The sequence below is a fragment of the Ictalurus furcatus genome, chromosome 26 (assembly GCF_023375685.1).
Source record: "Ictalurus furcatus strain D&B chromosome 26, Billie_1.0, whole genome shotgun sequence".
In the NCBI taxonomy this organism is placed as follows: Eukaryota; Metazoa; Chordata; class Actinopteri; order Siluriformes; family Ictaluridae; genus Ictalurus; species Ictalurus furcatus.
In genome coordinates this window covers 13,253,002-13,397,180 of record NC_071280.1, presented here as the reverse complement: position 1 = coordinate 13,397,180, position 144,179 = coordinate 13,253,002, and the positions used below count along the sequence as shown (strand labels likewise).

At 38.0% G+C, this 144,179-nt stretch overlaps 9 protein-coding genes across 17 annotated transcripts in view; 4 read left to right on the top strand and 5 right to left on the bottom strand.

Annotated features, from left to right (window-relative positions):
- evi5l (ecotropic viral integration site 5 like) overlaps positions 1-7,334 on the top strand; it is a 45,982-nt gene extending 38,648 nt beyond the window's left edge. For all 5 annotated transcript variants that reach the window (XM_053615300.1, XM_053615299.1, XM_053615298.1 and 2 more), the window contains one exon: positions 3,904-7,334. In XM_053615300.1, the coding sequence (XP_053471275.1) occupies positions 3,904-4,218 (315 nt within the window). In that variant the 3' untranslated portion in view covers positions 4,219-7,334. The remainder of the gene's footprint in view (positions 1-3,903) is intronic.
- Positions 7,335-12,802: 5,468 nt separating this feature from the next.
- LOC128601884 (zinc finger protein Gfi-1b-like) lies at positions 12,803-19,617 on the top strand. 2 transcript variants are annotated; one of them, XM_053615302.1, is made up of 7 exons: positions 12,803-13,190; positions 13,878-14,016; positions 16,488-16,686; positions 16,987-17,153; positions 17,311-17,418; positions 17,999-18,164; positions 19,123-19,617. In XM_053615302.1, exons 3-7 carry the CDS (start codon positions 16,503-16,505, stop codon positions 19,218-19,220), a joined length of 723 nt encoding a protein of 240 aa, XP_053471277.1. In that variant the 5' UTR covers positions 12,803-13,190; positions 13,878-14,016; positions 16,488-16,502; the 3' UTR covers positions 19,221-19,617. The 2 variants fall into 2 exon arrangements, with proteins under 2 accessions (XP_053471277.1, XP_053471278.1); XM_053615303.1 differs by having other exon boundaries at positions 16,462-16,686.
- Positions 19,618-23,142: 3,525 nt separating this feature from the next.
- On the bottom strand, positions 23,143-26,424 carry LOC128602542 (uncharacterized). Its single transcript, XM_053616429.1, has 4 exons — positions 26,036-26,424; positions 24,990-25,114; positions 24,080-24,491; positions 23,143-23,534 (listed from the first exon to the last, which is right to left on the bottom strand). The coding sequence occupies exons 1-4, from the start codon at positions 26,337-26,339 to the stop codon at positions 23,356-23,358; spliced, it is 1,020 nt and encodes a 339-aa protein (XP_053472404.1). The 5' UTR covers positions 26,340-26,424; the 3' UTR covers positions 23,143-23,355.
- Positions 26,425-33,285: 6,861 nt separating this feature from the next.
- Positions 33,286-37,768, top strand: emp1 (epithelial membrane protein 1). 2 transcript variants are annotated; one of them, XM_053615713.1, is made up of 5 exons: positions 33,286-33,575; positions 34,999-35,105; positions 35,730-35,838; positions 35,989-36,129; positions 37,135-37,768. In XM_053615713.1, the coding sequence occupies exons 2-5, from the start codon at positions 35,028-35,030 to the stop codon at positions 37,293-37,295; spliced, it is 489 nt and encodes a 162-aa protein (XP_053471688.1). In that variant the 5' UTR covers positions 33,286-33,575; positions 34,999-35,027; the 3' UTR covers positions 37,296-37,768. The 2 variants fall into 2 exon arrangements, with proteins under 2 accessions (XP_053471688.1, XP_053471689.1); XM_053615714.1 differs by lacking the exon at positions 33,286-33,575 and adding an exon at positions 34,030-34,150.
- A 915-nt stretch (positions 37,769-38,683) lies between these two features.
- f8a (coagulation factor VIII associated) lies at positions 38,684-44,122 on the bottom strand. 2 transcript variants are annotated; one of them, XM_053615710.1, is made up of 12 exons: positions 43,943-44,122; positions 43,594-43,640; positions 43,392-43,464; positions 42,318-42,477; positions 42,095-42,163; positions 41,885-42,005; positions 40,914-41,006; positions 40,313-40,377; positions 39,915-39,996; positions 39,722-39,768; positions 39,220-39,275; positions 38,684-39,104 (listed from the first exon to the last, which is right to left on the bottom strand). In XM_053615710.1, exons 1-12 carry the CDS (start codon positions 43,999-44,001, stop codon positions 39,023-39,025), a joined length of 954 nt encoding a protein of 317 aa, XP_053471685.1. In that variant the 5' UTR covers positions 44,002-44,122; the 3' UTR covers positions 38,684-39,022. The 2 variants fall into 2 exon arrangements, with proteins under 2 accessions (XP_053471685.1, XP_053471686.1); XM_053615711.1 differs by lacking the exons at positions 43,392-43,464; positions 43,594-43,640; positions 43,943-44,122 and adding an exon at positions 43,106-43,370.
- Positions 44,123-44,881: 759 nt separating this feature from the next.
- si:ch211-243a20.4 (uncharacterized) lies at positions 44,882-55,957 on the bottom strand. The gene is made up of 6 exons (XM_053615712.1): positions 55,565-55,957; positions 50,364-50,636; positions 49,692-49,804; positions 47,709-47,810; positions 46,829-46,921; positions 44,882-45,527 (listed from the first exon to the last, which is right to left on the bottom strand). The coding sequence occupies exons 1-6, from the start codon at positions 55,626-55,628 to the stop codon at positions 45,471-45,473; spliced, it is 702 nt and encodes a 233-aa protein (XP_053471687.1). The 5' UTR covers positions 55,629-55,957; the 3' UTR covers positions 44,882-45,470.
- A 2,103-nt stretch (positions 55,958-58,060) lies between these two features.
- On the top strand, positions 58,061-73,583 carry si:ch211-243a20.3 (uncharacterized protein LOC100151507 homolog). Of its 2 annotated transcripts, none has more exons than XM_053615897.1 (4): positions 58,061-58,103; positions 62,827-62,964; positions 69,185-69,314; positions 71,792-73,583. In XM_053615897.1, exons 2-4 carry the CDS (start codon positions 62,841-62,843, stop codon positions 72,105-72,107), a joined length of 570 nt encoding a protein of 189 aa, XP_053471872.1. In that variant the 5' UTR covers positions 58,061-58,103; positions 62,827-62,840; the 3' UTR covers positions 72,108-73,583. The 2 variants fall into 2 exon arrangements, with proteins under 2 accessions (XP_053471872.1, XP_053471871.1); XM_053615896.1 differs by lacking the exon at positions 58,061-58,103 and adding an exon at positions 58,626-58,914.
- A 3,740-nt stretch (positions 73,584-77,323) lies between these two features.
- On the bottom strand, positions 77,324-124,958 carry LOC128602410 (glutamate receptor ionotropic, NMDA 2B-like). Its single transcript, XM_053616185.1, has 13 exons — positions 124,843-124,958; positions 109,827-109,941; positions 108,864-109,108; positions 107,604-107,775; positions 104,762-104,915; positions 102,439-102,564; positions 100,387-100,616; positions 96,034-96,194; positions 94,048-94,235; positions 88,525-88,763; positions 84,290-85,421; positions 84,176-84,235; positions 77,324-84,109 (listed from the first exon to the last, which is right to left on the bottom strand). Exons 1-13 carry the CDS (start codon positions 124,956-124,958, stop codon positions 82,956-82,958), a joined length of 4,092 nt encoding a protein of 1,363 aa, XP_053472160.1. The 3' UTR covers positions 77,324-82,955.
- On the bottom strand, positions 124,862-125,641 carry LOC128601822 (glutamate receptor ionotropic, NMDA 2B-like). The gene has a single exon (XM_053615219.1). The coding sequence runs from the start codon at positions 125,552-125,554 to the stop codon at positions 125,192-125,194; it is 363 nt and encodes a 120-aa protein (XP_053471194.1). The 5' UTR covers positions 125,555-125,641; the 3' UTR covers positions 124,862-125,191.
- Positions 125,642-144,179: the final 18,538 nt, after the last annotated feature.

The following is a 144,179-nucleotide window of genomic DNA, read 5'->3' as shown; positions in this document are numbered from 1 at the left end:
ATGAATTATTATTATTATTTTTGTTGTTGTTGTTGTTGTTGTTGTTGTTGTTTAAAATAATAATAATAATGATGATGATGATGATGATGATATGAATAATAATAGAAAACATTTTAAATCTAGAACCCTTAGGTTCTAGAAGGTTCTATATAGAACCTACAAACTTCTTTAGGAACCTTTTAATTATCCAAAGAACCCTTGAAGAATGTAAATATATGAGTTTGATATAGAGGCCGTACTTCCAAAGCTTCCAAAGAGAAACATTTTCCAAGAATATTTATTTATTCCCCCCCCCTTGAAGGTACCACAAGCCAAAAATTTCATTTGGTAGTATTCTTTTCTGAAATATTCATTCTGAATTAAAAATAAAAATATAATAAATAATAATAATAATAATAATAATAATAATAATAATAATAATAATAACAACAACAATAATAATAACAACCCATCTTGACAAAGTGTCAAGTGTATCTTGTTAGATAACATGGAAGAGACAACTTATGGTGCTGTGAAAAAGTATTTCTTCTGTTTTTGTGCATCTCGCACATTGTTTCAGAAATGAAAACAAAATCTAAGATCTGAGTAAACACAAAATACAGTTTTTAAATGATAGTTGTTTATTGAAACAAAAAAGTTATCCTATACCAATGTGAAAATGTATTTGCCCCCATAGTTACTAATTCCCCAAATCTATGAAACTGCATTCATAATGGGGTTCAGCTGGACTAGACACAACAGGCCTGATTACTGCAAACCCTGTTCAATCATATCAACACTTAAATAGAACTTTTTCAACAGCATGAAGTTGGTTAAAAGGTCTTACCCAGTAACACACTATGCCAAAGTTGAAAAAATTCCAGAAATGATGAAGAAAGTAATTGAAATACATCAGTCTGGGAAGGGTTACAAAGCTATTTCAAAGGCTCTGCGACAGCCTGTAGTGAACCTTCCCCAAAGTGGCCGACCTTCCAAAATTCCTCCAAGAGCACAGCAAGGACTCAACCAGGATGTCACAAAAGAGCCAAGGACAAAATCAAAGGACCTACAGGCCTCTCCTGCATCAGTAAAGATGTTAATAAAGGTGGGGGTCAATAAAGGTGTCAATAAAGTTGGAGTTCATGACTCCACTATCAGAAAGACACTGGGCAAAAATGTCATCCGCGGAACAGTGGCAGGGCAAAAAACACTGCTAACCCAGAAGAAAATGAAGGCTCATCTGAATTTTGCCAAAACACACCTTGATGATCCTTAAACCTTTTGGGAGAATGTTCTGTGATTGAGTCGAAGTGGAACTGTTTGGAAGACAGGGGTCCCGTTACAACTGGTATAAACCAAACACCGATTTCCACAAAAAGAACATCATACCTACAGTCAAGCATGGTGGTGGTAGTGTGATGGTCTGGGGATGCTTTGCTGCTTCAGGGCCTGGGCAGCTTGCAATAATTGAGGGAAACATGAATTCTGCTCTCTACCAGAAAATCCTAAAGGAGTCCGGAAAATGTCCGGTCTTCAGTCCGTAAATTGAAACTCAAGCGCAACTGGATTATGCAGCAAGACAATGATCCAAAGCGTAGGAGTAAATCCTAGTCCTAGAAGTAAGTGAAAGACTGATCGTCAGTTATCAGAAGCATTTGGTTTCAGTTATTGCTGCTAAAGCTGGCACAACCAGATTTTATGTTTAAGGGGCAATTAATTTTTCACATTGGTGATAAGTGTTGAATGACTTTTTTTTTTTTTTTTTTTTTTTTTGCTTAAAAATAAATAATTTCATAAATAAAAACAATATTGTGTGTTTTAGTATGAGCTACACAAAAACAGAAGAAATTAGGGTTAGGAATACTTTTTCACAGCATTGTATCTAGGTTAGGTTAACCTAATTTATCTGATAGCAGCAACCACACTGCTAAACAGCTGGCCTACATTGTATTCACCATATTAAAATGTGTTTGTTGTAAACACTGCATATTTATTAAAACATTGAAATTGCTCATGAGGATATTCTACTCAGAGATAAAACACACAGTACAGTACAGTGCTCACACAGAGAGAGGTAGTGGGAGAGAAAGAGAGGGAGAGTGAGAGATGTAACCATATTACTTGTTACTGAAGATTAAATAAATGTTAATGAAAATTAAATGTCTAAAATCCTACCTAATGTACCTGATTTGTTTTATGAAATGTCACAATACATTAATGCAAAAATGAGAGGGGAAAAAAATGTCACAACAGGGTGTGTTCAAAAACCTACAGTGTACTATAGCTAGCTAGCTAAACCCCCCCCCCCCCCCCCCCCCAAAAAAAAAAAAGATGATACTTAAGATTCCAGTAGAATACCAAATATACTGAAATTGTGACCTAAAAATATTGCAGTCATATTTCTGGGTATGCTCACGTTAGTTAACCTAGTCAATGGATTTTGCCATGGGATTTTGCTATTGAGTATTCACCCTTTCTTCCGAGAGCTATAATTCAATTCAATTCAATTTTTTTTGTATAGCGCTTTTTACAATAGACATTGTCTCAAAGCAGCTTTACAGAAATATCAACATGATATACAGATATTAAAGGTGCAAATTTATCCCAACTGAGCAAGCCACTGAGTGGCGACGGTGGCAAGGAAAAACTCCCTAAGATGTTTTAAGAGGAAGAAACCTTGAGAGGAACCCGACTCAGAAGGGAACCCATCCTCATCTGGGTAACAACAGATAGTGTGAAAAAGTTCATTATGGATTTATATGAAGTCTGTATGGCCTTAGGAGCAGCCGTAGTCCCAGCAGTCTGGAATTAGAGAAGATTTGAGCTCCATCCAGAGGCAGAAAGGATCTGGATCTCTAGTATCTCCATAAATTCATGTGGGGCTCGGCGAAAGGAGAGAGGGAGAGAAAAGATAATTATGACTGCGAAGTAGTAGAACAGAATCTAGTCAGGGTAGGCTTGAGTAAACAAATACATTTTAAGCCTAGACTTAAACACTGAGACTGTGTCTGAGTCCCGAACACTAATAGGAAGACTGTTCCATAACTGTGGGGCTCTATAAGAGAAAGCTCTTCCCCCTGCTGTAGCCTTCACTATTCGAGGTACCGTCAAATAGCCTGCATCTTTTGATCTAAGTAGGCGTGGCGGATTATATAAAACCAAAAGGTCGCTTAGATATTGTGGCGCGAGACCATTTAGTGCTTTATAGGTTAATAAAAGTATTTTATAGTTAATGCGAGATTTTACTGGGAGCCAATGCAGTATTGATAATATCGGTGTGATATGGTCGTACCTTCTAGTTCTAGTTAGGACTCTAGCAGCTGCATTCTGGACTAACTGGAGCTTATTTATATTCCTACTGGAACATCCAGACAGTAAGGCATTACAGTAATCTAATCTAGAGGTGACGAATGCGTGAACTAGTATTTCCGCATCATGTAGTGACAATATGTTTCTTATTTTAGAAATATTTCTGAGATGAAAGAAGGCTATCCTAGTAATATTATCTACATGAGCATCAAATGATAGGCTGGAGTCAATAATCACTCCAAGGTCTTTAACTGCTGCACATGATGAAACAGAAAGACCATCCAGAGTAACCATGTGATCAGAAAGATTACTTCTAGCTACACGTGCTAGCTATACTGTCCTTGGAGAAGTGTGGGTATGCAAGGTCGATGTAACGAGTCAGATGCCAAATCCAGACAAAATATCAAATTATTGTTTATTAATACATTTACTTTAGCTGGGACCTTGAAATTTTTCTACAGAAAACATCATTTCTTTGTGATTGATTATCACTGGCATGGTGGCTGAGAGGGCCAGGCTTCTCTGTTTCCCCTGTTAACGCCACTCGTGTTTTACAGACAGTACTTAAAGATAAATAAAGATTCTTCCTTTATAACACAAATCTTTTCATTTTAGATAAGGCAGCTACGTGGTCAACCCTCCAAATTTCAGAACTCCGGGGGTGGAGCCTATCAGGACCTGTGTCTGGCGAGCCCAGTTTCTGCAGAAGGAGACTACCTGAGTTCAGATGATGATCTCCTGCAGAGCCCGCTGCCTGGCACAGCGCTGTATCCGCACCACACCTCGACTCATCTGGACAGCGAGGGCAGCACTGAGAGTGACGGAGACGAGAGGAACGAACCCCACGCCACCCTTCCGTGTCAAGACACCATGCCCACCCAGCAGCAGCTTTATCCAGAAATGGTGTACACCGAGGGCCCAGAGAACTGAGGGGGGTGCAGAGTGGGGGTTTGGGTGGAGCAGAGCGGGCGGAAGTATTCAGAGGCATGTATTGCCCATGGACGCCTATGGACCGATGATGGCGAGAGATTGAGTACAGACACATGCACACACGCTGACACACTCCCATGAGGACAGAGCTGAAAGGCATGACTCTCGGCTGAGTCCAGGAGGAAGTCTGCATGTATATACAGAACGGACTGACACAGAGGTCATCCCTCCTTCCCTTCCTGTGTCTCCATTCTTCCATCTCTCCTCCTTTCCCTCTGAAAAGTTAAACTGGTTCTGAAAGGTCCACTAACACCCATCAGCATCAGCTTTAGGATGCACACACTCACATACATGCACACAAACACACTTCAAGGGCCCTATTTTCATGACTATAATGCAGAAACAAAAGTAATACACTTATATCTCAGGCAGTAAGAATGGCATGATTGTGAAAAGGGTTTGGGTGTGCATTAATACAATACAAGAAAGGAAGTTGGGTAAATTTTATTTATGAAGCAAGTGTGCGCAGTGGTGTTTTCATAATCTCATTAAGCATCATTACGTGTTGTTGACACTTTTCATTGATTCTACTCTTCTGTTAATTACATGATGTGTAAATGATGCTTTGCTGATTCACATTTCGTAGCTACAACTGATTTGTTTGGTCAGAACAATTCCATGTACAGTAGTATATATTTATTTTGTATTGTTGCTTAAAGTCAATAAGCTACAGTCTTGACATTTGTGATAAAGAGAGAAAATGTAGTGACATCTCATTTTTCAAAGTATGTTTGAAAATACCACTGCATACGTTCATTTGGTATTATGATAAATGTCCATGCAAACAGGAAAAAAAAAACTAGCTAATGTGTAACCATTAAGTTACCAAAATAGGGCCCTTACTGTTATCACTACCATAAATTTAGAGCTTGAGATTTATTCCTTGGTCATTCTTTTGACTTAATCGACTCAACTTCCCACAAGAGCGAAGATTTTAACTGTACCACCACACTGAATGTGTAGCATCAGTTTTCTGGGAGTTGGACGATATGAATTCGATACACCTGAGGTGAGAGTGCAGCAGAAAGGCCGAATAGTGAATCCACAGTACAAGCCTCTGGCAGAGAACTACTGGGAGCACCATGAAGTTAAAAAAGGTCAGGAGTATTATGTACATTGCACACACACTTGTCTGTACAGCAGTTTTCTCTCTCCACAGAAGAGCACTTTTGACATATCTTGAAACAAACACCAATCACTTTATTAGAAGGAAGGGAAAATATGGACAGAAGCTTGACATACATGTTTATTGTATGTTAGTATGTTAATAGATGTTAATAGATGCGTAGCTGAAAAATACTAACAGTTATCTACTGTAGCTAATCTGTGTTTGTATGTGTCTCTGCAAAAAAAAAAAAAAACAAGGAATTTTTGGACGGTAAAAGTTCATTTTGTTGTTGAAAAAGAACACAAAGCTACAAAAACAATATCTCAAACTTGCCAAATTTTACATGTTATTTATGTTTTTTTAGTTAGTTATTATTATTATTATTATTATTATTATTTTATACATTTATTGAGATCAACATAAATATAAATACTTTTATTTTCTCCTCTGTGCCAAATTGTGGAAGCTGCAAAAATAATGGCATTTAAGGTCTTCATGAAATGAGAGAATTTCTAACATGTGCTGCTAGTATGATTATTTTTTTTTTAATTTTTTTTTTAAGATATTCCTTATGTTTTCATATATGCACATTTTCTAACAGTCCTAATCCCATGTAGTGTCAGTGTGTTAATGCACACTATGTGAATACTTGAGGGTTACTTGAATTTAATGTTTTATATATATATAATATATATAATTTTCCAAGGCAAAGTCAAACCATGCTCCCTCCTTTAAAGTGTAAAATGTACTAAATAAACTAGTGTGCGTTTGGTTTTGGATTTGGCACCAAATATACAATTATTGGAATTTTGTCAAACCTCTACCAGTGAATATGTGTAAATACCACTTCAGTTTCTTTGACCAAATTTCAAAACGTTACAAAAAAAACATGTATGCCATAAAATGATTCATTAGTAAAAGTATCTTGTTAGCTTTTCTGTTACATTTCTCTTTTTACCTTGGTTGTGTGAAATCAGGCCACAGCGACCATGTTCCTCATTGTGTTGACACTTGTGGCGTCTCTTCTTAATTGTTTCGCTTCAGTACTCATGTAGATTCTATGGGAATTTCTCTTGAGAGTACATTTGTCTGTGATTTCACCAGATTTCAGCCCTGCCTTATTCAGTTTTTCAAATAGATTTTTAAATGTACTTGAAGCATACCATGTTCGTCTTTCAACCAGATGTGGATGTATAGGGTGTATAATTAAGGACAGATGTCTAAAAAGGTCAAACATTTTCTTTCTTTTTTTAAAAAACAAAAACAAAACCTATATATGTATGGTACATTAACAGAGTGATGAGAGATGCATTTAATGTATACTATATAAAGCAAATGAACTATTAAGCCTGTTGTCAAAGAGCAGCATGTCTATTTGTGAGAGGTACATGTTTGACTTCTGTCCTGACGAGGGTACAGGGTTTTTACATGGATATGGTGTTTGACAAGCAGCTGCTGTCATTCAGATTGGATGTTTTAATCGTTTTACCCTTCAAACTACTTTTTTTTTATATCTTCATATCCACTATAGGACAATAATTTCCATATTGTGAGAAGAAGTACAAAAAATGTCTATAAACCAAAAAGCATATTAAAAGGGGAAAAAAGGTATTTCCAGTATAACTAACCGATACGAGTCAAGCAGGTAGGACTGGGACTGAAGTTACATATCAATATTAACTCCCACTGTGTTGGTGCAGGGGACTTAATGTAGCATTTTTTTTTAAATTTTCACAGGAAGTTGGGCTCATATCTTGGCCTTCTTACATCATGTGTAACTGTTTTGTGGTTGACGTTTGCCTTCCAGAGAATGTTGACCAATCAGTGTGTATGTGCATGTTTGTGTGTGTGTTTGCGGAGGGACCTGTACAAATATCAGTTTGTTGAGTCTAAGTGAGATCATTGTTAGGGTGGATAAAACTTATAACTCATAACACATAATTATCCAAATTGGAAGACTACAGTTGCAATCAAAATTATTCAACCCCCCCAATTGCAAATCAGGTTTATTGTTAAGATTTACAAACTTCCAACTGTGCAATCAACAAATCAAACAAAAGAAATTGAAATAGTTCAACACAACAAATGCTTCAAGTGGTTTCCTCAAATTCTACTGAAAATGCAACTTATGATTTCTCCAGTTTCAAAATTATTCAACCCCTTCATGGCAAGCATCTTTAGTACAACCCCAATGCCAAAAAAGTAATAATAAAAAAAAAAGTCGGGACAGGGGCAACAAAAGGCTGGAAAAGTAAGTGTTACTAAAAAGAAACAGCTGAAGGAACATTTTGCAACTAATTGGGTTAATTGGCAACTGGTCAGTAACATGATTGGGTATTTTTTTTAAAAAAAAGAGTATCTTAGAGAGGCAGAGTCTCTCAGAAGTAAAGATGGAATGGAATCTGGAGGGAAGCATATGTTGCTCCAAAACCTGTATATACCTTTCAGCATTGAAGGTGCATGTGCAAGCTGTCCGTTCCATAGGCACTAATTCCCCCCCATATCATCCCAGACACAGACTTTTGAACTGAGCGCTGATTAAAAAGCCGGATGGTCCATCTCCTCTTTAGTCCTCTGTAATTCAGATGATGCGGTGTCCATGGTTTCCAAAAAGAAATTTCAATTCGTCTGACCACAGAACACTTTGCTTCAGTCCATTCTAAATGAGCTTTGGCCCAGAGGAGACTGCACATTTTCTGGATCATGTTCACATATGGCTTTTTCTTTGCATGATAGAGCTTTAACCAGCATTTGTGGATGGCACGGCAAACTGTTCAGACAATGAGTTCTGGAGGTGTTTCTCAGCCCATTAAGTGATTTTCATTACAGAATCATGCCTGTTTTTAATGCAGTGCCATCTGAGGGCATGCAAGATTGATTGTCGCCTTGTCCCACAGAGATTCCTCCAGATTCTCTGAATCTTTTGATGATGATATGTACTGTAGATTATGAGATATTCATAGTCTTCGCAATTTTGCACTGAGGAACATTATTCTGTAATTGTCCCACAAATTGTAGATGCAGTTTTTCACAGATTGGTGAACATCTGCCCATCTTTACTTCTGAAAGACTCTGCCTCTCTAAGATGCTCTTTTTATACCCAATCATGTTACTGACCTGTTGCCAATTAACCTCCAGCTGTTTATTTTTAGTAACACTTACTTTTCCAGCCTTTTGTAGCCCCGTCCCAACTTTTTTGAGATGTGTTGCCGCCATCAAATTCAAAATTACCTTATTTTTTTCTTAAAATGGTACATTTACTCAGTTTAAACATTTGATATGTATTCTATTTTCTATTGTGAATAACAGATGGGTTTATGAGATTAGCAAATCATTGCATTCTGTTTTTATTTACATTTATTTGCATTTTACACAGCTTCCCAACTTTTCTGGAATTAGGGTTGTACTTAGTAGAGCACCCTTTTGCTATTATGACCTGCTGCAAACGAGATGCATAGCCAGACACCAGTTTCTGGCAGTGTTCCTGAGGAATCTTAGCCCATTCCTAATCAGCAATGGCCTCCAGTTCAGTAATATTCTTGGGTTTGTGCACTGTAACCGCCTTCTTCAAATCCCACCAGAGATTTTCTGTGGGGTTCAAGTCAGGTGACTGTAATGGCCCTGTAGAATCTTCCAGGACTTCTTCTTCTGCAAACAAGCCTTGGTGGAATTTGAGGTATGCTTGGGATCATTGTCCTGTTGAAAGGTCTTCCTCACAGATGGCATGACATTTTCTCCTATGATTTCCTGATACTTCAGTGAATCCGTTTTGCCTTCCACATGCTGCAGGTTTCCAGTGCCAGAGGATGCAAAGCAGCCCCAGAGCATCACCGAGCCACCACCATGCTTGACTGTGGACAGAGTGTTCTTTCTTCATTCTTCTTTCTCCAGACGTACTGCTGATCCAGCGTGCCGAAAAGTTCCAATTTTGTTTCATCGCTTTACAGAACTGTATCCCAAACCTTCTGTAGCTTATTTATATGATTGTGAGCCGAATTTTCTTGTGCTTTTGGGTCAGTAGTGGTGAACGTCTTAGAGTTCTGGCATAGAAACCTTCTGCGTTTAGTACGCACCTTACTGTGCTCACTGAAACCTCAGTGCCTGTTGCCATCAAGTCTTGCTGTAGGTATTTTGCAGTCACTCGAGGGTTTTTCACAACCTGCCTTCTCAGAAATCTGGTTACAACCATTGATTGCTTCCTTTTTCTGCCCCCTCCAAGAATGTAATGTATTTTTCCAGCTCAAGCAAACCTGGTACAAATAATGAAGCCCTTGATTGTGAGCTTGAGACAACACCTGCTTTGCATATTTGTGCTGTTGTGAGGGATTCTATTCAGGGGGTTGAATAATTTTGAAACTGGAGAAGTCATTTAGTTGCATTTTCAGTTGAATTTGGGGAAACCACTTAAAGCATTCGTTGTGTTGAACTATTTCAATTGCTTTTGTTTGATTTGTTGATTGCAAACAGCTGAAAGTCTGTAAATTTTGTCTGATTTGCAATGGGGGTTGAATAATTTTGATTGCAACTGTGTATATATGTGTGTGTGTGTGTATATATATATATATATATATATATATATATATATATATATATATATATATATATATATATATATATATATATATATATATACACATATGTGTGTATATATATATATATATATATATACACATATGTGTGTGTGTGTGTATATATATATATATATATATATATATATATATATATATATATATATATATATATATATATATATATATATATATATATATAGGAAGACTAAAGGTGTTGGTTTTAGCCCAAACCTTAATAAGCGTGAACATCAAATGACCTCATACTTGTACAGTATATCATTCACAGTGTCTGACTTACACTATTTCCATGGTGCTCAAAAGTGTGCATTTCTCAAAGTATTCAACTTTAATTGTTTCACCTGCCATCACTGTGACACTGGAAGAATCTCTCCTCTGTTGTTTACATATATTTATGTTTGGTTCATTGCCATTAATTTATTACAATCATGGATTCAGTGAATCGTGGTTGAACTTGTGTGGGGTTTCAAGACCCCTGTTTGGTGCCATAAAACTCATTCCGTCAGAAGAGACTTATTGCATATTTACTACACATTTACCATGTACAAACCTTTTCAGCTATTTCTAATTTCAAATGCTTGCAACATGGGTGCCACCAAAGATGGCTAACTATTGTTGTTAAGGATGAAGTGAAATGGCAAGAATGCAGAATATATTGAGTCTTATTCTGAATCAATAGTCTGCTTTGGTAATTCCCTTTGTTTCCAAATACGTTTTGTTCCTTTCCTCAATATAAGGACACGTAAACTTCCCATTGTTTCTTACCCCATGTTTTCCCTACCTGCCCTTTTTGTCCTCCTCAGTCTTTTTACATTTTAAACATTTGTATGGAGTCATGTGACAAAGTGTGGAAGCTGTCAGTGTGGCTTGTAACGACCAGTGTGAGTTCCTTTCCTTGTAGACACCTTCATGCCCCATTTTCTGACTTCAGTAGTATTTTAAAAACAGTTTGGGTCTCTTTTTTGGCCTTCAAAAATCTGGTCCATTTGCTTTTGAAGTTCTACAGATGTCTCATCAAATATTACATAAATTACATTCATTTAAAAAAAAAAAGTATTTAATGATGACTCTGTGTTCTGTACTTGATGAGTGATATCCTGGGGAAAAAAAAGAATAAACATTTACACTATTCTCAAAGATCACATGCCGGATTATGTGTTTTCTTAATTAAGTTAATATTCTTTGGCACCCTTTTTTCTGGGTACCAACATTAAAACTGTGAAAGAGACAATATTCAGGTCTGTTTGGATAGGCTGAACACCAAAACCAGTCTTTTTCCAACATGAGCTGACCCAGCTTATGTGTGACCTAAAAGTTAATTAACTAAGGTGTATAAATTTTGGGAAACAACTAAAATGGTGCAATTTTAGGTTTAAAGATTATATTGAGATGACCCAAATTTAGGCAAGTCTAAAATCATTGCTACTGCTCACAGTGGTTTCACACCTTTGCAGACGGTTTTCACAGCTCATCACCTTTTCTGGCGTCTCGTCACATTATATCCCTTTCTCTTTCTTTTTTCTTTATTTTTCTACATCCATTCTCTGAGTCATGGAGTGCCTTCAACACCACTTGGCACCCCTTACTAACTAAAGCAAAGCTATTAATGCCCTGATGGTTTATTCATCATGCTTTGACTCATAACTTCTAAAGCCACAGCATCTTCACTCCAAACACATAAAATAGGTGAGATGAAGTGTCTCATGAAAAAGTACTACTGAAGAGTTCTACAAACGAACACAGTGAACTTTTCTGTCTCTGTGGAGAGGATTGGAGGACTGATCTGTCATTATTGTGGCCTGTGGGGATCCAAAAGAGATGCAGAGGGTGAGACTTTGACTTTAATACATCAGCTTATCATTTAGAAACAAAAAAATCCATTTAAAAAAAATCTTCAACAGAATGCATACGAGCATTTTGAGACTAAACACACTGTATCAACCTTATTCTGTTTCTTACTGTAAGCCAAACACCCAACTTAGCATGACCACAACCTAGTATAATGTTGTGTTAGTTGATAGTGTGCTGAGCAGCCTTCACTTGAATTTGAAATTAAATCAACCACACTTAAAACTTTGTGCCAACTATGAACAATCGATAAACACGCATAGAACAGTCTGTGGCCTAAAACACATTCCATACCGGAGTAAAAGTGAGCTTTTTTTTGTTGTTGTTGCTATTAGGGCTTTATATATTACCTTCTACACCATGCCTTATAGCATGTGTTTTGTTTCTTTGTTTGCTGTCTTTGAGGAGTTTATCATACCTGCACAACGTGGGACCTCTATAACTGTAAAACACATTTCATGGACTCCAAAAGCCCCCCACCTTTTTCTGAAATTTCCACCAACAGAGCACATTAGGTCTAAGGTAGCATTATTTATAGGCCAGCTTGGTTTTGGGTTATTGAGGTTTGAATGAAACACATTCAGTTCAAGGGAACAGTTAAGCAGGCTAATAACTATATGAATTTAATAATAAGAATAACAACTTTGACATGCTGTGATTTCCTACACTGTAAATAAGTTTAAGGAAAGAAAGAAATCACAGACATCTGGAAGTCTTGAAAACAACTATGCTATTGAACTACTGTCTAGTCAGTTATTATTTAGCTTTTATATTTATACAACTGTTAACATAACATGGGTGTGGGTTCTTTTGGTGCTTATTTGACTCAAGAAAAGTCACTGGCTGCAAAAATAAATAAATAAATAAAAATCGATAGCTCCCATCTTAACCAACAAATAAGCTACAACCTCTTAGTTTGAAAACACTTTATTGGTATAAATATAAAGTCAAAAGTGTTGAGGTAGGATATTATCTGAAAATGTATTTCAAACGTTTTATACTATAATTGTTGCAGGTGTTAAACAAGGAGGATTTATTTTCTTTCTTTTTTTTTCTTTCTTCGCGGTACTAAATGTAGCTAATGGCTTCCCAGACCCTAGCGCTCATTTCTGACAGCTAACGGCAGGTCAGCGGAAGTGACGTTCTGCGGTTGCACAGCGCTCAGCGCGAGCGTTTCCTCGCCTAGTTTCAGTTTTATGCACGCGCACCCGCGCTCTGATTTATTGTCGATGAGGCGCAGCAGGGACTCACAACTTCAACATCATAATAATTATTAATTAAAAACACACTGGATTTACCGGCGAGTACATTTCAGCAGGCAAGTTTGAACTTTGAACTCCAGAAGTAACTCCTCAGTATAAGTAAATGTAAGCTATTGTAAATGTAAATTTATTTAGTATGCACTCATCAATAAAATTAATTACGTGTTAGACTTCATAGCAGTATGGTTTAGCATGTAAGCACAAATATTATTTAAATTTATGTGCATACGCTGTATTTCTGCAGGTGGCTTGCACCTGCAAATTAAACCACACACGCACAAAAAAAAAACAACCCAAAACTGTTTACTTATCTAGCTCATTTTGCAAACTCTTCAACTACACTGAAATAAATATGTCTTACTCTAATTTAAAAAAGTACATTTTGTATTTATAAAAGACTTTTATAAAGTTAGTTATACTAACAAATAATTGTAAGATTTCAAACCCATATTTAGAAAAGTTATACATTTTGAATGGTTTTACTTTTCCTATTTAAAAAAAAATGCAATTCTTTACAACTTTTACCACTTTACAAGTGTTCTATGAGTCTACTTTGTATATGGTGTAAACAAATTAATTTCAATAAACGGATTCATAGATCCATAGGATAACTATTTGCAAACGACTTCCCACCAAATCATGTCATTTTTGCCTTTCCCCTCTTTTGTCAGTTTCTTTCTTTAATTAAAGATCTTATCTTCACATCATTTCTCAAGTATTTCACATGCGCATTATTGTTTTGCATAAATCTATTGCACGTCTATTGCATGTTTTTTCTCTCATTTCCCATAGGCTGTACAGTGTGTCTAGGTATAACAGACAGACAGACAGACAGACACAGGCACCCTGACATCCGCCGGAGCTCGAGAGGAACCAAGGAGACACAGCAGACGAAGACAAAACTGAGACTCTTTTTGCAAGTAGACAGCAGGTAAATACACTCTGTAAACATGCTGTGCTTTTAACCAGATCTGATCTGATTTTCCCGAATGGTTATGAGGAGTATTTGAAGTAGATGAGTTTTTCTTTGATGAAGTGTAAAGAGAGCCTGCATTAGAATGTGACCACTGAGTGCACTAGTACTACATATTACTCTACAATAATAATAATAATAATAATAATAATAATAATAATAATAAAAGCTTATGACACCTTTTGGCTTTCTTAAAAGAAAATTACCAGTCAATCACATATATTTTATTTACTCAGCAAGTTAAAAACAGCTGTGGGCCTCGCGTAGTCATTTGCTGTATTGTAGTTATCTGTCTCATTCCTGCAAGAACAAAGCTTAAATGCAAATACTTTTTTATTCATCGTTAATGTCCATTCTCAGTGCTGCACTATTCCAATATACTGCTTAATGTGGAAGATTATTACAGCTAAACATCTAACTACCAACTACTTTTTTAATCATACAAATACATTCTCGCCATTAATACTGAAATTTTCGGTTTCAGTTCATTTCCGCAATGTTTAACATGACAGTTGTTTCATGGGTCTTGAACTCGTCCAGCAAACTAGATTAGATTACATTTTTATATGACATCTGATCAGCATGATTTATTAAAATTATCATTCTGCATGTATTTGTCATCTAGTTTGATTTTTATTTAATCAGTCAATTAAAAGTCAAGTGCAGACCCAGTACAGCATGCTGTAATTCAGTAAACCTGATCTAATGAGAAACATGTACAAGGTGATGTGCTGGGACTTCATCGATTTCACATAATCGCAGTTGTAAGAAAAGCTACAAATGCTGACGCCATGCTTAACTTAAATGTATGTGACATTGCATGCGATCTGATTTGGGAAATTTCTTTTCAGTAATTTCTGTATGTGAGGCTTCGGTGAATTCAGGGGTTATCGGTCCACCTAACTGTTTCTACAACAGATTGAACTATATTTAGTGCAATAGAGCTGGATGAATGTGCTGACTGAAAATTACAACAACATATTTACATTTACATTTTATACTATTTAGTAGGGGCGCACAGTGGCTTAGTGGTTCACATCTCCAGGGTCGGGGGTTCGATTCCCACCGTGGCCCTGTGTGTGCGGTGTTTGCATGTTCTCCCTGTGCTGCGGGGTTTTCCTCCGGGTACTCCGGTTTCCTCCCCCAGTCCAAACACATGCATGGTAGGCTGATTGGCATGTCCAAAGTGTCCGTAGTGTATGAATGGGTGTGTGAGTGTGTATGTGATTGTGCCCTGCGATGGATTGGCACCCTGTCCAGGGTGTACCCCGCCCGATGCTCCCTGGGATAGGCTCCGGGTTCCTATGACCCTGAAAAGGATAAGCGGTATAGAAGATAGATGGATGGATGGATGGACTGTTTAGCAGACACTCTTATCCAGAGCGACATACAGAAGTGCTTTGTAGTCTCTGTCAAAAACACATCCTCATGCTAGTTCAATAGGTCAAGGACTAAGAACATCATCGAGCTAAAACCCTGTTTGGGGAAAGTTAGTACAGAATGAATGAAAACACACAAGTCAAGTAATTTTTTTTAAATAAATAAATTTGCTTAATATAATACAAATAATTTTATAGTGGAGACATTTTATGCATATAGCACTTACAACACAGCTGGAGAATATCCAATATAATACAGTAGAGTGCTGATTATTTGGACAACCATTAAAGTGAGTTCAGTGCTCCCACCTAGTGGTAAAATATATTTTTTCGGTCTCTTTTGTGGTTGTTTCATGTCTCCCCACATTGAGTTGCGTAACACAGTGGGGTGTGCTGTTACATGAACCCCAGAAGCTGATTGTTTTCCAATTACAGCATGTCACAACATGTTTTCTTCCTCTTATAACACAGCAGTTTGCCAATGATTGCATTAAATCAAATTGCATTTATCAAATAATGTCATTATTTTATACTTTTTTTTGTGTTTAAAGTTACATTTAATGTTGTTGAACACCCACAAGAGGTTATTTCCTATTATTACTCACATTATAGCAGCTTCTCCCTCTTGAAGTGAAAAAAAAAAAAAACATCTTGTCAGAAGCCCTTCTGAAATCATGAAGTATTTCCCATTTTGAAAAAAAAACTTAAGTTACAGCTCTGACTGATAAAAAATGATGATGCTAAAGATACTCTTTCCAAAAATTGGTAAATAAACATCTCCTCAAGGAAACTTGACCATATCAACGATTACACATTTTTATGTCAGTCGACATGGAGCGTCTGCCATTCAAGTCTATGTGAATGAATATAGAGATGATAACATATTAGAATGAGTATAATAGTCTAAATTTCATTTGCTTTGCAGCCAGAACTATTGTCAGAGCTGCTGTTGTAGAAAATTAATCAACACATTCTAACCAATTAGTATCAATTGTATTCCTTTTTTCTGTATCAATCTCATTAGTCTACATTTCCACTTTTCCTGGCCAGTGTCTTTCCTGCATCATGCCTCGTTCTTTCCTGGTGAAAAAACGTAGGAGAGGAGGCTCTCGATTTTCCCTTCCTACAGACTGTATGCCGTGTCTGGGTGTAACAGGTTGCACAGGCGCAGGAACCCGAGAAGAGCCAGAGCCAAATGTCGAGGCTTCATCTATAGAGCAGACGAAGACACACCGGGACTGGACATCAGGTAAGCAAAGAGTAGACACTGCTGTTGAGACCTAATCTGATTTCATTCATTGCATTCATTAATGGTTAAAATGAGCTTTTCTGATCAAGTGTAATATATCCCTGCCATTGAATGCATCATATTATATGCTGATTGCAAATCCTGATATCCTTCATACTACATATGACCTTACTATGACTAAAATGCCAATAAGGCTAAGAGTATTTTTTTAACTTCAGATATTAACAGTTGGATTATGACACACGCATTGACTTTGCATAAGGTTACACAGTTTACATAAATTATCTCTTTCCTCCACAGGAATTATAGGATTTAGTGAATTCCCTTCGCCGATTCCCTGGCATCACCTTCAATCCAGCAACTCAGAGGACAAACAGGACCTGGGAAGTGCGTTCAAGTCCAGCAGCAAAGACAGAGATTATTCTCCAATCAGCTCTTCTATGGTACACTGTCAGTTATGTGGCAAGGTAAATGAGCTAGGACTCATTTCCACATCAAGTTCACAAAATAAAAGAAACAGAGAAAATAGTTTTTAAAAATGTAACTAGATGTCATATTTTCCTGTGTTAATCCATATTAATACATTGCTCTATAATATCCATCTTTTCCATTTATCTTTCTCAGAACTTATTTTCCAACTTGGAGACCCATCATTACAAGTGTCACGAAGGTCACAAGCCACCCGTAGTCTGTATCAACAGCAGCGAAGCTGTGACACCGCACAGAACAAAGGTCATTATAGATTGCTGAAACCTTTGTCATTTTACATTTTGAGAAGTAATTTCATCAGTCTCACTGTCAAATAAGAAATTGCACAAGATGACACCAAGAAATACAAGTGACTTACCATAGTGAAATCAGCTACTTGTAGCTTACACATTAGTTCCATATCAAAGGATGTGTGCATTAGATACATTGAGGTAAAACAAAAAAAAAAACTGAGTTCTGACTCAAAAACAAGTCAGCCTATAAATAACATCACCTGGACCTACGTAATGTAATCTGTCTCAAAGTGGCCTTTTGCCGCAAAAACTTTGAGAACCCATGGTTTAAAACATTGTGATTTTGGCCCTACCAATAATCACAATACAAGGACCTCAAAGGCACAATTTCAATCAAGGGGTGTGTGAAGTTAAATAACATGACCAGAACACATAATTAAGCGTTAAAGATTTTCTTAATTATCTTGAACATTATTTAGCATATCCATCCTAGTGAACAGCATTATACTTATGTGCATGACCACATAATTTAATGAAAGATTATTACTGATAAACAGAACTATAAATCTAACAGTGTGTGAATGTTTCAGGAGCGAACGTTTGAGTGTAAAGTGTGTGGGAAGCTGTTCAAACGTTCCTCAACTCTCTCCACACACCTGCTGATCCACTCGAACACAAGGCCATACCCCTGCCAGTACTGCGGCAAGAGATTCCACCAGAAATCAGACATGAAGAAACACACCTTTATTCACACGGGTAAGACCGTTATACAGATAGTAACAGACGTTTCTGCATTGGGACATGGAGCATGTTTATTTAGATTCATATCAATACATATATGCACTCACTGGCCACTTTCTTAGGAACACCTGCTCATTTGTCATTTTATCCAATCAACCAATCATGTGGCAGCAGTGCAACGTATAAAAGTTATGCAGATTGGGTAAAGAGCTTTAGTTAATTTTACATCAAATATCAGAAATAGAGGGGAAACAATGTTATGTCATGGTTGTTGGTGCCAGACAGGCTGGTTGAATATTTCAGAAACTGAAGCTACAGTGGGCACAGGCTCACTGATACTAGACATTTGAAGTTTGGAAAAAACATCTGGTCTTTTTCCAGCCTTCCCCTGTACCCTTTTGGTGAACTTGCATCCAACTGTAGCATCAGATTCCTGTTCTTGGCTGACATGAGTGGATCCCGATATGGTCTTCTGCTGTTGTAGCCTCAACGTTCCAGCATGTTGTACATTCCGAGATGCTTTTCTGTTCACCACGGTTGTAAAGAGTGTTTAAGTTACTGTAACCTACATGTCAGTCTGTCAGATCTCCTCTCATCCCTCATCATGACATTTCAACCCACAGAACTGTCCCTAACTGGATGGTTTCTGTCTTTCACACCATTTTGTTGTGCTAGACCAGTATGACGGAAAATTCCAGAGCAGCAGTTTCTGAAATACACAAACCAGCACCAACAACCATGCCACGGAGTTACTGAGATTACATTCCGTCCCCCCAGTCTAATTTAAAGCTCTTGATCTGTATCTGCATAATTGTATTCATTGTGGTGCCACAACATGTTTGGTTGAATTGCATGATTGACCAGGGGTACAGGTGTTCCTAATAAAGTGGGCAGTGAGTTTAAACTGAAAGTGTAAAATACATTGTATTTGGTGCTTGAATTGTGGATTAATGCATTTTTTATTTTTTAAAAGGAGAGAAGCCACACGTCTGCAGGGTGTGTGGGAAAGCCTTCAGCCAGAGCTCTAATCTAATCACACACAGCAGAAAGCACTACAGACCCTTCAGCTGAGCGCACCCACACACAGAGTTCTAAATATCTCCTTGTAAATATTTCCCACTTTGACAATAAACCTTTATAAACATTCATCAGCAGATAAACTGATTCGGTTCACAGAAATAAAAAATAAAAAAGACTGGCCACACGAACTCTATTTAACTTTTATTTTTTGTGATACACAACGCAGTTATTCTGAGCATGGTGAGTGATGACTATTTTATAGAACTTTGACACCTCCAAACTCAGGACTTCACTGCTGGGGAAGCTACAACTCCTTGAAATTCAAGAAAACATAACTTTAGTTGAATGTTAAGTGAATATGAAGAATATTTTTGTATGCAGTATGATTAAAACCTAATGAGGGAATATCAGATACTCACGATCAATACAGCCCTCTACACACAGACCTTCAGAGGGTAAACACACCTCAGTGGCACACATAAAATAGATCTAAGAAAGGACAAAGATAGAGATTTTATATATATATATATATATATATATATATATATATATATATATATATATATATATATATATATATATATATATATATACACACACATACATACACACACACACACACACACACATATATATACACACATACATACATACACACAAATATAAATTATATATCCCTGTGAAGCAATACATGCATCTGTCCCATCAGTTCTTCTCAAGACTGTTCAGTTTAAAGTGGTCAGATACGTACCTCTTCCTCCTCTCCCTCTTCCTCATCCACCTCCTCCTCAAGTGCGGTTTCCTTCTTAGTATTTTCCAGAAACTGGAACGTACTAACAGTGAATCGCCTCACGTGTTTGGCCAATGCTTCAGGAGGAGTGGGAGGGGGTTCATGGGATGGTGTGACATCAAGGGGGTTTGGGCAACTATAGGAGGAGGAAATGCATATAGGATGTACCAGCACAGTATAATTCAGTTCTCAGTCTCTCTAATGAATCCTTCAAAAACAGTCATTTCTAAAAAGATATTTTCTTGGTAACTTGGCCCAAGATTGGCACATCAACAATGGCTTTAATAAGTCACAAACCAAGTCAGTGAGAATCTTATGTTTGTCTGGACCATACCCATCATAGATTAGGACCCATGCTGAATGTGCTGAGCGAGGGTATGCCACACAGTAATGCACCAACAGCACTGCGCTGGGGTCTAAAGAGTTCAGCAGACGCACTTCCAGATAAAGGGGTTTTCCCAGCAGCTTGCGCAAGGGCCGGTGGTATTGCGGGTAGTAGCTACTATACTGCTGGTCTAGGATGTACAAAAAGTGTACATTAAATTTTGTAAATGAATGTTGAACTCTGCAAAAAATAAATAAATAAACCCACCGTAGTACACCTGAAGGTTGAGTTTTAAACCATTAAAATGATAAATTGAATAATAACTGTTTTTAAAACACTCAACTACCCAAAATGGTGCTATAATATATTCATGTTTTCTCTCAAATTCCACACCTTCCCCACTACCCTGGTGTCACAATGCGATCACCTCTGGTGGCCCATTTTATTACACATTGAGGAAATGTGATCCTGAACCTCAGACTAATTGAAATGACTCTGCTTGCCAAACATCCAGGATTTACTCCTGATATAAATACTGTAAAACTGTACTTTACAAACCATCATGCATTTATCACAGCTTAAAATGAGTGAGGTTTCAGTATTAGAGTTTCCCATCATCGTTATGTATTTTTAATATTAATTTAGTTGAGTGTTTAGTAAATATGGATAATGCATTTGTTCATTAGCAAGGATAGCTAACTGGATAGCATAGAGTAAGGTTTTTCTTTAGCACATGATCCAATAACAGCCTGAAGCCTTTGAGCCTATTTTATGACATCACAAACTGAGATTATGCTAATAAGATTATGCTAATCAGATAATTAATAGAAGTATGTAATCAGTTTCAAATGGACACTTTAATTTAGCACAGATTTTAGTAATCTAAACAGCAGTTAATATTTATGAAAATTATACTATAGTTTAAAAGAAAAGAAAAAAAGGCAATACAATCATTCTTCAATCAGCAAAATACATTCCATTAATTTAGAGGCATTTTAATAAACTGCAATAAATGCAAAGCTTTCTCTGAGACAGCATTCCCAAATTGCCCAGAACACCAGTGTGCAACAGTTTTGTGATTTTTCATTTCAGAGACACCTGATTCTATTCGCCAATTGCCAGCTTTAATAAGTTAAGAAATCCACTTTTTTTTTTCCAACTCTGGAACTCCAGGACTGGATTTGCAGGAGTCCTGCTGTAAGTGTGTGCAAGACACTGACCTTTTGCAATCCTGAGCTGAACTCCAAAAACTCCCTTGGCCTGAATGGATGGGCCGAGAGATGGGCTTTTAACCAGGTAACCCACACTTGCCACGGTCCCAGGCAGGTACCGGCATTCAACCAACAACCTTCCAAATCAAGAAATAATGTAAAATTCATAGGCATATTTAAGTACGAGTATTTTTACTTTGATGAGTTTTGCAAGAAGGTAACTCCACGTTGATGAATATCTACCTAAATGGTGAATCTCTGGTTATGCTTCCGTAGTTGAGGGTCACAGAGTTCAAAGTGTTCAAGATCTCCAGCATATAGATCACAGTGTTACCGACTTCCTAAAAACAAACAATTTTGCATCATAAGAAAGCTTGCATACACGCCTGTCAAGTACAGCAAGTATGGCATATAGCAATGGTGAACAATAACATCTAAAACATCATATGACAACCCAAAAACAGGAAACGCTGAATAAGGGATTTGTTTAAACATGGTGGATAGCATATTATATTTATATATTCAATGAAGAATTCCATGAAACCTATTGCAGAACAATTGTACACACATATTTGTGAGCACCACAGCCGTCTAGCGGGATCTTAAAGAGGGCCAAGTCTGCCACCACCCTCTGAGGAGTGCAGGAGTTGTTGCCGGCTGCAACCAAGCGCGCGGGTGAAAGGGGGGGTTCTGTGAGCGATGCAGGGATGGAGAAGACAAAATGCCGATCAGCTGTGCATTCTGCCAAGGGAGGAAAAAGAAAGATAAACAAGAGGTAATGAGAGCTGTATATCTAAATCTCACGCAGGGCAGGGGGAAAAAACAAAAACAAAAAAGAAACCCCTCACCATCCATAGGGTAGTAGCAGGTCCGGGTATGTGGGGAGTAACAGCAGCCCAGTTCATGGCAATCAGTTGCTGAAACAGAGTTGGGTCCACAGGCTAACTGCTGTTCAAACGGTAGACTGCATTCTATAAGACATTAGCAGTGACAGTCGTATGTTTCTGGTAGGGCATGTAGGAGCAATTCAAAACAAAGTGATTTTCATTGGTGTTACACCCTAATTAAACCAGAGATCAACACAAACAAGTCATTATAAATCTGCCAAGCCAACTGAAGAGTCACTTAAAGGAAAAACAGTAAGTTCACCAAATCTGCAAATGCAAAATTCAACAGTAAATCAGAAAATGTAATAAAGAAAAACAGAACAGCAAATTCATAAACATCTTCAGAAACTGCAGCACCAACTCAAAACAAAGGGTAGATCCTTCCTGAACACCACATGCTTGTTGCTGATTGGACATGGCATATGACCATCACAGTGAAAAAGAATAGCATGTTTGGTATGTTATCTAGTTACCCTAGGGAAACGTTATATTTAATTCAATGTTACTTGTTTTATTATAGTGAGGAGGATTTATTTATTCTGAATAACATGGCTTCCTTTAGGCAAATTTTCAGCATTTGCATGCTCCTATTAATGCTGTGCAAAGTTGATACCATTTTTAACATATGAATCCTAGTCATAAAAATAAGCGCGCAAAAAAGCATCAGCATCTTACTGAAAACATGCTGTAACTCAGTCTTAGACTGACACATGATGTAGCCAATCAACAGGCATGTGATGTTCAGTAAAGAGCTACCCCTTTGCAGACATGTTTTTTGGATTTGCTGTTGCATTATTGGCTTCAGAGGTCATACCATGGGTCACGGGAACTTGGCACGACAGGAAGGCCTCAACTCTACGACCGTCTGATGTCTGATACTTCAGCACAATTCTGTACTGTCCATCCTTTGAAAAGTATAAAAGAATAGAAATAAACCCCATTATTTACATAGATAAGCAAATGTGTAATCTCATTATTTATGAGCATGGAGTTGTACCACTTCACAAACCTGATGAGCCATGTGACAGGATGAATAGGGCAGGAGAACATTAATACCACCATTTTGATTCTTCTTTATCAAGTATCCACAATGACTTGGGGCTTCATCTAACAGCACTGCATTTATACTTCCCTTAATGCCAACGGTGGGAGCTTAAGTAAAAATAAATAAAGAAATAAAAAATAAAAAAATCATGAAATCAATGGTTAAAAAGTTCTGCAGGCAACCAAGGTTGAACCAACCAACGCCTTTGGAGGTAATCACTCAGGGCTGAGACCAGATTTTTAAAAATATTTTGATGGAGAAAAACACACTTCTAAATACTGTTTCCATGCATTTTTGTTCTTGATGAGGGTTAATTACTTTAAAAATGTCAACAATGTAGAAAAATGTGAATTTATCATAAAACTTGCCTCGGCAAGTTTAAACACAAGTGTAAACACAGCAAATACCGTGGTATCCAACAACTATAAATGAATCATAATAATGAAAACAAAAAACAAACAACAACAAAAAAAAAAAGAACGCTTAATTACTGGTCTGATAAAATTCAAGGACGCAGATGTTCAATTCAATTTAACACAAAAAAAAACAAAAACACATTTAACACAAATACAAAAACAAAATATTGACTGATGTTTTAAAAAAAAACACCTCAAAGTACAATCCAACAACTAAAGATCAATTAAAGACTCACATTGAACCGTCAGGCCTGTGATTGGTCCAGGAGGTAGTGTGACACTCATATCTTTAGAGTGGCACAAGACTTGTGGTTGATTCATTTGAGAAGCCAGGGGTGGGGTTTGGGACAACCGCGTGAACTTAGGTGGCCAGGAAGTTGGCTTTGTGTATTTGGCCTGCTGGAAAGATGGGGCTGTTGTTTTGGGAGAGTACAAAGATGGGACAATGGGTATTTGGGAGTGGATTGGTGAGTCTCTAGGCTTTGACAGATTAGAAAGAGGGGAAGGCCAGATATGTCTGGCTGTTGTTGCAGGTGACTCTGTCCTAGCAGGAGAGGGTGAAGTGTAGGGACACTGGAGTCGTACAGATTGGTGTCTTGATATCGAAAAATTCCAGAACTTCAGAGAAAGAGACAGTAGCGAGGGGGACTGCAGAAGGGAAAGAGATTACTTTAGATGCATTTACCAGAGACAGTCAGTGCAATTGGAATATCTACAGTTAGTAGTACAGTTAATCAAGACCAGACAGATCGTTATGGTGACAATGTATACACACTCTTGAAGGAGAAAAGGATTCCTTAACGGCTCTTTAGATACCTAGAGGATTTCCCCTTTATAAGGGGACATCTTATTGGGTTCTACATGGAACATTCAAGGCTTCCCAAAGAGGGACAAGCATTTAAGATTCTAGATTTAATCCTTTTTGAGTGTAGAAACGTACCATTTTCTTTTGAGAGACCAAATAGGACATTCAGCATTTTTATCAAACTGTTCCAACAAACTTGATCTCATGCATTAAGCCACTAAAAGGTTGTAAGCCTGAAACCATAGAAGCAATAGTACAGACCAAGATATTTAGATATTTTCTGGGCCACTGATAGAGCATTTAAGATGTGTGGAATAATAGCTGCCAAAGCATTTTCTTACCATAGTATATGAGTGACAGACAGGAAGAGGGGAGGAAAAAACCACACCCCTGCCTTTACGCTGCAGTGAGTACCCACAGTGTGCTGGAGCAGAAGACACAGGAACCCAAACCTTCCTCTTCACATCTATAACCACAGAGATGAAAGAATAGTGTTACATTTCCAGTTTACAAATGATCTAATGATCATAAAACAGATCCAGGATCAGCATTTTGTACATCTTTACGGCTTTATTTAAAAAATAGGTACTATACAAGGCCTGCCTAGAAAGAATCAAATTGGTCCTACAAAAACTAAAGCTTGAGAGAAACTTCACTTTTCAGCAGGACAATGGTCCTAAACACAAGGCAGTGCAGGAGTGGTTAAAAACAAAAAGATGAAAGTTCTACAGTGGCAAAGTCAAAGTCCCATTTATAATCTGTAGCACTGTTTGGAAGTTGCACTCAAACATCCAACCAACCTAAAGAACCTGGAGATAATCTGTTAAAAAAAAAAAAAAAATCACTCTCAGTGTGCAAAATTAGTAGGAACTTAACTGAGCAGACAAACCTGATATTGCAGCAAAAGGTGGTTCTACCAAGTATTAGCCTGAAAAGGTTGAATACTTATGCAAGCAGCATTTTTCTTTCAAATGCTCCATTGACAAATAATGAATCTTAACTGAAAATTGAATTTACGCACTTATTGGTTTGCAATAAAAAAAATTAAAATAATAATAATAATAATAAAAAAAGTCTGGGACAGTGTCATTTGTAATCGAGACGAATCTGACTTAACAGGATTGAATGTGTTTGCAATGCACTGTATGTAAACAGAAAATATAGGTATAGGTAGAGTATTAGAGAAGTAGGAGGTTGCAGTAAACACTACAGTTGAGTCATACAGGGACTTGACAATTGAATTAGCCACCTAAGAGCACCTGCATTGTCACTAATTCTTTAGCATTAAAAAGGCCAGGTTTTGTTTTGACAACTATACTTGTTTTATTTTAGAATTAGTAAGACTCCCTCAGTGCCATGACAGCTTACACTAAAAATCATATTTTACCTTTGACTTTAATGGAGGTTATTTTGACAGACGGCAGAAATGCTCTCAAACGATCCCCTTTGCAGGTGAGCACTGGAGACAACTGGGAGGAATCATTTGCCAGCACTGGAAATCTATTATGCTGAGGCATCTGGGGCACCTGACGAGCTTGAGGCATCTGGGGCACGGGTCCCATCTGAGATTCTTGAACTGCAATTGTCTGTGGCTTTGGAGTTTGTTTTAGTGCTGATTTATATTTGATTACAGGGGAATCTGATGCCATAGGATTAGGAAGATGTTTATAAGAGGAGTACACCATAGGCATGATCAGCTGCAAATGCCCAAATGGAGGGATAGTTATTTTTGTACTGTTTGTTGTGGGAATTTCAGAAGAATGTAGAACAGGCACCTGTGAAATGTCATATGATGGTAAAAATGGGTGCTGAGGATGCTGTACAGTTACTCCTGTGGCATAAACTGCAGGCATTTCAGGCACTAAGTGTGGTTTAGCTATCTCTGGTTTAATGAGAGTAGGATCAAGTGGGATAATCTGAGCATGCATTGGATGGAGTGGTTGAGAGATTGGTGCTGAGGGATGATACAGAGGGTAATAGGGATTATAGTGAAGAGGCTGACAAGAGAGAACATACATTTTCCCATCCACAAGCACATTAAGAATGCTGCCTCCGTCCTGATGAAAAAACAAACACAGAATAACTTTTCCCAGTTTTGAATTCTGGGCATCAAATGCAATTAAAAACATGGATGAAGAACAACTAATCCCACATGCCACTCAAGTTAATCTTGTGTTTATGAAGGAATACTACCCTAACATTTAATGATAACCTTTCAAAACTAAGCATTTTAGGCAATACTACATAGTTACATTTAAGAGACAATCATCCATCAGATGTACTGAATAATCTGTTAAATGCACCAGATGCCTTTCATTTGTTAAGTCTGAGGAGCCTACTGTACCTTAGCACACTGCGCTGTGAAAGGAATGAAGAGTATCAGGTCTTCAGGTGCTGAGACCATACGATGCGCACATGTGTTGGATATAAGTGGCACCCACTCCTCATTTACTATGAAGCAAACAAGGAAACCATATAAATAGTAATACATAAGCCTAAGTTTTAAAGAGACTGCCCAAATGGTTATATTTGTAGTTTAAAATTCAACTGAAGCCCATGGTAAATTTCCAGTCACAAAATTATTTAAATCTGTTGGAATTTGTTTTTCTGTGCTCGGATAAATGCTGAAATTTATGCCTGGTTAGCTGTGTCACAAGAAACATGACAAGAAAGGTGGTATAAATTAAATCTACACAACCATTTGTTAATGATATTTTGGTTCCATCAGCCAGATGGATCACTAAACCTTACCACACTTCAATGTGACAGCACATGTCACCCATTTATTGCAGAAACAGAATAATAATAATAATAATAATAATAAGTTATTTACGTACGAATACAAAAGTGGCCGCACTTTAAGGCTAGACAAACATTAATGCACAGTCTCACTCACCTTTGATGCTATACTTTTCTATACCTCTCAGAGACCCATCTATCTTTAGGGTTATTCCCAAGTATGAGCAGAAGCCAGACGGCATGGCAGGAGCAGAAACAGGCGTCATGGGACAGGAAACACTCACAGGCATTCCCCACCACAGCAGAGGTAAAACATAACTTCCATTCTGAAGGACCAGAGAAACCATTGTAAAGAGAGTAGAATTTCAACCTCCTGGGATATCTTAAAGCTAACACTAACAGGAGCTTTGTGACCCTGAAGATAATTCTGCATACAAGAGGCCATCAAAGCATCGAACATAAATGTCCAAGAATTGTCAGTGTCAAGACATAAGTAGGAATTAAACTAAAATCATACCTGCTTTAAGACATAGCACCCATCATATGGTGCAATCAGAACTAGGTCTCTCCATGTCGCCTTCACATTGTACCCACAGTGTGAAGGCAGGTGAAGTACTGACACAGGAGAAGCATTCACTATTTAAAAAAAAATAAAAAATAAAATAAAGAGTGAGATACAGGTTTTCATTCAGAGTAAAGTCTACACAATGCAAAAATAATTAGCTTATTCATTGTGATGGCATGACAGCCCAACCTCGGTCCACAAGAAGGTGTACGTAGCTCCACCCCTTAGCTGTTAGGATTATAGCACCTGGGGAACACTGTATCAGTGGTCTCATTTGTAACCACTCTTCAATAACATGGGGGTTAGGAAGAGTTACTTTTCCTTCGACTGCTTCACCATCAAATCCTACACACATACAAAAAGAACACTGAGTGTTACACAACCTATTTAGTGTGCATTACCTAAAACATGGGTTGTTTGTTATGTTCCAACAGGACCTGGAGAGTCAGACTGAAACAGTTCTTTTACATCAGTAACACCCTGTCTTGGAGTGAACATAGAGGTGTCGTTGGACTGATGGAAGACTGATGAGGACTTGTAACGTTTTGAGTTGCTTGTTTCATCGACGACTGAGTGTCTAGTTTGAGAAGACCAACGGCTCAAAGTTTCCGTAGAAGCTGCGTTTGACTGCTGCCCAGTTATTCCCAAGTTGACCTTATCTTCTCCTTTGGGCTTGCTGTTTAGTGTTTGTAAATTCTTTCCTACCTGTACGCTCTGGTTTCGGTCGAAACCCGAGCCATAGGTTGTCAAACAGAAAGGTAATATTGCTAAAAGTAGGATCGTTGTAAGTCGTGACTGTAGTCGACAAGACATCGCCCGTGTTTTCACTCACATGTATGCTAGAGCACAGACAGCCGTTTGCCCGAGTCTAATAACCTAAAACCGCAAACTCACGTACACCTGCATCTGTTAAAAACAATCAGCGACGTCAATTAGAGCGCCATCAGTGTGGCGCTCAAGAGGTATTTATGCTCCTTCTTCACTAGGTGTCGCTCCAAACAGTATTTCAGTAAGCCCCAAAGAATAAGAACCCTGCTAACACAAACAAATAAAAAAACAATAGAACTCATCGTAGAATTTTAATGGTTATAATGGGAATGGTATTGGTTATAATGGGAATGGTATTGGTTTTAATGGAAACTGTAATGGTTCCTGTGGTAGGCCTACTACTGGTAATTTGTTGCCTTATATTGGTGGCATGTCATGTCTAGTGAATACCATTACAGATCAGTAATGGTAATGGTAATCCTTTTAATGGTTAGCTGATGGGTTGTAATTATATTTGTAGTGGAAGCCATTAGAATTTGATGATTTCTATTGTTTGAGGGTTGTTTTGTAGTTTGTTTGTTTTTTCAGCAGGGAGGTAAACAAATCATCACTTCCTGCCTAAGTTATCAAACTCGTCGTTCTCCTGCTTTCTGAAAATGCCAGAATAGTACAAAAATAGTATATGATCAATAAACAGTAGTACTGATCATTTTCACATGCTTATAATGTTCAGAAGTGTTTAATCTGGACATAATGTTCTGTAGTTTGCAGATTACATACACCATACAGTCGTACAGTACTGTGCAAAAGTCTTAGGCACATGCAAAGAAATGTTGTAGATCAAAGATGCCTTCAAAAGTAATGAAATAAGCATTACACAGGAAGTATTACACAGCAAGCTTAGTCAATCTAAACAAAATTCATGTAGGGGGATAGGCAGTCACTAATATCCTTTTACAAAAAGCTATCTAGACAAAATTCTAGCTGGTCAAACCTTGATTCAGTGTACCGTGCGTAGAACTTTTTGCTGAGTACCAATTCAGAAAAAACAGAAGTCATCATCAGTGTAAGAAAAGTGAAGCATACAGTACATTAATGATCAGAACAATGATAGTGTCTGAATTGGTGAATACATATGGAATCAGCAGGTCCAGATCCAGTCAAATCTCTGTGCATAAAGGGCAAGGCTGAAAACCACTTCTGAATGCGCCTGATCTCCGTTCCCTCAGATGTCACTGTCTTAAAAACCATCATGAGTCTGTAATCGATATCCTGACATGGGCTCGGGAATACTTTGGTAAAGCTTTGTTAGTCAACACCATTCGCCGCTGCATCCACAGATGCAAGTAAGGCTTTACTATGCAAAGCCGAAGCCATACATCAACACTGTCCAGAAGCAGTGCCGACTTCTCTGGGCTCGGTCTCATCTGAGATGGACAGTAGCACAGTGGAATCATATTTTTTGGTCAGATGAGTCAATATTTCAAATAGTTTTTGGACAAAACAGCCGTCGTGTTCTCCGGGCCAAAGAGGAAAAGGACCATCTAAGCTGTTATCAGCATCAGGTTCAAAAGCCAGCGTCTGTCATGGTATGGGGGTGTGTCAGTGCCCATGGCATGGGTAACTTGCACATCTGTGAAGGCATCATTAATGCAGAAAGATATGTACACTTTTTGGAACAACATATGCTGCCATCTAGAGCAGGACAATGCCAAACCACATTCTGCCCGGATTACAAGCGTGTGGATGCATAAGCAGATAGTGTGGGTGCTAACATGACCTGCCTGCAGTCCAGACCTGTCTCCCATTGAGAATGTGTGGCCCATTATAAAGCACAAAATAAGGCAACCAAGGCCCTGTACAATTATGCAGCTGAAGAAATGCATAATGGATGAATGGGGGAAAATTCTGCTTGCTAAACTTAACCAACTGGTGTCTTCACTCAGCGTCCAAAAGCTTAATAAGTGTTATTAAAAGAAAAGGTCATGCTACACAGTGGTAAACAATTGACTGTCCCAACTTTTTTGGAGTGTGTTGCAGTCATCAGATTTGAAATGAGTGTATATTTTCAAAAGTAAATTAAATTCACAAAGTAAAACATCAAATAATGTGTTAATAATGTGTTTTCAATATAGTACAGGGTGAATAGAATTTTCAAATGATTCTTTTTGTTTTGTTTTTTTGCATTTTTCATACTGTCCCAACTTTTTTCAGAATTGGGGTTGTACTTCCTGGTCTTATCTGATGGGCAACACCAGATTGTCTGATTTTTATGCTCCTGAAAAGACAAGAAAGAAGAGAGACAGATGCGCAGTGAGCTGTTAATTACTGTTTTGGGGGTTCATCCTGTTATGCTATGTCAATTTTTTTCAAGTGTTATGATTGTCCACCTGGTTTTCCCAACTTTTATCCCTTTTTCACTATTAGTTAATGATAAAACTTTATAATGTATATCATGTTGTCCTAGGGTATCCTATATCCTCAACACGATCCACTGATCCATGTTCCCTAAACTTAGGGTTCCACCAAATGTGTGAACACTGATTTGATCCACTCCTGTGTGACTTAGAAAGTGAATCTGAGTGGCCAGGTAAGGAAATAACAATTCAGCTGTTACTAATTTTCCCCCTTTGGTGCAGACACCATCTGGATTAACTTTTGCACTGTGTCCAAATTTGCCAGCATGGGAAACTGGTCTGTACCTTATGAATAGAAGAAATGTCTGTTTTGTTGCTAATAGCAGATGCAGTTTGAAGAGAACTTAAATAAATCAAACAACATAAAAAAAACTTGCACTTTTTGCTTCTGAATCTGCAAGCCTGTTGCCTTGTGTCTCATTTGAGTCACTAGGGTGTGCTCTGACTTTCATAAAATCCAGCTCACGTTTGCATGCTACAGTCAGAGCTTCAGCTTCAGAAGTTCAGCTTTTTGTGCACCACAGGCTAGTGTCAGTCCGCCAGATCGTCATTGTCTATCAATATAAATTGAGGAGCCATCAGTAAAAAGAATCAAATCAGCAATGGTGGGTCATTAAAAGCAGGTTGGAGCCTGGATAATTTGATACAATCATGATCATCCATCTCTTCTGAAGCATCAGCCAATGTAGGAATCATAATTCACAAATCATCTTTATTTATCTTTGCATAACTCCTGCATCTGTCTGCACATGTCAAGTCAGATTTATTGTACATGAAATCTTACTTGGCCAATAAAATCCTCTGACTGCTTCCTCTGCTTTGTCCCTGTGAGGAAACCCTTAAAGGTTCAGTGTAGAACCATACATACTGTAGAACAGAGTGCTTCCCTACCTCAGTTCCCTTTATGAAGCCTATAATATCTAAAATATCTTAGAGAGTCTCTTGAAGACTATACAAAATATCTGCAAATTTTATTGGCTACTTATTAACAATTGAATATGCTTCATTTCGCTTAGAATAGTGAATGAGTGATATTTGTGTAGCAGCTGTAGTCATACAGAATAAGTTTTTTTCAGTTAGAAAGATGCATTTTAACAAACACAAGCATAACTATTTTTTTTTATCATTTAATGCCACAAGAACAAGAAGTATTGAACATAGTCATATTATTTACAACATTAATGCTGCCAGACAAAATTTCTTACGCAAAATGATGTTCTTTTAAAACATGACATGTTTCAGTGCTTTTTTATTTTTAGTTTGTTCTGAAAGGTTTATGTATAATTCAGTCATTTATAAAATGTAGAACATTTGGTTTAGAGCCCATTTCTTCTTGTGTATATGGCATTTACCTAATAAGATAAATAACACAATGTATTGCAGTTTACATTCCAAAATGTCATTTTGAAACAAAAAAAGCACATCAAATACGCAAATTTCTATCACATATCACAGTTTTCTATTAATATAAGTTTCTAAATCCTTCCAAAATAATCTTGAGTAAATACAGTTCTAAAAACAAATCTTTTCTTTTTCCAATCTACAAAATTCACAGTTCAATTAAATGTTCAGCTTAAAACTTTCCAAAACATGCTTCGCTGGATAGATCCTCTGCAGTATTTTGTAAGACTTTAATTTTGTTATTGATAAAGCATTTATTTGGTATTTTTCCATGCTTTTGCCTAATATATATTACAAAATAAAGAAGACCAAAAACAAAAATCTTGCTGCAGGAAATGAAACAGAACCGATAACATTTCTTGTGACCTTATGAGCATAATTGATAAACCTGTGACTCTAACCATGGACCACGAGCAGCCTCATGTGGCCGGGACTCGTAGTGACACCTGCAAAACGACTCACTTTACTAACTCGATTCTTGGAGTTTTGATTCGTTTGACTCACGACATTAAAGAAACATTGTGTAGGCTGTTATTTCAAGACTGACGTTGATGGTTTTATACTACCACTCGGCTTTAAAATTTAAAATCAATTTGCACAAAACTGCACAGTTTAGTTTGTTGGGTTTACAGTTCGCTTTGGGTGTTCACGACTCGTGAATCGATTCGGCTGATCGATTCACTTAAAACTGTCGTTTAAAAAAAGAGCAGAATCGTCTGCTTCTCTAGCGGTGTGTGTGGGTGTGTGTGTGTGTGTGTGTGTGTGTGTGTGTGTGGAAGCAGTGTGTGAGAAGTGACGATCATGCAGCATGGTGTGTTATAAAAAATTATGAAACAAGCTTGCTACCTACCAGTACTCAGTCTATGATTAAAGCATCAGTGTTTTAAATTCCTAAACATAACGCAAACATGGATGGATGCATGAATGGATAAAAAGACCGGAAAATCACCCAGAAATGAGACGTTTTGGATCATATAGCGGGTAATATTTTCTGCCACGGAAAAAATCTAGGTGTCTTTTCAGATGCCATCAGCCAGGTAAGTAGGCATGATCCCAGAAACGTATGTGTTTGCAGAAGACAGTATTAATTTTCTACAACTTTTAGAAGTAAAAGAAGTTTAATAATAATAATAATAAACAAATTAATGGAGTGTAGCTTGGACATGACGTGATTCCCGAGAATGCGTACTTCCGTACTAAGTAGTATATACTAAATGCACCTCGCTGATCAACCTATGGTAGTTATAAGCGTACTATTTCTATTCTGTATGTAGTATGCTGTTACACACACACACACACACACACACAGAATCGCTTTTATCCGTTCGGACTGTGTACTTTTCACATTTAAGCTTGAAAAAAGCGCCATAAGTGAGATGTGAACGCTTTATCTCTGTATCTGCACCTGCAGGGAGTAAGTTAGTGCATACTGTTTAGTAGAGAAGTATGCGGTTTGGGAATGGGGTGGGGTTTACACTGCACCAAACGGGACGGGAGGGAGGAAGGAAGGACACAGACCGACCGATGTGCAGAGATGCGAGACTCTGTCTGAGATGTTGGATCACTAACAAATAAAAACAAGAAAAACATTCAGTGCGTAAATCTCACGCAGGTAACGTTTTGATGGCGTTTACATGAATCTGTAGCGTACAGGCGCCTACATGATGCCACTAGGTCAGTTTGTACTAGCGGTGTTTTAAGGTGATGATGTGATTGAGATTTCAAAGCCGTGCAAACTCAGAATAACGGAGATGACCGAGCAGAAATGTTGCCTGGGGTGATGTAATGACTTCACTAATCCGTGTATTAAAATCTGCATGCAGTAGGCTGTCAAATACCGTGACGTTGCACTAATGCTGTGTGTTTTAATGCCTTTGGCTGGACACGTTATTATTGTTTATAACATGTTTCTGATGCTTTTACTGATTGCTCAAAAGCTGATGAAAAACACATCCCTTGATGTGTCATTGTTTTGGACAGAGCATCCACTGGGAACAGCTAGGTCAAATGTTTAGCATAACATAACTGATATAATTATTATTATTATTATTATTATTATTATTATTATTATTATTAAAACAACAACTGAAGAAAAGTTATGATCATGGATATTTTTGTGCATCTGTGAAGAACAACAATGACCTGTCAGGTGTGAAGAAGAGGCAGCTTTAATGATTATGGTGTGTGTGTGTGTGTGTGTGTCCGTCCAAATGTCCCCACAAGAATATTAATATATTGTTATTTTAGTTACTGAGATTGTGGTTAAGGTTAGATTTAACTGTAGCATTAATTAGTTTCATTAATAATTATGACAATGGATGTACAAGTATAGTAAAGAGAAACCTGATTGTGGTTTCTAAATCTGCCTTATTCCTGAAGTCCTCAGCACTTGATTTTTATCATCATAAGTATATTTATGTTGCATACAATATAATTTACATATTGTTTTAAATATTGCAGGTTAAAACTCCACTTCATCCTCTAAGAGTATGTTGAAAGCTTTGATTGGACTTTGCACCCTTCATCTCACAACTATCTTTTTACTTTTTTGGGCCACTATCGATGATGTAAGTGTTTTTATTTTATTTATTTATTTATTTATTTTAAATATGTGCATTTATACTTTACCTATGATTGTTTCTGTAGAAAGTTTAGTTCTCCAAATACAACTTAAAGGAGCTGTTTGTAATTTTTACAAACTTAGAAGGCAAAACGATGATAAGCTTTCCCTTTCCTTCTGTTAAAACCGTATACATTGTGAGTTGCCTTTTAATCCAAAAGGGTCATGGCTGAGCAGCTCAAATTTCTGGGCATGAAAAAAAACAAAAAACTGGGATTAATAAATCCAGATTAATTGTTTTTAAATAGTTTATTTCTAATGTATATTTGCAATGTTCTAATTATTACATGTATACTCTCAGGAAAAAAAAAGTTGCTCAAGGGATCTTTGGATAGCTAAGGGTTCTTCATTTCTTAAAGTGGTTCTACTTTTGTAATAGGGAAACCATCTGTTGTTGATCCCATTTAGAACCTTCAGATGGAGAAGAATTCAATCAGATGGATAAACCTAAACATGTTAGGGCTCTTGTTTAGAACAAGAGGGGAAAAAAGCATTTTTGAACATTGCCAACTTTAAGACTAAAGAATTGTCAGTTGTTAATGTGAGATCTTGTCTTTTTCTCTGTTTCTAGGCCTGGTGGTTTACAAGAACCATGTACACAGACCTGTGGGGGAGATGGGTGATGGAGAGAAATGATGATGTCTGGGTATACATGGACATTCCAACATCTTACCGAAAAGGTGAGCCATGCTTGTGGTTTTATCAGAGAAGAGAATCGTAAATATCTTATCCAAAGACCAGAACCAAGGAGCTCTTACAGAAGCTAATAACTAAGCAATTATAGACTGGAGAAGGTGCTGTAATGGAGTTTTTATATTGCTTTTTTCTAGATTACTTGCAGGCAGTACAGGGATTTGCAGTGTTGGCCTGCCTCTTTGCAGTCATCTCCCTGTGTGTGTTCCTATTTCAACTCTTTACACTGGGGAAAGGAAAGAGGTTCACAATCGCTGGAGTTCTGCAGCTTATGTCATGTGAGTCCTTTTGTTTCTATGTCTATATGAATTGCATGTATTCAAACTTATACATTTATTCCGTAATGGAAAAAAGTTTTTTTTTTTTCATGTTCTGTGAATATATTAAAAATAAACACATTTACACAAATAAATGTAATAATTGTGTAATATAGAGACAGTTCCTAAACTCTTCCTCAGCCAGACTGAGGCACATGACAAATCACTTGAAATTTCTCTAAATGTGACTTTCAAAAAAAGGACTTTCAAACCAAGAGTTTACATCTAGAGTAATCTGGAAGTTGTTATTTATGGGGCCAAGTTCATCCCTGCGATGAAGCATGGTGGTGGTAGCTCCATCATGCTGTGGGGATGATGTGGAGACAGCAGGCACTGGCAGGCCCTCAAGGTCAAGAGAAAGATAACTGATCAAGAGTGTTCAGGACCTCAGTTTAGGGTGAAGGTTTAACTTCTAGCATGATAGTGGCCCCAAACACACATGGAGAAGCTTCAGGACAAGACTGTGAATGTCCTTTAGGTGCTAAGCCAGAGCCCATTTTTAAGCCCAACTGAATATCTCCCCAGCGATGCTCCCTATCCACCTTGACAGATTTTGAGAAGTTCTGCATAAAGGAATAGGAGAAAATCCCCTAAAGAAGGTATGCCAAGCTTGTGGCATCCAAGTTTCACTCAGCACAGAAGACAATTTAGGCTGTAATTACTGCTATGGGTGCGTTCTGAATAATTGTGCAAAAGTACCTTTTTTATACCAATTTTCTGCAAATTTTGTTATTGCAAGTTCCCAACCATTAGCTAGTTCCTTCTTATTAAATGACAACTGTCAGTTGGGTTGATGGCCCAAACATACCTGCTGATAACTGCACAGTTTCAGTTCATATGGTTCTATTTTGGCTGCCAAACTATCCCTCATGGACATACCTAAATAGGTAGCTCTATTAATCAGTTTGCCTTTGGTTGTCTCATCTATTTATAAAAAAAGATTAAGAACTGTTCTTTCTTATCCAGGCTTCTGTATTATGGTGGCCCTATCTGTCTACACGGATCACTTCCACAGAGGAGAGAAGGATGGCTGGTATGGCTGGTCCTATATCATGGCTTGGTTTGGCTGGCTGCTCGCGCTGATCAATGGCGCCATCTACGTAATCCTGCGCAAGAGGGTGGATTAAATCAGGAAACTATGTAAAATACAAAAACAAAAGCTATTAAGGACTAGTTAGCAAGAGTGATCATGCTGATAGATTCTTGTGAATTTCACTTGCTGTTAGTCTAATTATCCGTTTGGTATAAGAATTCCTTTTGGTGTACTTCCAGACTAAAAAGATTATTAACAGAGAATTTGAATAGGCAGAAAAGGTAAAGACTAGTTAAGGAAGTCATGATGTGTTTGCGATCTTCAGATCATCAAATTGTCAAAGGGTTATATTATACACTGTATAAATAATCGGTAACTTTACCCCAAAATCCACACCCATGTGCTGTACTGGATAAACTGAGGTTCTTTAGATTTGAAATATACTGTACAATCACAAGTGCTCTTCCAAAGATTATAGGCCATTCACAGTTTTAGCCGTGTCTACTACCAAAAGGATTAGCTAAAAGTGAAAACTGAAGGAAAAAGATTAGTCAATCTTTTAAATTAATTATATAATTAATTAGGCTGACACATCTGTGCTGAATAACTATCCGAATAGCTGACACTGTTAATCTGATTAGTCTGGTGTATTATTCATGACGCTCGCTATATTTAATTAGTCTCCTTTAATGAGAGAGTGATGGATGCAGGAATGTAATATGAAATGTATGGGGAAAAGGTGTAAAGAAATGTTTATTATAATATATATATATATATATAAAAAAGTCACAGGTGTGTAAATACATAATACAAAGTCAAAATATATAGACAGACACTGTAAAAATATAGTTTTGAAAGAATGCTTATAAAAAAAAAGAAACAATTTAAAGAACAATTAATTTGTTCAGAACCACTTATTATTTGTATCACTTTGTAAGGCCACATCATATTTTGCTTAGTTTGTCTTGGCATTTTACTTTTCTAATTAAAAAAAAAATATTATGGTTTCTTCTATTTGCCACCATGTCTACTGCACAAGTCTGGGATCATGACCAATAGAATTATACGATTCGTCTATATCCATTTATAGTCTGGTGCTGTAACATTTTGTATCTTAACTAGTAAATGCAGTAAAGTATCTGCATTCATCAAACCATACAGAAGAAAACGTCATCCCAGATGATAAAGGACTGGTGCGTGTTTCACCGGTGTGGCTCTGAAATCACCGTACATGTTCTTAAGAGAACTGATGTTATGAAAGCTCATGTTAAATCTTCACATTGTCGTGTTATTACAATTATTACTCACTGATGCTCCAGGAAAGAGGTTCAAGGAATACAATTTACTACAGGAGGTGATTAGATGAGTCATGGATGATGTGTGTCTCAGATCAGTGTACACTGGGGTTTATGACGAGTCATGTGGAAAACATTTGATGATGTAGAAAATGTAAAAAAACATTTCAATAATCAAACATCCAAACATGATTAATTCTTGAATTTATTTACATCAAATGAACAATCTATTTTATGTAACAAATACTAAAAATGTAAAATTATTAAAGTGCAATGATCCAAAATGAAACTTAATGGAGGACAAAATATAGATTCATGTCCTGTGGCAGACATGTTCTGTGTGTACATCACATTTGTCAATGTTAAGAAATAAAATATTCTTTAACAAGTCATTGAGTGTAATATGAATATTCAGTTATAACTGTACCATAGCCTTAGTACTGTCATTCTGTAAGACTCCCTATGTGATGCGCCAGGCAGTGGACCGGACACCGAGTGATGTCACATGGTTGTATGTGGGTCTGAACTAAACCCCCTGACCAGAGGGGCTGATTCTTTCCTGCACTATGAGGTGTAGGAGGTGATTCTGTTCAGCAGAGAGGTGAGGCCTGCAGTGAGAGGAGAGAGAAGAAAGAGAAGCAAAAAGAAACAAAAACATATGCAACAAACGTATATAAATTTTTACAATTGGAAAAAAAGGGGAACAATCTTCACCCAACTCACCATAATTCTGTCTGCAGAGATTTGAGAGATTCAATGTCTTTTTCCTGACATGCCATCTACAAAACAAGCATAATGTTAAAGGATGGCCAGTCACAAATCTGAGAAATAGGAAGAGTGCTCTATGCATGGCTAGACACTACAGTAATAACACAGGGAATTGCAAATGCAAATTTGTATGTTGGGATTCTTTCAAAAGGAACATTTCATGATTACAAGTTATTGGTGGTAGTTACTAACAATGACCAGCTGGATAAAGCAGCTACACGTCGTTGTTTTTTTTCTTTCTTTTCTTTTACGTTTAAACCAAACATATTGATAATTCAGAAGAAAAAGGGCAGCAACTATGAACAAATAAGTGCATCATATCCACATATCACATAATCTGAATTTTCCACAAATTCAAATTTGTTAGGACCCAGACGGTAGGACATAAAAGTAAAATCATGAGCCTTGGTCTTTTATATTTCAAAACCCTAGCCGAGATGACGTTACAATAACTTACCACCACAGACTGCAGAAGGAGGAAGACATCTTCGGCAAGGAAGTTAACTGAAGAGGCAAAAACAAGGCTCAAGTTCAGCCACTGAAAAACCTCAGTAAATTCGAAACAAAAAGTAATATTATAATTGAAAAATTCTACCAACTTACAACAGTAAATCACTGAAATGTGATTAAAAGCTGAACCTCAGTCTTACCTTGACTGTGTGAGTCAAAAGACTCCCAAGCATACCTCTCTAGTGTCTGTGCGTGCTCAGGCAATAGCTTCTGTGGAGGAGGCTGAAACAGATACATGTGCATATATACTGTAGATATATATAGACCAAATGAACACAATCAACTCATAATTTTGGTTTTTAGGGTGACAAATACCATTACAATATTAACAATATGATTAAAATGCACAATACTTCTTTACTTCTGAACAAAATATACTGCAGAGGAGTGAAATGGCTGTATGATAGATAGCTGGAGGGATACCAAGATGTGACTCAAGAACTCATAATGGCTAAATTGACCAAGGCTAATAATCTGAACATGTTGATTACTCTCCCTCTTAGGTGACGACTTCTAAAAATTAACAGCCTGGGCCTACCTCAAGCAACATGAGCAGAAGTACTCTGGAGATTTCACACTTTGCCACTATATCCATAAAGGCACCTGAGGAAGTAAATAAAAACCGTTATTGTTGCAAAGCACCATGATACATAGGTGACCCCAACCATCACCGTGTCACGAAACCTACCCCACTCCTGCATGCTTCAACATTGTCCCCGTCCACACGTATTAATCCAGATATATTTTCACATCTATGCTCAATCACAAATTTTTAGACGACACCACATGCAAATGCGCTACAACTAAAGGCCAAATTTAGCCAAGTGCTGTGTTGATTCTGAGCATACACTGCACGATATAGCATATATTTTGCATTTTGTAGTGTTTATAGTTAGAAATCATGTGTGATGGCGTGACTGCCACATGTCATTTCACTACAATTTGACTACCATTCTGTTCCCATTAAAGAGGATATTTGTGATATTACCCCATCCTCATTCCTGTTCTGCTATACAGTAGTGTGAACAGCTCCCCCCTTAAGGACACCTTCATCATGCACTGGAGAAACAGCTGGTGAAATAATATCCATCTAACATGACTGAAGAACCAATTATGTTGAAAGTTCTCTGTGGGCTTACCGACAGGGGTATTTGTACCAGGAAGCTGCAGCCCTCTCTCCTGACACATGGCCTGCATTTCTGAAAGGACAGCCAGCGCACCATCATAATCACCTGTCAATCAAACATCACATGACTTTATTTGGCTGCTTCATAAAATTTAGAAAAGTGAAAAAAAAGTTGATAGTGCTAGCTTTCAGTGACTACGTTTACATGGACAGCAGTAATCTAATTATTGACCTTATTCTGAATAAGACAATACTGTGATTAAGGTGTTTACATGAGTTGCTTTTAGAATACTCCTTTCATGTTCCCGTTTTACATGTTATAGAACATAGATCGATTAATAGCACACGTCATTACGTCCTCGCCGTCCGACGTTCTCTCCAGAATTTCACGTATCAACATAAAGTTAGTCTTCGTTATGGTACCGTATACAGTTTTGGGTGTTTCATTTTTAATTTTACGAAAGCTTCAAGTGCGATTAATAATTTGTCATGCTGAACGTGCTAATAGACGACTGCTTGAAGCCGTGGGCAGCGTCCCAAACCACGTACTTACCGTGTATATAGTATACTACTATATACACATGTATTTAGCCTACTATATAATAGCCGTACTCTCTTATTTGCAGTCAAACGGATGAGCACTGCCGTGTGTGATCGTGTCCTGTCGCAAAATGCGGTGAAAACTTCCACACGAGGTTAACACTGTGATTAAGGTGCGTACATGTCTGTAATGCACTTTGATAACACGACTAAAACAGGAATACTCCACATGTCTTAATTCCATTTGTGTTTACTTTGAGTATGACTTTAATCGGATTAAGGTCATCAATAATCGCTATTTACATGCTAGTTTCTTAATCGGGTTAATATCGAAATATCGTTGTCCAATAAACGTACTGTATATTTTAAGGACTTCATGGCAAAGATGTTCTATGTTAATAGTGATATGTCTGATGTGTTTTGCTGAGGTCTTGCAGGACTCACGGCTCAGTATTTTGCAGGAAGCCATCTCTCCAAAAGACAACAAAGCCTCGATAGGCATCTGTGATTGAAGCTCTGCAGCTCTCTGAAAGTGGATGATAGCCTCTCCTGGCTTGTTCATCTCCTGTACACACATCACACACAAATGATGGACCTGCACATATCCTCTAGAGACAAACAGTCTAACACAGATGTCCAGATAACGATTCTTGCCTTGAGCGCTTTTCCAAGTTCAAGGGAAAGACTGGCAGCCATGACCGGCTGATTCATCTCAATATAAACCTGTAAAACAGTACGGAATTGCTTTATAAAAACACTGAAACCTCTTCTTTTCATCCCTGGTGGAGAAGCTCAGAAACTCCAGAGTATCTGTTTTAAGGCTCTGTTTGAAAATGAAACAAGAGAACAGAAACACAGAACATGCAGGGCTTTTTACCTTAATGGCGAAGCTGTAGCAGTTGAGTGCAGCCTGCAGATGCTCATCAAAGCCTGGGGCTTGCAGAGCTCGGGTCTCCTGCTCAGAGGCTAGAAAGAGTCGGGCGGCATCGGTCAGAGCCAGCGCCTCCCCTGGGGCATTGAAAAGAGTCTGCTCACACCTGGGGGGGGTAATTTTAATACAGCATGACAAGAGCAACAAGTACATAAGCAATCAAAAAAATTAAGCATGCTACTGAATGAGATGTAATTTAACAGTTAAACGCATTGTATTTCCTAGACTTAGGGACATAACACAAGTTACAGTATTGCGTGGGGCTGCATGATAATAGTTAGGATGATCATTAAGATTTTGCTCAATGTTCAACACACGTCACACGTTTATTACAAATCAGCATAACAAATTTGTGATGCTCAGGGTATTTTTTTAAAAAATGCAATAAAGCGTTCTACCTTCACTATTACGTAACCACAAATTATGCAATTAAACAAAATCCCAGGCATGTGTTACGATAAGCACAATGATTTTAAACAGAAAATAGGACAACTCAATTACCCCAATTTCTTGTGTAAATGCTGTTATGACCCAGTCTAATGTAAGGCCACAAAGCACAAGTAAAGGCAAGGGGTTATATGTAAGGTGGAGTGAAAGGAATATTAGGTGCCCTAAGAGTTGTCAGGAATGACACACACACACACACACACACACACACACACACACACACACACACACACACAGAGGAGTTAGCTCAAAAAGTGATATATTGAGATATAATATAAAATATATACATTTTGTGAGCTGCTGTACACCCAAGAAACCAGGGACAACTTCAGGGTGGATCAAGGCCAAAAAAGCAAACAAAAACCACTGTTTTAGGGAACTTACATATAAAAGAAAAACATAAAACAAAAGACAGTTCTCTTCGCTGAACTCCCTTACAAAAAACAAAGACCAAAACCCACACCTAACAGAAGTCATACTCATACTGCGCATCTTGCGTCGGTGCGTCCACCTGTCTGTCTGTCTCTCTGTGTGTGTGTGTGTGTGTGTGTGTGTGTGTGTGTGAATACTCACCGAGCCATGGCCAAATTACAGAAGGCTGCATACTGAAGGCAGTCCTGCTGTTTCAGCTCTTTAGCTAACTGACCTGGATACAGAAACGTTATTTCTTTATTAAATTAGATACAGTTTTAAAATAAGTTAGTCAGCACCTATTATTTCAGTAGCATATATTTGAAAAATTAATGGACTTAGCTGGTCAGCTTGTGTAACTCACCGAACTGCTCACTTGCTTCTGCGACATTAGGCTTCCTAAGAAAACGTCTTTGAGAAGAAGAAAAAAAGCTCCATAAATATAACGTTAATGACGACGCGACTTTAATTTAGCTAATTAGATAGCAGAATTCAAATACTATACCATTCATGCAGAGACAAAGAGAGGGAGAGAATATATATAATATATACAGCTGGAAAGTGTACATATTTAGCAAAATAGCTAGCTAGATTAGCTTTAGTAGCAACTGCCGATAACTTATTACTGGTTTTGCTGAACACTGGTGGTTATATGAGATTAGCTATAAGTTAAACTATTATGCAGCGCATAACGTGATCACACAAAGCCTTACTTCTTCAGCTTGTTTGACACTGCTCGATAACGAGTGAGAAAATCTCCCTCCGACGACATTGTTGGTACAAGTTATGATGCCTAAATCCTGTGTTCCTATTGGCTCCCGAGTCACGCTGATGCATTCTGATTGGTTAGAATCCCGCCTACCTCAGTGAACAGCATAGGAAATGTAACGACGCCACATTGGCCGCTGCTGATAACTAGTTTCTTACGTCAGCGCCGCCGCCATATTAGCAGAGGCGACTTTCACTCTTAAGCCAATGCGAGTCTGTGGAGAGATGCAGCTGTACCCTGAAAAACTTGCTGTAACTAGCTTAATGTTCAACTGAGTTTCACAAAATGTACATTGTTACCGGCGTTATACATTCCTGCATATGCAAATATACATGCACTGCTGATAATTTGTGTGAGCTGGACACTCATATATATTGCTGGAAAGTAGGCTATGTATGGTGGGACAGAGATGACATGTCTGTCTTAACTAAGTATATAGTTAGTTATAGAACATAAATATTTTGAATATGAACTTTTTTATTATTATTATTATTTTTTTTACATCATACAACCTCAAAAGCACTTGTGTCCAACCCACTTGTGTGGAAGATTCTACAACACCATCACTGTCACCTGACTTGAACCCCATAGAAAATCTCTGGTGGAATTTGAAGAAGCAGCACGCAAACCCAAGAACATTACTGAACTGGAGGTCATTGCTCATGAGGAATGGGTACCTCAGGAACGCTGCCAGAAGCTGGTGTCTGGCTATACATCTCGTATGCAGCAGGTCGTAACAGCAAAAGGGTGCTCTACTAACTACTAAAGATGCTTGCCATAAAGTGGTTGAATAATTTTGAAACTGGAGAAATCATTATAAGTTGAACTATTTCAATTGCTTTTGTTTGATTTGTTGATTACAAACAGCTGAAAGTCTGTACATTTTGACAATAAACCTGAGTTGCAGTGATGGTTGAATAATTTTGATTGCAACCGTATGAGCTTCCCTTTCTTGCTAGCAACACTGGCTTTGTAGTTGCAGTACAAATCTAATGAAAAAAACTGCAGGACACAAACTAGTCTTGGCTCACTCATTGGTAAAATTGTGTAAATATCATGTTTGGTTGAACTCTTTCAAAAAATACACACCCATCAGCCATAACATTAAAACCACTGACAGGTGAAGTGAATAACTTTGATTATCTCGCTACAATGGCACGTGTCAAGGGGTGGGATATATTAGGCAGCAAGTGAACAGTCAATTCTCCAAGTCTGATGTTATGGCTGATCGGTGTATCATCCATCCCAAAATTACCTAAAGATATACTTTTCATTCATTCATTCAAAATGGTGGCAAACAATTGTACACTTCAGCAAAATGTTTATGGTGTTTATAGAGTTTACACATTTTTTATTCACACCTTTTATATATAAACGGCAAAAAACAGCAGAGAATTATACACATCAGCTGAAAGTTTATCAAGCTTATACATCTTTTAAAGATATCTTCTGTATATACAAATAATATTCAATCACAGGTTTTCATAAACTGATTCAAATATCCCCTCCTCTACTGGTGAAGGCTTGGCCTGAAAAAGAAACAATGCAAATATTTCAGAACAACCAGAAGAACATTTCAAACCATCACAATATTGGGTGAATTTAGATATATTGGGCCCATTTTTTAATTTTCACATTCTCTTATTGTCTAGTTTTCTTGCATTAATTAAACAAAATACCCAACACATGATACACATTTGTAAAATTATTTGTATTAATGTATTTTGACTATCTACATTGTTAAGGAAGAACTGTTTATATAATTTTCTGAAGAAGCATGACTTATTCTTTTGTCAAAACTGACTATAAACCATTTTATTTTTTGGTCATTTGGGACATACTTTCATAGGTCTAGCCCTTTCATCCTTAATGACATCTTTAAAACGTTATTTAATTGTTTAATTGCATCAAAACAAGCAAATTGCAATAACATGACTTGAAAAAATCTTCTCCAAATTCACCATAAACATGTAATATTGTAAGAACAGAATAGACTAAGTAAAAGATGACTAAGATGTTGATGTAAGTTACATTCTGTGATTCATTTCTTACAGCAATTACAAAAAAACTTCAATATTTTCCAAATTTATAACCAATCATTTCTAAAATACAGTATGATTAATTAAAAATTACTTTTATAAAATGTGACTAAAAATAATAAGTGACATTTTATAATTTATTACTTGCAGTAGAAGCATAACAAAGGATTAAAAAAAACAACAACCCATAAACATCATAATTAGTCTCTAAAATTAACGCCTACACAAGTAAAACTCTGTGCATACTAAGTAGTGTATTCCCCAGTCTACATCTTATTTTTATTAAAATGTTCCATAAAAACACCATTTAATGCACATGAATCCATCAGTGCGCCAGTTAACCATAGTTAAGTGGTCCAACATTTAACTTTTTTAGATGCAGTTTTTTAACCTGAACCATGCGGTTGAAAATGATTACATTATAACTAACTTTATGTTTATTTTGTTAAAGAAGTACATCTTATGAAATGTGTAATACATTCGTCATGACGATTTTCTAACCTTATGAAAATGAATAGCCAAAGCTTATGTAATTTTTTTTCCACAAGATTTTGGGGTAAACTTCCTGTTTGTTTCTGGCCACACCCCCTTATATGATGTCACATGAATTAAGTCATGTTATTTTGGCACTTTCATGGCAAGAGATTAGTAACATAAAATTTGCCTTTATTTTATATATTATCAGTCCAGAAAATACAGTAAATGCTCCCAAGTTTAACTGTCCTGATTTACCTGAATTTAGCCCACCACTAAGGTATGCTAACTTATCATGACTTTAGATTTGATCCTACCTTTTTCACTGAGGTTTGGCTCTCTATGATTTCTCTCCTCTCCTCTTCAACATTCAGCACATCATAAACGGAGACAACCTTGTGTTCAAGATCCTGGGAGAATGAGTGAGAATGATGCACTTTATATTCCATCCATCAATCCATCCATTCATTGCAGTCACATTCACACACCACAGACAATTTGGAACTACCAATCAACCTACAACACATGTCTTTCGACTGGGGGAGGAAAACCCAAAGCACAGGGAGAGCATGCAAGCTCTCAGGGTTGGGGTGGGTTTCGAATCCCCAACCATGGAGATGTAAGGCAAACGTGCTAACCACTAAGCCACCGTGCCCCCCAACACCTTATATTTTACATGTGTAATGGAAGATTTTTTTATGTAGAACCCTACAGCTGAGTGCTTCCCTAGCAGAAAGGATTCCAAGTACAAACATTTTCTGAAGCTAAGAACTGTTAATTTTCCAATAAACCCACAAACATCCCCCTTTTCTAAAACTATAGAGCCAATATTTTAAAATTAAGACTGAGCAATTCTGTACATATATTTTTTGGTGTGTCAAGGCATTTTGAAGGGAAAACAGGCTGCTCAGCAAAATAAAAATTCAGATGCTGGGTCAGTGGTTCAGGAAATGTGAATTTCTGTTTCACAAAGCACAAAGGTAAAGGCAACTGAGAACAAGTCTGTTGCTTTGTGTGGTTTCATATATTCAGATGATGTGCTCCGAATCATGGCATTAATATGACACGCTGATCATGTTTTCTATTAAATCTGATTTCTTTTAAATAAAGTGTGATTTTGGGTTGGTAAGAATTAAGCAGCTGAGATAAAAAGCCAAAGATGATTATGAAAATCAGACAGAGGTAAAACAGGCTTACCATGTACACTGAATCAGACGTGGCTCCTTCTGTCGCAACTGTATTCCTCTTTCTTTTTTTGGCTTTCCCTTTATCTCCCTCTCCTTCAGACTGTGAATGATTCTAAAAGAAATATTGCATTCAAGCACTTTAGAAGTATGACATTGATTCAGGGAGATGTAATAAAGTATATACAGTATATACAGTAGCCTATGTGATATGGTTGCGTAGCATAACTTGCAATCATAAACTAAGGTTAATGTAGTAATGAGAATGCGATTGGGCCATTGCTACAGTACTTCTTTTAAGTGACTACCGAGAACATCTCAGAAGCACACTGATCAGCCATAACATTAAAACCACTGACAGGTGAACTGACATTAATTATCTCGTTACAATGGCAACAGTCAGTTCTCAAAGTTGATGTGTTGGAAGCAGGAAAAATTGGAAAGCATAAGGATCTGAGCGACTTTGATAAACGCCAAATTGTAATGGCTAGATGACTGGGTCAGAACATCTCCAAAATGGCTGGTCTTGGTCATGGGCACCCAAGGCTCAATGATGCAAGTGGGGAGCGAAGGCTATCCTGTCTGGTCCGATCCCACAAAAGAGCTACTGTAGCACAAATTGCTGAAAAAGTTCATGCTGGCTATGATAAAAAGGTGTCAGAACACAGTTTATCGCAGCTTGCTGTGCATGGGGCTGCATAGCTGCAGACTGGACAGAGTGTCCATGCCTGTCCACCGCCGAAAGCATCTACAATGGACACGTGAGTATTAAAACTAGACCATGGAGCAATGGAGGAAGGTTACATCATGTGGACAGCCGGGTGTGTGAGTTTACCTTGGGAAGAGGTGGCACCAGGATGCACTATGGGAAGAAGGTAAGCTGGCGGAGGAAGTGTGATGCTCTGGGGAATGTTCTGTTAGACAAACCTTGGGTCCTGTCATTCATGTGGATGCTACTTTGACATGTACCACCTACATAAACATTTTTGCAGACTAAGTATATCCCTTCATGGCAACGGTATTCCCTAATGGCAGAGACCTCTTTCATCAGGATAATGCACCCTGCCATACCGCAAAAATTGTTCAGGAACGATTTGAGGAACATGACAGAGAGTTCAAGGTGTTGACTTGGCCTCCAAATTCTCAAGATCTCAATCCAATCAAGCATCTATGGGATGTGCTGGACAAACAAGTCTGATCCATTGAGGTAACAACTTGCAACTTCCAGGACTTACAGGACTAACATCTTGGTGCCAGATACCACAGCACACTTTCAGAGGTCTTGTTGAGTCCATGCCTTGACGAGTCAGCGCTGTTTTGGCAGCACAAGGGGGACCTACACAGTATTAGGCAGGTGGTGAAATTTTCTGTAAGGAGATGTTCATTTATGGAAGGATTCTCTAGTGTCATAGTTTGTAACAGTCAGAGGTAAAGCTGTTCCTTTAAGTTTTTTGCTACAGGAATGATGAAGGACAGAGGAAGTAATGTTTTGTGGTTTTTCTGTAACAAGCTGCATTTTTTTTTATCTCATTAACTTGGGAAGATTACAGATGTGATAACAGGAATTAACTTGATTCTCCACAACATTAAACATAACTATAAATCGAGAAAATGTATGGCATGTCATTCATTAATCAACAAACTGTTATTTGTTGGCAAATTATTGTGGTGAAATAAAGGGAATAAAACATGCTGGTATATGACAAATATCAACTTCAGAGTGGTAACAGTAACTTTGTAGCTTTGTATCGTGCTACATCACACCATATTGTTGTTGATTATTTTTTTTATAGAGCATGTCCCAAAGTGTTTTAATAATCAGTGGCGTCCAAACGACTAGGGAAAATTGAAATCACTAAAGATTTGTTTGTGAGAACCATAATATTATTTCAACAAAAATGTAATTAAAAAGTATTTTTTTAAAAGCATTATATAACTTTTTGTGTTACTTTAAAGTGGAGTAACATGGTCAGTAGTTTCTGTCTTTCAATATCACCTTGTACAACTTGAAGATACAAACTGATCCAGCGACACTGAAAAGCAGCAGAACAATGAGGACAACCAGCAAAGGGATGACAGAAGTCTCCATATCTGGCAGATAACCTTCCTCTGAGAAAGAGAGTAAAACAGACAGAAAGACAGACAGAAACAGATAGACATGGAAGATAGGTGGTTATCGGGATGTTGTGAGACTGGCCCTTCGAAGTAGTTCCACTTCAGAAACTTTCATGTTGCTCAACAGGCAGGGGAAATGAGTCAGCTCATTCACTTTCTGTTCTTTTTTTGTCTTCTAAGGGTTTTTGTCTTCTAAGCATAATTTTATTAGGCCTATTATCTATCTGTCACCTTATTTAATGTAAAATGTGTCCATTAAAATCTCATGGAGAACTGATTTGAATCTTAAACATAATTATTCCTTCAAAAAACCAAAGTAATGAATAAAGCAGTTAAACCCAACCTCCATGATTGATTTGATATATTTTGCACCATTTACTCACATCCTTGCTCATAGAATACAAGAGTCGAAAACAACTTATGACCCCTTAATAGCAATTCTGTGTGAAATTTTACATAATGCTTTATGACTGAAACCAACACTGGTAGCATTACCAATATGGAAATGAAGTCAGCTGTTGTCTGAGTTGCACAACCACTCCTGCTTACTCACCTCGTACAAGGACAACCCAATACAGCTTCTTATCCATGTACTGGAAGTAGTATTCTCCGGAGGATGAACTGTTATGCATGGTGATATTTGCTGTCAAGGGCATTGTTTTTGGAGTAGAAGAAGATGGAATGGATTGTTCCCATACTTTATGTCTGTTTTGGTAACACCTAATTGTGCTCCTGGTGCTGTTAGCTGGGATGGTGACTTTAAGCTGGTGGATGACTGATCGTCCTGCCAGCGCCACACAGGTTCGGTTCTCGAGAGAAAATTCGGCTGAAAGAGAGAGAACACAAAGAGATCCACGGGGTGATTGAAAGAAGCTCCAGCTCCACTGGTTTAACAACAATTTTTTTGTTTTCCCACAAAATGATTGAGATAAGAAGGATAATCCTAGATCTCATCCTAGATTAACGCAGAGATGTATTAACAATGCTTTTTTCCACCCTCATTTCTATTTAATTTCTAAATCATCTCAGCAAATGGTCATTCATCTCAACTACCACAACACCACAAGCACATGGTTGCCAACTCTCACGCATTTGGTCTGAGACACCCATTTTCAGGCTCTGTCTCATGCTCTCATGCTGCCCAAATAAGTCTCACACCGAAATTAAATATCAAGCCAACGTAAAAATACAACATAGTCACAAATCTGCTCATATGATCTTCTTTCTGTCAGTGTCGAGAAGGTGTGGGGTTTAATGAAGCCCTGCAACTTCTTGATTGGACCAGTCACATTTCCTCCCACGCCTGAGAGTTGCCAAGTCCGCTTATAATACGTGACTTTGGGATTCTTTTTTTCTGAAGTTGCTTGAACAAAAATCACGGGTTGCGGTTTTCTAGGCTCGTTTTAAAAATATGTTGCTTGTTAGGAAAATCTGACAAGCGACTTCAATTTTTTTTTTTTTTTTTTTTTTACATTTATGGTTGCTATTTTCCCCAATGCACTGACACTGTCTACTCACAGCCTCACAATAATATCAGTGCTGTAGACTATTTTGCCCTCCCATAGTTATTACACGTTATAACAAAAAACAAACAAATAAACATAACATACTCATATACTAATAGTCATTATGGTTCTAATGTAATTTCCTTTTCCATCTCTCCAATCATATTCTGCTCGTAGGTGAACATAGATGAGTGGATAGTGCCTGTCCTCCCTATAAGCCTGTGGTTTTCAATCTTGGTCCTGCATATTTTGTATGTCTCCTTTATTTAATTACACCTAATTCAGATCACCAGCTCATTAGGAGAGAGATTCATGAACTGAGCTGAGTGTGTCAGATATGAGAGACATACAAAATGTGCAGTGCTGTGGGTCCCCAGGACAAGACTGAACACCACTGCTATAAGCTTTGTTGCTGTTTGATGATTTTTTTTATTAAATAAATAGTTTTGTTTGGACATTCTCGCTGTGGCTGCTGGGACTACGGTTGCTGCTCTGGCCTTAGGACTGCAATTACCACATACAATTTTGCACTCAAGTCTCCTTTCGTGAACAGTGGACTATTTCAACAAACAGACTTCATATAAAAACCATAATGAACTTTCTTTTACTTTCACACTATCCGTTGTTACCCAGGTGAGGATGGGTTCCCTTCTTTGTCTGGTTCTTCTCAAGATTCTTCCTCATATCATCTTAGGGAGTTTTTCCTTTTCCACCATCGCCACCGGCTTGAGCAACAGGGATAAACTCACACACTTAAAATCTGTATCCTTTGTTTATATGTTTCTGTAAAGCATGTCCATTGTTAAAAGCACTATTCAAATAAAAATTAATTGAATCGGATTGAATTTTCGCTTTTCAAACTGCGAGTGGTTTCTGTTTAATATGTTGCAGCCTCATTTATTGAGTCTGTTTACATTTAGGCTGTAATAGGTATACTATACTATACTAATATTGGGCTTGTTTTGGGCTTGTTTTTGAATCTGCAGTTGCTTATTTGTCTCGCAAGAGTTGGCAACACTGGATGAAACATTGTTGCGAAACATTGTCTGTGCACACGTCATGTGATTGACATGTCTAAAATAGGCTATTATCTATTCGTTTTTTACCGAAAATGTAGCCTGCGCCAGCCAGTTTTATTGTGATTTGAAAAACAGTTGTGATCATTACGATTGCAGATGAGTATTCTAAAGTATTTTAAGAAGTGACAGTAAAGACATTGGAGAAGACAAGGACGATGTTTTTAAAGTCCATGTGAAGTGCCTTAAAACGCGCAGCCTTATTTGATGTGTTGACAATGGCTGTTTCTCAACGTGCATTCTTGTGCAATCTTTCGTCCTTGTTCTATGTCATTATCCACTGCAAAAGTTAAATTCCAATACTCAAGAACGCAAGTACCTCGACGTATGAAATTACCCAGATTTGTCTTGATATCGAGGATGCATCAGATGCAGACCTGAGTGCAAGGAACCCTTGAAGTACCAGAAGTCATTGCAGCAAAATAATAGCAGAGGGCAGAAACCTGACCCATACCTATAGTTTTAACATCTTTTTAACAGCAATAATCTAAATAAATCAAACTATGCATCTAAAAAGAATGATTTCGATATATGATTTAGATTGAAATATATATGAGGTTGTTGGACAGTCCAACATATCCCTCAGAAGTATTTAGAATAGTGAATTTCAAATTGTTTGGAGATGGCCTTATAACCCTTCCCAGATGAGCAACAACAATTGCTTCTATGTGGTCATGGCTGATGTCCTTTCTTCTCTGCATGATGTAGACGAACACCTGAATGCTCCAGAGCACTAAAGTGCCAAAAGTTCTGCTTTTATTATAGGTAGTCACACAATCTTGATGATTAAGTAATCTTGTGAATTTCATTAGTAACATCTGGTTGCTAATTTGTCTCTTAATGACTGTGGGAGTAGGAAGGGTGTACTTATATTTTCGCACGTGGTTTCTGAATGTTGATTGACTTTTTTGGAAAAATGAAAACATATTGAAATCTGTTACAATTTTTTGTTGTCACCTGAAGTTATTTGTTTATTTATGGAAGTTGGTGAGGACTACCCTATTGTTATTTAGGCAAACAAAAACAGAATTTAAGGAGGGCGTACTTTTTTTTTTCTCATGACTGTATATATATTGATAACAAAATACAGATTTTTTTCTTTCTTTTGTATTATAATTGTTTATTTACTCTTGCTTTTATAATGTAAGCATTTGTTTTTAACTTTCATTTACATAATAGCACATTTTGGCTTATAGAATACGCCATATACAACAGGAAAAAAACAATTACAGCACAAATTTCCTAGAAACAAACAAACAAAAAATATTCATTGTTGATAATAGCTTCTTATTGATCATAAGCTTTCCACATCTTCTGTGATGTTAAGTAAATATATGTGGCAGCCTGGGAAAACCCTTCAAACGTAACATTCTGACATCTATTATATATATATTACATATCTATTATACGATTTTTTAAAACCCAGTCTCATCACTTGAGGTAAATGTCAGTCAAGCCATGTGATAACCCGAGCCTCATCATCACTCTTGGTTTGTCTAACCATTGTCTGCTCTTACATCTTTGTTGAAATAATTGCTGATTACAGTAATTCTGTGACCTTTTTTTCTGTTCTCCTTTTGATTATATTTCAAACATTACAACATTATCTGCTGCTGTATCTAAAGCAGAAGTGATGGTGTGTATGAATTGTGGATAATTTGAGAGCCGTTGTTTATATTGTCTAAAAATGGAATCCATTAAGTATATGCTAGGAAGTAAAAAGCACGTCTAGATCATTTTACTGAAATATGCTGTAGTTGTGTTTTAAAATGCACTTATGAGGTCTCAAAACCCATTTTTGGTAAAAACCTGAATTTTCATCATTTGGGCTGTTTGACTGAAATCAGCCACAGTGACATCCGAGGGTTTTTTTTTTTTTGCAGACCTCCACACAAAGAGGAAACTCTTAACTGACTGACTATGAATATGTGACTGCATGAGGATGGTGAAATGCTGTGTTGTCCCATGCACATATCAATGTGTTTCTTAATTGTTTCTTTCCAGGCTCAAGCCTGCTATAGAGTGAAACTACATAAGCTGATTCAGGATTTATTGCATGATATTTCTGTACACACTGTGCTGATGGTGTCTGTCTGACTCACAATGTTCACTGGTGCCCTTTTTAGGGTTTGGATTTAGGTAATATAATATTTGTTACTTAGCTAACATCAATTAATTTGACATCCAAACCTTAATCCATTTGGTTTGGAATTTGAAATGTAAACAGTTTGGAACAAAGTATGAAAACATTTGCAAATTTAGCTGTGGAGATACATGGTTTTTCTGGTGGTAGAAAAGGAGTTAATAATGTACAGTATATCTGGAAGCATTTTGCAGATTACCTCAGCAAAATACATTCTATCTCCATCCATCCATCCATCCATCCATCCATTTTCTGTACCGCTAATCCTACACAGGGTCGCAGGGGAGCCTATCCCAGGGAAATCAGGGCAAAAGGGGACCCCCTGGACAGGGTGCCAACCCATCGCAGGGCACAACCGCACACACATTCACACTACGGACAATTTGGAAATGCCTACAACACATGTCTTTGGACAGTGGGAGGAAACTGGAGTACCTGTATGGAACCCCCTTATCACATGGACAACATGCAAACTCCGCACATACAGGGCCGAGGCGGGATTCGAATACCCAACCCCGGAGGTGTGATGCAAACAATAATAATAATAAAAAAAATACAGTGCTGTTGTGCTTATTGTGTGAAGAGTTTTGAAAAAGTGAACTTGTTAAGGACTAATGTTTTTAGGAATTTTTAAAAACTGTAATACTGAAATACTAAACTGTAATACTAAAGTATTACATGGGGTTGGTGATTAGGGCAAAAGTATCATTATCATATCAAGATAATTGCACAGTACAAGATATTTGTCAGCCAAATAGTAATGCTACACCTTAAAAAAGCCTTTGAAAAACTCAAGTTGTCTATGATTATTTTATGTAAATTCTAAAAAGATTGAGAAACAGAAAAATGGATGAAAATAATTATTCTGTACAATATATATATATATTTAACCAATCAGCTACTATGAATAGCAATGATGTCAGTCAGTCAATGATGTCAGTCACTATATTTTTATCATTATATTGCCCAGCATTCTCAAAAAATCAAATGACATGTGCCACTTATAGGATAACAGAAAAAATATACATACCTTCACTCTTATAACAGAAACACAACAGAATAATCCAAAACACTCCGACTTGTGGTGTGAACATCTTGTTGTCCAAATTGCAAGACTAAGTTACTGTTCCCAATTACTATATAATTGTACTGTGCACGAAATATTTTAAATGCCTAATCACAGGCTGCTTGTCAAGCAATCTGGTTTTAGTCAAACATTCTGATCTGTGTAATGTCAGAAGGATGTGGCTATAACTTTTACAGGAAGTTGTGTCATAACACTTAAAATCTTGAACTTTCAGTTAGATTAACTCAGTGCAGAATCTCCCACATGTCCTCACACTGACCCTATTAGACTTATACCTAAATACCCTAAATACCTAAATACCCACCTACAGCAAAATATTTACATTACATATACATTTACATTGTTTACAAATATTCAGCAATAGGACATTCATTTCAAACGACATACGAGTGGACTTTTCTCTTTCAGCCTCTGTGTCACGAGATTAAATTCTCTTAATCTGTCAGAGTCTCTCTGAAATAAGTTCCTCTTTTTTTCATCATCACCATAGCCGTGCTTCCTTTGTTTGCTTTTATAGTAAAACAGGACCACATGAATGATTTGGGCATATTAATACTTTAAACTATGGAGTTTAATGTAAATATGCAGATGCTTGGTAACAAAATAAGCTTCCTGCTTATGTCTTATAAACCCTCAACATATATCCTTTCAATGGTTACATTTTTCAAACAAGGGGGGCATGGTGGTTAGTGGTTAACATGCTTGCCTCACACCTCAGGGGTTGAGGGTGTGAATCCTGCCTCCTCTCTGTATGTGTGGAGTTTCCATGTTCTCCCCGTGCTTTGGGGCTTTTCTCCAGGTTTTCTGCCCCAGTCTCTGTGTAGGAAAAGCGATATAGAAAATGGATGGATGGATAGATTTTTTTCAAACAGGTCAGGCGTAAGAGGTAAAACAATGTAAACAAATATGCTGTTCTGAATTCAACCACTAGGTGGCACCAGTACATTAACTCAAACATGTTTAATCATACAAGAGTTCAAAGAACCCGTAATCAAACCCAGCAAGGGACAAAGATAAAATATAAAGGTAGCACAAAAAGATCTAGCCTATATTAGTACGATATGCTGTAAGTGATTTGATTTATATTTTCCTATAACAGCATGTCCCAAAGAGTTTTATTCCTCTTATAATACATAATTTGCTCGTGATTACAATTTTATAGCTGAATGTTGTGGAACATCTGCAGAACAAGTTAGTTCCTGTTATCACTTATGTTATATAAGCTATATAACAGTTATGAGCTCATTCTCTCACCACTCTCTTTTTTTTTCTTTCTCATGAAGTAAAAAGGATTGCAGCTTGCCAGGTTAAAGAGAAAAGTTAAGATCGGGTTAATGTGTCTTCTGTCCCGAAGACTTTCCAGTGGCAGAAAACTTCATTTTACAGCATTACCACTGACAGTTAAAACTGGTGACATTTCCTTTCAAAAATGCTAAATAAGTCCTTATAGAAAAAATCCATTTATTTCATGTATGTGAAGAATTCACCATACCCATACCCAAGTCCATGTGTTAGTTGTTACTAAAGAAATTATAACTTATTAGAGTGAGGGCTTTAATATAATCTTCATAAATTATTTGTCTTGAAACTAGAACTTAAACAGTTAAACAATGCACTGGTATTAATGTATTGTAATGCTAGAAAATTGTCAGGAAAATATTATGGGTAAAACTACATAAAACCAGCTTTAGTAAGTCTTTCTCTCATGTCTGTTTTGAATTCCTCTTATATAGTCATGCGATATTAGGATTATAGGCAGAATTTAACAAGTGCCCTTGTAAGCGAACAGTAGTTTGCTTTGTTGTTGTTGTTGTTCTTTATTCAGTAGAGGGAAATGTCTTAAACGTCATGTCTGTGTTAATCATATAAGCTACAGGCCAGGTAGATAAGAGCTTCTCTTGAAAAATGCTGGAGTATTCCTTTAATGTCAGTAGGTTACTGTCCCTGGATTCTACTTATGGGTGAAAAATATATTTTACAGTTAATAAAGATCTGACTAAAGTCATATCAGTCCTGCTGTAAAGAATTATAGGCTTGTATTTCCTATTTTTGTTTTAGTAGTAATTCATTGGCTCAGTCTGACTTCCAAAACCATAACACAGTAAGGTAAGAAATTAGGAGATGGCTGTTCTTTCCACTTCACAAGAAAGTAATGATTTCTGCTATGGGGAGAGCAGCTATTTTAGGAGTCATGATATTCTAAAATCATATTGAGCTTGTTATAACAAGCTATTGCACACACAGGCGTTAGTTGTCGGGCATTTTGGCTAACTTTCTATCGCCTGAGCGTATTAAAGAGTAAGAAGGAATCCAGTTGGAGTGATGAATGCATCGTGCGTAATGAGAAACAGGTGCACATGCGCACTGCAGCTCAGCAGTAGCAAAGAAGCCAAGACTGATCTCATAAATTCAATGAAAACAGATCAGAGAGAAAAGGGGGGAGAGAGAGAGGGAAGAACCGAAAGAGAAGTAACATCTGGAGGTCAGTGACTAAAAAAATATTTCCCGTTTCATAATCTCCCTTCTTTTTTATCTCTTCATCAATCTCTCTATGTTGGCAATCTGTAAAATGGGTTACATATGGACCCAATACACACCGTTTAACTGTACTGATCCAACTTTGGAACTTTCTGAGATACCTCAGAAATTATATTTGATCATACAAGACTTTTACAGAGCATTGGTAATATAGTGACTTGTATTAGATATGATAAACTATTATATTATACTATACTATACTGCTATCATGCACAGAAGTTCTTCATATAGAACATGCAAGTCTTTCTATACTTTTATAGACTTTTAATGTGTGCTTTACCAACCTATCATTTGCAGTAGTGTGAGTGCTTGTGTGTGTGTGTATGTGAATAGGGGGGGGGGGGGGGGTTGTTGGGAGCGGCAAAAAAACCCCAAAAAAAGCAGAAAGTGTCAAAAGTTCCCATCTGGAAACAGCTGGACTAGAGGGGGAGGGAGAGGGAGGGAGAGAGAGAGAGAGAGAGAGATGAAAAGAGTTGAAGAAGCATGTATTCTCTCTGTCCCAAATCAAAACAAGTGGGACACAGCTTGCATAGCTCTACCTATAATCACATTACACAATCACATTACTGCCGCTCAGAAAAGAGGGAGGGGAACAAACAAGAGATAGACAGCGATTCAGAAAGGGAAAAAGAAAAGCAGGAGAGAGCTGTAAAACAGTGGACAGAAGGTTAAAAGGAAATTCTGTTTTTGAATGATAAAAGTCCCACAGCAGGTGTAAGTTAACCAGCAGAAGAATACCATCACCTTCTGAAAGCGTAAGTGTAATGTTTATCTGAATCAAAAAAGATTCTTAAACATCTTCGTCTTTAATGATATTGTACTATAGTTTGTGCAAGTGTTTGGTTTCCTTTAAATGTTATGTGACAAGTTCTTGATGTACCTCTGGTTCTACTGGCAAACTCTTTAATTTACATGATATGATGTCCTTAGTGATATTTGGCCTCAGACCCCTGTGCATGTGTTCATCCGATAATTCTGTTGGGAAAGTAGATGATTAGGTCTAGTTCAGGAGCAGAGTCTATAAGACATCTGTTTTGCCCATTGTAGTATTGCAGCTTATAGTATATAGCACCAGCATTTGGAAAGGTCCTTGTTTCTATTTCAGCTGTTCTGCTCAAACATTTTTTAAAGTCAGTGCTTTAATATTTGTGGATGTTCTTACATCTGGCACTAGTCATGAAATATCTATTCAGAGAAGAAACTCTGGTCTCTGTGTTACCACAGATTTTGTAAATGTAAGATAAATTAAATTATGTGGACCAACATCTAACCAGTCAAGATTCACCTGAAAATTATGTTGCCTTTTAATTCATAAAGCTCCAATTCTTGGCTAGCATTCAGATGCTCTATCCTCAACAGATAGATTCAGCTAAATCTGGCATTAAAACCATTTATAACCCAAAACCTGTGATTTTTTTTTTTTAACTAGTAATGTTTTGGCCTTAGGGTTTTAAAATGGTATTTTATTTGGAGGAATTAATTCATATTTGTTATGATATTATGTATACTAAATCCTATGTACAATAGAATTGTTGGAATTAAAGTTTTACAAACTGGAGTTTATCCTTTATTTCTGAATAGTTCCAACTTCCAGACACGTCTACTGTCTTCTTTGTTGACTTTAGTCTTTTCTTCCGGCTGTCTCTTCATTCTGTTTTCAATTCAGCCAACTCAAACTGCGTCAGAGTATCTCTCTTGGCTTCTTTTCACTAAAGAGGCCTCTTGATATTCACAGGTCAAATTTGTTTCCTTTCAAAATCAGTTATCAAATTCAATGCTGATAACCTAAGTCCAGAAGTTACATCAATATTTATCTAAGGGAACCTGCGCATGTTAAAAATTTAGTTAGGTTATGCAACCTACCTTCATATAGTTCATGCCTCCAAGGTTGCCAGATTTATTTTAACTGTAGATCTGGTTTTACAATAGCATTTAGAAAACATGATTTTAAACACAAACACTTGCCTTTAACCCCCCCCCCCCCACCACCACCAAAATGAGGGATAGAAAGTGCAGATGAAAGAAGGATTTTTTCCCTGTTTTTTCCTCTTTGATGTCAAATGTAATAGGATGTAAAATAAAAGCAAGAGACAATTTAAAATGAAAAAAAAAATAAAAAAAATAAAAATAATACAAGAATATGAAAGGGAAGATGTATTGTGCCATGAATAGTTTTAGTTGTAATTATCACATTAATCACTGTACATTTTGTGTTATTTAACAATATGGCTTGACGTTCATTATTAAGCAGCTTATAAAATAGCATTTGATCAAAATTTTATATCACACACTGACAGTTAAGGAACCCAAGAGACACTAAATTGAAGTTATGAAATTGTAATGTGTGTTTGGGATCTAATGTATTTTGTTGTGCTTTTCCATTTGTTATTTTGAATTTAAAAAATAATGACAATGGGTAAGCTGATCGAATTGCTGTGTTGTTCTTAATGTTATCTTTAAAAGAAGTTCTCATGACATCCTCAAGAAAAGAAATATCTTTGATTAAGATGCATCTACTTGGATACCGCCCATCCACCCATCTTCTATACCACTTAATCCTTTTCAGGGTCACGGGGAACCTGGAGCCTATCCCATGAAGCATCGGGCACAAGGCAGGGTACACCCTGGACAGGGTGCCAATCCATCGCAGGGCACACAATCACACACCCATTCATACACTACGGACACTTTAGACATGCCAATCAACCTATGATGCATGTCTTTGGACTGGGGGAGGAAACCGGAGTACCCGAAGGAAACCCCCGCAGCACAGGCAGAACATGCAAACTCTGCACACACAGAGCCGCAGGAATCGAACCCCCGACATTGGCGGTGTGAGGCAAACGTGCTAACCACTAAGCCACCGTGAGCCCTTCTACTCGGGTACCCTCCATGCAAAACAAAAACTGAGGTCTAAACACCAGCGCAACCAATTTCGATATTAAATCTTCACAACATGCTTAATTCAACTCTGAATATGGCCCTTAGCCCTTAAATAATTCATTACTGGTAAATTACTGCATAAAAGTGCATGTGTGTAAGGGCCTATAGAGCTTTTATCTTTTATGCTCCAAATGAGCGCAATTATGATACCAGCTGCTCATGCTCATGAGACTCTCATGAATACTACCCCTGGAGTGAGAAAGTTGATCTTGGATCAGTTTTTGTCTTTCAGTGAACACAAAATTAGACATTCATCTTGGAGTGATGGAGGAAGCTGATTCTAGATCAGCGCTCTTACACTGTGATACAGTCTCCATATGGGCCCTTGTCTTTATAAGTCCTGGGATGGGGGCCATTTGGAGGAATACCATGGCACTGACTCACTCTGTTTCAGTTCCCAGTGCCAGTTACATTCCTCCCTGATTACAGATTTATGTAAAGCTTTACCCTTTACACCCCACATCACTGATGTGATCAATACTGAGCACTTTACAGGCTTAAAACTGTCCTTTGTAGGCTCTCATCATCTGGGACTCCTGAACAAAGGCTACTTGTCTCTGAAGCTTCAGTTGAACAAATTAAGTTTTGGTTGAATTACAGCAGTCACAAGACCATAATTCCATTCTGCCTTTCTCATGCTTGTCTGTTGTGCCTTTGAAAACAGACTGATTTTATTCATGCTTTTTAAAGTAACTAGAACAAAAACACAATGAAAGTACTGGAAAATGAAAGAAGAAGAAACACTTCTGACATTTTGACTTTATATCAGGATACATGAACATTTATTTTGCCTCTTTCTCTTTTACACATTTATCCCCTGTAATATTTTTCCACAACAGTACTGATCTAATATAAAGTCAAAAAATAGCCAATCCATCAAATGTATTAATGATATAAACTTATGGACACCTTCATTTTCTTAGGGTTCCAACATGCTTGTACACAGGTGCCTCTGTAAATAAGAGATGGAGGTCACATGATCACTATTACAACCACCTATCTACTCCAGATTTACAAAGACCTGTCATTTTCACACTATTATTTCATTGTGATTGCTCTTACAGGGCTTTTTCTGTTCCATAATGAGGGAAAGAGTTGCTGGTTGCCTTAACACCCTCAACCTCCACTTTCAGAATGTAAACATTATTAGTAACTTAAATTATTTTTCAATACACCATTGGTGTCTGTTATGAAATGTTCTTCCTGAAGTAGCTTGCAATAGCATGTGTGAGAGAGAGAGTGTTCGACGTAATGCTTGCTCTACCATTTAATGATGATAATGCTGAGATGCTTTTGGGAAACTTGGCTCTGTTTGTTTATGAACCTTGTTGACAGTACAGCAGTTATAATTAGTTAATTAGCAGTATGGGGTCACCAAAATATAAGACACCACAGCGATGAGTTAAGAGCCGGGTCATCCAAACAGCACAAAATTCAGTCCTTTCCTCATTCACACTTTGAGTTGACAGTGAGTCCCTAGAGACAGTCTGCTCTGTGGAGATTGCCATGGAGGTCAATGAAGTTGCCTTATTAGCTCAACTACGCTTCCTTTTTATCTCCTTCTGTGCATCTCTAATTGCTCTTCCTCTTCATCTCTCTCTCTTTCTCTCACTCTCCACTACCCGTGACTGTTCTGCCAACTCTTGGACTGAGGTACTGGCAGGATGAAGGTGCAGATCTGTTTTCCATTAAACTTTTGAAATCCCCCTCTTCTCTCTCTCCAGGCCTCTGAGCCGTCATGCCCATTCCCATGGCAACGAGGACAGTAATGATTCTGGCTGTCATCTTGATGTTTTTGGCTTTGTCGCGTGCAATGAGCAATGAGTTGGACGATTATGGCACCTGGAACTATAGAGAAGGAGGTAAACATTGAAAAAATTGCATGCAAAAGAAATGACTCAGTGGGTTTAGTGATTTGAAAATGTCACTGTTTTAATAGATATAGGCTACAGCTTCTATAGTTCCTGCTTACATCATTAGTAAACAACTTTGCAGCAGTGTTGCATCATGCTAGCTTGTTTCCTCATACTTCCTGCACATGCAGTTGCAATCAAAATTATTCAACCCCTATTGCAAATCAGGTTTATTGCCAGAATTTACAGACGTTCAGTTGTTTGCAATGAACACATCAAACAAAAGCAGTTTAAATAGTTCAACACAACGAATGCTTCAAGTGGTTTCCCCAAATTCAACTGAAAATGCAACTTACCATGACTTCTCCAGTTTCAAAATTATTCAACCCCCTGAACAGAATCCCTCAAAACAACACAAATATGCAAAAATGGGCTTCATTATTTGCACCAGGTGTGCTTGAGCTGGAACACATGAAATACCTCAACTGGCTAGGGGTAGAAAATGTATGAAATACCTAGACAGGACCGAAAAGGAAGCTATCAACAGCTACAACCAGATTTCTGAGTAGGCAGGTTGTGAAAAAACCCTCGAGTGACAGCAAAATACCTGCATCAAGACTTGGTGGCAACAGGCACTGAGGTTTCAGTGAGCACAGTAAGGCACGTACTAAACACATAAGGTTTCCATGCCGGAACTCCAAGACGTACACCACTACTGACCCAAAAGCACAAGAATATTCGGCTCAAAATCATACAAATAAGCCACAGAAGTTTTGGGATTCTGTTCGGTGGAGCGATGAAACAAAACTGGAACTTTTCGGCACGATGGATCAGCGGTACGTCTGGAGAAGGAAGAATGAAGAAAGAACACTCTGTCCACAGTCATGCATGGTGGTGACTCGGTGATGCTCTGGGGCTGCTTTGCATCCTCTGGCACTGGAAACCTGCAGCGTGTGGAAGGCAAAATGGATTAATTGAAGTATGAGGAAATCCTAGGAGAAAATGTCATGCCGTTTGTGAGGAAGCTGAAGCCCTTCCATTGGACCTTCTCACAGGACAATGATCCCAAACATACCTCAAATTCTACCAAGGCTTGTTTGCAGAAGAAGTCCTGGAAAATTCTACAGGGCCATCACAGTCACCTGACTTGAACCCAATAGAAAATCTCTGGTGGGATTTGAAGAAGGCAGTTACAGCACACAAACTCAAGAATATTACTGAACTGGAGGCCATGAGGAAATGGCTAAGATTCCTCAGGAACACTGCAAGAAGCTGGTGTCTGGCTATGCATCTCATTTGCAGCAGGTCATAACAGCAAAAAGGTGCACTACTAAGTACTAAAGATGCTTGCCATGATGGGGTTGAATAATTTTGAGACTGGCAAAATCAATATAAATTCATTTTCAGTTGAATTTGGGGAAACCACTTGAAGCATTGGTTGTCTTGAACTATTGCAATTGCTTTTGTTTGATTGCACACAGCTGAAAGTCTGTAAATTTTGACAATAAACCTGATTTGCAATTGGCGTTAAATAATTTTGATTGCAGCTGTGAGGGTTAAAAAAGACAAATAACTGAATTAGTGATAAAAAAATATATATATATAACTTCCCATTCAACACAGCTTCCTTGTGTGTTACTGCATGTACTGTATACATTATTAGCATATATACAACCAGTGCCAAATGACTAACTTTCATAGATCAATCCAGTACAGTACATAATAATACAGTATGTAATGTACTGCTCGGCAGTACATTTGAACTGTCTCAAAGACCTGTCTCAAAGTTTGAAAGTCAAACCTTCAGGGCAGAAATGCTAATTCTATTGTTACAATCATTGCCAAATCAAATTACAATTACAAATGACCCATTTTCATATCATATTATAATCAGATGTTAATTACAAATGACTTCATGACGTCTGCGCCTCATTTAGAAATGTGCAAGAGGTCAAGCAAGGACAGTACCAAAGTAGATAACCAAAGTTATTTAATAAGAATGATATCCTTGATGTAAAATCTGAGGCTTTTTTGTCCATATCTCAATCACAATTAATGTTCTAGCATTTTAAAGTCCGGTCACCCCCAAAAAGTGAAAAGGGAGAGAATTGAATTTAAAGATTTCATTCCAAAGTCTGTTGAAAAGACACAGATACACCAGCTATCTAAAAGCTACTTCTTTATAATTAGCCTTTATTAATAGACTACAGACTGACAGACTATTCATAAGTCTCACTCATCCAGCAGTGATTAGATATAATAATATAATAATATCCTTTATTTCATACATTATTTCAGAACATTATATTTACATTATAGACTATTTTAAGAGTCCTCAATAACTCAGTTATCTCTATATTATGCCAGTTGAAATCTTTTCACCACACAAATAGGATTTAAACTAGCATTTTCTACAAAATCCCTGAAGTAATTTTGGATTCCTGACCTAAGTTTTGGTTAGTTCAGGATGCAACAGCCCAAGAAAAGCAGGTCAGGCCACATTATCCCAGTCTTATTCAGTTTACATTGTCCCCACATTACAGAGTCCTGCTGATGACATTTAAATTCCTAAATGGTTTAGCTCCGCTATATCTTGCGATCTCTTGGAGTAATACTAAAGCACTCTGAGGCACTTGCAGACCCAAAATGAAAAATTGCTAAACGTGTTATTATTTATTTATTTATTGGTTAGGGTTAGTAGTAATTTTGAGAAAATTCACCAGGTTTTCAGAAGCTTGAGGAAATAGCTCATTAGTGGCCATATGAGTTTATTACCTCATAATAAGGAAGTGTATACCTCCAATAGTCTTGTGACTATTAATTAATAGCTTATTGACCTAAGTACATTTGGTTAAATGTCCTTTACCTCAAGGAATCGCAGATGAATAACTATACAAATAAATGTTTTTTTCCCCACACATGGACATCCTAATTTTTCTTACTTCTTCTTACTTCCTTATAATGTTCAGTATGTAATCCTTGTGGAAAATATAGTGAAACATATATGTAGTGAAAATATTGTGAACTGTTTTAAGCATTTAAGCATAAAAATGATTAGCAATGTATGTACAGGGCATAATACTTGAAAACAAAGCTAAACAGAGATCCAAGTCATTTATTTGTCATTTACACAGTTACTCTGGGTACACTGGGCATTTAGACATGAATGGTTGAGCTGTTGCTGTAATGTAATAAGGTAAATGGTGGGCAATGGCAGAGTAAAGTGACATGGGCTATTAAGTAAGCAGAACAGTAAATACAAGTACAATAAATAGAACATTTATTATTTGTTTTTTATTATTTTTTTATTATTATTATTTTATTATTTGAAGAGTAACTATCTGAATGTCAGGAAAGTGACGCTAATAAAGTGTTGCAGTGCTAGATGAAGGACTACTGGCTGTTAAGTAGTCTGATTGCTTGAAGGTAAAAACTGTTCTTCTGTCTGGTTGTCTGTGATTGGATGCAATCGAAGCCTCTGCCAGATGGCAGTGTCACAATCAGGCAATGAGCATGGTGAGTGCAGTCATTAATGATACTGTGGGCCTTTCTCAAACAACGTGCTTGGTAAATGTCCTGTAAGGCCGGGAGTTTATTTCCAGTGATGAGCTGTGCTGTTCTCACCACTCTCTGAAGAGCTTTTCAGTAAGAGAAAGACCAGCTACCATACCAAACATTGATGCAGATGGTCAGAATTTTCTCTGCAGTATGGTGCAGCGGTAGAAGTTTGACAAGATGTCAGACGAAATGCCAAACTTCTTATGCCTCCTCAGAAAGTAGAGACATTGAAAGGCTGCTCTCACTACTGTGGCTGTGTGGAGGCTCCAGGAGAGATCCTCGGAGATGTGGACAGCAGGGAACTTGTAGCTCTTAACTCTCTCCACCTCCACCCCATTGATGTAGAAAGGGAGCGTGACCCCCTCTCTTTGACTTCCTGTAATCCACAATCAACTCCTTGGTCTTGCTGACATTCAGAGAAAGATTGTTGTCATCACACCATGCTGAAAGTGCTGACCTCCTAACTGTAGAATGTCTCGTCATTGTTGGTGATGAGTCCCAGGATGGTTGTATCATCAGCAAATTTGAAGATGATGTTGGAGTTGTGCTTAGCAGACCATATGTGAACAGTGAGTACAAGAGGGGGCTGAACACACATCCCTGTGGAGCACTAGTGTTGAGTGTCTGTCTGTAAAGGATGTGTGGCTGCCAATCTTCACCTATGGTCTGCTCATCAAGAAGTTTAGCATCCAGTTACACATGTGACTGTTAAGTCCCAGATCCTTCAGCTTGGCTATGAGTTTTGTAGGGAGGATGGTACTGAATGCAGAGCTATAATCGATAAACAGCATCTGCACGTAGGTCTCTCTTTCTTCCAGGTGTTTCAAGGCAGAGTGCATAGCCATTACAATGGTGTCATCAGTGGATCTATTGGTGCGGTAAGCAAACTGGACCAGATCCAAGGTGTCTTATAGAGAGGAGCAGATGTAGGATTTGACGAGACACTCAAAGCACTTCAATATTACTGATGTCAATGCTACTGGGCGGTAGTCATTCAGGCAAGAGAAAATGGTTTTCTTGGGGACAGGGATGATGGTGGTCTGCTTGAAGCATGTGGGGATCACTGTCAGACTCGAAGAGAGATTAAAGATGTTAGTGAAAAGATCTGCTAACTGGTCAGCACAGGCCCTTAGGACACATATGTGGAGGCCATCAGGACCTGGTGCCTTCCAAGCATTGACTCTCTTAAAGGCCCTGCTCACTTCAGGTGTCATGGTCAGCAGGTAATTTCCCAGCAGGGAGTGAATACCCTCTTATAGTCCTCTTGTGAATACCTCATAGATTAAAACCAAAAAAGGCTTGAAATATTTCACTTTGTGTGTAATGAATGTAGAATATATGAAAGTTCTTCTTTTTTAATTAAATTATGGGAAAAAAATTAACTTTTCCATGATATTCAAATTTTTTGAGATGCACCTGTATGTTTGGGGTCAGATCCATGATCGTCTGACTCCACTCTGTCCCTGAAGTCTCTTTTGGCAGATCAGATCTGATAGCATTTTGAAGGTCATACTTGGACTTCTTGTAGGCAGTCGGGTCCCCAGAGTTGAAGGCTGCAGTTCGTGCTCGCAGCCTGTCGCACACCTCTCCATTGACCCATGGTTTCTTGTTGGGAATTGACATTACGTTGACTGTTGGAACAACATCCTCTGTGAATTTGTTGATGTAGCTTATCACAGAGGCTGTGTATTTATTTATGTTGTCTCCTGCTGCATCGTGAAGAAATTGCCAGTCTGTGGATTCAAAGAAGTCCTGCAGTCTGGAGATGGCATCCTCACTCCATTTGTGAACTGCTCTAAAAACCGGTTCTTCCACTTTGAGGCATTGTCTGTATAGAGATAACAGCAATATGCTAATGTGATCCCCTTTGCCAAAGGCAAGGGGGGGAGGGGTCCTGTCCTTTAGTCTTGAATAGCAGTCATCTAAGGTTGACTTTGTGTGGGAAAATTAATGTGCTGGTATTATTTGGGAAAAACACTCCTCATATTCGCCCTATTAAAGTTTCCAAAAACGATAAAAGCAGCCTCAGGGTGTGCAATATTCAAAATACTAATAATACATTAGCTATAATAATATATTTATAGTAATAATTAAATTGCCTGTAGATTAAATTGTGACTATTGATTGCTGCAGTAATTGTAACATCGTGTGCAGCCTGTTTATTACTTTTAAACCCTGTTTTACAGATTTTAATTTATTCTTACAGAAACCTGCTACAACACAGGCAAACATTTTCTCCATTCCCTCACTGTGTACATTCACATAATTAACTGTCTTGAACAATGCAAATCATCATCACTGAGCAAGTCTTATAGAATCCAGAGATCTAAATATGAAGTTATTAATTTACAGTAACGACAGAAATATAATGAATGTTTTTTTTTTCTATTAGATTTCTAAAGTAATAATAACCCTCATGGAGATCCAGCAAATATTATGTACAATATGATTTTACAGGACTGAAAATTACATTGTGGTCTGCTCACCGTCTGCCAGTTTTACAGCTTTTAAAGCCTTGCAGTTAAAGCAAACTAACTTGAGGACACAAGGACACCAATTTAATGATCTCATTATCTCCATCACCTCTGACTCGAGGTCACATGGTGTCTCACACAACTCGTGAGTATTTAACTTAATGTTTTTTCTGCTTGGTCTTGTGTTGTCATGATAGCGGAGCATGTGAACGTGGCTAATGTTCGGAGTGTGACGAGAGTTCTGGACACTTGGGGCAAACGCATCTTTAACGAGATCAAGACGCTGCTGCACTCCCAGCCCAATACTCTCCTGCCTGACTACTCAAGGTATACTGCTGTGTTTACACACTTTCATTTTTCATTACAGCATTATGACTCCCAGGATTACTCTGACTGCGTCCTGGCTAAACAGAGAACCAGTGATTGGCCAAAACTGCATGTCCTGATAAATCATTGGCAGTTATATTGGATGATAGTGCATCCTCTGAGATGTGGAGTCTACTGTAGTAGCCTGGAGACTATGAGACAAGAGTGGTCACACATTCATATTTTTCCATGAATGTATGACCACTCTCATCTCATAGTCTCCAGGCTACTACAGTAGACTCCACATTTCAGAGGATGCACTATCCTCCAATATAACTGCCAATGATTTCTCAAGGATTGTTTGGATGCATAACGGTTCTGTCTTTCTAATGGGGTTTTACTTGGAACCTTTTCTGAAAAGGAAATGCTCTGTTCTACATTAAAGAGATAAATATTTGACATGGACGGATTAACTGAAAACTGGTTTTCTACTTAAAGTGCATTAGAACAGTGGTTCCCAAACTTTTCCAGGGCAAGGCCCTCCAAATGGCATTAACATTTGACCGAGGCCCCCTGTCTTTAAAACACATTAAAAATACAGACTTCTGAATATATCCCTCTTTTTTTTTATTAATAATTACATCTTACATCTTTACATTACATTACATTAGGAATTGATTGTGTGTGTGGTTGTCTGAGAGTGAGAATTTATTTTTCACACCAAATTGTTGAGGCCCCCCGGGCGCCCGGCCGCGGCCCCCACTTTGAAAACCACTGCATTAGAACACACATCACTGATGTCTTGACCTTTATTCTTTTGACTGGATTAACTAAGCACCCACAAAATTATCTAAAATGTGTAGGCAAACAATTAAACATTTACACTAGGAAAAACAATGTATGCTATTATATGTGTATTAATGTATGTGTATTTCTACATCTAATTAACAATATAATTTGAATGATATCTTGGAAAAACTACATTTCACCATATTACCGTACAATGGATCTGAATAGTTTTGTTTCAGGCTTCTGTTTACATTTTTCTGGCCTGGAATGCCCCTTCTCATTAAAAATTAGCTATTAAATATTTTGTATATTAAAGACAATACAATATAGTAACCATATTATTTTAAAGATACCTTAATAAAAGTTCTTGCAACTTGCCTAAGCAATAAAAGGCCTGTGAATACGATTTTGACCAAATTCAATTCAATTCAATGTTATTTGTATAGCGCTTTAAACAATGGACATTGTCACAAAGCAGCTTTACAGAAATATATAAATTCAGGACATAAATTTTAAATGTATAAATTTATCTCTAATGAGCAAGCCAGAAGTGAGGGCGGTAAGAAAAAACTCCCTCACACAATAAGAGGAAGAAACCTTGAGAGGATTCCTTTCTATAACTGTGTACTATATAGTCAAAAAGTGCAGCTGTGTAACCAGGAAAATTTATTATAGTAATAAAATGCCAAATCTTCAAAGCCCCGACAAAAACAGCCACCTGGAACATGTATGTGTTTTCTTATTTTCCATATTCAGTCATTTATTTTAAAGCATATTATTTATTAACTGGCACCCTGTCCAGGGTGTACCCCGCCTTGTGCCACATGCTCTCTGGGATAGGCTCCAGGTTTCCCCGTGACCCTGAAGGAAGGATAAGCAGTATAGAAGATGGATGGATGGATGGAATATTTATTAACTCCTAAAAATAAATTAAAATAACTTTGTAGTCATAAGAGTGAGAAATGTAAGCCTGGATGCACTGATGGCTCCTGGGATTTTAAGGGGTTAAATATTTTGTGCAGGCTTTAGCTACATGCATAATGGATCTGATCACAAATTCTCGACTGCTGCGAGTTATTACATGCATGTTATCATGTAATAACAAAAATAAAAATCAACACATATCTGCTCTTATTTTAGATTGAAAAGATTAAATCTGAGTTACAATTAGATGGAGCACCAGAACCTCACCATGAATCAGTAACGAACATATCTGGTGTCATTTTCATCTTGTTTATAACATTTCTGTATCTCTGCAAATATTAGCTGCGGTTGTGCTCATGTCTGGGTAGCTCTGCTTTGCAGGATGATATGAAATCATATTTTCAGTTTGCTTCAGAGTATTGATTTTTTTTTTTCTGTAACTGAAACAAACCAGACCCTCAAACATTTACACACACACACACACACACACACACACACACACACACACACACACACACACACACCTGCTTTCTCATATAGACACATTTACTAACTTTTTTTCTCTATAACAAAAATGCACCGTTACCCACATACTGCCCACACTTTTTCCTTGCTACTGAAACACACACACTCCCACAAACAATTCTCTCTCTCTCTCTCTCTCTCTCTCTCTCTCTCTCAACCCTCAAACATTTACACACACACACACACACACGCGCACACACACACACACACACACACACACACCCTCACTCTCTCTAAAATTTTATTCTTTGGCTTCACAGAGTACGTCCGCTCTCAGAGTCCCTCAACGATCTCTTCAGAGAAGTCTCCCACTTACAGAGGCGCATCACAGACCTCAACAATCGCCTAGCAACCTTGGAGCCCTTTCTCCGTCGTCATGGCTACTACGATGAAGACAAGGAGGCCACCAAAGGAGTCCCCCAGAGCCTAAAAGGTGTAGGCACGAGTCTGGCACAGTACCCGCGCCGGTACAGGGTACGAGTGGCCCAGCCTGTGAACAGGGTGGTTCGAACCAGGAGAGTGAGGGTGTACAAGGATGAAAACGGGAAGGTCAAAGTGAGGAAGATAGAAAGATAGATAGAACGGAGAGACGAAGATATATTATAGACAAATATATACAAAGATGGTAATAATGAGCAAATATTATTAAGAATGTATTGAATATAATCAGAAATTTGTCCGTGTTGAAATGTCATTCTCATATCAACCTCATATAGTGAGTCACATGCATCATATAAATTATACCAGAGTATGTTCTCTCTGCTGGCTGCACTAGCGTAAGCTCAGATCTCAAAGGTCCAATCAGAGTTCTCTGGTAGAGGAAACTTTAAGAGGCTTTCACTAGACTGTAACTAACACCTCCAGCACTGAAAACTTCGCCTAGCCTGTTAACAGTCCCCTGGTGATCTAACTTTTTGATCAAGTTAAGATTCATTTTACAAACCTCAAAGAAAATGTTCTGTTTGTATATTGGTAAGTTTGTTTGGACTTTTGGGATCAGGATTCAGGCTAACACAGATGTGACACAGCTTCAGCTGAATAAACTGCTTCTCAATAAATGTGTGCTGAAACTCTTTGGCTGAATGAGTGATCTTAAGGTTTATCATTAATTATGCAGTACAAACTCACTGACTCACAAGATATCAATTACAAGACAGCTTGTTTAGCTGAATGAATCATTTGCTAGGAAACACAGTCGGTCTATACATATAAGTCAAAAAGTGTTTTAATACATAAAACATCATTTAAATTCATTTGGCTAAGTCTTTCCTATAAAATTTTATTATTTTTATTTAGGAAAAATTCAGCAGAAAATAAGTCAATTGAAATGTCACTTTGTATAACTGATAACTGTAAAAAAAATAAATAAATAAATTTTTTAAAAAAAATGAAGCACACTTTTATCTATATGACCCGGATAATATGTACAAAAATCATACTTTAAAGATTTATACATCACCGAAACACCCTGCTTTATATTTTGCTGTTATAGTTACAAGTGCATTCTCTGTACTTGGTTATAATCTAGGCCTGTTTTCCATTTACCAACTTTCATTCTTTATCTTAAAGCTAATTTAAGTATTTTGTTTCAGTTTAATGATTATTATGATAATGAGAACAAGAATAAGAATAGTATTGAATAATTAATTTCATTTTAATATTGATATTAATTTTAAAACATATATTGAAATATGCTAAATAGATGTGTTGCAATATATTGAAATTCCAAATGTTTTCCTGTATTTACATATTTAAAACTCAATATATAACTCAATATTTCTAGTTGTGTGTTGAATTAGTGACAGATTTATACAGTGGGGTGCAGATGCTTGCACCACCCATACATTTTAGGTGAAAAAGAAAGTGCATTTATTAACCTACAAAAAAGTATTAGAGTATACAGTATTTAAATGAAATTTAGAACAGAAGATGCAAATTTCCAAACTGATGTCATTTTGATTTTCTTACTATCTAATATGTTAACATACACTATTCGCCCATTTTTGCAACTTATAATTGATTGTAAAACATTTGGCATTTGTTTGTAATTTGTTAAGCAGTAAATTGCAAAAAATTACATTTTTGTCTTCTTCATTTTGTCATAAGTTTATGTACCTAGCATTCAACTGTATATAAATATATTTTTGAATATATTTATACTTTATATAATTTATAATGGAATAAATTTACTTTTTTGACATTACACACAATAGTACATACATTAATCCATAATGACAAAGAGAAAACTGCTTTTGGAAATGTACTCAAATTTAAAAATTATTACAAATCAGAAACCGAAAGCTTTCATTTGGCAAAATATTCATGCCCTTGGCTAAGAAAGATGCTCCAAACTGAGCTCAGGTGCATCTTGTTTGCTTTTATTATATTAAGATGTGTCTAGAACCTGACTGGAGTGCGCCTCTTGCAAATGCAATTAATTGGACATGTTTTTACAAAGGCACACACCTGCGTGTATAAGATCCCACAATTCACAGTGTATGTCAGGCCAAAAACCAAGCCATGAAGTCTGTGGAACTCCATGTAGACATCCACAATCAAACTGTGTCAAGACATAGATCTGGGTAAGGGTATAAAACCATTTATAAAGCTTTGAATGTTCCTAGGAACACTAGGCTCTATCATTATGAAATGAAAGAAGTTTGGTCATGCACTACATCTGGTGAAAAGCAGGTATTGCTCGTGAACTGGCTAATACCATTCATACGGTGAAGCATGGTGATGGCAGCATCATGTTATGGGGGTCTTCTCAACAGCAGGGATGGGCAGAATGGTCAGAATTAGGGGAAGAATGTATGCATCCAAACAGAGACGTCCTTGAAGAAAATCTGCTCCACAGACCACACAACCTTAGATTGAGGAAAAGACAGCATGACAAAGACCTGAAGCATACAGCCAAGACAACACTAATGTGACTTTCGGACTGACTCTCTGAATGTCCTTGAGTGGCCCAGCCATATCCCAGACCCCATAGAAAATCTGTGGAGAGACCTGAAGAGGCAGTCTAAAGGCGCTCCCCCTACAGGTTGACTGAGCTTGAAAGGATCTGTCAGGAAGAATTTTCTACAGAATACTAAATACAGGGTCTGAATATTTATGTAACTGAAAGAGATTTCACTTTTGGATTTTTAATAAATTTGCTCACACAATAAAATCTAAAAACTTGGTTTTGCTTTGTCCTTATAGGTCATTGTGTAGATTAATTAAAAGAAGTCAATTAAATTTACTTTACAATAAATCTTAAACACAACAAAATGTACACAAACTGAAGGGGTCTGAATACTTTCCAAACTCATTGTATTATTGAAAACATACGTAAATATATATCATTTGCATATAGATGGTGTACGTGTGTTATATATAGGATAACTATTACACACTCATGCAATGACGTAAAAAGATCTGTCTGTACGCGCGCCATGTGATCACTACACCTTAACGTCCACACGGTGGCAGACTTGTGTCACTTGGGTGTTTCCGTGGCTTGGCAAGTCCGAAGATAATTGTTTCCAATCTTAGAGTCTGGTGAAATCAAATAACGACCAGCTAATTTAACTTAAGGACCCGAGGTAGTCCGAGGAATACAAATAAAATAAAAATCAGATGAATTCTGCATTTTATAAAGTACCACAACTTTAGTAAACACGTGAATATCACATGAACAATATGACATCACATGCAAAAATGAATGAATCATTTAAAAAAAACGTGGGAACACACACACACACACACACACACACACACACACACACACACACACACACAACATCTGGAAAGAACTGTGTGAAACATAACGTGAAGATAGTCATGTGATTATTTCACATGAAATTTTTGTGACTTTTCTGTCAGGAGAATAAAATACACTATTGTTAATACTGAGAGACCAGTAGGTTTGTAATGGATCACTGAATGTGTGTATTTCAAACCTTCAGAAGTGCATCTGCTCCGATTTATGATCAGGTTATGTGATTTTTCATATTCGGATTACTGCTTGTGTGTGGGTGTGTGCCTAGGGTATAAGATGTATTCATGTAAGATTATTATAGATCATCAGATCCCTACACCCTGAATGGCTTTCATTCTATTTCTCACTAAAAATGTTGCTTTTGGATCATGTTTGCAGTATTTATTCATTGCTCAGTCATGAATAATGCACTCTTAATCATCAGCTGAAACTTAAACAAGTTAATTACATGATCTCCTGTCATATTGTTTTTGAAGGTTCAATGTATCGCTGTAGTGCTGTAACGTAGATGTGGTCAGGTGTGTGTGTAAGAGTGTATGAGTTTTATGTACTACGTGTCCTCATTAAAACTTAAGCTCTAAAATGCTGCGCTCTGTCTCTACGGCAACGCTGTTCCTTCTCTCCTCTCTCTCCTCTCTGCAGACACGATCTTCAGTGTCTGACTCTGCTTCCATTAAGAGCTCCTTCACTATATTGTCCCTCCATCCATCTTTCCATCAGTACTATCTAACTCCACAGTGTCCTCTCTTCCTCTCCATCCTTTCCCCCTAACCTCTGTCCAGGTCATTTCCTCTTCCTCGATGCCTCTCTATCCTTCTCGTCATTCTCTTTCTCTGTCTTTTCTCTGATGAGTGTGGGTGTTGAGCTCCTGCTGCACTTGCCATTTCTGCATTGTGCGTTGATTCATTGTACCATCCAATCCACCAGGACGTGAACACACCAGATTTCTTTCTCTCTCTCTCTCTCTCTCTCTCTCTCTCTCTCTCTCTCTCTCTCCCTACATCTCTCCTACAGGTCTCTCTCTCAAAAGAGCCAGTTGCTAGGTAACAGTTAATTGTCAAGAAATAGTTACATGTGTTGCAGTGTATTCCTGGATTGGCTGTTTGTGTGTACGTGTGTATGTGTGTTTGTGTGTGTGTGAGGGAGAGCGAGTGAGACTGAGAGAGTGAATAGCTTCATGGGATGATGAACCTGCTACTATATTTTTAAGCCCAAACGACAATGATAACTGTAGGCACCTCTGAATATTTTATAGACACTCATATCGGCTGTGACGACTCGTTTCCTGTCTCTAGGCACTGGTTAATTTCAGTCAAGCAAAATGTTTAAACCGTTTAAAAAAACGAAAAAGAATGTTTTCTGTTTTTTCAAGTCAACACTCGACATTGATATCCTGCTAGCTTGTGGTGGTGCTGCAACATTTCCATGGAAACTACAGCAGATGTCAATCATACACTTTCCCTACAGCCACAGCATACTATTCAGTATTGTTTTTTCTCCCTCTCTACCCTATAAGTTGCATACTAGCTAGTACAGTACTATGGTATTGGTTTTCTCCCTGTGGTTTGTTTGCCGCCTTAGATTGCATACTATTCAGAATAGTAGAATAGAACTACTCTGAGATAATGGTAATCTGAAGATACAGTGTGCACAGGCTTACTGAAATTGGACAGGTGAAGATTGGAAAAGCTTGCCTTATCTTCAATTGTCCAGTTTCAGTGAGCCTATGCCCACTGAAGCCTCAGATTGCTGTTCTTGGCTGACAGGAGTGGTATTCAGTGTGGTATTCTGTTGTACCTCATCCACCACACATTTCACTATCTTGTGCTTTCTGCAATACTGTTCTGTACTGTAAAAGGTGGTTAGTTGAATCACTGTAGCCTTCCTGTCAGCTAGAACCAGTCAGGCCATTCTCCTCTGACCTCTTAAATCCAACAAGGGGTTGGATGGATGTTTTTTTGTTTTTCACACCACTATTCTGTGTAAACTCTACTGACTGTTGTGTGTGAAAATCCCAGGAGATCAGCAATTTCTGAAATATTCAAAAGTCCACATGCCCTGCACCTCCCTCCTCTGATGTTTGAAGTGAATATTAACTGAAGCACTTGACCTGTATCTGCATGATTTTATGCATTGCACTGCCACGACATGATTGGCCAATTGGATAATTGTATGAATGAGCAGGTGTACAGGTGGACCTAATAAAGTGGACAGTGATTGTATTTTATTTAGGTTTAATATGCCACAGTATATTGCATACTATTAAAAATGGTGGCACATCACTGATTTTCCCTACTCTGCCTTAGGTTGCACACTATTTAGTATGGAAGTATGCCATTTTATTTTTCCACACACTACCTACTTCTTCTATGTTTAATATGACACCATACGTAGATGGCATACTATTAAGTATGTTAGTACGGTATCGGTTTTCCATACTCTACCTTAGTTTGCATTCAATTTACTACAGAAGAATTCAATTCAACACTCTACTTTTCCACTGTAAGATGCACACTAATTAGTACAGTCTCAGGGTATTGGTTTCTCATGGTTTACTCCACTCTACTGCCCATACAATGTGTGCCACTCTAGGTTGCATACTATTTAGAATGATAGTTGGTTTTCCACTTAATACCTACATCTTCGATGTTTAATATGCCACCACATGTTGAATACTATTAAGTATGGTAGTACAACATTGCATTCCCCCATTAGGTTGCATACCATTTAGTACTGTATAGTAGTATTGTGTTGGTTTCCACACTCTACCTCCCTTATGGTTTCTGACATCTGAGAATGCATACCATTTAGTATGGTAGTATAGTTCTGCTTTTCCCTACATGACCACTCCTATGTTTATAATGCTACCTTAGGATATATACTATACAGTATGGTAGTACAGTATTGGTTTACTCAATTCTAATGCTTGTATGTTTAGCACCCCATCGTAAGTTGCTTACTATTTAGTACAGTAGTTCCCCATTGGCAGTCCATGCATAGTATTTAGTATATTAGTATAGTAATGTTTTTCCCCATCCTACCCTAGGTTCCACACTACTTAGTATGGCAGTATGGCATAGTTTCCCCAACTCTATCCCTGTGTTACCAAGCCATAAATAATTGCATGCTGCTTTGTATTTTATTGCTCTTTCCCCATGTTACCTTTCCTATAATAAGTACACCAATTTATTTTGCATACTATTTAGTATGGTTGTACAGTATTGGATTTCATAATCATGATTTATTGGCCAAGTCCACTAGTATACACTAATAATTTGTTTAAGTTGTTGAGCCCTCATGCCTATAATCTTACACGAAGATACCTTTTAAACAAATCTGGTAAAGAAATACAGCCATGGAAAACCACACAGTATCGCAGAGTTTAAAAAAAAAAAAAAAGACATGTCGGGTCTGCCCCAAACTGCATATTAATACTTGAAAAATATTGATGAATATTATTCATTGTGGTCATATTAAGTTTAGGGTACAGCTGAAAAGGAAGAAAACAAGAAACAAAACATGGGATTTCTCCCTTTTATTTATTGTCAACACTGTTTTGTACAAAGAGACAGAAGAATATATCTTAGCACTTATATTTCACACATACTGTGTCTGTATTCTCAGTAGCTTAAGTACTGTGAAATTTCCCGTTAAATTATTATTATAATCTTAAACACAGGTAATCTCTCTCTATACAAAAAATGGATTAAGAGAAACCATTTGGTCATATTTACACAATCTGTACATTTGTAATTTGTCAGTAACATTTAAAATAAGTGTCGAAAAACCAAGAAAAAAAAGAGAATTAGAAATATCAATTTATATGAAAGACAACAAAGGCGTACGTCTTATCCTTTCAATATCAGGTCTACCCTTGGTCACATGATCTTGTTATACTTCTATGGTGGTTATAAAACCTTCCTAACAAAAGTGTATGCCAAATTACCCAATCTTAGTATCCATATCTCCATATATTAAAAATTATGGAAAAGGGGACTTATTTATTTACAGCAGAACTTCAACGCATTTGCAGTGCGTCTCACACATACCCACACACAGAGGTAATCAAGCATGAATTCAGGCACATATATTCTACAAATACCTGTGACATACAGTAGCAGAGGAGGATTTGGGGAGCAAATGGAAAACAGGGACTGATAAGCATACCCTCAATAACAATGTTGCACTCTCTTTGTGCAACAGCCATCTCCCAAGAATCCTATACTTGAGTGAAAATGATAATAGAGTGCAAAAATGAAATGTAGGCTACTATCTTTCACTCTCTCATGTGTACACTCCTGCCATAGTCTCTCGTGATCTCCACCTACATGCAGCCTAACAACTCTGCTATCACAGAGCCTCCAGTGAATTGGTGCGAGTCCAAACTATAGGCTATGTTACAGGAAGAACTGCAGCTGTTTCTGAGGAAGAGCAAAGGTGAACCCAATTCCTTGCCAGCTCAATTTCGCACAAAAATAAGGAATTTTAACAGGCAATTCATTGTGTTCCATAGGACTGCTAACCCCATAGCTTATGAGTTAGCCTGTGTGACTTCCTTTCTGATAGACACTCGCTCTTCCAGTCTCACCCACACACACAGATTTTCCCTGTCCTGTGCTACCAAATCCATCCCACATAAAACATCAAGAGTGACAGAAGAAGTGGCCACACTGCATAATTGTACACAGAACTTGCAAAATATCTGTCATTTCAGGAACACACTTGACTGAAGGAAAAGTGTACCTTCAATAAGAAAAAAAGACCACGCTTAAAATAAAAACACATTTTGCCAAGGGTCAAACATGCATATATCTTTTTTTTGTTTGTTTGTTTTTTTCGCAATGATAGGTTAAGATTTCAATCGCTTAAAGTGAAAAAATTAGCCCTATGAACACAAGAATGAAAATAAACTTGTTCTCAAGTTAGAACCCCACACACTGTGAATCAGGCTGAGGACATGATAATGCTTTCTGTCAAACATCCATCCATTTTTTTTTAAATATATATATTCCAAAATGTCCATTCTCATTAGTATTTTCACCCATCATGCCAGACCTTACAGTTATCTGTTTGAACTCTTTGTGGCACTAACTGGTACAAGTTAAGCAAAAGAAAGACACGTTTCTTTACACGAAAAAGAAAAACACTAAACGTGGTCTTCGAATTATACATAATCTAAAAGCTGGAATGCAAAATAGAAAGAAAGGTGCATGCATGTATCTCACAATGTACTCACGGTTTCACAAACTCTCACACAGCAAAAAAAATAAATAAATAAAATAAGTGTGGCAATAAAAGTGGTGTTTCCTTAAAGTCCACAAAATAGATATTTACACAGCAATTATTAATATAAACATTGTGCTTGAATTGGAGATCTGTTTGGCTGAGAGTATGTTTATAAAATGTGAATAAAGAAAAGGTATATTTCACACACACACAAAAAAAAACCCAACTCATATAGAGCTATATAGGTATATGGGAAAATAATTGGATTTCTGGAACAACCAGCAAAGTTTATATGTTCATTGGTGGGATTAAAAAAGCTAAAATGGCACATACTAGTGATTACACAACTAAATGACCAGTTTTTCTGGTTAATCTATTTAAATATTTGACTAGTTAGAAAGTTATTAACTTTTATTAAAAAAAATTAACTAAGTGTAATTTTTGTCAAATCCATGTAATGCTAGTCAAAATACCTGTATGTAAGCAGTAATTCTGACTATTTATAGACTATTGCTGGTTGTCCAAGAGTGGGTGGTTTAATATACATAAATGGTTAAGTCCATAATGTTAAATTTGTGTAGTAAGCATCAATGCAACAAATTTATTTGGAATAAAATAAAAATAAAAATAAAAAAAAAGAAGGGTGTTCATAACAGAACAGCACTTATTTAACTGTTATATAAGCAAGAAAGATTATTCTGCCTCCCAGAGCTAGTCAGGGTGCCATCTGTGAAAACAAATAGTGATAGTAAAGACATAAGTAACTATTGTACTTATCATATTATAATTTTTATGTTCTCTGTATTCATCATTTTTGGCCAGGTTGAATTGTGCAAATATTCTAATTTCATTTAAAATCTACTTTAGTAAAACACATTTCTAAAGTTACATCTTTGCTGTATACTCACTGTACATTGTGGGGGGGAAAAAAAAGAATATTTACACTTATAAAATGCAAGCAAATGCCAAGGCAAAGCTCTTTCATAATATCCTGTAACACCCACCTCATTGTTGACTAAGGGTGCACAAAAAGAAAGGGACAAAATTAATAAAAAAACCAAGTGTGAAAAAATAATGAATTGATTTATGTTTGTTTGTCCAGTATTTGAACTTAACACCCTGCAGCTCAATTCAAATATATAAGACATTTACAAGGTATTTTTCCTGTCTGAATTTTAAGTCTAATAAATGCACTAAATAAATGCAATTTGTTATCTATTGAACAGGTTTCACACAGAGCTGTGCAAATTCAGTTCAAAACTAATTTTGTAAAACAATCGTTCTGAATTTACATCCGTGCTGCACAATCATACAATTTATGATTGTGTTGTGTCTCTGCACGTAATTGGACATTGTGATTCCAATCAGGTGTCTTTATCACAAGTAACGATCCAGAATCATGGATACTCATCCAATGACCAATCTGTGTGCAGTGACCAGAAAGTTGCCATAGTAACATGACCTGTATAATTAGAATTCTGGGACTCCTGCTAAGGCACGTAATGTGCTGTGTACTAAACCAACGTTCTAACGACATTAATGCAACATTATAAAAATTGTAAAGCCATAAAAAGAGATCATAATAATTGTCCTTCAGCACAATATCTCGAGTACAACTGAAGTACTTTGCAAATCATGCCTTTTACATACAATATTACAGCACTCAATAAAAGAAATAAACATGAATAATTAATAGTAAATAAAGCTGAAAGGAAAACAAGTTTGTTTAAATTTTTTCCAGCTTGGCATTGTCCCTGGTGGTCCTGGAGCTCCAGATCAGGGCAAAATGGCATGATGATGTAAGACAATGCAAGCTCAGTTGACAAATAGGATCAAATGACAACCCATGATGAAATAAGAATTCTCTGCAAAGTACTATGCTAACAAAGAATTGTAAGCAGAGGACAAAGATACTATAGCATATAACATACAGAAATCAATCCCAAACTGAACATCATAAACATTATAATCATATCTAATAATATTATTGTTAACACCACCAATACAATTATTGTAAGGTTTACCCTGTTGTTTCTAGACAATAACTGATTTCTCTTCACGATTGTACCAGGTCTCTGTACCTAAGCTGAATCGGATATTGTGTTTTGGTATAAGGAGCAGAAAAATAGAAGGGACAATAAAAAGAAGAGAGGATAAAAAGAAGGATATACTGAGGTTGTCACTATATGGTCTGAGCTTTTGTCTTGTGAGCTGGTCCCTTCTCTTTATTTACAGTGCTCCAACAGTGCTACGTCCACCTGTATTAAGCATAGATCAGTTCCTCTTGCTTGCTTTCTTGGTTTTGAAAGTGAAATTACAAAGTAGACACAATCTGTTGGTCGTTACCTTAGTCTGCTGCCTCTTTGCTTTTGAATTTCCACTTCTCTCTTTCCATTTCTCTCTTTCTGCCTCTGTCTCTCACTTGCACATAAACATCAGACATCAGATTCAATGCTGGAGAGCTTCTCGTATACATGTCCATTACTTGAGCCATTGAAAGGTCTCTGTCCTTGCCCCATCCCTAACCCGTCCCTTGATGACAGCAGCTTGTTGTTGCCTGTTGCCCCTCCATGGTGGTTGCTGAGGGGCCCAGCCAGGCACAGCTCCTTGGGAAAACGGGGTCCCACGTTGGACAAAACCCCAGCAGAGGCAGAGGCTGGCAAATAAGAAGTCACCCCCATGGAGCCGCGGAAGTCTGCCCGGTTGTTGTTGTTGAGGAGCTGTTGCTGCTGTTGCGTCTGTTGCTGCTGCGGCTGTGCCTGCTGCTTTTTGATGTAGTACGATTTGGCGCCATGTAATAGGCACTGGTCATCGCCGAAGGTTGGGATGAATGGGTTCTGGTTCACCTTATCTGGGTAGAGAGATTTAGACAAGGAGTAAGTCCCAACCCCTCGGGTACCTCCCATACCTCCTCCCATCATGCCTCTATCCCTGTCCCTCATGTCTCTTTCGCCTACCGAGCGACGGTGCAACCCACCCTCACCCCCACGGAACAAGTTAAACGATGAGCCACCTCCCTTCCCCCGGTCCCCACCACTAAAAAACGTAGTCTCTCGCTCCCCTCCCATATACCGCTCAAACATCTGGGCATATGGGCTTGCACCTTCCATGTAGCGATCTTTTTCTTTCAGGCTCACACTCCGGGGTTGAGGAAGCACAGATGCTCCTCCAAACCCCCCAGAGCCTCCCATCCTACCCGCCCCTTCTTTCTGAAGGTCTACAAATGTGTCATAGGAATGCTGCCTACGCAACACCCTGCCCCCTGGGCCAAACTTGCGCCTCTGCACCTGGGTTTGGGCCCCTCCAACTTCACCACCTCCCTTCCCACCTTCCAGGGGGAACTTGCTCCCTATCTGATCCAGGAGGAGGTGGTTGTCCTCACTGATGTCATACAAGTTGCCTGGCTTCTTGCATGAATCGCATCGCTTGCAAGTGGCTGAGCTTGGCCGGCTGGAGGCTTGTCCACTACCCCCACCTCCTCCACTTGATCCCCCTACACCCCCTCCTCCCCCATGCATGCAAACAGGCTTGTTGCCTCCACTATGGCAGTTACGGCATTCCCAATCCCCTCCGGCCAAACCCCCCACCCCTCCAATGTTCTTTTCCCAGCATGCATGGCCCTGCTGCCCAGGAGATCCTCCCAATCCACCCTTACACTCTGTCTTCTTGGATTTACCTTTCAAGAAATCGTCCACAGGAACCAAACTAGTGCACGCTCCCCCGCCACCACCACTGCTGACTATGCCGCCACATCCGCCCCCACCCAGACCCCCTCCGCCACCTATTCCAGGAGCATCACTCAAATCCAAGTGCTCCCACTGGGATGCCCCTTCCTTGGATCGGAACTGGTCAATGTAGAAGTCCCTCAGATTATCTTTGTCACGGAACATGTATGAGGAGTTTCCCCCTCTCAGGCTCTTGCGTTCCACAGGTGGGGTAGCTGAACGGTGCCCTTGTGTAACAGGATGATGGTGGTGGTGGTGGTGGATGGTGTGGTGGGTGCGCCTCCGGAAGCCCAGCTCAATTTCATCCTGTTCCCGGCGTGACTTGGCAGATGCTGGCCTTTTTTTCAGGCTGTCCCTGTACTGCTTGCGTCGCTTAGCGTTGCCCTCAAGATTTCCATAAGTCACGGTGTGAGTGGAAATATCTGACACATCAGAACGGATATTTCCGTCATCCCCTCCCGAGCCCGCCCCACCTCCCCCACAGTACCTGTCATGTCCCGCGATAAACCCTGAACTGGACGCCCCACCTTTGAAGGAAAACTTCCCATATAGATCAGGCAGGCCAGACTTGAAGCTCGATTGGGTGGGGTGGCCTGCAATCAGGTCAAACTTTTCCCTGTTCCTGTGTGTCAGCGACTGGCGGGGCTGGGTGGTGAAAATAGGTGCTACCCCTCCCCCTAAACTGTCACAATCGTACATCCCTCCCTCCAATGAGCTGGCACTGCCTAAGCTACGAGGTCGGTTAGGCAAGGGACCCGACATACCCAGAGCCAGTCCGGATCCCGTGCCCCCATGGTGATGCAGGTAATGATCCTGGTACAGGTTACTGTCCTTCAGATGCATGTTCCCAAAAGTCCTCTCCACATCACTCACATAGTCGCTGAACATATTATCTTCTGGCAGATAAGGAGGTGGGGGCTTGCAGTCACTGTGGCCTGCCAGACTGCGTCGATGCTCACTGATGTCATAGACAGCCGACTCACGGTGGCCATAGTCCAGGGCACTGTGGGGGGAGCCATTGACCCCAGGCACGGAGGTCATGTTTTTAGCTGTGCGCAGCAAGCGAAGGATGTTAGAGTGGGTGTTGTTCATGTTCATGTTCATGGTGGCTGACGGAGAGTTGAGGCCTGATTTGTTCTCCTCGATTTGAACACCATGGATGCAGCTGTAGATGCCCTGGTGAAGAAATAAAAGAAAAGTAAGAATAAAAAATGGGGTCGACGAAACCAAGACATAAAACATGCTGTATTTATGGTAAATTATAAAGTACAATTTTAAATTTGAATCAGTGCCCTTGCAACATAGATTGTAGAATACAACATAGTGGGCCTCATAAGAATCAATATTGAAGGAAGGAATAGTAAAAGATAGGTCCATTACATTTATGTTATTTGGCAGACGCCCTTATCCAGAGTAGGGATGTCACGAGAACCAATACTTTGGTACCAAGTCGGTACCAACATTCTTAAAACGTGACGGTACTTGTTTTTGTGCACTATCATTAGAACCGATTCTAATGGAGGTACCAAGGTTGCAATTCTTCCGGACCTGATGGGGGCAGCAAATATGCGCAAGTCTTTTAGTCGGTCCACAAGTGGTAAAGAAGAAGAGGAACGCCTACAAGCACACGGGAAAAACTACAGAAGATTAGCTTAGCTTAACAAGTTTAGCTCCGCCCCGACTTGTTGAGAGGAAAGCTAGTATCGGTTTCCGGTGTGCAACCGATGATATCGTTCATTTCAAACAAAGCGAGGAAACACCTGGAATTTGGCGAACCACCTGAAAGACAGTCCTATATTATGTTTGTTTGAGGCAGCTGCATTGTTGCCGTGAAACCAGCTAACGTTATGCTCCATGTAATGTTAGCAATAGCTAGTTATTTGTTAGCGATGCTAACACATTGCAATGTTATAAACTACCTCCTAATTGGCCACCATGCATTCAGCCCGTGTCCTGTCAGCTAAATGTAGCCTAATGTCACCAATAATTATTCAAATGTTCACGCTTTAATAAATTTTCTTGGCCTGCCACCATATCAGTGAATTTAAACTAATGCTTGCATTCAGAGTATAAGGTGTGTGTCTGTGTGTGTGTGTGTGTGTGCGTGTGTTTAGGAGTGCACCACCACTCATTGTCAGACAGTGTTTGATAACTAAAATACCCCCCCTCTCTTTGCCAGTATCAGCCAGAGGCCAGAGGAGGTTGTCCTCCAGGAGAGTTTTTAATTTAAATTTTTCTTTTTTATACCACACCGTGGTATCGACTTTGGTATCGAGTATTGTGTACTTTTGGTGGTATCGGTACCGACTACTAGATTTTTGGTATCGTGACATCCCTAATCCAGAGTGACTTACATATATCTCATTTATACAACTGAGCAGTTGAGGGTTAAAGGCCTTGCACAAGGGCCCAGCAGTGGCAGCTTGGTGGTGATGGGATTTAAACTCATGACTTTCCAATCAGAAATCCAATGTTTTAACCGCTGAGCTACCACTGCCCCCATTAAATCTCAAAATTACTAAAGCTCCATACATCAGACCCCAAGCCTGCACTGTCAAATAAAGAAGGGATTAGAGTCAAAAACAGGTTGAAAGAGATAAAATAGGTGGTGAAAGTGTGACTGATGGTGTCTTTGCAGTGAGACTGGTTTTCACTGGCAATAAATAGTGTCAATCAATGTGATTAAAAATTCAGCCAAATTAAAAAATACCATATCAAATGATAGAATAAGAATGTTTAATTTTGCATACTGTATGTCAGTTCTGTTTTTCAAATATTTAGTGCTAATCAAAAGAGGAAGTCCTTAAATATATTTAAAAATAAAGTGTCATAAAATAACAATTATTCTTAACAATGTAAATATCAATAAACAGGAGGGGTACAAGATATATGTAGTATAAAAATACTCCTAAAAATATTCACAGGCCCTCTGAAAGACTATGACACAAACTATTTCTTGTCCGCCCCCTTACTCGTTTTTCAGACTCACCATATATATCCATTGTTTCTGTACACTTCCTTTGTGTCAGCCATATCTCGACTACACCCTGTCGCTTTTGGCCATTCTTGCCAGCTCAGCTCTTTTCTCTCATTTATCTCCTGACCCCTTCATCTGATTGGTCTGGTAGACATATTCACATGTCTCTGATATCATGTTTCTCTTTATTTTTCCTCCTAGGTGTCTACCTCTTCTTTTATTTTATCACCTGTTACTGCCCCCACCCCCACCCCCACTGTCTCAGGCTCTTTTCACCTTTGCTTTTCTTATACTAAAGCTACTCTTACAGTGTCTTCCATCCCTGTTCTGCTCCTGTATTCTATAATACTTGAACATTTTATTATATACTTGCACCTCAAGAAATGCTTCACTGCTCATAAGATAGGTTATCATATGATGTAAGTGCTGCCTTTACAGGGATATAATCCTTACAGTTATAGAGACTGCTGGTCGAAATTTTGGGGACAACTATCCTTTTAAAAATATGAGGTTTTTTTTTTCAGTCTGAAATAACTGTAATTAAGACTATTATTACTATAACCAGGGTTTTCAGAGATGCTTTGCCAGGTCCCTTGCAAGACTTTACAAAGGTCTGTGGAGCTGGTTGGAAAACCTTTCTCTGACCTTTTGATCTAACAACATCCTGAGCAGCACAGTTGGGTTAAGGTTGGCTGAATGGGCAGGCCATTTAATTTCAGACAACAGTCCTTCCTTTCCACATACAGTGCATCTGGAAATTATTCACAGCGCTTCACTTTTTCCACATTTTGTTATGTTACAGCCTTCTTCCAAAATGGATTAATTCATCATTTTCCTCAAAATTCTACAAACAATACCCCATAATGACAACGTGAAGGAAGTTTGTTTGAAATCTTTGCAAATGTATTAAAAATTTAAAAAAGCGCATGTACATAAGTATATGTACATGAAGTACAAAAGTACTTTATGTTAAACCCTACAACAGAGCGTTTCCATTTCAGAGATGGTTCCAACTAGTTTCATTTAGAAAGCAAACATCAGTTAACTAATGATAATGAGTCTTTATTGGTCACATAAACATTAGAGCACAGTGAAATTCTTTTCTTCGCATACCCCAGCATGTCAGGAAGCTGGGGTCAGAGCGCAGGATCAGCCATGATACAGCACCCCTGGAGCAGAGAGGGTCTAAGGGCCCAACAGTGGCAGCTTGGCAGTGCTGGGGCTTGAACCCCTGGCCTTCTGATTAGTAACCCAGACCCTTAACCACTAAGCCACCACTGCCCCTATGAGGGATCAACTCACCCTGCTAATGGAGAAGGTCAGGCCGGGCTTGCCCGTACACACGCCCATAAAGCAGAAGCGTAGCTGCCAGTAGAACAGGTGCTCAGCTATGAAGGTGATGAGCGACAGTGCCATTGCCGCCCCCAGCATGTAGAAGACGCCGGCCATGTTGTCGACGTCCAGCTGGCTGCTCATCACCTCATTCTTCTCATTGTGACAAATCCCAGTCAACCACAGTGCCTCCAGCTCCTCCATCTCACCTGTGGAGAGAAAGAGAGAGATAGAGAGAGAGAGAGAAAAATGGAGGCGAAAAAGGTGTAATAGAAGGGGTGAAAGCAAGAGAAAGATGAGGAATGGATTGATTTTTAGATTAAAAAAGGAGTTTTTTATAAAGTGAGAGAATAAGGATTTTGGGGAGGGACCAGGTGAAGGAGGAATGGGTTATGGAAAGAAGAAATAATGTTGTGACAATGGCAGCAGGTCAGGGGATTTATTTTGGGTGAAGGACACAGAGGTTGAGAGAGTAGACAGAGAGAAATAGAGATGAGTAAGTATGTGAGGTCTTTGCCTTGAGTTAAAATGTCTGTACTGTAGCTGAAGTATTGTAGTAATCCAAGTTGAAGTGTATGTGTGTGTGTGCGCGAGTGTTAGAGACACATTGTACATGTGTCTGAATAGAACATGAGAGTGTATTTTACGGATTTATTTAAATGTACATTAATGTTTTTTTTTCCCATTGTGTTTATGGCTAATACGCTCTTGGAGTTCTATTTCACGTTTTTGCGTTAATGCGTGTTTATTTGTATTTAGAACTTTATGTGTTGTCTGATGCAGAGTGTGGTAAACAAATTAAGGCCCCTGAGACACACAACATTTGTCATGTTGCATTACTCCGGATGTTTTCCCAATGGAGTGCTTCCTCATTAATGATTGATTATGAGTGTCACTTGTTATTTAGCTTCTGGAGCTAAGGGGCAACCTTAAGGACTTGGCAGTCATCAAAGCAGGGACAGGATCATGCCCCCATAACTAGGGCTGGGCACTATGATGATATCAATAAATGTGATAAATTATGTCACAATGGACCATTTAGAGATATCATAGATTTTGTCATACATAGCTATTGCAAACTGTGTGGAAGAAACTTATTTTTAAAAAAGATGTACTAAATCTTTACAATTAATTTTAAAAAGTTGAAAAAAGTAAATCATTAAAAAAATTTTTTTTGCAGACATCAAGGATGTAACCAAATATAAATACATTATTTAGAGTAAACACATCATGTGTTCTAAACAGATATAAATACAGATATAAACATGGTGTATTTATTTAATTAGTTATTTATTTGAAAGCTTGTCAGAAAGGTTCACCGGGCTATTAGTTTGTTTATATTTTGGAAAACAGAACCAACTAAATGTGTGTGAGAATATTGTGTGCAGGTACAAAAAACTAATAATTAATAATAAATAATTGTAAAAAACAGTCCTGTACAAATCTGAGGTTGAGGAACTGCCAGAGCTAGAGTTCACAGACCATGTGTTGGCACTTTTACCTCTGGGATTTTTTCCCGTTGTTTTCCAGTGTTTCCACTAGTGCTAGGGTTCAACTAAAAATAAATAAATCAATTAAATGATCACCAGATCAAAGCGCACCAAACAGATGCAGATATACAGTATCATGTATCATAGAAATGTCTTCAAGTATCATGGTATAATATGTTTGTCATACCACTCCCATGCCTTACCAGATTCCATATGTGGCTCTTGTTCTTATAGAGACAAAGGGTCGTTTTCCACTGCACATGCACATTCAAAAACTGGCCAAAACAGGAACCAATAGAACTTGGTGATAATGGTAAAGGCTACTACATGATCATTTCCAGCTATGTCCAGTATGTAAAAAGTACCTGGATATTAACATTGTTGAATTGTCTGACTGGCTGTTTGGTTAACCAGCTTATACAGTATTAACTGCAATAACTACTCAAAACAAACAGTGCGTCTAGTCCCAACATTAGTTCCCATTGGTACCAAAACGCATATAAGTAAAACTATTTGTATTGGGCCTGTGACTAATGCAAAATCCATGATTCCAGTGCTTTGTCCAGAGGTGTGTGGCAAGGTTGGGGGTTCAAGCCCCAGCACCACCGAGCTGCTACTGTTGGGCCATTGAGCAAGGCCCTTAACCCTATCTGCTCCAGACGTGCTGTATCTTGGCTGACCCTGCATTTTAACCCCAACTTCCTAACAAGCCGGGCTATGCTTAGAAAAGAATTTCACTGTACTGTAATGTATACGTGACAAATAAAGACTTCATCTTTTAAAAAAAAAAAAAAAAACTACCAAATACACAATCCAGGTTTTGATGGAAGGATGGGAGTCAAGAGCGTTGAAAGAGTCTGACCTCTGACATCATGTCCAAAGAAAAAGAGTCTACACAGATGCTTGGAAAAGACATTCTGACATTCAGAGACAGCTCAAATTTTTTAACAGTGACCTACTTAAAGAGAGCAGGAGAAGAGTTCGGACAGGAGTTATAGGCTCTAGGACCTATGAGACATTTCTTTCTCTCAGTGTATTGGTCTTGTCTGAGTAAAGGAGAACCATGCTCCCATTAGAGCATTGTAGTCTGTTCCCTTCAGACAGAAATGAATGTGTATGAAAGTCAGAAAAAGCTGAAGAGGGAGATTGAAAGCACAAAAACGCTATCTGTGCACTGCTGCAAGTATGTCACACACACATTTCATACCATCCCAAATTCACTTGTAACCAAGCAATACACCTGTGTCCTCAGTCCTGGCACTTATCTAATATTACATAATGTCTAGCGGCTACAAAATAACACGTAACACACCTGAGTACACCGACAACAGACCTGACCCCCAAACAGGCAGCTGTTGTGCTGCTAAGCTAACACATGTCGCTAGCTGTGTATGTTTATATGGATGCATGAGCAAGCAAGCAATCACTCAAAGGCAGTGCAGTAACTAGGCCAGGGATAATGTAAGCTAAATAGAGAATACTTTCTTTGGTTCAATCAAACACACTTGCCAGTACATGCATGATGCCTGATGTGGAAATCTGTTCACAAGATCTTTTTGTTCTCAAAATTGAACAAAACCACAGTCTTTGTGTAGCTTTGAATTTGTTCAGAATGAGAATGACATCAGTGATGGCTCATTAAATGGATTTAACCGAAAGCAGTAGAAATGGCATGGCATAGTAAAATCCAAAGCTCTAACACTCTTCTTTTACTAACCGTATATACCTTTGTTGTATTATTCACACATACTTTTGAGTTCCAAGCTAAGATTTTTGTATGAGGTCACTTCGCATTATTTACTAACACCTGATAACTATGAATTTTGAAACTAGAGGTTTGTGGATAATGCACGACTTGCAAATGAACTCACAAGCAATCCGACAGTAATAGGAAAGAAAATATATGAAATGTAACATGGAGGACTCCGGAATGAGGTATGACTCCTCTTGCCAAGTTTCATTAGGGGGTTTTACCAGAAGCATTGTTAATATCCAAAGCACAGGTCAAAACAAAGGGTAGATGCAGGCAATTCTGTAATCAATTCAATAATCTTTCCAAAAAGGGCAAACCAGGATCAGAACATGAGAATTTTATACACAGTGAAAAACTGTAGCTAGATTATACAAATCACAGCTTAAAATTACTGAGAGATATACAAGACCTTGCAAAGACAAGAGGGAAAACTTAAATAAGGAAGTGGAAAATGAAGACCAGGTGGCACCAATAGAAATTAATCGAGTAGACATGTGACCAAATAAGAAATGTGGTAAGTGAAGAGGGTCAAAAATGAGTGAACAAAACATGGACAGCGAAGAAGAATTGAGCTAGAACAGGGGTGGGCAATCTTATCTGGAAAGGGCCGGTGTAGGTGCAGCTTTTCATTCCAACCAAGCAGGAGGCATACCTGATTCCACCTTTTTAATCAGTTGATCTTGGCTTTCAATAGATTCAGGTGTGGCTTCTACTTGGTTGGAATGAAAACCTGCACCCACACCGGCCCTTTCCGGATAAGATTGCCCACCCCTGAGCTAGAATGTAACTGCAGACTAGCGGTAACAATATTAGCCCATAATTAATTAAAATATTAGTTTTCCCTCATTTTGATTTATTTGTTCAATTTGAAACATCTCTGCATGTCAAGTATGTTAATCATATTTTGCTACTTCAACCCTTTTCTAAGGCAGTTTATCGTAATAAACTTAGGTTCCTAGGTTATATTACATGCAATACTTGCCTAACTTCTATTCAGGGTGTCTATCTTGACAAGTTTACCATAATACAAAATAAGTTTTGGCAGAACGGTACTGGCAATTTTTTTCACAAATCACTGGAGTATTTCTGGTAGGTGTGAATATTAACAAGTTACATGGAACACATACAATCATGGCACAGTAAGGCTGCTACAGCATCTTTATATATATATATATATAATATATATATATATATATATATATATATATATATATATTATATATATAATATTATATTGGTTAAAACATTGGTGTAGGGTTGTGCTGAATAAATTTTTCATTATTTATTGAAGAATTTTTTTTGAGGAAATGTAGAAATTTTGTAATCGATTGGCAAACAGCAAGTTTTAAGTAATATTTCAAGGAAAAAATAAAATTAATGATGCAAATACTAAGGTTAATGAGGACAAGGTAACAACAGCAATGCGGAACCTGAACCAGACACTCTAGCAAAGACTACAGTTAGCACCATGCAGTTAGTGTTTTTTTTTTATTCAGCACCTGTTACAGCAGCTTGGCTAACATTAATGGGTTTGTTAGTAACATTGCTGCCGCATAGTTAGTGTTTGATTAGGCTATTTGTTCCAGTCCCTGTGTGTGTGTGTGTGTGTGTGTGTGTATGTGTGTGTGTGTGTGTGTGTGAGAGAGAGAGAGAGAGAGAAAGAGAGAGAACTACATAATTAACATCCAGTGAAAAAGTGTTCGGTGGCTACATTACTTTCCTTTAAGCCATTTGCTAACAGGAAATAATTTATCAAATGACTATACAACTTGATGTGGAATGGCTTATACATTTGTAATATCTTTTAGTATACCACAAAGAGAAATAGTAGCCATTTTTATCACAAGTATGGCCTATATTTACATAAAAATCAACCCAATCCATTCCAAGTCCTCATTTCATACTTCAGAGTGAATATGATGATACCTGCCATTAGAGGAACGTTCTTCGGAATATTGCAGAAGCTCTATACCACCTCCAAAGAACCTCAATCAATATAAGAATGCTATTGGATGAATTGTAAACATATTTAAGCTCACTGTGTTTTTGTGAGGAACGGTTATCTGCTATAAAATCAACATACACCACAGTTACAGTATTACTGTCTGTAATGTGATTATCACTAAATCTATTAGTATCAATACATCATAAATGGTTATGTTGTGTTCCAGTAGCCAGCATTCACTACATGATTCTAACAGCATTGCTCAAGTGAGAAATGAAATATGTATATGAAATAGCAGTTCTCACCATCTCCAAATAGCTGCAGAATGGCCAGGTCCACAGGTCTCTTCCAACCAGAATCTTTCTGGATGGCAATGCCGTAGCCTGTGGTAGCGAATATATAACCACTACCGATTGTCACAAGCTTGCAGCCCTCATCTCTGCCCGCCATGTAGTTCAGCACAGCAGCATCATAGATAAATGCATCCAATTTTCTGTCAAGAAAAAAAAAAGGAAAGCTAATCAATTTGGGCATCGACTGAAGCTAATAACTGCCAGCTTTATTTGGCAGACCAAATAAATTAAACTCCAGAAGTCATGGAATTCTGCAGTGTGTTTTTTCGACTGTGATTAATCCATGTTTGGGATGTAATTTTATTAATGATTAATTTAGCAAATGACAAACTAAAAAAGTCCATGTACTGCATTACTAATCAAAGGACTTCTTGCTGAGGCTGTGACTGGCCCTGTGGCAGCTGTGTAGAGTGTTGGTTCTGAGCATGATAAGACAAGTCCAAGCCACAGCAAGATACCTGACATCAGAAAGTGCAGTTTTAAATCAGCTGTTTGTTTGTTCATTTATTTATTTATTTATTTATTTATTATCCTGTAGTAAATAATAAAAAAAAAAAATACCTGACATAAATGTTATGAATAGCACAATTCTTTCATTGTTAAATTGAATACAGTAACACATAGGTCCACCATTGGTTTAAAATAAATTTTGGGGAGATGATGATGAAAATGTGGTGGCATTGGGTCCTTTAAGGAAGAACTGGGAATTGGCTTGATGGCTAAAAGAGACAGATCTGGTCCTCAAGGCTATCTTTTAGTTTACAAAGGAAAACAGAAGCCATCTGAATCACTAGAATGGTCTATATTTACATAAAAATCAACCCAATCCAGTCCAAGTCCTTGTAATTTCATATTTCAGAGTGAATATGATACCTGCCTTTAGAGGAACATTCTCCAGAATATTGCAGAAGCTCTATACCACCTCCAAAGAAACTAAACCAATATAAAAAAAAACTATGAGGTGATACATTTCAAATCTGATTGGTCAGAAAATGTGGATTCATTTTCTATAAGAGCAGCTGCGAGGCCAATCACACCAAAATGACTTAACTTATAGGTTAATAATAGGTCACTATTGATATGGTGGTGTATTCTGGGAGGACACATTTATTTAGCATTTTTGAAAGGCGTCTCCAGTGTCAATGCTTTGTAAGAGTCAGAGAAAAAGCTGTAACCACCACAGGGACGTTTTCAGGACAGAGGGCTTTGTGTTGTGGTGTGGATGCTTTTAGAGGAAATAATCAACTTTGAGGTGATAACAGTAACTCTGCTTCAAGTCAGGCATCACACCAACCCATCACTGATTATTTTCCCTGCATGGCCCATGTTTTATTCCTTACATTACGATCCTTGGTACAACATCCTTGGTACTGCTATTCACTCCTTTTTTTAACGAACAAATGAGTGTCTCAATGCACACTGTCCATATTCAGTGAGTTATTTGTCCAACCTCCCCTTCTCTCCACTCCTTTTATTCTCCTTCATGTTGTTTGAAATAGAATACACAGTTGATTTGGGAATTTTCTGTGGCTGTAATGGCATACATTCCTCATAAATCACATCATATACAGTAACTTTCCTCTTTGTTGTAGAACTCAACACTTCTCACACATTTTCTCTGCAAATAGAGGTATATTGCAATACTTTTGACAATGTGTGTGTCCTATTTTAGTAGTAGTACAATACAGAACAGTGTGTAAATGTGAATGTTATGTATATCAGAAGTGGAATCTGATAGATGAAACATACAAACGTTACATGTGTGGTTTATTCATCTCTAAACAAACAGCCGCAGGCTTCTCCAGTTGCTATTAGCAGCTACGTGTCCACTGAACACCCACTCACACACAATCATATCCTAACTGTCTCCCTCTCTTGTTCTCTCCATCCCCCAACACACTTTTGTAGCGTTTTTTTTAACCTCTTTCTTTCTTTTACCCTGTTTTCAGGCTATGGAGGGCCTCGTCTACGTTTTTCTGGTGGAAGCTGGTCATGTAGCTGTGCATCTCTTTGTAGTTGTTCCTAATGTTCCTCTCTGTGCTGCCATTGGGAACCGTGCCAAAACGGAATGGCGGAGAAAAGTCATTTGGCCGTTGGAACTGTAGGGAGAGAGAGAAAGAGAAAGAGAGAGAGAGAGAGAGAGAGAGAGAGAGAGAGAGGTCAGTCAGTATGAACACGGTAGTTAAGCCTGCATTCATCCAGAAACACTAGCATACACGGAGTAATGTATTTTCAACAGTTGGGTGCAAAATAATATTTAAACACTACCTGAGTTCTTTTTCTTTTCTTTTTTCCCCCCATTTTATCAAATACATCCTCTGTGATGGCATTTTAAAAATACAGCATCCTCAAATACCATTTAAAAATACAGCATTAATTTTTTTTTTTTTAATCTCTCCACATGAATTATTGAGTGGCATCCACAGATTCTCCTTGTTAGTTCTCCTTGCCTGTTTTAGCAGCTGTAACCTAGTTCCCATTAGCCCAATAATTTCTCATTTATAAAGGCCAAGTGCAAAGCTACAAGAGCATACTGCAAGTAGGATGGGTGCAGAAACAACAATTAGCACAAATGACTACTGGTGTATGTCAAACACATAGGCCAAGTACAAGCACTGTAACTGAACTTACAGTGACAAACGTAGAGTATACATCCAATGTTCCTTAACATCCAATAGTTCCTTAATTTGACTAAACTCATGTATAACTAAGTCAAAACAACAACCATAATGTTAATGCAAGAGCCTGAAAGTTTGTCTTGTGGCAAGAACTATGTGGTTTGTATAACAAAAAACTTTTCAAAAAAAACAAAGTTTCATTGTACACTTCGTTATTCAGACCTCAAAGGAACTACAGACTAAAGTGTTACTCGGAGAGCTCCATGGGATTTGACGAAAATGGTTAGCTGAAAACAGATGTGTGTCTTAGTTGCATGCAGTTTCTTTGTAGAAAGTTTTCTTTCTTGAGGATCGCCAAAAAATTGCCATTATATTATTAGTTTGACAGTTTGAAATATCATCTACTTGATTTAGTACCTTAAGGCTACTTAAGTTCAAACAAAAAATAAAATAATATAAAATATACTGGATCAAGTGCTATTTTATGAGCTGCCAAATAATGAGGCTAGAAGATATATTATTAAATGAAATCAAATTGGCATCAGTTATTATAATAATTTCACCTATGGCTATTCTTGTTGCTACAACCCCAATTCAAAAAAAGTTGGGACACTGTGTAAAATATAAATAAAAACAGAATGCAATGATTTGCAAATCTCATTAACCCATATGTTATTCACAATAGAACATAGAAAACCTGTCAAATGTTTAAACTGAGGAAATGTACCATTTTAAGAAAAAAATATAGTAACTTTGAATTTGATGGCCGCAAAACACATCTAAAAAAAGTTGGGATGGGGAGAGAAAAGGCTTTCCAGAAAAGGCCGGAAAATTAAGTGTTACTTTAAAAAAAAACAGCTGGAGGAACATTTTGCAACTAGTTAGGTTAATTGGCAACAGGTCAGTAACATGATTGGGTATAAAAAGATTATCTTAGAGAGGCAGAGTCTCTCAGAAGTAAAGATGGGATGGAATCTGGATGTTGCTTTAAAACCTGTATATACCTTTCAGCATTGATGATGCCTTTCCAGATGTGCAAGCTGCCCATTTCACAGGCACTAATGCACTCTATACCATCAGAGATGCAGGCTTTTGAACTGAGCGCTGATAAAAAGCCGGATGGTCCCTCTCCTCTTTAGTCCTCTTTAGTTTAGAGGACTAGAATTTCCAATTTTGATTCGTCTGACCACAGAACAATTTTCCACTTTGACTCAGTCCATTTTAAAATTTTTTTGAGCTTTGGCCCAGAGAAGACGGCAGCATTTCTTTATCATGTTCACATATGGCTTCTTCTTTGCATGATAGAGCTTTAACCAGCATTTGTGGATGGCACGACGAACTGTGTTCACAGACAAAGAGTTCTGGAGGTGTTTCTGAGCCCATGCAATGATTTCTATTACAGAATCATCCCTCTTTTTAACGCAGTGCTGCCTGAGCGCCCAAAGTTCCCGGGCATGCAATATTGTCACATGCGCACAGAGATTTCTCCAGATATCTTTTAAACTTTTGATGATATTATATACTGTAGATGATGAGATATACATAGTGTTCGCAATTTTACATTGAGGAACATTTATTCTGTAATTGTTCCACAAATTGTAGACACAGTTTTTCGCAGATTGGTGAATCGCTGCCTCTCTAAGATGCTCTTTTTATACCCAATCATGTTACTGACCTGTTGCCAATTAACCTCCAGCTGTTTCTTTTTTAGTAACACTTACTTTTCCAGCCTTTTGTTGCCCTGTCCCAACTTTTTCAGACGTATTGCGGCCATCAAATTCAAAATTCCCTTATTTTCTTTCTTAAAATGGTACATCTACTCAGTTTAAACATTTGATATGTTTTCTAGGTTCTGTTGTGAATAACAGTTGGTCTTATGAGATTTGCAAATCATTGCATTCTGTTCATATCCCAACTTTTTTGGAACTGGGGTTGTGTGTGTATATATACATGCTAGACTCCTATTAGGTGTTTATTTCAGTGTTTGTTTTCTTCTCATTCATACAGTTTATCATATTTGTATTTCTTATTTTTCACTTTTATCAGACCATACAGGATTTCACAGAGTTATTTTGTGATTGTTGCAGCCCTAAATGCTTTATTTTGCTGCAGCTTTTAAAAAAAAATTGTGATGCGAGTTTTTTGTGCTTTTTTGCTAAAAACTACTTGAATTGGCGAAATTGCGATTGCACTAAATTGTTATTCACAGTCTTTTGCAGTGATCTTTGTTGCTAAATGAGACCTTTTAGCTCTACTCATTTTTGATGCACGTGAATCGAAGAGGGCTTTGGCTGAATGCAGATTGCAATTAGTCACATGATGCATCTTGGCCCAAATCTGCTGAAAATCTGTGGAGAATTTGAAAAATGGCAAGATCCTCCAAATATTGCGGTGTTTTCTTTGATCTTGCATTAACTTCTGCAATCGCAACATCCTGGAGGGACTGTTTTATATTACATTGTATTACAGTTGACAGCCAAAAAACAAGATCTTATTCAGTCAGCATTTTTAATCCCTGATTTTTTCAGGGATTAAAGGTATGTGCTTGTGTTTAAATGTGGTTAAGATGTTATTGAAATACCCCGGACATTTCGGATGCTTTTAATCAAGAAAAATCTGCCAACATCGGAAGTGTGAACTACATGTAGGTGATTTGCAAAATACTAATGGGAAGTCCAAAAAAATTGGTTTAAGCAGCTATGTAACCAAATCTGAAAGAAACCTTCCCTGCATAAATGCTGATGTAATTTCCGAATTTAAGTCGCCTAGAATACAGCCCAGGATTATTAAAATTACAGGCAAAACTAGAGGGCATAGAAGCCAAGATATTTCTTGAATACTGAGTATGTTGTCTTTAAAGGAATATTATTGGTATTAATTACAGAAACCTCAAATGTTAATGTAGCATCTGTACTTTTAATAGCCCTTGAACATAATCAACTTTTTTCATTTTCTGCTTTCAGTGTAGAGGTAATAAAGCCACACTACAATGCCTCTATATAATCAATGTCCACTTTAGTGGAATCAGCTGGTAGCGATGGGACACCTTCCCCGAGTCTCACAGCTGGCCAAACAAGATCTACCTCTACCAAGAAAAACATTAGTGTAGCTAGTGCAAAGAGTTCAAATCAAGAAGCAGAATGAGCTGAGGAGTTAGTGTTCAGTGCAATTACTATATAACCGACAACCAAGGTAAGGTAAGGTAAAGTAAGATACTCTCAAGCTTAGGTAAATTAAATGTAAATGTTGTCTTAAATGTTTATTTTATGTCTCCTGCATCAGTATGTCAATAGAAAAGAACACATTTTAGATGTCCATTTTTCATTTTTTACTGTTTATTGCTATTTCTAATAATTAATAATTTAATGCATAGAACCTTTTCATTTTTCATTATTTTGATAGTTTCACAAGTCCATATATATTTTTTATGGCTTATATAAGACATTTGCTCAGTATATATACGTATACAGATAAACATGACCCTTCTTCACTGTATCAAAGTATAAACTTATGCTAGCTCTAGAGAAATTAGGCTGTAAATAATATATGCAATATTATTCTTGATTTATTGAACTGTGAAGGCCAGTGTTTAAAGGTCACTCCCACAGTACTGACAGAAAAGCCCTTGGCCTTATCCCCAGTAATCTGGGTTTTATAGGTAAATCCTCAGTACCTTCTTATCACTGAGGCCAGACACCTGGTCAACGTACTCCTCTTGGATCATGAAAGCAGCCAGGTTGGCAGTGTAACTGGCCAGGAAGATCACAGCAAAGAAGGCCCACACTGATACCATTATCTTACTGGTGGTGCCTTTGGGGTTTTGTACAGGCACAGAGTTGTTGAAGACTAGACCCCAGAGCAGCCATATGGCCTTTCCGATTGTGAACGAGGGACCACCTGGCTCTGAAGACAGAGAAAATGAACAAGAGTGAGCAGCGGAAAGAAAGAAACAAGACCATGAGAGAGAGAGAGAGAGAGAGAGAGAGAGAGAGAGAGAGAGAGAGATGTAAAACATGGTGAGCACAAAAGCAGAGATTAGGGGGAATAGTAATTTTAAAAAAGGAAAGAGAAAGAGAAGCTGTTTATAAGTAGATGGATGCAAGCATAAGCATATTCCGAAGGAGCTGAAACAGTAATTTGAGGTGAAAAAGGCATAATTCTCTCAGACGGCTAGACAGAGAGAGACACAGTAGGACTCTACAGTGTGTTATAGTTATGGAAAATTAGAATAGCTTTTAAGCTCCAGCACAGTACAACAGGCTTATGTAATGGGGACATGTCATTAAACATGGGCCTGGGGGCGAGAGGAGAAATCAGTAGTCTCTCAGCTCCAAGCGATTACCTGAACACAGCACAGTGCAGCATTGTCTATGGTTTGGTTTCACCATATATCTATTCAAATAAGTCTGATTTGATTAGTGAGTTATTCTGTCTGGCAAGATTTTTTTTTCTTGTCGCCCCTAAAATTCCACAGGCGCTAATGCAGCGATGCTATCTGGATCTGTATTGCGTTTTAAATCCAAAGCAGGTAGATGATTTATGTAAGGAGGGCTGCCAACTAAATGTAATAGTGTGACATCATTTGCGTTTTTTTTTGCACAGTATAGGGGGCTGCAGCCTATGACCCAAAATATGTGTGGTCTAAACCAGAATGTTTTTGATTGTTTATTTGTTTGTTTCTTTCTTTCATAAAAATGAAATGAAAACTGTCACACTATTCTTCAGGTAACACTGGAAAACCTAGATATAGAAATGCCAGCACTATTTTTGCGTGTAGCTGCTCATGATATTTTCTAATGAATTAATTAATGAAATAATGAATTTGCATGACTTTTCTGTTGCGTACAGTGGAATCCCATTTCTGACGCACATCACTAGTCATGACTAGATGCCTTGTGAACCTTTCTGGCAAGCTTTCTTAAAAGAACAAAAAATAACAGAGCATCTCCTATATGTATATGTATTTGTATCTGTTTAGAACACGTTATCTTGTTATTAAGAATAATGTATTTATGTTCTGATAATAATGTATTTATGTTCTACATACTGTAACATTAACAATTGAATGAATTAAAACTGTGAATTAAAACATTTTTGCAATGTTACATGCAGTGGTGAAATTTAAAGTATTTGCAAGGGGAATGCTAGATGGGTATAGGTTAAGACTTAATATGTCGTTAGAGATTTTAGCTTATATCAGAGTTTCTTTTGTTACAATACCCTTGGATTGCCACACTGTACACTTTCACTGCCAGTAACTGCTTTTCCATATTATTAGTTTGATTAACTTTTTTACTTTTTGTCAATTTATTTTATTACAATTAATACAGTTTTTACACTTAATGAAATCTAGCTAGTAATGTTGCTAGCAATTGTGTTTTTTTTTTTTTTTTTTTTGGATGTTCTTGTTTTTTACATATTCGCATTTTATTGGCTTTTTTGAATATATCCATGGCAACATGTTGCACAGCTCCTACATCTTCCCCTTTTCAAACTGAGCTCTGATTATGTGTTAAAATATAATCTATACTTTTTTTTATAGAGAAAGATCTTAGCCCACTCTGATGGTTCAATATAATGGGAAGAACATGCACCACCTGCATGGGCATCAACATTTTACTTGCATGGACAGATTTGCTTTTGATATCCTGGCTATAATGTGTCTGGGTGTTTAATAGGTGTTCTCTCACCATGTACACGCAAGCGTGTGTCAGTGCATGCATACCTCGTCCATCCGCCAGACAGCGGTTATAGCCAACTGGACTGAAGTACTCAAAGACAAAGACTGCCACAGCAGATACGATCAGCAGCATCACAAACATCATCACCCACACATCAGCACTGAACGGCTCTGAGAGAGAGAGAAAATGGAGACAGATATATATATATATATGATGTTCTGAAGTTCTGACCCAGTGTTACTGATCCTCAGAGAGGCAGATGTCTAAATTCAGAAAATGACTATAAAGAATTGCAAAGAGAAACAACAATATATGTCAAATGATGCTATAAATGTCCTGAGAAATTCTCACTTCTGAATGTGTGATGGAAAACTGTAATTCATAATATTGCCGCATAATAGATCTGGTTATTTTGTTTATTTCAGATTTTTCTTGCCTGGAAACTAGTTCCATGGCCAGTCACAAGAGAGATGGCCAAGTTTTTGAAAAGGTGACTCATGAGGCATACAGTGTATATACAAAGTCTACACAACCCTGTTAACATTGCAGGTTTAGTGATGTAAAAAATATCTTTTTTACCCCTTTAATGGCACCCAACAAAATTCAAGTGAAAAACAAATAGAAACACTGTAGGGAAAAGAAGAAGAAGAAGGAAAAAACTTACTATAACATGCATACTTAAGTCTACACACCCTTGTGACTGTGCTCAGAATAACCAATCACAGGCTGGCTAGAGGTTTATGGCAACATTAAAGGAGATGCAGGAATATCTGACAAGTACTCGTCACTCCCTGCATGTGACAACAATCTCTTGCATTCTTCACATATCTGGGTTATGGGGTAAGGTGCCTAGACGGAAGCCCTTTCTCACAAAATAAATAAATAAATAAATAAATAAATAAATAATCCAAGCCCACCAAAATCTTGTCAAACCATGTGGCAAATTGTGTTATGGTCTGATGAGACCAAGGTAGAACTGGGCATAATTCTAAAAGATATATGTGATGCAAAAACAAAACATGAGTGTATCACCCAAAGAATACCATATCTACAGTGAAGCATGGTGGTGGCAGCATCACATTATGGGGCTGCATCTCTTTAGCTGGGACTGGGGCCCTTGTCAAGCCAGACAGAATCATGGATACCTCCAAATACCAATTAATTTGGGAACAAAACCTGCAGGCCTCTGAGATCACCACACAATTAGATTTGGAGCATTTTTTTGCAAAGAGGAGTGGAATAAAAATTATAAATCAAGATGTGCTAAGTTGGTAAACTTTCGACCAAAAAGCCTGAGTGCTGTAACAAAGTATTAGTTAAGGGTTATTGTTTAAGTTTAGGTGAAATTTTTACTTTTAAAAAAAAACAAAAAAAAACGTTTGTATTTGTTTTTCACTTGAATTTTGCAGGTTACTGTTTCACATTAAAAGTGGAATAAGCATGATTTATCTTGGTTTTAATTTTCCCATCACAAAAACTCAAGTTTAACAGGAGTGTGAACACTACTGATATCCACTGTGTGTAGTTTCAGCAAAGCAGTAGTGTCAGTTACGGGGATGGGCGGTGACTTGTCAATATTATTGTCAACACCTTACAGACAGCAAAGGACTCTTAAAAAATTGCTCCTTTAAACTTTGAACTTTTACTTGCATGTGGTAACAAAAAAAAAAAGTTTAAAGGAAATAAACCTACAAAAATTTTATCCAAAATATTAGCTAAATGATTATAACATTTCTTATCTTGTTGATCTCATATTATTCCATATCCACTGAACTGGTGCTCTACTTATTATATTTTTTTATTAATAATAAAAAAAGGTATGTCTGAAGATTTTCTATTATCTCAGTCAATCTCGATTCACCTGACCTTTTCTACAGCAGACAGGTTGAGGGTCTTGTAAATGAAGTGTGTTTGTTGAGGCATCAGAATAAGTGATCTTATCTGGAATACTACTTCACTGGTTTATTGAATGTTTATCACTGGAAACGAGAGCGTGGAAGAAAGTACGCTCTTGATTAATACCTATGGGTGGCCTGTTCAGTAGATATATTATATTTTAAGTCACACAAATTCTTTGAATATGCAAATTAGAAAACTACCCAAGTTCACTCCCTTTGTCTGGGTATAGAGTGTAATAACAGAATGCATTTCCATACTTAGCTCTTATACAGTATTTTAACAATTCAATAATGCTTTTGAAAAAGAGCAAAGAGCATCACTCAGATTTTCTTGAAATGTATTGTAACAAATTTCAAACTACATGATTTCATAATAAAAACAGATTTTAAACAGATCTGTGTGAACTTCAAACATCCAAACATACTGAGGACGTACTGTATGCATGTGTGTGTATGCTTTATTCCACACCTAAAAATGCAGAAGGAGACACGGTGCCATTGCTACGTGAGACCATGACACTAATGCCCGTCTCTATGAAGGGGACAGAGAAGTCAATGACTTCTGACCTCTCCTCGTTGATGGTCAGAGAGCCCACCGCCATGTGAGCGTTCTTAAACACCACCTACAGGACGGGAGAGAGCAAGAGTCATATATTAAATAAGGTTAGGGAAAGCTGACATAGTTTTAAGATACATGAACAAACCAGCTGCCTAAAAAAAGAAAGAAAAATACAGGGCAGAAATAGAACAAATAAAACACAAAATATACAAAGGAAAAAAGAGGAGAAAAGCACACAAAAATGACTGAAGTTAAAGGAGAAATTAGGTTACTACACAGGGTCACAGTATGTGGAAATTGTCACACCCTTGTTTTTTTTCTTCGCCCTTCTTCTGTATCTGTTTTTTTCCCTTCCCTAGACCCCTCTTCAGCTCAGGTATATTTAGCTTTAAATATCAGAGGCCTTGGGCTACAGAGGAAAATGGGATGCACCACACTGAATTAATAAGGTGAAATATACGCTACAGAGATACTGCCCTGCCTCTCTTTGCCTTATCTTAACTACCACACTTTCTCTTTATCTCTCTGATGCCATTCTCATTCCCATTAACTTAACAACTGATATTATCTTCTGCATGAAATATGTGTGTTTGTGTAAAAATGTCTTATAAAAATCCTCAGCAGTCACGTAGAGTTATTGAGCAGTGAGCTGTTCAGCCGAAAGCAGCAGCCTACCCAAACATTGTGACTGATGTGACGATAATTAACATGACTCTAAATGAAAAGGAGTTAGACGAATGTGCCACAATCATATAAACGACTGCAACTGCGATCTGCAGCAGATATTATTTCTAATCTGAATTAAAATACCAGCTGGACTTTGGCTTTGGCTGTCTCTCTCTCTCTCTATATCTTTCTCTTCTGTCCATCCGTATCACTCTCGTACTGTCTCCGTGCTGTTGACTCACTCTCTCTTTTCACGACACTCTTTTTCTCGCACTTTCACGACTGCTAAGTGACACATTACCAGCCTGAACAACAATCACTTCATGTTCTGTCAAAATTACATGCCAGCCAGAATAATGACCAATAAATGAATATTAAGGAGGCAAATAAAATGGAGTAATACCTTCTTCAGTTAAGTAACTTCATCTTCTAACACTCATGCATTATATTAGATCATTAATTACTCTACCTCTAAGTTTAAAAGAGTCGAAATTTTAATCCAAGTTTAAAATATCCTTATACATATTTTGTGTCTCCTTGAATAAAGTAAGCACCCTGCGCCCTCCTTGACTTCCAACAGCCATATCAGTTTGTGCATCACAGCATTGCAAATTCTCCTTCGATGAAACACAGGGAGCATGCTGATCATCTCATTTCAAATTAAATTATTCTGATAGGCATCTTGATGCGAATATTGGCTCACATGCATGAGCAATTCCAATATCACCTGAAGCAACGGCAGATTCTACACAACACCAGGCATTTCATAATGGAGTATCTCGCTGTACTAGTGCTGATGAACTCAATAGGCATCAGACGAAATGTGCTTATTCAGTGAACAGACTGCACATTGTTTGAATCGATGACTTTATCGGGTCTTTCAATAACCATGGTGAAGACAGAAGAGCTGAGAAAAAGAGCTTCAGCAGTAAGGGGAATGGAGAATTGAACACATTGTGTGGAATAAAATGATTCATTTTCCAGTTTAAAAGGTACAGTCTGCAATTGTAGCAAACATTTAGCTGAAGTTAAATACATGCAGCCCTCCACAGCCATGCCTCAAGGCACTTTTCCTAAGTTGGACTTAAGCAAAAATTATATAATAATAATATCAATCCAGCACCATAAAGCATTCTTCAGTTTATTTCTCTTTAGGAGCTCTTAAAGGTTCTAGGTAGAATCTTATAAAGAGACATGAAATACTAAACTATATTTTCTGAGATTTTAACAGAGGTGTTTGTGTCGCACATCATAAAAGACAATGTTAGCATCTGTTAATTTGAACTGTAGGAGAAAACTGGTTAATTTTGAGCTTTTTTCTACTAATTTTGCCTTCCGGGTTTAAAAACTACATCGTGTCATCCTCAGAGGCAGTGACGTGGCAATGTACTATAGTACTTCGATGACGCATCAGTGTCTCATAATTATTCATGAGACGGCGTGTTCTTAGCTTATGAGAAGATGCTGTCTCTTAATTATTCATGACAGCACCCTAACCTTCTTCCTCTCCTGCCTTGCCCTGCCATGCCCACTCCCCTCCCTTCTTCTCACAGCCATCCACGCCCATTTAATTAGCATTTTTCAAAAAGATTGTGAGGTAGACTTGAGCTGAAAGAGGGGGGTTTCATGACCCTTTAAGGATTCCAAGTAAAAAGCTAGAACCAATAACTTAGACCAAAAATCACTGAGGAACCATTATTTCTAAGATGTACAGTACAATGTCTGAATAGTGCCCGAGGCGGAACTTTTTGAATTGACAGGAAACATGATCAACTGCCTCATGGCCTTGATTGGATGGATCCTGGGGGTCCACATAATTAATTTTTTCTCCTGTTTCCAGACCCTGGAGTGTTACAGAGACTGGAGTTTCGCCTCTCAGCAGGTTTTATTAACAGCAGCTACAACATGACAAAAACTTCTCTGAAACATTATGGAATGTTTTCTTCAAAATCGCTGACCGCAACTTTAATATTTCATTAACGTGACGCAAGTCACTAGACGCAAATCTCTCTCCCTAGCCTATGCTGCCAGAACTATTTGACACAGAGAAATGTATTTTGACTTGTATTTGGAAGAACAACCCTACCTCGCCCACCATGCCGTTCCACGTGCCATTGATCTTCTTGCCGTGTTTCCCATTGGTCACTAGGTAGAGGTCGTAGGTGAACTTCACAGATTTAGCGATCTTTTTGAGGATGTCTATGCAGAAGCCCTTGCAACAGCGTTTGATATAGATCCCTGAATCTCCTGTTTGGTTTCTGAAAAATGAAGGAAGGAGCATATAAGCTGACAGCTTAAAAGAGGAAATATCCATGACACAAGGGATGTTTTGAGATGTTAACGATGAATAACAAGACAAAAAACTAAAACAGCACAAACACTGCGATGACATTACTTTCCTCTGTTCCTTCGAGGTCCAGATTTTGTGGTCATTATACCAGAGAACATTTGTCTCTAAGACATTCAGTCTTTCATTATGCTCTAATGGCAGTCTTTTCTCATAAGCATGCTGATATTCTGTTTAAGCACTTTTCAATCCATGTTAGTGAGTTTTAGCCCTGATAGGCTGAGACAGTTTCTTTCCTGGTGTGACAAATGGCCTCAAGATTTTTGAGGCACTTCTTGTTGACATTAAAATATGACAATGTGCTATGGTTGCTGTGGGAATTCCGTCAAACTATGGTATCATCAGGAATTCGAGTTTCACATCCATAAAAGAGAGTTTTCAACCAATTATAGAGGTTGTCTGTCAACAACCAGTGGTTATGCATTATTAGATCTTGTCAAAGTAGCAAACTGGGTTTTTTTGACATTGTATTTTTGTCATATTGCCCCACCTAATTGCAGTATTAAAACAATAACAATAATTTGCCTGTTTTTGCTTCACACCACAAATTTTGGGAAAACCTTTTTTTTTTCTTTATAACACAACTTATAAGACTTCTTGTAGGACTTGTGTAAAGCATATGCCAAAACTCTTGAGGTGTCATTGCTATATTTGATACAACAAAAGAGAGCCCTAAATTATAATTATTGGTTGTTTTTACTAGCAACACATTTTCTGTGAAGTATCTATCACAATCCTATTCAATAATCTGACATACAACTTCTTATCGGGGGAGTTGGAAAAGGTATAAAATATATACTGTAGTGTTTATTGGAATACGATTTAAAACAGCTTTATGCCGGTTATCATAAATAATTCATGTGGGTGCCCTTTCAGTGAAGTTTTACCAAAAAAATCATTAGCAGTAAAGTCTGTATAGACTACTGCCTTTTAAAAAAAGTCCCACATAACATGTCAAAACCTGCACTCGGTAGTGAACTACATCGACAGGATGCTTACTGGGCTTTGAGCTGTTTTCTGCAGGGAACCGTGTTCCTCATGCAGGTCCCACTGAGGGGGTCCACATCCTCCACGATAACAAATGGGGCCTCCTCCAGTGTGACGATAGACAGGTGGTCATCATCCCTTTCTTCTGCGTCTGAATAGAGCTCAAAGCGTGGCCACACATGGTACTTCATGGTCAGCGAGCCATTCTCCCACTTACCCACCTGAGAAGTACGGGGATGAGAGAAGAAGAAGGAAAGTGGTTAGAGAGAGATTAAGGACAAGTGAGGAAGCGTGAGATAAGAGAGTCAAGAAAGGTCAGGGCTGGATTAATTTGAGTATGGCTGAATAATGGGAAGTGGAAAGATAGAAAGAGTACTGTGTAGGCTGATTAAGGCATTATGTCAGGTGGTGATATTTTTCTATAGAAGTGTTAACCCACTGTCACACCAGCTGTGGCACGATGTGATAAAGTGACCAGAAGTCATTTATTTAGAATTAAACTTTTCAAGATACAGCAATTTAAGCAACAGTTTGCAACACAAAATTGGGCAGGGTGAGCAAACACATTTCTTTATTGTAAAGTTTAACTTTAAGCAAATGATAAGTGAAGAGATTTGGTTGCTACCAATGGGAATGGGTGTCATCAGCCTTTAAGCCTAAAAATACTGTAGGTGGCAAACCGTGGTTTTGGTTTATTCAAAATGTTATATTTAGCAGGAATACATCAGAATTCTGGTCAAATGGGTGACTTTCTATATGCTCTATAGCTAGCTTCTGTGAATCTCAGCTAGCCTAGTGCTACCAGTACCAAATCATGAGAACCAACAGTAAACTAAAGACAAGAACACTCGTAAGAACTAGTGTAGCTACACAGGGCGAAATATCACTGCTGTTATAAGCGAGGTTAGAGGACTCTCTAGAGACTCAGATAAAGAGAGCGAGAGGAGAAAGAAAGCATGGAAAATAAATACTCACCCTGTCCCACTGTCTCTCCTTATCCAGCAAAATAATAACCAGCTTGGGGTGCATCTGGTAGCCATCCTCGCTGAAGGAGAGATTGCGCCCCTCGAATGTCACATTCATGAGGTATCTGAGGACACAACATCAGTAATAAAATTCACAGAGATACATAACCATATGAGCTGGACTTTGGGAATCCTTAACCAGTTATCATAAATACGTTAATCTATCTTAACATAAGGAGAGCCTGTCTCTTATGAAACACTGAAGCAGTAATACAGTGATATTGTATTACAAATGTGTCACTGAGGTCCTTGCAATAGCAGAGAGTCTGATTCAGCACTGGAGGTCTTGACAGATACTGAACTGCTGACCCCCTGCTCAAGTAATGTTCAGTTCCCCTCAAGTAGCAAAGCCAGAAAGAATGGCATGACATCGCTCATGATCAGAGCAAACAGCACAAATGTCATCCCAACAGGGAAATGGTGTATAATGAATAAGAACAATAAGCGCCTTGACTACTTATAAAGGTGATGGTCTGTGATAATAGACTTGTTTTTTCCCCAGCCCTTCTAAAAAAAGGTCTTGTGGAGGACATGCATCATTTCTGCCCTGAAATGAACTAGATAATAATCCACTATAAAGACTAGAAACTGAGAGAGCCACATTAGAGTGAATTTGTAGAACATAATCATTCCCCCTTTTCTCAGTGTTGTTGTACAGTTTGTGACAAGCAACCACTGACCCACTTTTGACAGAGCCAGTGAATCAGTCTGTTGTCAGGTGTGTGTATGTGTGGGCTGTGCTGTTATGTGAGCACCCAGCCATCATCAGAGTGTTGTTATTGTGGTGTATGTTGTAATAGTCAGATTGTTTGCTATGCCTTTAAGATGCCCCTGCTTAATATGCGCATCCATATGTTATATCTCTCTCTGTATTGTCAGAGTTGTGTTAATCCCATTTGATAAATGACACCGGATATGCTTGTGCTTTAATTTTTATTTCTTAGCGCTCCTGCAATAAAGTTTTGCTGTGAAACTGACACTGGATATTGTTGTCATTGATATTGCTTACACTGCTATTAAAATAAATCTGTATCTGAATATGTTGTTCTACTGAGCTCCTTTGAAATCTCTTTTGCATTATAGTCATCGAGGTGTTGAGGTACAAAACAGATTATTGTTGCCTCTTATAGGAATAACATTTGTCCATGCTGAAAGTGCCACGCATGCTGACTTACACATTGATTTATCAGACACACAGACAGAGTGACTGGACTGCCACAGGTTATTGAGGCACATGTGCGATTTCTGCAGGAATCTTTATTATTCTCATTATTTACAGTATTCCTGAATGCTGTGACTGAACCGTGGGACTGGGTTCCATTACTCCTATTGCTTCACACACAACCAAACACACACACTGTTCCATTAGCTGCTTCTCTTTCACATGCTCTTGCTTTACCTAATCAAGCCCAGCTATCTGCACCTGAACCATGCAATCTGTGCCCTTGCATCAATTCTTCCACAGTCTAGCCACCTGTGAACACAGACGATGGTTTTAGTGAAGCAACCTTTACATGCCCTTGTTAGATGTAACTGATTCATTCCCAGGTTTGACTTGAGATGCTTTGCTTCCTATACTCTTTTAAAAAAAACTTTTAGTTAGAACCTTAAGGACTTCTTCAGTTACATTTTAATGCTTAGCTCTTCGTGATATGTTTATAACTACGAAGAAACATATCAGTTTGATGTAGTTATGTCTTGTTTCACATATAACTCTTCACAATGTTTGTGAAAATGTCCTTTTCTGGGTGAGTGGCCTTCAGGTATATAATTTACATAAATATCTGCATTTGGCCGCAACAGAGAATCTGCTACAGAAGCTGAAATGGAAACCAAAGTGCATATTTTCATCCTGGCAAAGTTTTGTAATTTTTGATCATATTGAGATGCCCAAAGACCCCATCTCCACCATAATGTCACACATGTTCAGTGGGTTCAATAAGCTAAGAAGCCCACCTGCGAAGAACCTGAGCATTAGCAGATCAACCCGACGTTCACTTGGCAAATATAGTGTTGTACTTTTGTGGTAAATTTATTATTTTAGTCAATGACTTCTCCTGTATGATCATTAGCCCCATTCCTTTCTTGGCTCCAGAGGCCAAAGCAACTGTCAGTACAGGTTAAAATAAATCTATAGGTGAAACCTACTGCTTTTAAAGCTACCCAGCTGTTCTGAATGCAGTGCCGTTCCCCATGCATGCCCCATGTCAAACTGAAACCTAAGCTACTGAGCTCACTCTTCCGTAATCTGCTGCTCAAACCTCCAGTCAAGAAGAGAAAAAAGCAATGAAGGATGACAAAGCTGATAGATTCAGACTGTATGATAGGCAGAATGAAAAAGGGAAGGACGTTCCGCAGAGACAATCCTTACTTCTTATACTATGCATTGCTCACTCAAGCAAGCCTGTTTGGAGGGCACTGTTTGGAGATCATATACTGAATATCATCAAATCTGGTGAAGTTCTGATTAAAAAAGAAAAAAGGTTATTGAAGAATAAATACAGTAAATGGTCAAGGTTAAATAAGCCATTTGTAAGACCACAAGGAGTACCAGTTGGCAGTGTGAAAATTCTGGTGGGGAGCAAGATTTTGTGTTGAATTGCTTTTAAAAATTCATATCTCCTTTCATGTGTTGCTGGAGGGATGTTCTACACCACTATAGACCTGGCTCACGGCTATTGGCAGGGGGTTGTGAAGAAGTTGTCATGACCCAAGACAGCCTTTGCATCTCTATCTAGTTTGTTCTAGTGCCATGTGCTACTCTTTGGGATGAACAATGCCCCCACAAGTTCCTACATGATGTCAAGCAAATATGACCATTTTTTTTTGCTTCCATTGTTTCAAACAAGAGATTTGGTATTTGAGACTGTGTACCATTTAGCTGAGATGACTGACGGCAATTACTGTTTTCATATGTACTGACACTTATACAACAGATCTTGAGCAGGTACAACTAGTCACTCCATTGTTCTGTGACTATACATATAAAACATTTATCATTATGCAAAAAAAAAAAAAAATACAAAGAGGAAGACAACCTTGCTAAGTACTATAATCACTATAGCATTTTCTCTATGTTCCTACTGCAATTCAGGACTCAGGTCATGAAAATTCTTCTTCTGTCTTCTTTTATGATCTTTTTTCTGGCCAAATAGTTTTGTTCTGGTTGCAACTTCCAAACTCAGAGATGTGTACTGAACTTGTGTCATCAAAGAGCTTGGAAATACATTTACATTGATGACATTTGGCAGACACCCTTATCCAGAGCGACTTACATTTATCTCATTTACACAATTGAGTAGTTGAGGGTTAAGGGCCTTGCTCAAGGCGCCAACAGTGGCAGCTTGGTGGTGCTGGGATTTGAACTAATGACGTTCCAATCAGTAGCCCAACATCTTAACCACTTAGCTAGCTTTGGTTCATGTGTGATGTTCTTCACTGCGTACTTCTTAAAGTGGGTTAAATTACAAAGCTGTGAGGAAATCCATTGGCCATGCTATATCTAGTAAGCTGTTAGTGAAGATTTTACATGGTTTGGAGGATCACACCCGTAAGGTCACCATTTGTTAGTGATGTTTTTGAACAAGTGGTCTCTGCCCATGGATCTAAGCACTAAGCAAGGCTTATAAAAGTGTACCATACAGAGATAAACACCCAAAAGACTGTGAATAACACTCTTAATCCATGATTATGTCAGAGACAGACATACTATTTGAGACAAGTACCATTTATGAAAATACCTCATGATGAATGCCACTTAGCCTGATCACACGTCTATTTATGATAATAATGATGAGCCTGTTAAACCCCACCCTGTGAATCTGAGAGTTTTACTCCAGGAAGCACATTATCAAGTGGGAAAGCAAGCAGAGTTAACTGTCAGTCACAACAACTCAAGGTACTTTTATAATCAGGTAGAGCATAATGTTTCCTACCAAACTGATGACCTAATTAGAAATACATAATTAATATGGCAAAGATTGTCCATATAAATGAAACTCTACATTATCTCACAGAAATGTTCAGATGTGAGCCACTAGCTAACAATATTGAGGACTGCACAGAAAAATCCAGCTAGGTATAATCAGATATCAACTGGGAAAAACACGGGCTGAGCTTATAAATGCTGATGGATGTAAACAGTCTACCAGCTTTACCTTGACATGGCCAAACCGGTCAACCTTCTCTTATCACTTCAGCCTGTGTTTTGGCAGCTGGTAACATCAGTGACACTAATACAAACAGCAGTGACTTCTGACTCTGTCAAATGCTTCATCAATCTGACGAATTCTTACAAGGACTCAAAGCCATCACTCTAAGGCCAGGTAGTGGGCCTAGGTTTATTAGATTCTGTCTGGTCAAGAATTAGTTGTCCCAGCTCACGCCATTTCTATTTTAGAGTTTCTCTCAAGCATTCCCTGCAGAGTCCTGACAGCTTTTCAACCACATACGGTGGTCTGATTCTGATGAGTCTGTTCCTAAGTTGTGCACAGCTGGAGTGAGAGTAAGTCTTTGTACTTACTGTACAGGAAGTATATGTAGTAGTCAAGTTGCTATGCCTTTAGGAGACTCCTGTTTAATTAGCATATACAAGGGTTACATATGACACCAGTCTCTTTATGATGCATGCCACAAGATATGGCTTTAGTTGCATTTCTCTATTAACTCTCCAGAGGTAATGTTACTACAACTCTATCTCACTACATAAATATATGAATATAACATAACTAGGTGTTGGACCTGGCTTCGTAGGAATCTGCCTACATTGTTGGCTAGGCATTCTTTACTCAACATAGCACCCAAAAGCACCATACTGTATATTGCTGGGTAAAAGCATTTCAAATGTGTGTCAACAAGTTTGTGTCAGTGCCAGTGTAAGCTTCTCTGCTATCCTTCATACAACCCCCCCAAACCTGTTCTCGATCTGTAGGCTGCCATCACCATGACAACACTCAGCCTCAGTAAAACGACTCACCATGCAAGAAATAACTCCAAACGAGGGGTAGGCACAACATAGACAGAGTGAGAGAAAGTAAGATAGAAAAATGCATACTGAGTGTGTGACATGCCTAATACATGTACAGTAAGCTGCAGCCATACAGCCCCATTACTCACACCATGTAGATGGAGCACACAGAAGGAAGCAATTAGACTTAAGAGCTGTAATGCACTGAGGAGTGTGTTAAAATGCAGTACCACACATCTACACTGGGTAACAGGGTCTAGGGCTACTGAGGTAGGGTACTGTAAGTCAAAGTATAAACACATGCCTGCACTCAGCGCTAGACAAAGACACTCGAGAATCATCAGTGAGTGTTGACTGCAGTGTGTGCGTGTGTGTGTGTATGTGTGTATGAGTTATGGTTGATATGCATGTATCATGATTTGAGAGAGACACTGAGAGAAGACACTGAGAGAGAGAGAGAGAGAGAGAGAGAGAGAGAGAGAGACGTAGAGAGAGAGAGAGACTCAGTGGCATATGAAATGTGTTACCATGGTGCCCACAACCACAGTGATTTCCTAGCAATCTGCTGGGTTGCCATGGGAACTATAATCTCACCAGAAAGAGAGAGAAAAAGAAAGAGAGAGAGAAAAGAGAGAGAGAGAGAGCATCTTTCTTGCCCAGACTGTTGCCCCCACAACCCTCCATCTGTCCCTCACTCCCTTCATTTCTCTGTTTCTGCGTTTCTCTTCATCCATCGTTCTCACACTTGTAATATTGACATGGAACAGGAGTACCCTAATAAATCTGTCTCTCTATAAATACAGGCAGATCAATACATGAACATGAGTGCTCGCAGGAATAAGCCTTTGATGCTGCTTTGGACTGAGGTCTCATTTAGCGTCTTTAGTGTGTTTAGACTTTGGTGTAAACTTAATCATAAAATTCTAGTGTTACATTTTTATATGAATGCAAATCTTATAGATGTTCACTACTTGTATTTAAACACGTTTAAACTAAACTAAACTTTAATAGACTGTCTTTAAAATTCTTCTCTTAAAAATCAACAAGAAGTGACACCTATTTTTATTCTTTCAGCTAAGCTAATATGTGCTAAAGACATTTATACCTAATACCAAAACGAGGCGTTTCAGCTGAGACGGCATCACAAAAATCCTAAGTCTTGAAGAGAATTAGGATGACGCTGTCATGAGGTCATGTTTTGACATCAGTGTAGTGGGACAGCTAATCAGGATTTAGGTACTTTTCTTCTCTAATGAGATGTAAGACATATCAACTTTAGCACAAAGTGTGTGTATGAGAGTGTATGTGTAGGCTTCCTTATGCCTGCCCGGGGAGACAGATTGATGATCCAACAGCATCCTCTGACATGCTCTAAACTACTTTCTTTAAAGATATGTACATGAACAAACTCAGAAAAACACTTCTGTGTTTGGAGTGGGTGGCTAAGCTTCTTTAAGCAATGGCTCGGGGCATGATAAAGTGGAGACATGTAAAGACACATGTAAAGGATAAGCACAGATATACAGAGCACAATGTTGAGAGCAGAAGTTTGCATCCCCCATGGTACCATAGTATTGCACTAATATATATATATATATATATATATATATATATATATATATATATATATATATATATACACACATACACACACACACACACACACACACACACACACACACACACATATATATATATATATATATATATATATATATATATATATATATATATATATACATACACACACACACACACACACACACACACACACACATATGCTGTCTCAAAATTAAAGGCAAAAGATAACATCCCATTTTAATGTCACAAAGGGAAATACAAACTGGTAATACTTTTTTTGTTTTTATTACTATTAATATTTTAACATACACTAATTGACTGTCTTCATTACTTGTGGTAAAGTAACATCTGTGTGGCATCTTCTTGTAATAAATTAAAATGTTATCTTTCTTTGATTTAGTCCTGAGAGTATGCAATCTTTTGCACTTAGCTGTGCATGAACATACACACAAAGAAGCTGCATAGATTAGTTGCAAGAGCAAAACAAATACATAACAAAGCACACACTGGGACATACAGACAAACACACTCACACATAAATGAGGAACACATAAACCCTATTCAATCCTGCCATCCCTCCTTCCCTCTGTGTCATGTTTACGTCTGACACTGATTTGCCTTCTTCTCCTTGAACAACACTACATGACAGAATGTTCCAGAAACATAATGAAATTATGAAATGGCACTGTTGTCCCTATTTTTCCTGGAAACAAAGCTTTTAAAATATGCAGAGAGTCAGTGAGTTGAATGATTTTCATTTGTGACACCTTATTATGCCGTTATCAAGCCATAATCATATATACGATGCTACAGTACAAAAGAAAGAGTAAAAATAATTACAGTGATATCTAAAGTATTGTTAACTCTTTTCCAAACAAAGATGAAAAGGTGTTAACAATACGTTATATATCGTTGTAATTATTTTTACTATTTCTTTTGTACTGTAGCTTCTGCTTTTCTATATGCATAAATCCCCAGAAGAAAACGCCCATTGATTTCCGTAACTGTACGGAACATAATAAAAATTTAATTTAACATAATTAAACTGCTCCTGAATGTCATTTGAAATCATTACAAATGCGCATGATGCTACTATGAATGTCTTACAAATGTTACTAAACATGAGAATGCTATTTGGAAATACCCCATGTCCTCCTGCCATCTCAAATAGCTAGCTGGCTAGTTAACTGCTAACAAACTATCTTGCATTTCAGTAAGCTAGCAAACTAGGTGGTACTGAGTGAGATTTTGGTGGAGTTTAAATTCCCAATGGTGTATATGATTGTAGCAAAACAATGATTTTGTTCATCACTAACATTAGCTAAATTACCTAGCTAACTAGCTGCCTGGTAGTAAACTAGCTGCATTTACCACAGGTAGACAGTGAGATTTCAATGTCTGAGTTTTGATTTAATTGTCATATTCTTAGAGATGTACATAGTAATATTATATCCCAATAAAAATACAATTACAGCCAATGTTTTGTTCATCCCTAATGTAGCTTACTGAAATGTAGAGTTTGCTAGCAGTTAACTAGCTATCATATAAAGTAGGTAGCTATGATATAAACTATTATATAAATCTTTGAGAATTTTTATATTTATACTGCAATGTCTCATAAATAAAGTCTCAGTGATTTATATTATAGTAGCCAAATATATCAAAATATACTACCGTGATTTTATTCATCACTAAGCAGTAGCATTAAATTAGCATTAGGATTCACTACAGGTACTACTTAGAGGGATTTCAGTGTCTGAGACTTGATTTAAAAATAATATAAGAACCCATATTTTCTTTAGCCATAAAATGAATTAAGTTAGCTAGGGAACACATCAAAGGGGTTTTCTGTTCCCCAGCACTGCCATATGATAGGCCTAGACTTGAGGGAACTAAACAAATGGTTGGCATCATGAAATCACAAAAAGTCATAGCTTCTTCAGGTGAAAACTTTTTTTTAGTTCTGTGCTCAACTGTTCAAGAGGAGTTAAATCCCATTTTTGAATTTAGCTGTACTTTCTCTGGAATTACTGCCGTAAGTAGAATGAACAGTTGCACTCATCATTCTTATTTTCCGTGATTGTAAACTGAAAGGATGTCAGATCGGCCAAAATCAGGTGCAGTTAGGCACTTTATTTGCTTTAGAGAGTAAATTTGTTTGCACAGTTTACACAAATGAACTATTCATATGCATATTTTAAAAAATCATATTTGAAAATTGAACACAGCCTCAATATGTTTGTGTTTAACTGTCAATGTACATCCCAAATTGTTTTATTCCTCTTAAACTACAGCAATTTCCCCTAAATTTTATATCAGTCTTGTCCTATAATGCCAGATGAGGCATCCCATGACAAGGGATCTGAGACCATTCCTCCATACAGAATCTCTCCAGATCCTTCAAATTTCGAGGTCCATGCTGGTGGACTCTCCTCTTCAGTTCACCCCACAGGTTCTCTATGGGTTTCAAGTCAGGGGACTAGGATGGCCATGACAGGACCTTGATTTTGTGGTCACTAATCCATTTTTGTGTTGATTTTGTTGTATATTTTGGATCATTGTTCTGGTGGAAGATCCAACCATGGCCCATTTTAAGCTTTCTGGCAGAGGCAGATATATGTTGCTATTTGATAGAGTCCATGATGCCATGTATCCTAACAAAATGTCCAGGTCCTCTTTGATTCATAACATTTTCAGTTGACTGGAACTTCTTAATTAGTACCCTCATGGTGGAAATTGGCAATTTCAATGTTGTGCTGTTTTCTTATAGCCACTTCCCATTTTGTGAAGCTCAACAACCTTTTGCCGCACATCACAGCTATATTCCTTGGTCTAACCCAATGTTATGAATGATTAAGGGATTTTGGCCTATGTTACCTCATATTTATACCCCTGAGAAACAGGAAGTCATTGTTGAACAATTTCCTGTTCCTAGTCACCCAGGTGTGCTAAAAAAAATCAATGGGATTATACTTATAGTTTTTGATATCCATGAGAGCAGAGTATTTCTGTGAATTTTTTTAACAAAAGATCAACAGGTTAAACAATAAAGACAAATTTTCACAGCCTTCTTTGCTTATATTTACCAAGGGTGCCAATATTATGGGAGGGCACTGTACATAGAATATAATATAGAATTATAGAATTCTGATTACTCAACCATCTAACCTGTCTCTGCCATTCCAACAAAGATTTAACTCATGTGACTGATCCAGCCATAAATCACTGTGACTTGGCAATCAATTAATACTTCCATATATATTGCAATATAAACAAAAGAGCTAACTAATGATTTCCCATGAAATGCTTCTTGATGTTGTTTTCTAAATGCTTAAAGCTTTCTAAGCGCTTACGTAAACATTAAAAGCCTGTAATTACGGTGTCTAAAGTAATACTGGAGTTCATTTCCATACTGTTGTTTACACAGATGTATCCCCAATGCCAAATTTAGGATGGAATATTTTTGAGGATTTATTTTGGATGGTGAGGAGAGTGGAGGGTGAGGATGAATAGTGCTTTTGGGTTGGGGTGTGTTTAAGCGAACAGCTCCCACACACAGCTTGTCTCCGTACCGGTGTCTGCCACGAAAAACTGCTCCTGCAAGACATGGCTGTTTTAATGAGTTCAGAGAGAGAGAGAGAGAGAGAGAGAGAGAGAGAGAGAGAGAGAGGCAACATGAGAGCTAGTGAAAAGTGAAAGATGGAAGATCAAGAGTTGCAACCAAAAAGAGAAGCATGGAAAGAGAATAAGGTGAGGAAATATACTAATGGGAAAGAAATTTCTAGCATGAAAACATATTATATATCTGTGATGAAAGTTTTTACTGTATTTTAAGCCAAATGACCAGCAAGTCAGATTAAGAGTGATTGGATGAATTTTTACAGTGTCTAATCAGGCAAAAAGCTTCAATAATTAATATATATGGATAAATAGATTATGCTTAAAAGGAGTACTTCAGTGTTTTTCAATCTAATCACTACTGACCATATATAAAGCATACAGTATGTGCAGCCATTATGACAAGAAGTTCCTAAAACTAAGGAAAGACCAGAAAACCTGTTTACTCAAAATGGATTTATAATTTATAAGGGCAGGTGTTACATTCCGTCAATAAACATTTAAAAAAATATGTGACTAGAAAATTTGACAACCAGTGCACTCAAACAATAAAGATACAGACATAAGATAAAGTCTTAACCAAAACAGTCTTTATTTAATTGAAGCAAATACAGTAAAAATTACGATTTCCAAATGTTTTGTAGGATTGATGTGTTATCATGTAAAAAATTACTACCCAGGTAATGCATAACCAAACACTCTTGATTGGATAATTCAAGAGATCGTTACACATAAATGTTTTTTGACACAATTGAACACCTGCCCATAAGTGAGCTCAGAGAAATGTGTCGAAATTTTCGTCTCTGATAGCTGGTTGTTTTTTTTATCACTTCCAGCTAGATACAAATTAGCACTTTTTTTTTGTGATTGTTGAAGCCAAAAATGCTTGATTTTACTGTGATGTTGAAAAAAATTTGTGATGCAACTTGCATCACAGATTTTGTGCTTTTTTTTTGCAGAAAACTTCATGAATTGGTGAAATTGCAATTGCACGAAATTGTTTTGCATGGTCTTTCGCAGTGATATTTGCTGGTAAATGAGACTGTTTAGCTGAACTCACGTTCAGCGCACGTGAATCAAAGAGGGCTTTGGCTGAAAGCGTGTTGTGATGATGTCACATGACGTGTCTTGGCCCAAATCTGCAGAAAATCTGTGGTCATTTTCAAAAATTGCAAGCTCCTCTGAAAATTGCGGAGTTTATTTGATTCTGTGGTCATTTCTATGATCACAAAATCACAAAATCTTGGAGGGAGTGGTAACTTTCAACATGTATTACGTACAGATGCAGTACATACAGATTAGATTGAAAAGCGCTGAAATATTCCTTTAGTCCGTTTTCAAATGTCACGTGAAAGAGGATAGAAAGTTATTGGCATATTAGTATGAGACATGCCTGCATTTCCAGACACTGTGGAATACCTTGCAGGACCAAATGTTCTGATCTTTCACTCCAGGATCACAGCAGCAGAGATGGTGAGACCCTCTGCCTGGGAAAAGTCTATCAACTTCATCAAGCTCTTCAGCAGGAATGAGTGAAAATCACACAGCTGCACATTGTTGTGACAAACAATTCCAACAGCACTGGCTGTAAAAGGCTGAACCAAACAGTGCTGAAGAACTACAAGGCAAACCCAAACAGTTCCCACTAGTTTCCTATTTTCATTGTACTGCTTTGTTTCCTGCTATTGTTTCTACCTGGTTATTGTGGGTATTTATACAATTAATATTGTGCTCTTCTTAGATTACAGAAAAAACAATGAGACTGAGCTTAAACGAAGCAAGGAATAGGTATGGCATGAATGTCTTGTATACTGTACACCAAGGAAGAGAGTGAGAAAGAGGTCAAGATCTAAAAAGACAGGGATAGAAACATGGAAGTGGAATGAGTGAATAATGGATAGAGAGAAAGATCTGAGTAGAGAAAAGGTCTGATATAAAAAAAAGTGAGAGAAGCAGTCCCTCACTGCTGTTCTGTTCTGTCTCTCTAATCCAGCTTCGTCCCGAGTGTTCTATTACTGACACCATGGCAGAGCAAATGGCCCTGCTAAAAGTGAGAACTACAAAGCCTAAATGCTAATTAATAATTAGCAATCAATGCCCCCTCTGTGCTCTGTGTCAAGTATCAAAACAACAGAGAGGGAATGCTGCTTGACTGAAAGGTGGTTTTTCATGTGGCAATTAAAATGTGGGTGTTTGTAAAATTACAAAAGCCAAGATAATAAGCAGACACGTCGCACGCTGTCAAAATGTCAAAAAGTTGATGAGAAAAAAACACCCGACCCAACCCCCATCCCCCATCCCCCAACCCCCAACCCCACCCTTCATCTATCCTGTCAGTGGTTTTAACTGCCAGACGTCTTCAAAATAGATCAAAGCAAATCCCTTCCCAAACCTGACAGTAAAATATCATAGTGATCAAGATAACATCATTACTACTGACTGATTTATGATTCCATAAAAAGCAATGTGTAAGTATTAGCTGTATTATAAAACAAGCATAAGCTGGCACTAGGTATGAGTAATAATAATATTAGTGTTATTGTTTGTTAATTGTAACATCATACAATCATGTTCATTAGTCTGAGATTTGATGTATCTCAGAGTGGTAGAGCTGTCGAATTCTCAATTCCACAGATTTTCCGCAAACTTGGGCCAAGACGCGTCATGCAACATCATCACAACGCAAATTCAACCAAAGCCCTCTTTGATACAAAACAATTTCGTGCAATTGCAATTCTGCCAATTCAAGTAGTTTTCCGCAAAAAACTCAAGCATTTTTGGCCGCAACAATATCGTGTTAAATGCGTAAAGCAGCTAAAAAATTGTTTCCCTTTCCATAAATGTGTTAAGAATCTGATATGAAAATGGAGTCTGTGCAAATCTCTATAAGAAATCTGGTTCATTTTATTACAACAGCTGACTGTAAAAGCCCCTGTGAATCCTTGTTCGTGCATCATTATACTGTAGGACAAACTGCAGGAGTTATGGATTTTTTCCCCCCCTCATGTACTCATTTTTTTAAATACTAGGTCAGCTCTAGGCCGCAGTGTGGATAAATAAAGACACTGACTCTCATCATAATGGACACTAATCACTGGATAAATCACCAAGTGCGCAGAAAGCCATTGTTAGAAGAGTTGTCAGATGTCAGATATGAGTGGGAGATTAACTAATTCAGATTCACAGGTCAGATATATTCAAATGCGTGACTCCTCCTGCCATGCAATTTCAAAATGAGCAATAGGCGACCTGCAGTAGTCATTTGAACCCCCAGAGTGCTGTGCATGATACAGAATAATAGACCATGGAACAGTAATAAAAGGAATAGCGGCTCCCGTCGAATCCCCGAATGAAATAAAATGCTTCTTTTGTGTGAATGCTGTCACTCCATTATAGCAACGATTTCTTCCAGCACTCTGGGTATCTTAAAGTTCGTCTCGCCTAGGTCTTTTTGATTTAGCTCATTTTCTTCTTGCGCACTCTCCTCACAATGTTCCCCGCCTCAGCATTAACACGACGGCTCGGTGCTGCAACTCCGCATTCGATTCGGCCAATTCAGTAAATCACAGTCCTGCTGGCTGAAATGTGTTATACTTTTATACTCTTTCTTATATGACACCCATTTTAACTGGCAGGGTCCTCAAATCACCTCAGTCAGTGACTAAATACGGCGTCTTCCCACTGAAGAAAATAAAAATCATACTGAATGGCATCCAATGGACCTTGTGGTTGTAGTTCTAGTTCATTTTCCACATGAAAGACTACAATGAAATGGGTTACATCATCAATTCAATGTGTAACAACGCTATTAAAGTTAACATGGATGGAGGGCCTGGATTAAAATTGTTCCCTTGTCTGATTGTTGGCCTGGTTAATCAGCTGTCAAAGAGAGATTACTGACAATAATTGAAACCAAATTATTTACAAAAAAGCCTCAGTGAAGATGGGTTTTCCCGTTTTGTCAGCGATAACGACATGACAAAAAGGCAGACTGTGACAAATTAAAATGATTTTAATTTCAACTCGTTGACAAAAACAAAAAAACAAAAATCAAATAGCGCATTGTTGCTTCTGAGCAGAATTGCAGCACCAATGAAACAATGATTTTTTTTGTGTGTGTGGTTGGGCTTTTTTTGGTTATTATTCATTTTAGTTCATATTTGTGTGTTTAGTTATGCTTCTAGCTCATCCCCTCAGGATCAACCCAGGAACCCTGGAGCTGTGAGGTGCCAACACTACCTGCTGTCCCACCCTTTATCTTTAGCAAATGCCAAAAACTATGCAACTGGAAACTGTAGGATGCAACAATTTCCATTATTTTGTGCAGTTGAACAAGTCCTTAGGTGGGAACATACGTGCAAACTGACTGACAGTTTAAACAACATAATTTTCCAGGTCACCAGTAAACAGGAAATGGATTTCGGGTGCCATAAAATTTTACAGTAAATTAGCTTTCCCTGATAGTGCACTTAGTAAATCACAGCCTTAGCATCTCTAAGTATCTCTCTCCTTCTGTCTTTCTTTCCTTGAATTGACTAAGATAAATTGAGCTCACCTAAGTGCTTCCAAGAATTGTGTGTGCGTGTGTGTGTGTGTGTGTGTGTGAATGTAGGAACACTATGTCCATTCTGTAATCATAATACTGAGTATTAGTCCTAGCTAAAAAGCCACAAAGGGCAAGAGGAAAAAAGGAAAAGCAGATCCATATGACTTCCTTATTAAATCCACATAATAAAATGTGTGTGTGTGTGTGTGTGTGTGTGTGTGTGTGTGTGTGTTTGTATATATGAGGGTGACTCACCTCAGAACTTCATTGGGGTTCCCCCCCTTCGGGCCTTTCTTTTCAGGCGCACCGTGGCAACCTGACTTCAACAGTGTGTGGGGACCTCTGTCCAGCATCATGGTGGAGGTTGCCATGGCAATGATTGCCACGGCATCACGCACACGCGCCTCCAGTCCATAGTCCCACTCATCATAGGACACCGAGATCAGACCTGAGAGAGATTTTTTTTTAAAAGGATGGAGAGAACAGACAGAATGATTTAGTCTCCTTTCCTTCCTCATTATTCAACATTTAACCTTTTTATAGCATTATAGCACTTGTTAGCTCTAATCTTTATTATCTTGTAATATAACAAAATTGATCAACACTATTTATTTAGACCTGTAGGAAAGACGTTGGGCACGATGTCAGCATCCCCTGCTACCAGCGATGGTACGATCCAGGTGTAACCATATCCAGTCAGGCCGACCGAATGCGCCACCTCAAAAATGGTGGTGGCCTCTTCTTTAGTGCAGTAGAGCAGTATGACGGGGCTCTGGAGCTTCTTCATCTGGTTCTGAATCTTAGAGTCGCCATCGTCAACTGACATATCGAGCAGCAACACCTCCTCCAGTTCCCAGCCCACAAAGCTATTATCTACGGTACTCCGGATCTGTGGGTGAAAAACATGGCAGAATGTCTTCATCAACATCGTCAAGGCAAAATAATTAGACTTGAGAATGTGTACCATTGATGCATCATTCGTTTATGAAAGACATAAAGCTGAGTTACTGAATTAACCGGATTGAGTGGGATTAATGTTTGATTGGCATCAGTCACAAAACGTTTGCTTGAATGATGGAACTGTTTATGAGTAGGACCACATCAAGACACGATGATCAGTGAGAGTAAAACCACAGCAGAGCATTTCTTCTGTTTAAAAGGATCACAACTTCTGTATTCTTCAACGAGACTGCTCAAATGGGCAACATTCTTTTTATTTGGTCTTAACACCGCAGTCTTGGGACAAGCTCTGTACTATTACATTATAACAGTGATTAATTTCTAAAAGTGGGGTCCAGGAACCTTCAGGGGCTGGTGATAAACTGCAAGTTCATTGATTTATTTATTTCGGTGTTTGTTTGTTTTATTTAATTTTTATTTAGTTCTTTGTTTGTTTTGTTTGTTTTATTTCACATATTTGTTTGTTTGTTACTTTGTTTGTGTGTGTGTGTGTATGTGTATATATATATATATATATATATATATATATATATATATATATATATATATATATCTTTGTTTTATTTGACTATTTATTTGTTTGATTGTTTGCATGTTTTTTTGTTTATTATGATGTTAACACTATAGAGATCACTATCAATTATTACTGTCAAATTTTATGGTTATTATGGTATTACGTCACTCTGTTTATTTCTTTTATTTCTTTTTATTCTGTTTTATTTATGTTATTTTCTTTTCTTTTTAATGTATACATTATTTATGAATACGATACATGAATACATGAATACGATCACTATTAACTACTGCTATTATTTATCTTATGATAATTATAGTTATACATAGTTCTAATTTAGTGGTTATTTGAAAATACACTGATGTTTTTCTTAAAGTCATTGTTTTAAAATCTAATGATCAGATACATAAAAAACAATCGATGATGTCAACTTGAATTTAAATTAATTTAATTTTAATTAAAGTAGGAAATGTGTTGTTTATATGATACACATTGTTGCAAATATTTTAACATAAAATAACTGGTTTGAGTTCTGTGGTAGGAAAGTTCAGGAATATAAGCAAAGGGATCTATTAAAGGAATGTGATGGTACACATTTGCCTAGAGCAAATCTGTTTAAACTTAAATTTCTCTGATTTTTTTTACACTAGTTCTGAAAGTTTTGAGATCCTATGTGCTAAAGAAGATTGTTAGAGGATTTGCAATAACAATGCACTAGCTATTACCTAAATGCTTCTGTAATGAGATTCGCTGTCAGGAAGGCAGCTAGCTACAGCTTGCTTGACAGGAAAATGTAAAGCATAAAATTAGTTTAACTTAATTTGCTGGCGTTCAAAAGTAGGACATGATCACAGAGCAGGACGTGGCTGTACTTATCTGCTGGTAGTTAGCTAATGATAATTTCACTACTACACCAATACACGAAATAGAGCAAATTCAGATATTCTCACGCTTGATATGAACACCTGGTGAGAAATGACCTTTTAAGTATTACTCTGAGCCATGATTATCAGTCGGAGGTTCATTCAGTGCATTAAATTTTGATATGAAATGACTGCCTTTCATTTCCACATGCTACCACCATGAATCCACAGTGTATGCAATTTTCAATAAGTGGTAATAATCAAACTGTCAAACTACTTTCTCCATTTTATAGTGTGCAGTGTCACACTCTGTGTCCTATCAAAATATAACAAATATTTATTTCCCAACTGAGAGATAAAAATGAGAGATAAAACAGTTTTCTGTCACAGAGACGTGTCACATTCATTCGTTGCTTTAGTACATGTTTGTTTTTGTTTGTTTCTTTAATTTTGTACTGGAGTTCCAACGCCAATTTTAGCCAAGTAAAGCTAAGTAAAGGAAGCTTAGTTTTTAGCATTGTGCCTAAAAAATATTGAACAATACTGTATTATATTAACTATATTTACTTTTAACAAAATATTTTACCTTCATACTTTAGAAATCTAAAAGCTATACCTTGCTGAGAGAGAAAATGATTGTCATTTCCACATGGCTGCTACTTCTTTTTTTTATTTATTTATATGTTGTCCTTTTGTCAAGTTTTATACAGTCCCCTCCAAAACTATTGGAATGGCAAGGCCAATTGTTTTGTTTGTGCTATACACCAAAGACATTTGGGTTTGAAATCAAAAGACGGATATGAGATGTGAGTTTAGGACTCCAGCTTTTATTTCCTCATGTTTACAGCTAAATGTGTAAAACAACATGAAACATAGAACCTTTTGTATCAGACCACCCAATGTTTAGGTGAGCAAAGTATAGGAACAGATTTTACTGCTTCTTCTCTCAGTTGTTGTTTGTTTCATTTCTCCTTTCAGTGTCCTCTTCAGGAGGTGAAATACATGCTCAACTGGGTTAAGGTCTGGTGATTGACTCCACTTTTCCCCCTGATGAAGTCCTTTGTTGAGTTGGCAATGTGTCTTGCTGCATGATGAAATTCCTCCTGGTTAATTTGGAGGCATTTCTCTGTAAACTGGCAGACTGTAAACTGTTCCTGTAAACTTCTAAATTCATTCTGCTGCTACCATCATGAGTTGCAAGATCAAAACAGATTACTGAGCCTGTTCCAGAAGCAGTCATGCAAGCCCGAGCCATGACACTACCTCCACCATGTTTCACAGATGAGCTTGTATGTTTTGGATCATGAGCAGATCTTTCTCCACACTTTGGTCTTTCCATCACTTAAGGTTAATCTTGATATGGCTCATATCTTTATTTCTTTGTGAATTCTTTCAAACAGCGGATTGTGAGACCTTCACCCCTGCCCTTTGGAGGTTGTTAGTGATGTCACTTACTGTTGTTTTTAAGTTTTTCTTCACAGCTTTCACAGTGTTTCTGTCATCAGCTGTTCTGTCACCAGTGGTTTCTTTCTTTTTCAGGACATTCTAAGTAGTTGTATTGGTTACGCCCAATGTCTCATTTTTGCCTGATGGAAAATAAATGCCTGATTTATTTTCCCTCTTTCTCATTATAGCTTTTTTCTCATTATAGCTTGCTTCTCTCCCATAAACAGCTCTCTGATCTTCATGTTGCCTTTTCCTTTTTAACAGCAAATGCAGTCTTCACAAGTGAAACTAAAGGCTAAAACCAAGATTAGATGTATTTATTGTTTAAACAATCAATCTAACAGGACACCCCTGGTTTAACAAGAAACACCTGTCAGTCACATTTTCCAATATTTTTGCTCGCCTACAAATTTGGTGGTCTGATACAAAATTTGGTATGTTCTATGACTTCTAACACATCTACATATAAACACCAGGAAATAAAAGCTGAAGTTCTAAACTCTCTTCTCATATTCATCCTTTGATCTTAAACCCAAATGTCTTCAGTCTACAAGCAAAAACAAAATGAATTGGCCTTGCTGTTCCAGTAGTTTTGGAGGAGACTGTAAATAACAGTTCCTCAAGTCTGTTTGAGCTTGTATGGTAAACTGGAGACTATAAACTTTTCCTATTGTTAGCTATGTTAGTCTCAAGAGCTCCTTTCAGATACCAAACCTGTTTTTCAGCTTACATTTGCTATCAAATATGAACATAATTATATGTATATTGTATTTTGAGCCATACTAATCTTTTGTAATGGGGAAGAATGAAATATTTCAGGGCATCTTTCTCACCCTGTTGACGAAGTCTTGGTACCCAGGGTAGTAGGTAGTAACGATGGAGAAGATGTACCAGTCGTACTCCTCCATGATGTTGAGCATGACTGAGGCCTGCTGCTCTATAGACGGGCCGAACTGGAAGAACATGGAGTTGTCATCCTGCCGAGCAGAAAAGAGATCCGATGTGAATACGAATGCATGAATACGAAATGAGCCGTTCAGCAGGTGACTGCATCCGAGAGGCCTCTTATTCATTATGCACTAATTGGTAATCAATGTTGGAACAACATCACGATCAGAAAGCCATAAAACTGTGAGATTCCATATCGTTACAACACATGAGCCGATATAATACCACATGTCAAATGTAATTCCTCACTTGATTGTGCATTGATTGTTTTTCTACACACTTTTTCAGATCCAAAAGAAATATTTAGCTTTTGTTCCAACAAATCTAAATGCCGTGAGCATGAGCCCAAAAGCTCCTGTGCATGTAATATGTTGTAAATAGACTCGTATACACAAAAGTGTGTGTGTGTGTGTGTGTGTGTGTGTGTGTGTGCTCCCAGCTGCATCCAAGTCAACAATTTATGCACCATCGGTTTTGAATTTTGGCCAGTGAACAATGTTCATGAGTAAAAAGTGGACAATTTAGCGTGTGCGTGTGTGTGTGTGTGTCGAATGTGTTTGTGATCATGACGCATGCTGAACTAACTCACTCTTTCTCTTTCTCTCTCTCTCGCTCTCTTTCTCTCTCTCTCTCTCTATCTCTCTCTCCCTCTCTCTCTCTCTCTCTCTCGCTCTCTCTTGCTCTCTCTCTCAGGTCTCAGCGCTCCACTCAACATCAAAGCTCACTACGCTGGAGTTCCCACCCCCAGGAACTGGACTTATGGCCTCATCCGCTACTTTGATTCGGCTTTAATGAGATAAAAACACTGACACGGCAGACACAGGTGGGGGGCACAGCAGAAAAATCCCCAACCATTGATGTAATACCTACTGTGTTGAATGATCTGTTTACAGCTCGCATTTGTGTTTATTTGGAAGTGTTAAAGGAATACTCAGGCATTTTCTTAATCCTAATCTTTATCTACTACATCTGTAGCATATGTGTGATTACCAGATACAAACATTTTCCGTGTCCTGAGGAAAGAACAGAAGGGGGAGGCATTTGGACACTTCTGTTTTAGCTATTTAATATAATTCCAGAGCATATACAGTATCCACTTCAAATTTACACACCTAATGTGTTTTGAATTGATGAGAATGGTACTGGGGCATTACAGTACACGGCAAAGAGGAAACATGAATGGAGCGATGTACCAGGACACATATGAGGAGAATTTAATCTCATTGACTGAGAGTATCTGGTTAGAAGATGGACATTTCAACAGGACAACAACCCCAGAACATACAGCTAAAATAACTCAAGAAGTTCTTACATGTTCTAGCCAATCTCCTGACTTGAATCCCATTCAAAAGTCCATCACAGGGATCCTCAGGAACTTCTAGGAATTAAAGATGAATCGCCAAGAGGGACATGCAAAAATTAAACCACAGTACTTTTTTTCCCCTATCCCTACATCATCAATACACACTTTTTTGTTCATATATATATAAGACAAAAGGCATTATGTGTGTAAATTTGAAGTGAATGTATGCACTGGAGGTATATTAAATAAAAAAAACAATAGTGTTTGAATACTTATTTACCCTCACTGTAGTTTATATTTGATTACCTCTATATATAGAGTTGTACATCAATCAGCAATAACCTTAGAACCACTGATATGTAAAGTGAATAACATTGATTATCTCATTACAATGGCACCTGTCAAGGGGTGGGATATATTAGGCAGCAAGTGAACAGTCAGTTCTCCAAAATTGATGTGTTGGAAGTAGGAAAAATGTGCAAGTGTAAGGATCTGAGCGACTTTGGTAAGGGCCAAATTGTGATGGCTAGACAACTGGGTCAGAGCATCTCCAAAAGGGCAGGTTTTGTGGGGTGTTCCAAGGGAACCAGCAACAGAGTCATGGGCACCCAAGGCTCACTGAGCAAAGGCTAGTCCATCTGTTCTGATCCCACAGAAGAGCTACTGTAGCACAAATTGCTGAAAAAGTTCATGCTGGCTATGATAGAAATGTGTTAGAACACAGTGCATCACAGCTTGCTGCGTATGTGGCTGCCCATACGAGTGGCCATGCTGACCCCTGTCCACCACCGAAAGCACCTACAATGGGCAGGTAAGCATCAGAACTGGACCATGGAGCCATGGAAGAAGGTGGTCTGGTCTGATGAATCGTGGTTTCTTTTATATCATGTGGACGGCCGGGTGCAAATGTGTCATTTACCTGGGGAAGAGATGAAACCAGGATACACTATGGGAAGAAGGTAAGCTGGCGGAGGAAATGTAATACTCTGTGCAGTGTTCTGCTGGGAAACCTTGGGTTCTGGCATTCATGTGGATGTTACTTTGGCATGTACCACCTACCTAAACATTGTTGCAGACCAAATACACCCCTTCATGGCAACGATATTCCCTAATGGCAATGGCCTCTTTCAGCAGGATAATGCACCCTGCCAAAAATTGTTCAGAAATTGTTCGAGGAACATGACAAAGAGGCTCCAAAATATGTGGGATGTGCTGGACAGACAAGTCTGATCCATGGAGGCCCTTCCTTGGACTTCAAGGATCTGCTGCTAACGTCTTGGTGCCAGATACCACAGCACACCTTCAGAGGTCTCGTAGAGTCCATGCTTTAACGGGTCAGAGCTGTTTTGGTGGCACAAGGGGACCTACACAATATTAGGCACGTGGTTTTAATGTTATGGCTGATTGGTGTATATTTTCAATGATAATGACTGTATTAAATACAGCTGCCTCTAGACTCCATTCAGGAATGGGCAAATCAGTAGCCAAGGTACACAGGAGAAGCAGATTTCTTAAACCTACTCAGGATGAGTAGATTTAAGAACCAGAGAAAGAAAAGAAACCTACTTCCTATTAAATTCACAAAACATACATTTCCATTTGGTGTATATCTTTAAATGTAATGCGCTTCACTGGAGCCTATCCTACCTAAGGCAGGGGACACCCTGGATGGGGTGCCCATCCATCACAGGGCACATGCACACACTACAGACAATTTGGAAATTAGCCTACAACACATGTCTTTGGACTGAGAGAGGAAACTGGAGTACCTGGAGGAAACCCCCCAAAGCACGGAGAGAACATGCAAACTTTATGCACACAGGGTGGAGGCGGGATCTGAACCCCCAACCCCGGAGGGGCGAGACAAACATGCTAACCACTAACTAAAGGCAAAATTTTGGCCAATGATCTGCTGACTATTTAGAGACTTTGTTAGAAGAGGATAATAATATGGCTATACAGAATCATCATCTATACAGGAATTCATATATTTATTTGTTTCTCTTTGCTTATATTAATACACTTAACTAACTAACTAGCTTTCCATATGTTATTACTACCACTTTTTCACCATGTCAGTTTCTGGGCACTGAAACTATGGGAAGCACATATGAGCCTTGTTATTTATAAGTGTGAACGGATTAAGTATTCTTTTACAACCGTTCATCCCTTCCCCATGTTTATGTCAGCAGGTGTACATGAAAAAATGAGATGAAAAATACATATATATTACAAAACACCACATTAACACACACAGAGACATACAGAAACACACTTAATGTCAGCAACTTTTCTCCCTCTGGAATACTGCATCATATTTATTTATCCTTTCCACATCTCAGATTTCTCTCCATCCCTCTAGCCTCCAGCCTCTCACTCTCTTGCCAGTTTATGTTCAGTCTCTCCATCACTCGCTGTTCCACTATCCCTCCGTCTCCTGCACATTTAAACAATAATTGAATCTGCAGACCTCCTCCATTTATTCTCTTCAATGTTTAATACACTGAAGTGGCCAGCCCTTCTCACTCCTTCCCCCAGCGGGCCTACACAAACTGTGGCATGCTAATAGCCTCTGAAACCTTACTACTAATTCCTGCTATTCTTTTCATTTCTCTAGCTCACTTTCTGCTACTAATAATCTTGGCGAGAGAAACGCTCGGAGTATCCCGCAGTGCAAGTATATAAGAAAAGAGCAATTCTAATATCAGACTTAATAATGAGGCCCTTAAATAATTTCTCCGGCAAGTCCCTCTGCTGCTGGCCGGGGGGAAATCGAGCTAGGCCTGTGACGTCTATGAGCGAGTGTGAGCAGAGCGCAGCATTAAAATAGGCTGGAGAGGTTCAAGTATGACAAATAGCGTCAATTGAGCAGCGAGGAGCTCTAAGATGCGGTACGAGAAGCTGTTGTGTAATGAGGGCAGTTTGGTGTTAGGATGCGTTGTTTCATCCGGCTTTATAACAGCCTTGGAGGTATGAGTGAATTGGAACGTTCGTTTCTAGAGTTCTCGCTAGGACGCTAGAACGTAATAAACTGCTTTCACACGAGGCACCGCCTTGGGCACATTTTGTGCTGATATGAACAAAACCACCTCACATGATGAGCACACTATAACATAATAATGCTGTTAGCACCGAGCTTTTTAATCCAGTTAACTAGCTTGCTAGTCAACTATTATGAATTATTACATGTCAAATATTGACTGATCGTTGAAGAAAAATAAAAGCTTTTGTGAATATAGCCAACCATGGCTCAACAGAGAAAAGCAAAGACAAGATCCATTACTCAGCATTAAAAGCAGTGGGTACCACCATACTGAAAATTCTCAACATTTGCTGCGTTTCAATTCGCCTACTATCCATCCTAAATAGTATCTGAGATTAGAATGAGTGTGTCCCAAATCATAGTACGTTGAAATGAGTATCCCAAATTATTGTCTACTATTTCCGGTAGATTTTGAAGTGTGGATCCGTGGATGCTTTTTCAGCTAATATTGCCCTAAACTCCTTGCATGAGGGAGGTGGAGTTTTGTGACAGATCAATAAATCAAGGGACTGAAAAGCTGAAATGCAACGAGTTGTTGTATGGTGAGAGTGTGCGTAACAAGGCAACAACATTCTCTTCCATTACATGACGTGTTAGTATGTCCCAGTACTTGCATACTCTTTTGCTACACACTCAAATGTATGTACTTTTTCTTCACAAAAAGAGTGCATATTTTTAGTGCACAGTATAAGTAGGTGACTTGAGATGCAGCAATTGTGTCACACCTTATAAAAAATTTGAGTTCTGGAGTCATGATTACCACAAGACCAGGACATTCGTTTGTAATCATTTGTAAACATGATGAACAAAACCTTGCTTGATCATAGCATGAGTTACAGGAGTGAACAGCTGAAAATCTGGAAACAATGAGTCACCAGAGACACGACCAATATGAATGTATAGAATATACTGCATAGAACGTTTGAAATATGTATAATGAGTATAATGTGTAGATAGATGAAAACCTTCGTATAGTATTAATCAGTTGCCATTGAAAATGTTTACATGCACAACAATAATCCGATATAAACTGGAATTTGGCAATATTCTAATTAGTATTGAGTCACGTAAAGCCACAATCCAATTAAAATGAAACAATTCGCAATCCTGGAATATGCTGATTGGAAATTTGTTGCATGTAAACATCGTATTCAGAAAATCCACTGAAAGGAGATATATGTGCATGTTCAGTCTGTATGGAATCTCCTGGGAAATAACAGCAGGAAAGGAAAAGTGTGTAAGTGTAGATCGGCACACTAACAACAACCATGTATACAGGAATATTCAGACGCCTATACGCATATAAACATCGTATTCGGAATATGGATGCAACCTGGATACAGACCTTAAAATGGCATTTGATGTGCATGTAAACGTAGTCAATGTTAAGAATCCAAAGGGGCAAAGAATAGCTTTAAGTCCCAGATTTAAGTTTTGAGAACATTATATGGGACCATCAAAACAAACCAGCATGCCAATACTCATTTGAAAATACTCATTGAAAACTGTCCACAAATCTATATAATACAAATCTGTATAATGCATCACGTCATATTTTATCTAATTCATTTATTCATGTCATCTACTATGAACAAAAACTTGAGTCACTTTTAACTAATCCAGCATGTTGTCCATCAAACTGCTATATCATTCCCTACAGCAGGTCTAATGGCAGCCAGTGCAGGTTCAGATGGGTGAAAACAAGACCTTCTGAGCTGAAGGTCAACCTTAGTGCTAACAATCACGACAACCGTGGGCTTGTTAAACCTGACTGCAACCATTAAGCTCACCACATAACACAAAACAGGCAGCAAGGGGCAATAACACAGCCAATGCCTGCTGCATGTCAATACACTCAGCACACATACAATGCAAAAATTAATCTACATATGGAATATCTAAATATTGATGTAGGAAATAAAATATTGATGTAGGAACATTTTAAACATCATATCAATGGGTTAATTCCAGAAAATATAGATATCTGTAATTAAAATTTGCTATCTTGGTAGCTTCATTGAGAGGCCTCTAATATATTTTTCTTCATATACTCTGCCATATAAAAAATTTTCAATCTTAAATAATTTATAGTGGTTGATGAAAATTTACACCACAGCCTAGCAGTATTAAGGACGGTGTGCTGGATATGAGTAGAATCTTGTCAACAGGAATGAACAGCTTAAGCTGTGACTGCTGTAAATATGGTAACTATTATCATTTAATCACTGGAGATTACTGGCCTCTTGTGAATAGTGGAAGGTGGGGTACAGCCTCTTCATATCAGCTGCTCAACACAGATTAATCTTCACCAGTCCTGAGTCACACAAATAAAAACATTGCTATTTGACAGATTTAAGCAATGTTCCTTTGATTTGTTCACCTATCTAGATGTTGTGCAGTTGTGGGGCAGTGCGCTCAGAGTTATTGGGATACAAACAATGCTGCCCCATGCTCGGGGGAGGAGCAGCAGACAGCACAGTTAATGACAGGGTTTCCAAATTGCGCTATTACTCCACAGCCATCAAGATTGTATTTTATAGCAAATACTCAGAATTAAAGCTAATCAATTTCCTCAAACAAAGATGAAGTGGAAGTGCAGACTGTGTGTCTATGATGCACAGACCCGTTTCTTTTGTAAATATATTGCAAAGAGTGCTAAAGGGAAAGGGGGATCATGGAGTGGATAATGCACATCAGAATTGCGTGTACAAAACAGTGACCTTAGTTTCTATGCAAAGGCCAAGAAAAAATATGAAAATGTGTCACCCATTTTCAATGTCTGTATTTTTGGGCTAGATTCAGGTCTTTTGTGTAGTTTTTGAGATGGAGTTTTGCTGGAAATATTGCTGAAACCTGGCAAACCTTGTCAATGGTGCACACTTGGTGTTTTGTTCAAACTCAGGTGAACAAAGGAGCTGCTAGACTGTATGCTGGTCACTGTATGTTTTTGACTCTCAGCTGCCTATTATGGACTTACTCTAAAAATCCACTAGTGAAGTGTGATATCCTCGCAACTTCATTTTGTTTGAGGCTATGTTGTTATTGTCATCCTGCACCACCAGAATCTATGATCACGAGCCACTGCTGCCAATAATGTGTCACTAGAAAGTAGAATTTTCATATCAAATCAACAGAGCCCCCTTATTAATCTATAATGAATATATATTGAGAAAACCCTGAGCATTTTACACATGTATAACTTCATATATTTTGTCATATTTCTCATTGACATCTGTCACTGAATGAACACGTTGCAGTAGACACAATGCCAGATATGACTAAAATCTTGTCAGTGGACCACTCATTAACTACATGTGAGACAAAAAATAAGAATTGGCACTTTGCAAACTCAATAATCAGAGTTCAAAATAAAAATGAAGTATTAATTGTTGGGTTAATCCTTAATGTGTCCAGTCATCTCCTTAACTCATTTGAAATAAAACTCCTCTTCGGATCACACTGGAGAGTTTCCAGTGTCCTTTCTGAAGGTACACCACCCCCACGCTACATATTGGCTGTTATGTAGTCGTAGGCACACGACTTAGTACGTCAGCATGAAGATAAACTCTGCTGATGACCATTACATGGCCATTATTCTATTTTGAACTACATTTCATCTGTCCAAGTTCATCCATCTTCTCTCTTTTGAAAAGTGACAGACTCTACGCACTTTATCATCCATCTGGCCATCCGCAGCCTCTCATTGTCACTGCTTATCACCGCATGCAGCATGTTGTATTGTCTAATCTTTCAATCATTTCTCACATTCTTGTCAAACCCCATTTTTTAAAATCATTTCAAAATCGATTACTTCTTTTCTCCAATCCTTTCTTTTTTCCCAAGCTTTTGTGTCACCATTTACCGCTACATTATTCTGTCCCTCCTTTGCATCTTGATATATTATTCTCTCACTTTTTTTTATCAGTTCATCCTGCTTCATCATCATCACCTAGCTTTTTTTTTAAGAAGCCCCATCAATCTCTAATCAAACACATGCTGAATTAATTACATGTCACATAGGAAGCATAATTAACACCAACGACCTCAATTCTCATTATATTACCCCAACCCTTCTTTCGCTTTTAAATCAAATTTTTAAAGAAAGCCTGGCTTTGATTGAAACATGAAGCTATTTCCGTCCAGCGGAGATAATTCATTTCATTCTCTCTCTTTCTCTTGCTGCTTTTCACGTTCCTTCTGGGCTGCGTCCAAATACGCATACTTTTACTCCATAGTCTACTCAGCCAAGTTTGGAAAGATAGCAGACGTGGGTAATGAGGTTTTCTACAGAAAGCATGTCATTATTACACTTCGTTCATGTTGTAAACTGGACTGTTTCCCAAAAGCACTGCAAAAGATCCTTGTAAAATGGTAGCATGAGCATCACATTGAACACCCTTTACCAGGCCATTTTATGTTGCTTTTGGGAAAGTGGGTACAGTTTAGAATCTTTCATAACATATAGACCATGTGTGAAAAACTGGTGCACTGAGGTAAATTTTATAGATAAGCTAGTTACATAGATATGCAAAGTAGCGAGGGGGGGGGGGTTAAGTGTGGTTGATTTTTATTTGTTATTTGTTTTTCTGGATCACAGATTTCAGTTCTGAAAATTGCTGTAAAAAAAGCACTGGAAATGAAAATGGAAAAAAGAAGCTTCAGTTTGGTTCAGTTTGTTTGTGTTTTTGGTGGACATATTTTATTCTTTATTTTAAACAAGAAAAAAGTTCTGTCCTCAGTAGCTGCTGAAATTGTGTCATTTGTGAAAATGCTTTTATTTTTAATTATTAAGATCTAAATAAGTAAACTTTATACACTCTGTTGCGATCAATATATGCATATTGCTTTACACAGTGAAACGTTGTCCTTATTTTGTATGCAGTAGTAGGTGTATAATATTGCATGTTGGAGTAGTATGAACAGCGTCAGCCTCCAGCTTCAATCCAAATAAAGACAGCAAGAGAATCTTTAAATTCATGTTGTTTGCACAGATGTACTGAAAAGATGAATGTGTTTGTCCTAAATGTTAATAACATTACTGATTGGCACAAAAAGCCAGCAGATTGGACGTTTATATTATAATCAAAACATGCACAAAAAAAAAAAATCATTATTCTTCTGATATTTAAATAAATATATCAAATCCTTTAAAAAACTTCAATAGTTTTCTCACATTAAATTAAATCATGTCTCAGAAATGTATTCTTCCTTTTACTTAATGGATAAGGGATACTTTATATAACACTGCTTATTTATCGACTGGATACCGGGGCTACTTCTTCTCTTTCCTTTTCTAAGCAATTGGTCACCAGCCACAAATTAAGCTTGCTGCTGTATAATAAATCCTTTGAGGTACTTCCATGAGTAGTTTCATCTTTCTAAATGCTGAAATATTGATAATGTTTCCAATCTGTGCCAAATGTGGAGAGAAGAAACTACTAAATTCTCAAAAAGATTTAGTCAGAGTTAATGCGTAGCATTGGATATTTAGTCTGGGGGCTTAAATTAGCATATCACAAACAACATAGAGTACAGGTAGCTAAAGTGATTAGGTATGGTTTGTCTTTTTCTGGATGAGTGGAAAGACAGATAAACACACAAAATAAAACCAAACAATTCAGTAAAAACAGCAGTGAAATTATTTAGTGTAACATTAGCAGCCTGACATTGAGCTATATATATATATATATATATATATATATATATATATATATATATATATATATATATAGTTATAGTTATAGTTATAGTTATATAGTTATATATAGCATAGTTAATAATACAAAATTTTTATGGGTGATAACTCTCATATTGTTCATATTGTGGAGCATTTCAGATAGGAAAGGTGTTAATAGTAGGTGATGTGCATTTATACAGTATATATGCCCATGTGTTCACATTAACAGCCACATTCAATGTTAAAGCTGCCAAGAAACCCTCTTGATGCTTGGCCCCATTATCCATATTATTGTTCCGGAGTGAACAAACTGTACACTCAGGGGGCACTTTAATAGGAACACCTATACACCTGCGCATTCATTCATTTAATCAATCAGTCAATCAAGTGACAGCAGCACAATGTGTAAAGTCATGCAAATACAGTTCAAGAGGTTCAGTTAATGTTCACATCAAACATCAAGATGGGAAAAGTGTGATCTCAGTGACTGGTTTTTGATGCTAGACAGGCTGGCTTGATTATTCAGGAAATTTCAGATCTCCTGGCATTTTCATGTACAACAGTCTGTGGAATTTACACAGAATGTAGTGAAAAACAAACAAACAAAAAAAAAAAACATCCAGTGAGCGGAAGTTCCTTTTCAAAGGGATCTCAACATTGCGTGACCACCACGCTGTGGGAAGCGCCCTCACGCGTGACTGGTATCTGAAGCTTATAAGCCTACTGTGGTCAGGTGACGGGGCAATTAAGCGTGTCGCGTGATATATAACCGCACCTGTGAACCATGCCATGAGCCTTATTTTCTTCAGCAAGACTGCATGTCGGTTGTTTGTGTAACGCTCGCAAAAAGATTTCATTTCCTCTCTATCTTTTCAAAATAACAAAAGAAAAATCTCTTTACTTTTTTGTCCCTTTAGAAAAAAAGGAGAGAGAAAAATATAGTGAGAGAGATTTCAATGGGGGACGGGGGTGGTTGGGGGACACACACACTTTCTGTATGAAGTGTCTACGGGTGGCTAACTGTGGTCAGACTGTGGTCTGACTGTGCGCATTGTGAATGCCTTAAGATTAGGCAGCTCCGCTCGTGGCTTGCTCTCTTCTCGGTTGAAGGGAGTTGGGTTTCTGACCCTTGCAGATCTGGGGTCTCAGGTCATGGGGATCTCGTATGGATCTGGAGGAGGAGCCGGAGACGAGCTGTGCTCTATCTATTGCTCTGTCTTAGGGGTACGTTGGATTTTAGAGCTTGCGTTGTGAGTCCTTCTTCCACTATGCAAAGCCAAAAAAACCCCTCTCTGACTCAGAGGAGCCAGAAAGGGGTGCCCTTGCACCAAAAACTAGTTCAAACTATATATTAAACACTGATTCATTGGTTCACCTGGAGATCAACACCCCCTAGCGGCAAACCATGGAAATTTCAAAACATTTCGAAACAGTAATGACGTAACGAAGCCTTGTTTGCTGAAATCATCTGACTTGCCCAGTTTGATACACGCGCCGAACAACTGATTCGAAATAAAAGATTTGCAAAGCTTTCGAAGCTTCATGAAGCAGTGTTTTGAAAGTGCCCATCACTATCAAAAATGGAGAGCAGATCTCAAGCATATAAAGAGCTGCTTGAAGTGATTACTAAGGCAGTGAATATAAATCTCCCTCACACCACAGTAAACTCTTTTTTTCAGACGTACATGATGAAATATCACGCTTCTGGGGAAAACCATACACTAGCCGTTTTTATAACCCTGTGATGTCAGATTATTTGGCCATTTGGGGGGAATGAATTGCACAGCTATTTAGCTATGCCGAAGGTGGAAGAGGCACTTGTGAGCTACCTCTCTCCATGAATGGCAGGTAATTTACGGGGGCTGGTTTTGCCATCCAAGCCATGTAAGGCCACCTCAGCGTTGGTGGGCAAGGCCTATGCGGCAATAGGTCTCGCTTGTGGGTGACTGCATACAATGACAGTGTTGCAGGCCTATCAAGCAGACCTGCTGAATGAGCTCGACATACGGCGGCGTTCAGCCAGTTCCTTCCCCGTCGTGTTGAGTTCGCCCAGGCATCCACAAGTGGAGCCTGGGCCAGCGCTAGTGCAAGGGAGGCACAGAATGAGAGTGTGGCAGCCACTCCTCCCCCCAAACCCCCACGCCCCCCACAGAAAGCCGGGGTGGCCACAGTTCAGCCTGCTAATAGGCCTGATCTGAGAATAAAGACCAAGCAAACAATTAAGGAGCGGTCCTGAGGGACATTTACATTCCACCGCAGGCTCGAGTGTCTTGCAGTGACCCTCAGATTCAGATCTTTTGAACAAGCCATGCCCTCAGTATGACAGAGTGGGTATTCTCGTTCCCACAGTGTGAAGCTCAAGCAATGTTGAATCCTCTTTGAAAGGGAACGTCTAGGTTGCCCCTGTTCTATGACAAGGGAATGAGATGTTGTGTAGCTTTGTCATATGGGGGGAAACCTGTGAATTGCGTCTCCACGTCAGATGATACAGGCTGATGGCGTGGTTCACAGGTGCCGTTTTTATATCATGCGACGCACTTAATTGCCATGTCACCTGATCATGGCAAGCCTATAAATAGGGTGTTTCCCACAGTGTGAAGCTCACACAAGGTCTCGTTCCCTTCTCAAGGAGCAGGGTTACATTTGTAGTTGTGGCTTAGTGGGTTACTGGGTTGTGGCACAACTAAGTTGTGGATTAGTGGGCTCTGGGTTACTGATCGGAAGGTCAGGGGTTCAAGCCCCAGCACTGCCAAGCTGCCACTGTTGGGCTCTTGAGCAAGGCCCTTAACCCTCTCTGCTCCAGGGGTGCTGTATCATGGCTGACCCTGTGCTCTAATATATATGTGGCCAATAAAGAGTCATGTAATCCAGACGTTCTGCAGGCACAAAGCCTTGTTGATGAGAGAGAATGGCCAGGTTGGTTTACACTCATAGGATAGCTATAGTAACTCAAATAACCATTCTTTACAACCATGGCGAGCATAAAATCTCAGAATGCACAACATATCAGTCTTTCAAGTGGAGGGGCTACAACAGCAGAAGAACACATTGTCCTGTCAGTTAAGAATCAAAGAATGCACAATTGTTTAAAAATAAACAGGGGACTAATTTAATTTTGGGGGGAAGCAGGGATAAGATGAGTGGGAAACAAAATATTACCCATGGCCACCTTGACAATGATGTGAAAACAGTCAGTTTAGCGTAGGCCATGTTTTGTGATATTCTTAATGAAGTAGGCAAGCATTGCCATCTAAGCCGTCGGCAATGACCTAAGTCATGTTCTATGTAGCAATGACCTCATTTACTGTCTTTTTTTTGCCTCCTTTTTTTGAAGTTCTTCAGCCTCAGGGAGCCTTAGGGGGAAATGAGACCTGAGGCTCTTGCCTTTCCGCCTCTCCTCTCTGATCAGTTGTTCTTCTCTGGCAGAAAATGAGACCTACTCATTAACTGTTGAAAGTGGCTCCTCTATTATCATTCTCTGTTATTCTGTCTTATTCTGTCATCTCTCTGTCGTTCCCTCCTCTCACTTTGCTCAATCTCTTCTTCTCCATCCTCTTCTGTTGTTCAACACCCATCCCTTTTCTCTGTCTTTCATCTTCCTTTCTTTGCTTTTAATCCAAGTCACTACCTCTAGATAAGACTGTCTCATCTTCTAAGACCAACTTTCAATATGTCTTCACCTTCTACTTGTTCCATTTCTCTCCATGCTAAATCGTCCACTGTTATTTTCGCTGCATTAGCTGCATCAGCTTAGAGGTAAACAGTGTTTTCTTCTGTTGGGAATAGTGTAAATGTTTTCCTCCCTCTTTCTACCAGTGGGAAAAGGATTGTAACTAGCTCCAGTGAAATGATATGAATTCCATCAGGTATGTTCCCTCAGAGAAGATCTGAAATTCTGAGCCACACAACACACATATGCAGCTCAGTGTTTTTTTGGAAAGCAATGGCGTTATGAGTCACTGTGAATAGAACGGCTGCAGAGAAGAAGGGGATGGTGAAGATAGCGATGGAAAAGGTGATGTAGGTAGGTATTGGGTGCAGATGAAGATTCAGTAACAATCAGTGATATGATGCAAGTTATAATAAGTTAATGACCAGTGCAAACCATCTATTTTTATCTGTTTTATTTACATACTTAATATATATTTTGTGATTTGTTGTTGTCAAAGTTTTCCCACCATTCCATATGTTGGAGTAGAATATTCTCTGACTATCTGCAGCAGACCTCCAGAAGTCATTGTAGTTGAATTTATTTTAGTTGAACTTCCTGCATCACATGAAGAGGTCGCAGCTACACTTCTCTTGGCTCTCACAACTACATCTTGGCATTGAGTGAAAAGAGAATGTGCCTTCCTTTTATTAAAAACAAAACAATCTCTTCCTCTCTTTAATCCTTACTCCCAGTGGCCAAAGTTAATCTTTTACTCCAAATGTGTGGTCACATTACTACTCGCTTGTTTTATTTTTTATTAAATATTAAAACCAAAGACATGGTCAAAGCAATTTATCTATATTAATGACTGAAATGCTAATGACGTCCCCCTGTTTGCTAATATGCAAACATTTATATGGCTCACAGATTTGAAGAATGATTAATAGGAAGGCCAGGCTACCCCATTAATACCTGTGCTAACATCGTGACAGCTCCTCACTGTCCTGTTCCAGTGTGGCACTCATGCTCTGTTTCAGTTCTGTTTTTAAGAAGTCATCATTGACTTTCCCTTATGACTCCGATGTCAAACAATTGGTCACTTGCCAAACAAGAGAAGAAGGAATAATTATTGAAAATGTTGTTTTTTTTAATTCAGACCTGAAAATTAAATTGTGATTTCTGGACA

Bases quoted from the DNA above. Each gene is read 5' to 3' on its own strand.
- f8a (XM_053615710.1), bottom strand. From the start codon at position 44,001: ATGTCGTCGGAGGGAGATTTTCTCACTCGTTATCGAGCAGTGTCAAAC. The intron at 42,164-42,317 runs GTAAAAAGCCCT...ACTGTTTTACAG, and splicing joins GCTACAGCTTCGCCATTAAG to GTTTATATTGAGATGAATCA. The intron at 39,769-39,914 runs GTAAGACTGAGG...TTGCCTCTTCAG, and splicing joins TTTTGACTCACACAGTCAAG to TTAACTTCCTTGCCGAAGAT.
- LOC128601822 (XM_053615219.1), bottom strand. From the start codon at position 125,554: ATGGTACACATTCTCAAGTCTAATTATTTTGCCTTGACGATGTTGATG.
- emp1 (XM_053615713.1), top strand. From the start codon at position 35,028: ATGTTGAAAGCTTTGATTGGACTTTGCACCCTTCATCTCACAACTATC. The intron at 35,106-35,729 runs GTAAGTGTTTTT...CTCTGTTTCTAG, and splicing joins TTTGGGCCACTATCGATGAT to GCCTGGTGGTTTACAAGAAC. The intron at 35,839-35,988 runs GTGAGCCATGCT...GCTTTTTTCTAG, and splicing joins TCCAACATCTTACCGAAAAG to ATTACTTGCAGGCAGTACAG.
- LOC128602410 (XM_053616185.1), bottom strand. From the start codon at position 124,958: ATGGCAACCTCCACCATGATGCTGGACAGAGGTCCCCACACACTGTTG. The intron at 104,916-107,603 runs GTAGGGTTGTTC...CCCGTCCTGTAG, and splicing joins GGAACGGCATGGTGGGCGAG to GTGGTGTTTAAGAACGCTCA. The intron at 96,195-100,386 runs GTACTGAGGATT...CTCTCCCTACAG, and splicing joins CTGGCCTCAGTGATAAGAAG to TTCCAACGGCCAAATGACTT.
- si:ch211-243a20.4 (XM_053615712.1), bottom strand. From the start codon at position 55,628: ATGTTCACACCACAAGTCGGAGTGTTTTGGATTATTCTGTTGTGTTTC. The intron at 49,805-50,363 runs GTGAGTAAGCAG...TCTCTTTCTCAG, and splicing joins TTGGGTTGTCCTTGTACGAG to AGGAAGGTTATCTGCCAGAT. The intron at 45,528-46,828 runs GTAGGATCAAAT...TTTCTTTTTCAG, and splicing joins GCCAAACCTCAGTGAAAAAG to GCCAAGCCTTCACCAGTAGA.
- LOC128602542 (XM_053616429.1), bottom strand. From the start codon at position 26,339: ATGCCTATGGTGTACTCCTCTTATAAACATCTTCCTAATCCTATGGCA. The intron at 25,115-26,035 runs GTAAAATATGAT...CTGTGGTTATAG, and splicing joins AACCTCCATTAAAGTCAAAG to ATGTGAAGAGGAAGGTTTGG. The intron at 24,492-24,989 runs GTAAGAAAATGC...TCCCTTCTGCAG, and splicing joins TCTGTCACTCATATACTATG to TCCCCCTCGCTACTGTCTCT.
- LOC128601884 (XM_053615302.1), top strand. From the start codon at position 16,503: ATGCCTCGTTCTTTCCTGGTGAAAAAACGTAGGAGAGGAGGCTCTCGA. The intron at 17,154-17,310 runs GTAAATGAGCTA...TATCTTTCTCAG, and splicing joins ACTGTCAGTTATGTGGCAAG to AACTTATTTTCCAACTTGGA. The intron at 17,419-17,998 runs GTCATTATAGAT...TGAATGTTTCAG, and splicing joins TGACACCGCACAGAACAAAG to GAGCGAACGTTTGAGTGTAA.
- si:ch211-243a20.3 (XM_053615897.1), top strand. From the start codon at position 62,841: ATGCCCATTCCCATGGCAACGAGGACAGTAATGATTCTGGCTGTCATC. The intron at 62,965-69,184 runs GTAAACATTGAA...TTGTCATGATAG, and splicing joins CTGGAACTATAGAGAAGGAG to CGGAGCATGTGAACGTGGCT. The intron at 69,315-71,791 runs GTATACTGCTGT...TTGGCTTCACAG, and splicing joins CTCCTGCCTGACTACTCAAG to AGTACGTCCGCTCTCAGAGT.